The 144,179-nt window shown below is 33.1% G+C and overlaps 1 long non-coding RNA gene and 1 pseudogene across 1 annotated transcript; both read right to left on the minus strand.

Annotated features, from left to right (window-relative positions):
• Positions 1–41,573: 41,573 nt before the first annotated feature.
• On the minus strand, positions 41,574–94,934 carry LOC140433252 (uncharacterized). The gene is made up of 3 exons (XR_011949901.1): positions 94,860–94,934; positions 53,601–53,775; positions 41,574–41,752 (listed from the first exon to the last, which is right to left on the minus strand). It is a non-coding gene; the product is annotated as an uncharacterized lncRNA (long non-coding RNA).
• Positions 77,264–78,128, minus strand: LOC140433061 (synaptic vesicle membrane protein VAT-1 homolog-like; annotated as a pseudogene).
• Positions 94,935–144,179: the final 49,245 nt, after the last annotated feature.

Below are 144,179 nucleotides of genomic sequence, written 5' to 3' on the forward strand. Positions count from 1 at the left end.
TTCAGAACTATACATCTGAGATTTCACAAGAGCTAAAAATATGATTTGTCTATTAATAGTAAGTACATTCAATATACGTTTTGTAATACTGTCTTAGTATTTAAAAATGATAGGAGTAATATTTAGAATTATAGAATTAAATAGTAAATTGTGATATGCTATAGGCAGCAATGAGACTAGAGGTTAATCTGTTGAAACAATAACAATGTAGAGGTTAACCTGTTAAAACAACAACAAAAAATTAAAAATCATAACGAAACAAAAGCCCAACATCACTCATATCTTAAACATATCAATCAAATAATCACAAATCCAATAGACAAGGCTGAAATTTTCAAAGATTCACTCCAAGCCACATTCATAACACCTGAAACCCCCAACTTTAGACAGAGATTCCGTATAGAAACCAAGCCAAATATCCATCTTCTGGCGCGACCTGTAAAGGGCCCAACTAACACGAGATATTGGCCTTAGTCGACTCTGAGACCGTCCAGAGGCTGTGTATCCAAAGCAAAAAAAACGCAGCCCCTGGCACGGATGTCATACACAGGAGATACTTCAAAAACTTCCAGAAGAATACTTTCCTACCCCTTGGAAAGTATCCAACACAATCATGATCCCTAAACCGGGGAAACCAAGAACCAGCGCTGAATTCTATAGATCTTTATCACTATTAAACATTCTAGGCAAGATCTACGAGAGACTCCTGAAGGAAAGATTCGTAGATCACCTACCGACATTCAATATCATCCCTAACTTCCAATTTGGATTCAGAGCTGGTTTTTCCATACAAAATGCATTGATAGAAGCAGCAACATTCATTTCTCAGACATTGAATGAGTACAACAGGCAAGCAATTGGCATATTTTTAGATGTACAAAAGGCGTTCGATTAGGTTTGGCAAGCAGGACTAATCGGTAAACTCCACCAAGCCGTAGTCTCCATTCAATTCGTGAGAATAATCCAATCTTACTTTTCCGCTCGGACTGTAAGAGTCAAAATCGAAATCCAATTATTTAATGCATTCACTCCTCTCGCAGAAGTACCTCAGGGCTCAATACTTTTTACAGTTTATAACAATAAGCTCCCTACCTCCCACAACTTGTCTAATAGTATTCTGCTATACGCTGACGACACGGCCCTATTTTCCTCAGGTCTTTCCAGTGCCCGTGGTAGAGGTCGCTCTGTGTTCAATATAGTACAAGCACAACTCGACGATGTAGTCGAATGGTGCAACAAATGTAGAGTAAAACTAAATTCATCCAAAACACAACTGATCCTACTCAGAAATCCTAAATGCTCGCTGGAGCTAAAACAACGAAACCACATAGTACTCAACGGAGAAGGATTTCAGACCGTCAGTGTCCTAATTGGGTGTCGAATTTACAAAGACACTCAACTGGAACGCTGACCTTAGAAAAACCTTGGACAAGGTAAGAAACAGAACCAAACTCCTAACAGCACTAAGTGGCAAATTCGGAAACACTCAGTCAAGCTACTCTCCTACACACGTATAAAACCTTTTTAAGACCAATTATCGAATACAAAGCGAACATCTACAGTCTGCTAAACAAAAGACAACTTAATCAAGTTATGGCCCTTGAGAGAAGAGTCCTGGAGAGAAGAGGTTCTCAAAAAACCATGCCACCGACGAGGACACGTACTTACCAGAATTCCAAAAACAAAAGTTCCATTCCCGCCAGCTAGGCTTCTAAACATAGCAGCCAATGAACCTCCGGATGAGTACTGGAACATATTATAATCCATCTCAATGAAATATCGCAGGCAATAGCCTGTTCTATCCAAAAACGTTAATCAAAGAGCCGTTTCTAACACTCCCTAGAACTGTCTAAATAGTATTTACATGGAATGATTAAATGGCAAATGTAGCCGTCCTTCTCCAACAAACAAGTAAACATATAACCTAATCCAACTATCATAAATAAACAGCAAAAATAAATATATCACCTGAACAAGACTGCGAGCAAAAAAAAACAACCTAAAACCCAGCTTCTACCACATCTTTCAGCCTCCTGTCCACATACTCTTAACCTCTCTATTCAGACACTCCCCCTGCAACAAAAAAGGGGTGGACAGCATACCTTGAAGAAGTGAGAAAGCCTCTAACGGGTTTTCATAACGTTCACCGCCCCGCCAAAAAGTACCAAGACATTGGAAATTTTAGCAAGTTCTCCGCTTAGAGATTTATAGACATCATGCCTTAAATGGACAAGAAAAAGGACAAATTTTAACCCCATGTAGCTGACAATAGAAACAAATTTTTTATGATGGTGAATAAATAAGTGAATAAGTTCAATAATTAAGATAAAATCTTAAATAATTTTCTTTTTCTACTCATTTAAAATATAAATACGAAAATATAAATTATCACAAAATATTCTTAAATCGCACGTTACAAAGTACTCTCATTTGGTTTGATTATTATTCAATCCGCTATGAATTAATAATAAATAAAATCAGATTAACGTTTCCTATTATACGGATAAATATTTCAAAATGCCCACTCGGAACATAAAAATTTTCATAAATTAGCAATAAAAGGTGCTAAGGGGTAGAACATTATTCAGGATAATTTGTAGCCAGTCTATTGTGTGTCGTATAAATAATAAATCAAGTGAAACAAAAAACAGAGATGGAGTTAGCTATACACTCATATTTGAAAGTATATTCTGCAAATAATTATTAGAAGAAAATGGAAAGATAACAGATTTTTTAGGATTATTTTACATTAATAAACAAACAAAATTACTTAGCAAAGTTATGCTGAAAAACTTTGTATTCCTCTACTTTCGCTTACTCTGAACTTTATTTTTTTTTATCCACTATATACCAGGCCTTTAATTGTGGTTTTGGTGATTTTTCCCTTCAATTAATTTTCGGTTCTTTATCTGTTTATCTTTGTTAAATACCTAATTTTATATTTTACCGTTTGTTTCTTCTGCTTTTATTTTGCACAGTCTTACAACGTGCCAGTTACTTTTTTTAATATACTTTATAACAGGTCTGCCGTTTATTATACTCGTTATTACATATTTTCATTCCCATTTTGTTTTTCTTGTATTGCTCGAACCTTATTTTTTTTGCACATCGTTAACGCATTTTTTTTGGCATGAGGAATCTAAAAGCTGCATTACACAACATATCTCCTCATCTAAGCCCTTGGTGAACGGGTTTCCTGTACTCAAAAAAAGTAAATCGAAATAAAAAAAAAGACAGTTAAGATTTAAGATACTATTTATGAGTACAAGAAACCAGATTACCAAGGATTTTTGCTAGATGGGGAAATGCAACTTTTAGATTCCCAAACCTTTCTTACATCTTTTTTATTATCGGTTTTGCATTGCAATTTATAGAAGGCATAGATTAAAGCAAAAATCTGAATTTTGGTTTCGTCAACCAAGAAATCTTTGCATTTCTACTTTATTTATTTATTTATTATGAGCTTTTGAACTTCAACAATTGGATCTTTTGATTGTCTATTTTGTCTATTAGCCTTATTCTAATGATTCTTAACCAATCGTTAAGTTCAAAATTACCAAAACAAAATCTAAAGATTTAAATTGCATATTGCAGTAGCATGTTCCATCTACTATATCTCTGAGAATGCACAGTACATTAGCATCGTGTCATATTATGATTTTTGTAGCAAAATTTGATTTATACTTTCCCAAAATCTAAGTATCTTAGTCATTGATTCTTCAATAAAAGTTGGTATCTTTTAATTTTTATTGCTCAGTAACCCACATCATAAATAACACCTGACGAACGATTTCACTCGTAACTCATCAATTCGCCGTTGCAATCTGAACTGTTCTATTCTGAGTTAAGTTCTGAATATCCAGTAGTGGATTTTTGCAGCACAGTTGTATAGCCATCAATGTACGATTCCTTAATTTGCATGGTCTTGTATCTATGTAATTATCATTTATAACACACTTTCATAGATTTTAAACCTACTTAGATGTAGATGTTATATTAGAAGTCCTTTGGATTCCTTGAGCTCATTAAATTTTGATACCAAGCAATATGTGTTGAGAGGTGAAAGGTAATATCAATTACTCCAAATCATATTAGAAGGTAAAGTTCAGGGCAAAAAATCAGTTGGGCAAAAGACACTAAAACCACAACAAGGAGATGGTTTGACCGCTCATCCACAGAAATGTGCAGCGGTTTCCAAAGCTACAATTGCCATTTAGATCACCAACCTTCGAAAGGAGACGGCGCAATAAGAAGAAGCAACAACAACAATAATGTATTGTTATTGGTTACAATATGTATAAAGATAAAGAAAACTATCTCTCGACGTTAAGCTTCTAGATAAATTAGACAGTGTTAGGGCGACAGCAACAAGTTGGCTAACATATTTGTTTAATACAGTCAAACCTCTGTAAGTGACTACCTCCGTATAACGACCCATTCTGAATTCCTGGTCATTAGAAATGAAAATCTCCGTTCTTTTATACCTCTTTATATTAACCTCTTAAACGACGCGACCGCTTGTACCCATTATCGGAATTTTCTAGTACCCATCAGTAATAAAAACACCCTCAATAAAGTGCAATAAAATTCGCCATTATAAAAAAATTACAAAAATTTAAGATCTGCTTTAACATTCAGTTAAATTTTAAACTTCTATGTATTAACTACTATTGCCTACTGCTTATTCATTTTTTAAATAATAGTCGACAGTTTTCTTTTATTAGTGTTGTTTTTTAACTAACGAGTATGGCGGGAAAATAGAAACGCATCTCTATCAAATAAAAAATGGATATAATTAATAAAAGTGAAAAAAATGACATAAGTACCAGGAAGTTGGGTAAAAAGTTTAAAGTATGCAATACTCACGTGTGTCTACAAAATAAAGAAGATGTCAGAAATTTGTTTTAAGAAGGTGGTAACGCTGACCAAAAAAGAAAATTTTCTAAAAATGAGAGGCTGTGGATCAAGGTATGTTCAATTGGTTATATAAGGCTCGAAACATGAACTTGCCAATATGGGGGCTATAATTTAAACCAAAGCTCTCGAAGTTGCGCAATTCCTTGGCCACAATCCTAATCCCAATTGATATTAGCATTGGGGCCAGGATTAAATGACTTTCAAGCATAAAATTGTTGGTTAGAAAGGTTTTGTTGTCGACATGATATTACTTTGAAGACAATATGTGGCGAATCCGGTAATGTTAATTTCGAAAACGTGATATCTTGGAAAGAAAAGCTGTTTGCTATTTGTGTGTGTTTAGATGTTTTTAATGCAGACAAAAAGAGTCTCTACTATCGTGCGTTGCTAACAAGAATACAAGAATATCATCACCATTATCATTCTGGTTTTACAACCCTGCGTGGGTCCTACCCTCCTTAAGAATTTCTCTCCAGTCGTCCTCCGCCAAGCACTTAACAAGGAACCTTGTTCCGGTTCTTCCTCTTCTTCTCTGACCAATGGGTCTATTAAGAATCGTTTTTATAGCTGGGTCATTTTGTTCCATCCGTAGTACATGCATTATCCACCTCAGACGTCCAAACAAGAACATCTGCAATGGAAAATTCTTGGTGTCTTTGAAGAAAAACTGCAAAACAACGAATTACAATTTTGTTCTGTGCAAATATGGAAGGTAAAACGAAGGAACCATTTATCATAGGCCGAAGCAAAGATTTTCGATGTTTTAAGGGAGCAAACATCGATAAGTTCAGCACAAAGGCATGGATGACAGCAGGCATTATAATGACATGGCTCCACAAATTTGACACAAAGATGAAAAAGCAGAATAGAAAAGTAGTATTGCTTCTGGACAATGCTACATCTTATTCCAATATTGCACTGCTTCCACCCTCTACTACCTCACATTGCCAATCTTTGGAGCAAGTCATTATCCAGAATTTCAAAATGACTTGTAGAAGCTACTTTATTAATAGGCTTTTAACTTATATAAATAGTAGCTGTTCTCTCCAACAAAAAAAATGTTACAGTAGGCAGTACAGTAGACTAGCGCGAAGCTTTGATATGTTTTCTATATTTTTAAAATTTAATAAAGTAATTTTATTATTTATTTATTATTTTTTTTAAACAAATTATATTATATTAAAATAATTAAATGAATTATTGTGTTTGCTCCTAACGCCACTTGTTGATGTATTAATAAAGTATACATTGTTAACTTTTGATAGACCTGTCAAATTCAAATGAAATATTAAATTATAATATAGCATAAATAAATATTATTTGAAAGTAAATATAATTATTACACATATAAACTAAAGAATATGTTTAAAAATAATAATTGTATTTATATAAAATTATTCTAAAACGGAATGTGTGTTAAAAATTTAAACTGATGTTCTGATTCAATATTGTTATTAATCGAATCACATTTATGACTTTCGTCAGAATTTTGACAATCGTTGCCAATCGATTTTTTTATTGACAGTAAAGTCGAATTTATGTGTAAGTTAGATGCGAAAGGTTTTGAAAAAGAGGAAAACATACCACTTGCACAGCTATCTCCCACCATCAAAGACACATTACTGGATTTATAACAATTTGCCTTGATTGATAGTGATTCATGTGCGACAGAGAGTTAAGAATTGACCATCAACAACTTTATTGAAAAAATGCAAGAAATAAATTAAAGTATCCCTAACTCTGAACCTGTGGAAGAAAACCTGAAGTTTTTCCAAAATATCAATAGTTCAGGAAATGAAGCTCGAAAAAAGTTAAAACCTCGCAATTTTTTAGTCCTGCATGGATTGAGTTGAAATTTTAACAGAAGGTAGGTGATAGCCCAATGATCAAAATCTATATCGAACCGAAGTGCGCTGAAGGATAGAGTGTTTCTTCAAAAACGATTTTGTAGAGGTTTTTAAGAGCTACAAGGATCTGTGAATTAAATCTTTTTGGAACCCTTGGTTTTTAAATGGGGAGAGTTTAAAGGGCTCGAAAAAGATGGTGCTTGATCGTAAATCGATGCTTTAAACGGCTATATCTCTCCAAATATTCATTGTACAACAAATCTAAATAAAGGAACATTTTAGTCATTAAAAAAGCTACAATTTAGTACATTTTTATTTTTTTCATATATTCAGTATTTTCGGGGATATTTAAAAAAAGAAGGGTAAAAAATATGAAATTGTAAATCGTTTCTCGCTTTAAGCTGTACTTTTTCTAAAACTAAGCATTTTAAATGGGTCAAACGTATTAACTTCTTGGACGTATTAACAATACATGTACAAAGAGAATTGCAGAAGGGTGAAGATCGATTTTAATTATGGGGGTAGTTAGGGGGTTGTTTTTATCGATTTTTTCGTAAAAAAATGAGGTATTGACCTTATTTTCCTCATAACTCACTCAATTTTTGAGCTAGAGTTTTTTTTTATGATAGGTCTATTTATGCTCTTTAAAAAAGGTTGTATGAATTTTCTTCCAAAAATGCATCATTTTCCCGATATTTGACTTTGAATCTTTCAAATTTGGCATTTGAAGAAAACCGCTGAACATTGATAGACCGTATTTCGTTTCCTATTATATCGCAAAAACATTTTAAAAAATGAATTGTATTTGTCTTTTTAAAAGCTACAAATTTGTTCTCTACAATTTTTTTGATAAAATGCACCATTTTCGAGTTATTCGCGAAAAATCGATTAAAAACGTCGATTTTTTCGTCTAAAAGTTGTTACTTTCAATTGCTAATAACTTGAAAAATATCAGTTTTACAAAAAAAATGTATAGAACATTTTTTGTTTAGAATCACTTTTTTAATCGAAACCTGTGGTTAAAACGTAAAAAAAAATTTTCACCCCCGAGATGGGGTGGCAACCACCCCCAAGGCTTTGGCGCACTTTGGTTTGATATAGATTTTAATCCTTAGGCTATTACCTACCGTCTGTTAAAATTTCAAGTCAATCCACGCAGGACAAAAAAAATGCGAGGTGAAATGCTTCATTTCCTGGACTACAAGCCTATTTGAAGCCTGTGTAAGTTTCAGATATTTAGAAAGCTTTTTTATTAATGACTACAATTTTGGCATCCGTCCAAAAATATGTCTGGAACATCTCTGGAACGATTTGAAAAAACGTATTCAAACCCATACACCTCCTCCTAACAACGCACAGGAGCTTAAGGATCTGTTAGTGAGTGAGTGGAATAACATACCACAACATGTAATCCGGAGAAACAGTGAGAGTATGCCCCGTCGTCTGCAAGAGGTTATTAGAGCAAGGGGAGGCAATACACGATATTGGTCATTGAAATTTCACTGATTTTTTACCACGTTCTGTATTTTCCATATTTTTTCCTATGTCTGTTTTATCAACAATTTGATTTGTTTTCTGTTTTTTTTCAATAAAAACAATAAAAAACCATTTTTTTTTCTTTCAAAACAAACATTGATGACAAATAAAAAATACATTAGCCAAAAAAAAGGTTATTACTGCACCAGAGGCAAAAATATTGAAGGAACTTGAAATTTTCAAGATGACCCGGATTTTATGATCGCGAGTGTATTAAGAATTCAAATTTCAAATTTTTTATATTATATATTATATCCTCGGATACTTAGGCCTTCAGCCTAAGTGGGTTACGAAACAGATTTGTGCACAATCCCTGGTTAGTACCCTCAACTCTTTGAATCCTTTCACTTGCTTTAATTTTGTTATTCCTTATTTACTTTAAATTTATTTATTTATTAATATTTTATATTACACTTAATAAGTTGTCAGGATATATTATCCAATTTTATGGTAATTTGTATGTACTCTCATATATCAAATTGATGTAGGTATTGTTCTAGTGTCTTAACTGACTAGTCTCAGATTTTTAAACTGCCCTTTTTGTAACTTGTATAAGTATTTAATTATTTTGTAATATTTTAATTACTATTTACTCCAAGTGAGTTATCCTAAACAATAATCCCAGATCATTTTATCTCATTGTTAGAGAACTGGGTAGATCAATTTTTGTATATAATTATATTTTGGGTCATATTTTTAGGTAACTGTTTTTTTCTTGTAAATATATATTTTGGGGATATATTTTAATAATTGTTCCCATCTGGCGCCCCTCTTAAGATCATCTTAGGATTGATCTAACCTTAGGTTACTACAGGCAAGCAAACGTGCCAACCTCCTCTCTGAGCACTACTCTCATTCTCTTGAGCTAAGCCTATTCTATTGTAGTACTTCAAGTAAATTTTATATTTTCTTTTGTATTGGTTACATTCCCTGTTATTTAACCTTATTAAAATAATAATTAATTAATTTTAAATTTTATTTAACCATAAATCTTACATAATTTCTAATATTGGCTTCACCGTCTCAGGCTTTTCCCTTTTAATTTGCAACAATTAGCTTTTCCCTTTTTTAATCGGTAACAGGATGAGTAGAAGAGGAAAACCAAAGAAAACCTAATGAGGGACGCTTTAGATCACTGCCATTACCATGCAATGTCTAGGTATAGTTTCTACTACTACCGAAAATTATGTATGTTTTATTTTGTCAATAATTGTTTATATAGTTCACCATAAATGACTTTTAAGAATATTTCCAGCACGTAATACGAGGCTTTAAGCATTGCTTCGCGTGAGGCTTTTTAAGTATGGTTATTATTGCTGTTACCAGATTTGTAAATACCGACAGAATGGTAAATTAATAACATGTTTTTGCTTTAGAAAGATTTCCCACAGTTAACGTAATGTTTAAACGAATAGCATAATATTTGAAAATAGATATTTTTATCGTGGGTGTCAGCAAACATTAGTTTTAAGTCTACCTACGATACTAACTCATAATTTTGCTAAGGCTGTAAAAGCTTATTTTATTTGTTATTAATTCATAAACATGTATAATTATATAGGTGCGAGTACTGTTTCTAATAGTTAGATTACAAAAAGCATAATTTTAATCGCAGGTCATTAATGCAAAATGTTTTTGTAACTGGATTCTTCTTACAAAGTTGCACCGACTTGCGGTTTTGAAGATATCATCGCTATTTTATAAATGAAGAGATGTAGTAAAGAATAACTTCTTCATTTTCTCTTTAATTAATTGAACTGTGATTGCACAAATAAAAGAAACGGTAAATACAACAAAAAATCCGTTGATCACGCGGAAAACGTTGCGAGTAGCTGTAGTTTATACTTTGATCTCCAAATCTTTCTTTTTGGATGTTTTTTTATTATACAGTAAAAAACATATTTAAAATAGTGGTGTAAAGTAAAAACGGTAATTTTCTCTTTGTTCTCAGTTTGCTTTAGATAAAATAATTTCTGAACTAAAATGCTCTATTGGTTTTGGAATTGGAATGACATATCAAATAAAATATATCAGAATCTCTCTAGATAAAAAATTAACCTTTACAGCACATATCAAAGACACTTTAGAAAAATATAGTAAGAGATTAAAATTCTTGAAATGTATTATGAGGAATGGTGGGGGACGGAGCCCAAACAAGATTCATTATAGATTATTTTAGCTTTCTATATGGATGTTCACATAATAAATTACTTAAAAAATTAAATATTTTATACAACAAAGCTTTACGACTCTGCATTCGTGCATTGAAATCAACTCAAATTAAACCATTAAAAATAGAAATTGTGGAACCTCCACTAGAGCTGAGAAGACAATTATCACCAGAAAAAATGATAATCAAGTGTAAAGTCAAAAACTCACCACTTACAAAATCTTTACCCTAAATATTCAAGATGTTACAGGATTATACTAGACTAATAGAACGGGAGGGAGTTCAGCAGTAGTGGACAAATATAGACTAGTTGGTGATTTGTTAAAAATTTTACAGATAATTTAGTTATTGTAATTATATTACAGATTGTAAATAAATAAAAAATATTAAAAAAAATCCAAAAAAAATATATCTTCTATTTTTGTTATCAACATACAATAATCGCTAGCGATTTCTAGTCCATTTCTAAATCTAGTAGCATTTTATAAAGAAGTTCAATCAATCAAGTTCATCAATTATTTACTTTTTCACTCACCTAATTAATTACCTATTCACTCCGTTTTCATATGAAATGTTTGTTTTTCAACGCTTTTCTTAATTTTAATATTTAAAATGAGTTTTTATCTTTTTTGCTCCTCTATACTTACAAAAATCAACAATTAGTATAATGGCGGACTCCCACTACTCGTGTATTTGGCAAATATTTGTCACCTGCCTATATTTGCCATGTACTGGGATTGGTTCACTCGGCCATTACTTATACAATTCTTCGAGTCAAAGGAATTTCAATTATTTGCGTATTTGGCAAGTTTATACTTGCCGATGCGTTCCCACTACTTGCCGACTTGGTCCCAATTAATTTCTGCAATAAACCAATTATCACCAATGACATTTGGGTTACTATTGGTAATTGGTTCCACTAAAGCAAGAATTGATCTTGTAGGTATGGATAGCTTTTGGGGATTAGGATTATTTATTTTACCTGTATACACAAAAGCGTATGTGTTTTTGCGTCATACAAACACATGATACATGCCATATTTGACTGGTTGGGATTTCATGTACATTCTGAAAGGGCATCTACCTCTAATCCCAACCAGCATCTGGTCCATTGTTACATATTCGGAACAGGTGTAGTTTGTTATACTGTTAGATACGATACAGTTAAATAAATAGGATACTATTGCAAGTCGATCTCCATTGACCTCCTTTTGCTCTCTTATTTCATGATTGTCAAATCTTATTGCTGTGAGAAGAAATATGAAGCATTCTTTTGAAGCCTACCTAAAGGCTACCTAAAACACTTGTCAGGATGACACTAAGTCAGGAGTTATAAGAAATGGCCAGGATTCAAGTGGACTGGATGGTTTTGTTTCTAAGGCAGGTCCACGAAGACCAGGAAGATGTGTAATATTGTTCTGTACGTGAGTTTTTGATGCTGCCGGAGCATTTTTAGCGCACTTATATCTGTTCCGTCCATAAAAAAAATTGTTTCATTATTAGATGCTGTTTCACATTCGTCGATAGGTCACTTACATCAAATTCTGAATCTGTGTCGTGATCTAAGTATTCACTTTCACTGTCAGTATCACTGTTATTGAAGTCACTATATTGGTATGAAGTATGAAGGCAATATTCTCGGGTGGCTTCTCCAGGGATTCAAGAAAGTCAAAAACATTATCAATTGTCACCGTACTTCCGCTAATTCTTAAAACCATTTTAATGTAGTATCTTAAATAATAATAACGTAAATACTATGGTGGGGTCAAATCCGACCGGAACTCAGCAGCACGTGTGCACTATCCCACTGCTCGTTTGCTACTAAGCGGCATGCTAAACTACGTACTTAATTGGGCGAATTCATAGAATAACAAGGCCGTTTACTGTGTACCAGTGGCGTACAAAAGTCCTGGGGTCAAATTTGACCCCAAGATAGTAGTTCTGGGTTAACTAAAACTGGCTTCAATTCTTCTCATGCAGCCACTCAATACCCCAAACGCTGCTGCAGCGTCAACGCAACTATTTATGATGGAAACAAAATAAGCACTGAAGGCCGAGAGGCAAAGAAACCTGCTGGTTTCAAGTAGGCAAGGATTGACATACTTGCCAAAGTAGTGGGAGTATCTACAAATATTTTACCACGCACAAAATTTAAAAAATTATTCAATTTATCGGACAAGGCTGAGTCGTACAATTATTATGCCAAAAAAAGTATTTATGTCATTTTTATATTATCATCATCATCAAACAGTCTCTATTTGTCCACTGCTGAGTGTAAGCCTCACGTATGTTCAAATTTTTACATGTTTTAGAATAAGATTTTCCGATTTTCTATAAGTAATTTTCCAATACGTTATTGTTACTTTTTTTTTCTTCGTAGAAGCACATTTTAAAAGGAAATTTTATTAAGTGAACAATATTTTTCTCGTTCTTCTTGTAGTCCTACAGTCGACAGAGACGAAAATGCCAATGTAGCTTTAAAAATAATACGAAAAAGCTGATTTTCACTAAGAATATCAAATTTTAGGACCCCGAAAAAGATGCCTAAAAGTTTGCCATTTCTACTTACGGGCTTCACGTCGAAAAAAATTATTTTAAATAAGAAATGTAGCTAAGATAATTTTAAATAACAATGTATATTAGCACTTTTGTGTAGAATGAAGCGTTCTCTCCGAAATAACGCTTGAAGCGAAAAATATGAAGCATTTACCTAAAAATCGGTGACCTTAAATTTTCAAATTACAAACGATCTAAAGCATTTAAAACTGCTTCTTCTTGATTGTCCAAGTAAGTTTTTCACAGCTAAACAACTTCAGCTATAAATTTCATCTAATACCGTCTTCGTGGGGGCGTTTTCCGTAAAGTGAGCAAAAAAAATTGGCAAAAATCGCGCAGTTTTTATTTAAACAGCATTTTAATAGCTTTATAAAAACTGACTTAATTTACAGCAAAATACAAAAATTGCATACGAAAGCTGTACGCTTCACCTTTAAAACGCATTTTTATTTTTGTCCATAGGACACTCTGATCAAAAGATATTAAGTTTTTGCCGTCGAGTTGATACAAATTTATTTAAATTTCGCGCGCCTAACTGACATTCAAAATCACCGGTCGCTTCACGCTTTGTTTCTAAGAGAATGGTTTATTCAACACATAAAGTGCTCAAAACATTTTTGTTTAAAATTGTCTAAGCTACATTTCTTATTTGAAACATTTTTTCTACTGCGACAGATTCTTGTTAAATCGATGTTTTCCGAATTAGCTTTCTCAGCAAATTTTCAGCTTGTTCGTCTCGTTTTTGGAGATTAAATCTCTGATGCCTGGACTATCGATATACAACTTATTTTTATTTAAGATATGTTTCGACAATTGCACAAAAAAAAGGTAAAAAATAAAAATCTATAGAGTCGATATTTCATTGTAAAATTTTTATTCTAAATATTTAAAAAGCAGAATTAGATTTAAGTATGTGCACTATTGCTATGTACTAGGTCGACCCCCAACGAGATGGACAGATGACATAAAAAGAGTGACTACAAATTGGATTCAGATGGTGCAAAATCGGACTAAGTGGAAAAGCATGCGAGAGGCCTATGTTCAGCAGTGGACGTTAGAGGCTAGTTGATGATGATGATGATGTGCACTATAGTTTGAGTAGAATTAATTAAACTAAAGAAGGTGCGTTGTGTATTGGAGAAAAAATTTAACGAAGCTGAAAGACAAATTTTTTAAGAAAGCATAAAACCAGCTATGATGTACGGTATTGAATATGTAGTTATTAATCACATAAAATTACTAAAAAAAAACAGGTATTTAGAACACTATGTATTACCAAACGAAAGAAATAGCTGAAAAATATGTAAAAATGCAGCTTATGTAATTATAAGACGCCCTTCAGGTTATTTTCTAGAAGTATAGTAAACATTTTTTTAATCTTATTAAATATTAGAGGTAATCTAGCGTTTACAGAGTTGCAAGTCGACAAAGTTAGCGCTCCACTACCCCCTAACCTCTGTTGCTTTCAATAGAGCCATGAACATTCGTCGCAAAACACCGAGGGACTACTGAAAGTTCCTTTTTCACCTTGTTTAATCCCAATCCAATCTTTTATCTTGCACACGCTTTCACACTTCGCTGCGAATGGGAAAATATTACTCTCCGGAACAAAACTTTTGTTTTTCTTTGCCGAAGAAAATTGCACGGTAGTCACGTACGAAATTACTTTTCAAGAAATTTATTGTAATGCCTCGCTGGATCTTGCTCAAGCGAGAGAAGTTTTCAAAATTCATTAGGGCTTCTTAGATAAACTCAAATCTAAAATGCACTTTCGAAGAGTCTAGAAAAGTTTCGAGAGCAACGAAACAAATGCTTTTATCCCTAAAGGATTCGTTGTTTCTTGGTAGATTATACAGCAAAATTATTTCTTTTCTCTTTTGAAGTTTCCCGTGGGACTCGTTGCAGATTTTATAATACAATTTTTGAATTATGGCGCCCGGAAACGGAAAAAATAAAATCAGTTTACTCGGAAAAGTTTTAAACGTAAATTTATGTCAAAATACAGTGCTCCACAAAATTATCGAAATCCTTATTTGAGGAGCTAGAACCGTTTTGAGAAAGATACTCTACCGAAATAAAGGCGTCCGTCTTTCTACTGCTAAAACTTTGAGACTTATAGAAATAAACAAACACTGTACACGTCAGAAGGATTGTTTAGTTGAGCTAATTAAAATGTTTTAATTATGTTCAAGAAACAGGCGTGATTGCTTTAATTGAAATTAAATTTATTCATTCGAGATGAATCTTCAAGTTAGTCTTTCAGTGATTTACCTATTGTCAACACGCTGGTATATGTAGACTGGAGGGTATAAAAAAGTACGTGTACGAACTCAATATTTTATAGTCCCCCATAAAATTATTAGACCCTCTGAGGTATAGCAAACTGATCACCGGCATCCTTTGGAGATAGGTAAACTCATCACTGCAGATAGGTAAACTCACCACCAGCATTTTTGCACCAAGACGCTGCTTTCTAATGCGGAAGATTACTAGTTACCTCTTACACTTCTTGTTTATGTGGTTATTTATTAAATTCAGAAATTATTTTAAGTAAATTGCTTTAAAATAGATATTAATATCGATTTTTTTACGGTGTGGCCTATTCGACCTATCTGCCAATCTGAACGGTTTTGATATCTGAAAATTCATTTGCATAGGTTTTGGATAGTGAATTTATAATATAAATATTTATGAGCATGTGCTGTTTCCGTTTATATCGGATATAGTCCTAATTAGAATATAACTAATTAGAAATCTATTTAACATGACAGAATGAGCTAAAATGCTTAAGTACAGTCTCCTGGCTTTTATAAATGGTCAAAGCCTACTTGAAGAAAGATTATCCTGAAAACAGGACAGGTACATGTATGCTTTGCAGGTTTTTTGTATAACATTGTTTAGTACTGTAAAAGTGTAGATACAAAAATGAGGATATTGAGATGAAAATGGTAAAAATGGTTGGAAAGATGGGAATGAAAGGATTCGCATGGATTTATGGTAAAATGTATATGGCTAGACTGGGATGCCCAAACAGTTAGAGGGAAAAGAGACTCATTACTTACGTAGTTCTCTACCATATAATCCGTCATTTTTATAAATGAAGACCGGTTAGGGATATCTGCATGAAATCTTTGTCAAAACAATCGCCGACTCGTTCTGCGTCCAAAAATTTCCAGCCAAATAAGTGGTGCAGCCATTTGCCGTTGGAATCTTCCCTCTTGTGAGTAGTTACCAAACCAAGTTTTTGGATTTTGCGAAACCAACTTTGGGTCAAGTGAAATAAATACCCAATTCGGTTCACAGATGGTCGAATGGCAATTACGAAATGCCAAAAATAATAATATTGTCTTGTGAATCGTTTTTCAACACAAAACATTTATTGCGGCCCGTTTTTAGATTCATCTGTTGGATTGCTTGATGCGCTTTCCCATTGTCTTAGGTACAGGTGACGTAAAAGGAAAACGATCGTTGCTCATATTCTTCCGAATACAAGAGATGTCCGTTGTTGTCATGTCTGAAAGAAGAAGTTGCAATATTTTGGTGAATGATTTTTGATGACCTCTCCGATAAGTCCTCTTCAACTTTTATCTTACAGGAGTTGTTGATGACTTGATGGCTTAGTTTTCGAAGGTCGCTTACGTGATTGTGTCCCAAGACGCAGTGCAGAATATTTTCCGCAACTAAAATAATTATAAAAATATAAACACATACTGGTCATTTTCAGACAACTGGATTTTATTCCATATAATAAAATCTTTAGTTTTAAAATTTTAATAAGTTCTTTGCATATTTTTACGTTTCATGTGAAAAATTATTGCAAAACTTATTATAAGAGTACAATTGCAATTCTACACAGAAATTATTTATTTATACTCAATGATTTTCCAATCCTGGCACTTTAAATTTTTAATAAAAATATCTAGCAAGAGAAATGTAAAATATTTCTTAACAAACTTTAAAGAACAATATTGACATAAATTTGTATTTAGATTTAAACTTTTACATAATATGCAGGGTGTTTCACTCTAACACCGTCCACAAAACATGGAAATTGTGTCAAGTTGCATTTCAACAAGTGCAAATGAAGAGAAATTTTTCGTTTCGTATAGTTTTAGGTAGCTATCAATAGAATTTTGCGGAATTGCAGAAATCCCTGGGGTTTATGGTCTATACCTCTCACTGGGTGCAGGTAAGCCAGTGATGAGTTTACCAATCTCTCGGGGTCTATTTGAAAATCCCTACTTTTATGGCGGTGATAAGTTTGTACTATAACGCGAATATTTATGGTAATTGGTGATGAGTTTACGTGTACTCAGAAAAAAGAGCCGAACAAGGTCGCAAAATGAGCATGACTCAAATTTAAGAGCCAAAAGATGAAAGCCTTGTCTAAGAGACTATCACAATAAAGGTTGACTGCAATTTGCAGGAAACCATGTCAATGACGATTATTGGAAAACTATTTTTCACGAATGATTCTATTTTTTGTTTACCTCATTGTAACGTTTGTTTCCGTATTTAGATGTATGTGTCATAAATAGCTGTTGCAGTTCATGAAGTTGACCAAGTTGGTGGTGGATCTGTGGTGCTGTTGGCCAAAATTAATTTATTTAATTTAGAACAAACCTTCTAAGGCAACTTTAATGCTTAAAATTATGTCGATTTCCTTCTGCATGAACATGTGTATACGGTGCTGACTACTGCATATGGTGCTGGCTGTGGTTGTGTCTTAATGCTTGATAACGAGAGTATGGGACTGAAGACAAACGTCGATAAAACCAAATATCTTACGAATACCTGTCGTAATAAAAGACAGGCACAAAAGCGACATAGAAATGCCAAGTTAATAAGTTCGAACACTGTTCTGCACAGTTCCAAATCCTTGAGTACTTTCTTCTTCCGCTTTCATCTTCTACTTATTCCATTTCTTCCATTTTCCCTGTTTCTTGACCAATGTATCATTTATTCTATTGATTTTCATTTATTATTCAATCTCGTATATCTGCTGCCATTTTTTGGTCTTTCTTTCCTTCTTTTTGCCTCATACACTCTTTAAATCAATCTAGTTTATTCCATCCTACATATATGGCTGTGTTACCGTAATTGTTTCCTTTTATTAACTTTTATTATGGGTTCTTAGTGTAAGTTCTTTCTAACTATTACGTTTCTTATTGTATCATATTTTTTTACTGATCTTCCTTAAGAACTTTATCTTCGCACCATTCAGTTTACTGTCGAGCTTCGTTTGTCTCGTGTAAGTTTCTCTTGCATATGTTAATACTGGCAGTGCGATAATTTTGTAAACATATAATTTTGCTTTCTTGTATTCATATGTCACCTGTTCGAGTTGTTCTACTTTACAATATATTTTGTTAGTTTTGTTCTTTTCTTACCGTTTCTCATTTATAAACATTACTTTCCCATTATTTTCATTGTCATTGTCTCTTTTATCCGCAAATTGTATGCTATGTTCTTCCAACACGAAAATGAATACTATTCTCAGATTTCTGAAGTGGCCATGAGTTCACCTATCTTTGCATCAATGGCGAACTTAGTAATGGAAATAATAGAAGCAACAGTCATCTCTAAATTGAAGTACAACAACAGATATGTTGATGACTGCTTACTCTGCATCCGGATCATCCAATCGATCACACTCTGGTTCAACACTTTCCATAATAACATTGAATTTCAACATTCAATGAACTAGAAAAAAAAAACAATAAAATTACTTTTCTTGATTTAAGTTTAAAGTATAACAACATTAACTGAATGATAACAACTAACTGGTTTCCAAGAGATGTTTGGTCAAGAAAATATCTAGATTTTAATACCAACGCACCCATAACCCATAAGGGAAAAGTTTTGTATTCAGTCTTACTGACAGAGCAATCCAAAACAAACCAAACCATACCTAGCAATAATAATAATAATGCCACTAAATCAAACAAACACAGTAATATATTCTTACCCTACATTAATGAATTTTCTGAATAAATGTCGAAAATGTTGATAAAATATGATATTAATATTGGACAGAAATCGTCAAAAACATCTGGAAACTTTTTTCAAAATTTAAACCCAATGTTAATAAAGATCATCAATCAAATGTTATCTATAAAAAAAATATAAAGACTGTAATTTACCATATATTGGGCAAACACACCAATACCTGCATAGAAGGGTTGTTGCACACAAACATAGTGTACAAACAAACAGATTAAATATAACAGCCCTAGCCAAAATGTACAGATTTTGTAAAAAGAACAAAATTACAAAAAAGGATGCGTATTGGAGATAATTCTTATAAAAAGATCTAAAGTCTATCAATAATAAGACTGACATCAAAGAGCTTTCCAATATGTATCATAATTTAATAAATCGAGTTGTTTTTAAATGCACCGTGGCGGACATTTAAGATACGAACCTGAACCACTCGTGATTTAAGATACCTGCCAGATGTCGTCTGTCAATGTCAGATACCAATTTTTCAATATATGTTAAACTTCTAAAGAAACTAACATGAAATATAATTTTATTGTATAATGTAATGTTTATAATATAAGATTATGCATTACCAGTACCTGTGTAGTGTATTACCAAAGCAGCGTGCATACGTTAGGAATAAGAAAAAATATAAAACGAGACGGCACGCTTGGTCCGGATCCGATTATTTCGTAAATTTCTCGTATTTTCCTATCACGTAGGTATCTTATTCTGCGACATCAAAATTCTTCAATATACATTCAAGAATATTGCGATCGTGACCTTTTCCATAAAAGATATAACTGGGATTCTTATACTCGGCCAAAAATATTTTCCGGAAAGTATCAAACAGTAAACAGTTTAACCGGCTGGTCGATTATACGATCTTAAAGTTAGTGCTTGCAGAATGTGGTTGAATATAAGCTAATTGAATATTATTTTTGTCAAAACTAAAAATGGCGCAATAATTATTTTTTATTATTTTTTTTTAGTATTGCAAACTAATTCGAACAACGATAAGATCGAAGTAATCTGCTCGTCACAATTTAACAATAAAATTCTTTTTCTTTTATTAAAATATATATATATATATATATATATATATATATATATATATAAACAACACAGTTTATTAGGGCTGCAGTCAGAAAGTTTGGCCGGGATGTTACAGAAATACACTTTTGACTTTTGGTCTAGCTTTCGGAATTGTTTTATTCCTTCTTCAAGACACTGTAATTAGAAGAATGTATAAATATTTACAATATATCGCAAATTGTCAGTGTAACTTACTAGTCGTCGAGATTATTTATATAAAGCTATGACACTCAACATTAATAAATAACACGCATATAAATTATAACATACAAAATAATGAATTAGTTAATGATAGCAAAACTTCGTTTGTGACATCTTTTAATGGTGTGTTTTAACTGATCCATAGAGAACAGAAAGAAAAAAACAAAAATAGTATGATTAAAACGTAATTAAGTGTTCTTCATGTTTTATTAATGGAAGTAGTATATTAAACCTGTATTGATGGTATGCAACATGTTTTGTATGCAGGTGTATTATGGTGTGTATATGTAAAAGTAAATCTTTATTTTATTTTTGATGTTTTGTCAGTAAATAACAATAAATGTTACTCAGTTTATCTATGTCAGACTTTTTGTGTATACAAGACGTTTTGGATTTTATGAAACACATTTCCAAGAAAACATGGTTGAATGGTTTTTTTCCTTTGCCAAAATACAGGAATTCACGAAATTAAATTCATGTTTTAACGTTAATGCATGTTCTGTCAGCGCACATGCATTTATTTTTTTGGTTTTTATGTCGCTGCGATGCGAGATCACTCTACTGTAAAAATTACGAGATGATTCTCCGATATACACGTTTTTGCAATTGGCACACCGTATAGAATAAACAACATTCGATGACTCCTGTATTATGAAAGGATCCTTTGTCTTTGTGTACAACTTCGATACCGTTTTCACATTCTTAGTTGCAATTTTTAAGTCACTAACATTTTTGAAAATGTTCATTAGCTTAGGTGTCAGAACTGGAATATAGGGTAGGTAACCATACGTTATTTTATATTGTGGTAGCTCTGATATATTGTGTGTCAATGTCAGTGTCAGTTGTCGGACCTCATTATTATGAAAATTTTGGTTGTCAGAAAATTTCAAAGGAAAAGGAAAACCAAAAATGAGTTTATTCAAAAGCCCTGTGGGATAGGAGTTCTCTTGTAGTATAGATCTCAACTTTTTTAGTCCCTTGTCCCTGAACTCGATGTGTGATAAGTTAATTATTATTCTTTCTTAGTAAATTATTCTCTATACAAACAAATACGTTCGTAAAAGTTATTTGAGTCCAAGTCCGTACCTTTATATTTCCATTCATCGCTGTTATCGGTAATAAGACTCGGGGATTAAATGCTTAAATAAAGTCTGCACATTCTAAATCGAATTCCGTTTGTACTATACCATACTTTCAATTTAACAGAAAAAATTTTACTCTTCGCATTAATTATTTTAACGTGGAAATAATTATTTCTAGGTTTTCACTGAATATGTTCTAATAAGGCCGAAAACGTTCTGAGATTTTTAATCCTTTTGGATAATTTAAAATTTTAATACATTATTAAGATTTACAACAGAAGTTTTTACTTTACTGTAAGTTATTTTAAAATTCCTCTTTTCATCTTTCAAAACCTAAATTCCAAATCTCTTTTATAGTAAAGAAATTTGTTCCAAGAATTCCAAAGTAAAGAAATTTGTATTATACCAAAATAACTGTAATATACAGGAAAATAGAATTATTTTCAAATATATCACTAGGATCTACATAGTTAAGAGACACATGGTTTTGTTGGCATTATAAAAATCATATTAGTAAAGGATTATATTCAATAATATAATTTGTTAGCAAAGGTAAACTAAAGCTGACAAAATGAAACTGCTTCTGCTAACTAAGGTTTAGTTCTATCATGTTTAAAAGGTTTTTTAATATCTCAGCTATAAAATTTGCTAGCAAGGTTATCTATATCAAAGTTTGGAGCAGTAAAGAACACTACCGAGCTTAAATACCGCCATAACAATAAATTATATTCTTCGAGGGTGATAATCAGACCATAATTTCTTATTCATGCAAAAACGAATACCCGCCCGTTTTATTAACAGCCTCGTCGGAAAGTTGTTGGGCCAAATGAGTTTTTGTAATGGGGAACCTTGTTACGGGCACCATTCAGCCAACAACTATCGCCCGAGTATCCCCCGAATGACTCTGATAACATGTAATGGCGGCCGCGAGATGACTCCAAATTTCTCTCAACCAGCTTATTTGAGCTGGAAAGATCCGGAGGAAAACTCGCGCTAAAGATATGAGTTTGGTAACAAATCCGCGGCGAATCTATTTCCATGGAAATAAGGTTAAAAGTCTGAAAGTTTGGACTACGCTTCATGTCGGTGCACGAAATGGTTACACTGAAAAAAAGCATTTGCCCTTCACAAATAATACAGGATATTTTATTTGGTTATATAAATGCATTAAATGATTTAGTGATTACGTGATTTATTTATTCAATATTGTTAAAAATACTGAAAGTTAATTACAATTATCTATTCAAGATTTCCCAGAAACATACTGGAAAAAATACCACGTAGTAGACACAAGACATTTTTCTTTCACACAATAAATCCTGGGTGTAACTCGAAAACAAAATTTTTAGGCAAAAGTCCTGGGTCTAACTAATGCTTTAATAGGTTAAGTGCCATGAGAGGCCAATACAGAGTCACGCGCTAGGTCGTCAGAAAATTCTGTGTAGCTCAACAGTGGCTTCTCAAACTCATTTAAAATACACGGAGACATTTCGAGCCCGGCCAGAAGGTCTAGAAAGCATACTTGGCCTGTGCTTCTGAGATGTCAACGGGGACTCACATGGCCATAATATTTGTAAGTAACAATTGCGTAATTATATATTTATTTTGTTATCATTCATAGTAAGAACACATTTTAGGCAAAATAAGCTTTATTTTCATAAAAAAAAAACGTAATAACATTATATCTAAATTGTATCTTAAATGGCAGCCTTGAATTTATTCTTCAGTCTGCTAACCAAGGCAACGATCTTCTACAAACGGTTATCTGTTGTTACTGAATTATCGTTGAATCCACATTGTTTTCCACAATAACTGGAAGCGATTTCTTGACATTACTTTTTTGATATTATTCACATAAAGATCATTCTTTGACCAGTACGAATGAAAAAATGGAAAATGACATAATCCCATCCATATAACTGTAGCCAGGAATCCTTTTATTTCGGCGACATCAGTGTTGTGCTACGCAGTAATACGTGCGCTTTTTTCTGATTTCTTTCCTGACATTGCAACGATAAACCATAGAACCTTGCTAACTAAGATCTATAACACTGTGCTTGACTATGACCTGGTAAATATCATAAGATCACTGTTGTGTAATAGACATTTCTACGTTTTGCTAAATGGAAAGAAGAGCAGATGGAGAACCGAAAAAAATGGCCTACCTCAAGGAAGCGTTCTGGCGCCGTCCGTATTTAACATCTATACCAACGACCAACCAATGCACCCTCAGACTGAGAGTTTTGTCTATGCTGATGACCTTGGTATAGCCGTAAAGGGGAAAACACTCATACAAGTAGAGTCGACAATGGAAGAGGCTTTAAACATGATGTCAACGTACTACAAACAAAACTCATTAAAGCTAAACCCTACTAAAACCCAAGTATGTGCATTCCATCTCAACAACCAACTGGCGCATGTAAAACTGAATGTTTCTTGGGAGGGACAACGCTTGAAACATACTGATAGGCCCAAATATCTTGGAGTAGTACTAGAACGGTCACTAACGTATAAATTCCAAAAAGGTTTCTACGAGAAACAACCTTCTCCGGAAACTTGTAGGGAGCAAGTGGGGTGCAAACCCCCAGGTCTTGAAGACAACAGCTGAGGCCTTATGTTTCTCAACAGGGGAATATGCTTGTCCCGTCTGGGGTAGATCTAGACACGCCTAACAAGTCACCACGGTGTTAAATGAAACATGTAGAATAATTACCGGTTGTATGAAGCCTATCCCCCTGCCCCTAGTGTACCGGGTAGCTGGATTCGCATCACCAGACGACCGTAGATGCGCCTCACAATATGTGGAGAAGTCCGGGCAAACTTTCGATGAGAGGCACCAATTATACGGGTTTGACGAACCGCCAGGAATCAGCCGACTTAAATCAAGGAAAAGGTTTATGAGAAATGTCAGCGTCGAACCACCCGAACTGTTCCCCCTACATCCAGAACGACCTAATGGAATGAACCTGGACTGGAGAACCTGGCGGACACTCAATCGCATACGTACATGTGTTGCCCCTGTAAAACAAAACCTCATTAAATGGGGCATCAAGACAGACAGCGACGCACTTTGTGAATGTGGGGAAATACAGAACGTAGAGCACCTGAGAGTATGCAGAGTTTGCCCATCACAGTGCACCCTTGATGATTTATGGCTCGCAAATACAAAGGGTGTAGACGTAGCCCGATATTGGGCAGAAAAACTGTAGTCGAATCCAGACACGAAAAAGTAAGTAAGTCCTGACATTGCAAGGCATAACGATTTGTTTATTCGACTTAAAAATAAAAAAAAATCAAAATCAGTTGAACAAAATAAATTAGATATTTACCATCGTGGACAAAAGACCATCGTCTAAAAATATTCGTAGAATTGAAAGGGCGATTTGTTGTAGAAGTTTTCGTTTAATTGTGTATGAAAACCTGCAGAATTATTATAAGTTCTTCTAAAATTTCCTGTTCGGAGACTTCAGAATGTTGGCAATGACAGATTATATAGCAACATCAACATGTTCTCCGAAATTCGTATATTCTCTTTACTGGTGGACGTCGACATATCTTGTCCCAACGGTTTGGTATATCCAGCCAAACATTTTTTTTATTCTATTCCGGAGTACTCGATTAATGTTCACTGTCACTAGAATAAGTTGGTTGGTACTCGTCCCAAAGATACGTGTCATCAAACTCATCAGATTTTCCATCTGACAGAATTTCTTGCCAATATTTTTGTTTCTCTTCTCGTACGACTGCATTGTACCGCTCTAATCTAAATACCGACAAGAAAAAACGTAAACAACGGCGACGGCGTGTTCACTTGTTAGACTTTCCGACAAAAGGTGTGATGCCACGTTGAACTTTCATCTTCTTCTTCTTCACGTGCCATCTCCGCGACGGAGGTTGGCAATCATCATGGCTATTCTGATCTTAGATGCTGCTGCTCTGAATAGTTCTATTGATGTGCATCCGTACCATTCCCTCAAGTTACGCAACCATGAGATTCTTCTTCTTCCTACACTTCTCTTGCCCTGGATTTTCCCTTGTATAATCATGAACTTTCATAGGCATTTTGTAATAAAAATCTTGCTTATGGCCGCGAAACTCCAACGTAGACTCACGTTTTGAAAAATTAAATTTTAACCAAAATTCGCATTTTATAGTGATTTTGATTTGAAAGTTAAAGAAAATAATAGAAATACTTTAAAAATAATAATACAAGGAGGCAGAAGAAGACATTAAAATTTTCAATATGGTGGCACTTAGCCTGTTAAAATACTTTTGTGAAAATTCGACCTTATTCATTAAGAGCGTAGGCCCAAAATTTCGGGCCAATGCTTTTTAAATGCATTCATTTTTTTGAATCCTGAGAAAACTAATAAGTATTTTTGAAAAATTGAAACACAGAATGAAAGATTACATTATTACTGAGGGCCGAAAGTCCCTGAAAACTTCTATAATGTTTATTTTAATAAGTTACAGGGGTGAAAAAGAAGACAAAATTTAGTGTAATTTTTAATTTCAAATATCTTATTTAAAAAAACTTCTTGTTTAATCTAAGGGACTTTCGGCCCTCAGTAATAATGCATTCTTTCATTCTGCATTTAAAATTTTCAAAAATATTTATTAGTTTTTTAGGATTAGAAAAAAATGAATGCATTTAAAAAGCATTGGCCCGAAATTTTGCGCCTTTAGGATGAAGTACTAACTCTAATGCTTTAACAATTCTATGCACTTTTTAACAGTGAAAGTTAGAAAAATGTCATACCTAAGCCACATACTGAAAAATAATAAGTACCTCAATATGCTCAACTAATAGTGAAAGGAAAGATCGACGTGAAGAGAGAACTAGCCAGGAAAAGATTATTGTGGCTAAGACACATCCGACAATGGAGAAGTCTAAATTCTAAACATCTAATAAGAACAGCTGAAGACAGAAAAGAGTTTGCAATTGCAATTTCCATTAAGAAGAAGGAATTTTAAGACGAAAAAAGATAATGGTCAATTTGTATTGAACTTTACACCTACTCCCTTAACTTAAATAGTTTCCTTGGACTAATATATAACAAGTTTCAAGACTGTAGAATAGTTCTTTCAAGAAGTATCAAATAGAAAGACAGACATACAAACAAGTAAACAAACAGATGAACAAACAATGATTTTTTTCACATACGATTTTAACAATTTCAAAAAACTTATTTTATCTGATATAAAAAAAACGAAAACTGGAGTATTTTGGTTAGAGGTAAAGAAATAATAATAGAAAATACCAAAAGAAACAGAGCTCTGGGTATATTGCATATTTCCTAGCCAAAAAAATGTGCTTTAATATTAAAGGACCATTTATTTTTAAATTCGTAGATAAGGTTCAAATTTCATTAGCCAGCAAACTGAAAAGACTTTCAGGGAACTCTTAATTTATTAGTTTATTTAAGAGCAATACCTCGTATTTAATAAGATATTATATTTGGTATCAACCTTATTGTAACAATTTGATTGTTTTTCCCAGTGTACCGGGACGTTCCCATCCCTTTGAATGTTTCTAATAAAAGCGAATGCAAATGAATGAGTCTGAGCAAAACGAGGAAAAAATACAGAAGGGGTATTCGAGCTCTCGCACCTTCCTTCATATGCAAACCTAGTTGGTTTAAAAAACATCAAAAGACGTGATATTTTTACAAAACTTCGAAAAGACCTTTAAACAAGGAATGTCTGAGAAAATTATCCGGCTATTTAGAAATTTAAAGTGTTTACTTAATGATTATTTCTCTCACATAATAATCAAGCGAGACAGCTAGGAAAAAAGTTTGAATATTTTGTTGATTTTATACAATGCTAACAATACTTTTTGTTTTTCTCAAATAAAAACGTTTTGCATTAACTTAATATATTTAGTTTATGACCTTTAAGATATAAAATGCAGTCGAATAAATTAGGAATATTGACTTTAATAAAACGATCAAAAACTTTAAAAACTACTGCGCAAATAAAGATTTAGAAGTTGGCCAAAACACGAAGAAAAGCTCTTTTTAAAGCTCTTTTTATCATGACATAAATCTAGGAAGATAAATAATTCAATAGTTTTGTCTATTTGCTTCTAGTGAAACATATGGAACATATTAAAAAATCCGAAGATATTTACTACTTGTTCGAAACCAAAATTCAGATTGTCACTCAAATCTGTGCCTTTTACGATATTCATAGAAAACAGACGATGAAATAAATCGACATGAGTAATCTAAAATTGAATTCCATGTAATATCGATCCATCTAAGTAAGAATCTTTCATAAACTGGCTTCTAATACTCAAAATACGAGTAAATTTGCTTCATTCATCGTCTGTTGGCTTTGAAAATCGTAGAAGGTACAGATTTGGGTGAGAATCTGAATTTTGGTTTCGAAAAAGTAGTAAAAATCTTCCGATTTTTACTTTTTACTTTATTTTTAGATGCCGCTATATGCGTCTTTACGAAGTTATTTCATTATTACTTCCTTTGACGAAAAAAAAAAAAAAATTAATTTCACGTTACGGACTTCCTACGGAGGCGCTCTGATGAGTCCTAAAAGGACGAAATACGTATAGTCGAATTGTAGAAAAATTATACGTGAAATAAAATCGTACCTAACTGTCTTTTCTATATATCATTCTCTTTGCCTGTAACCCTATGCAGGGTAGGATTCCGTAAATACATTTCTATCTTAGGTCATACAAATATCAATCCCCTTTACCAAAAGGTCCTGCCTAAGCGTCTTCCTTTGGATCTTCCTCTTCTAATCCTTCCAGTAACTCGCAAATCAGCAATTTTTCGTGAATCTTCTTAACCAATTTTCTCTGATTTTCGTATTAGTTAATGCCACCCTTAGACTTACCGAATATACTTTTAATTGTATCATTATTTTTCACTCCAATAATAATGTATTACTAAGTATAAGATAATTCTGTATTAGTAAGATCTCTCTCTCTCTCTCTCTCTCTCTCTCTCTCTCTCTCTCTCTCTCTCTCTTCAGTCCTCACCCGTCTGGAAGAAGTGTAGTGGTCATCGTGATGTCGTGTATTATCTGTCTTCACTGTCCTGTAGTAAACCTGTGCTTGTGATTCATGATCCCAGATATTAGTATGAGCGCAAAACCTCAAACCGGTCAATCGTGGTTATATGTGGATGGTGGTTATATAGTCTATCCACTATCATGATCTTTGTCTTTGATATGTTTAAATGCAGACCAAGGTTCTTCTTTGATTTCTTCGGATGTTTAGTAAACAAGTTCCTAGCGTTATCATCTTTATATTGATCCCAACAATATTATCTCCATGTCGTTGCTATATCTGCTTTGTTGGTTCTAAGGATTCTGTGTGATCTTCAGCGGCGCAAGTTTTGGCTTTAAAGTGTTTAGTTATATATAGCCTCTGGTAGTTTTGATCGTGATTTTCAATTTCTTTACATATATTGTGATAGTCTTGTTATTTATCAGAATTGCAACTTCGTTTTATTTCTTTGTTGTGATTTCCTTAACTCGCTTTTTCCCTTTCACTATATACACCACTTTGACAAAAATTTCTTCTATTCCCAATTATCTTCTTTCTCAAAGGTTTTATCTGTTATCCAGTGTTTTTGTTTCACACGATTATTTAGCTTTGGTGATTAACTGGTGTTGTTACAAAATGTTTAATAATATTACATATTTCTTGTGGGATACTTATTTTTAATTCTTGGAGAAGGTCATCCATATTTTTTAGTTAGATCCTCTTTGTGTCTTTCCGTTTGTTGGGCGCTTTAAGTTCGAGATTTACTTTAGCTATGAGGAGAGAATGAGGAGATCCGCATACCGCTCCTAGATAAAATTTGTCTGTTTCATTTCTAGACTTTCTCCAGGACTTTTCTTAGTATTAAGTCAGCATAGATGGTGTTTAAATCGACTATCCATAATAGAATAGATATTTCTGATCGCAAACTGGATTAAGTGGTCTTCTTTTTTTTTTTCTCTGACCTATGCCGAACTTTCCCAGCATATTTCATAGTTTTGTGTTAAAGTCACCACATATTAAGGTTAGCTCTTTAGTTGTAATGTTGGCTATTGTTGTTTCCAATTTTTCGTAGAACTCCTCGACTTTTATGTTATCTACTGTGCTGTTTGGTACATACAGCTGTATGATATTGAGTTTATGTGGGTTGGCTTCTGGTTTAAGGAAAACTATCCTATCGCTCACAGCTTTAAATTCGACGACAGACTTTTGTAATATTGATGAGACCAGAATGGCAACATCTCTATAGTTCTAGGCCTCACCGCCAGAGAAGTAAACATAATGTGTTCTAAAATGGCCTTCTTATAACCAACGTGTTTCAGTTAGTCCAGGGATTTTAATGCCAGCTTTCTTTCAATGATTGACAGCTTCCCTGTTATTGTCTTTAGCCCTTGTAAGTTCCATGTACCGATATTAATTAATTTTCGTGGAATATGGAGTTTTAATTTTTGTGTAATAGTAGCTAAATTTACACACGATGAATGATCAAGCTTATTAACCCGGACTCAAGGTAGTTCTGGTTCACGGGCTGCGTGACAACATCCGAGGCATTCTCTTTCCTAAGTGAAACGTTATAAACATCACATGTTTGTTATTTTTTTTTTAATAATTATTTTATTTTAATTTCTGTTGATTTTATTCATGTTATTAACTATCTGTTTTATTTTACTATTCTTATTCTAATTGTCTACTAAATATTATCTAAATTCCAATTCTCATTCCACTAATTTTGGTTCTATATTCCACTCTACTCTATGCCATCTTCTTCTTTGTGTGCCGTTTGTTTTATTCTGAGCATACGACGGTAACACCACAAATCGAACGGTTGTAATTTATTTAGATTTTTGTTTTCCAGGTTTCACATCCATAGAACAAAGCGGGTCAGACGTAGCACTTCAATACTCTAGACGTGTGGTCAATGACAGACTTCTACTGCGTAATGCAGGATGCCAGTTAATAAAGCTTTTTCGTGCAATTTCTCTTCTGGTCGAAATTTTCTCGTCACTTTTAACCCTTTAGTCAATACAACTACCAGATATCTAAATCCTCTTCAGGATTTTGTTACCTTATATTAATTATATTATTTTTTCCGACCACCATCCATTTTGTTTTCATTGCGTTGATTATTAAGCCATTTTCAGTTCATTCGTTGTTTACAGGGTTTAACAGGTTTTGAAGGTTTTCTAGGCTCTCTGCCATTATGGCGGTGTCGTCTGCGTATTTAATGTTATTAATAATTTCGCCACCGATATTATCACCTTCGCGACAATTATTCAATGCTATCTCAAAAACTGGTTCAGTGTAGACAATAAACAACATCGGTGACATAACACATCCCTGTCTGACACTACGCTTAGACGTACATAAAATGTCTATGATCTTTAAGAAACAAAATATATTTGTCTATTGGCTACTCTTGACTTCTGTCAGGTCAGATTTACTTCAATATACTTCAATATAGAAGGGAAATCCTTTTTTTTATATATATATTTTTCATCTACTTAAAGCGAATTTTTGCTAATAAAAACATTTAAATCGTTAGATCCCCATTCGGGTAAGTTGATAATTTTTTATGGTTAAAATTTAATCAATATGCAGTGTCTTTTTATAATTTCCTATTTTTGACTTCGTTTTGTATATAACCTCCAATTCACGTAGTTCTTTTAACTTTAATAATCATTTGATATGCAGCCAGAATCTTTAATTTATTTTAACTAATTCATTTAATAATTATTATATTCATTTCATCCTAGCCGTTTACAATTTTGTTTACAATTAACATTGTAATTATTTGTAATCTTCGATTAACTATGGCAAGGAAAGGTTTGAATTCTATGATGTTGCTAACAGAAGGTTTATTATTTTAGTTTCTTTGGCCTAATTAACTTTTTCTTGACCAGCTCCTAGTGGGACATACCCTATCGACATGGAAGGAACTTCCTGGTCATGAGATAAAAACAGCAGCTACCATGCAAAACTCAATAGCTGCCTGAAACTATCAACTTGTAATCCAGTCATGCTACAATTCATGCAACCAGCATCTTAAATCATCAACAAGTGATCCTATCAACTACAAAATGCCATAAATCATTTTTAATTTTTTGTATGGCTCTTGAAGTGTGGCTCTTTGTGTGACTTTTTGAAGACTGGGCATCGGACAAGGAAGTAAAATGTCGCATTGAGCAAGCTCGACAAGCTTTCGTAAAATTCAAGAAGGTACTGACTTGTTCAGAATTCGATCTTCAACTGAGACTAAGGTTTACTAAGTGCTACGTGTGGTCAGTGCTGCTATATGGCGTAGAGGGCTGGACACTCAAAACTAGGGATATAAACAGATTTCGAAATGTGGCTCTATCGCCGTATCCTAAAAATACCATGGACAGCGAAAATCACAAATATAGATGTCCTTAAAAGAATAAACCAAGAACGCCAACTTTTCGAAACCATCAAGAAAAGGAAAACGGCGTATCTAGGTCACATCATGCGGAATGAAAAATACCAGTTCCTCCAACTTATAATCGAGGGTAAAATTGAAGGCAAGAGAGGAATGGGACGCAAGAAAATGTCCTGGCTCCGAAACATAAGGCAATGGAGAGGGATTAACGACATACAATCTCTGATACATATTGCAAGAAATAGAGAATTAATGGAAAATGTGATCGCTAACATCCATTAGTGGATTTGCATCTGAAGAAGAGAAGAAGGCAGGATTTGCTTTGTAGATTTTAAAATTTCATTTTAGTTTTTTTAATATACAATAAATATGATTAGTTTGCATAATATTTTATTTGTTCCAACCAAACTTATTTTCCGATTTTCAATCACACCTGACAGACTGAGCTAGACGATCAGGAGCCGTAACAATCGGCTCACAGAGAAAGTAGGAGTTTTATTGTTACACATTAGCTGTTAAAAAAAACTGTTGATGGATGTATCGTATAATGTTTGATGATCATCGTCTTTTAAATATTTATGTGGTGATTTGAATGGTCATTCACGTGTCCGTTGGTCGGTGTTACTTTCCTGTATACTTTAATTGGAGATATGTTTCTTCAATTCTACTTTTTTATTAAAAATAATATATATCATAAATATAACACGGAATGATAATAAATTACTACGTGATTTAAGTCGTATACCTACGCATGAAGGAGTAGATAGTGTTGAACTATGTCTATCAATATTTCTATATAATATATCCGAAATAACTTTAAAATTAAACATTTAAAGCACTTAATTAAAACACATGTCGTTCGTAGCTCGTTTATGGATGCTCAACGACTCTACGCCATTGATCTTTCGTGTATGGTTTTTATCTGAAATGAGGATAACATAAACAACTGGGAAATTTATTAATTAAACAACAAATCCTATAAGCTCCAACGATTTTTTTACTTTTTGTTGATTTGCTCGTAATAGGTCGTTTTCGAGAAGCGCCAGAGAAAAATAAGTATCTGTAAATAAGCTCCAATTAAAAAATAATCAAAAATTTAAAAACAGCTTTTGTTTTAAGAACAAAACATTTTCGGAACCTTCGGTTTCTTTAACTTGAGAATATCCGTCAGAAAAAAATCAGAGCATGTAATTCGTCTTTAAAAAGACAACCGCATGCCATAATGGCAGTAAAATTAGTGATTCCAAAGTAAATCACGAGGAAAAACCCAGGAAAAAACCTCATAATACTATCTCGACATGGTGAGTATTTGGTCTTACATTTAGTTTACTTTCAATAAACACCAAATTCTGATTTTATATGTTTGTTATCTAAAAAACATAAATTATGTATTCTCGATATGTTACTGACTTACTTATACTGGTATTTTTCTTTTATTTACTTTCTCTTTTAATATGGGTAACCAGATTTTACTGCATTCTGCCGATGAATTTGCGACAAAATTGGTCTCATTTAGCATAATTAGAGCCGCTTCTTTGATTTTTCTCTTTTTACCATCTATTTTTTTAGGACTATACTTGAATCATCCCTTAAACTTATGTTCATTTTCCAATGTGTGTTTACGTATTTGAGATCTATCAAATTCTCTATTTTTGATATAAGACTGATGTTCATTTATTCTAACATTTAATGGGCATGATGTTTCACCTAAATAGAACTTATCGCATTCACAAAGTATTTTACAAATACAATTCTTTATTCCTTCTTGTTCATCGTTAGGCTTAGTGTTAGATCAAATAAATCTCAATATGTTTGTTGTTTTGAATGTTGTTGAAATGATGAATTTATTTACTATCCTTCCAAGTTTTTCTGATAATCCTTTTATGTATGATATTGTTATTTTTCTCGTATTATTCCATGTGTATGCTGTAGGATCTCGTTCTAAGTTGTTTTGTTCTATTCGGTCGATTGTTGAAAATTCCTTATTTATAAACGATAAAGGATAATCATTTTTTAATAAAACAGATGTTAACAAATTTTTTCCTCCAAGAAGGAATTTTCGTGATAACAGGCAATTTTGGCTCTATCGTATAAGAATTTAATGATTCCCTTTTTAATATTGATATATTGTGATTTGATTTAAGATTTAAATATCTGTTGGTGTGTGTTGGTTTTCTATACACCTGGGTTTCATATCCAGTATCGATCTTACAGATTAAAACATCCAAGAAAGGTAGTGTGTTATATTATTATATTCCTTTTCCATGGTAAATGTTATTTTCTCTTATTTATCGTGTATATCATTCAGAAATGTGTCCAATAACTCTGATGATCCATGAGGCTATATTGACAATATATCATCTACATATCTTTACCAATATGTGGGTTTAAAAAAAACAGAAAGTTAAAAGATTTTACAGAAGCTATTGGCACTCAGATACTACTTAAAACAAAATGTACTGAGAAAGTAATAATGTCAAGGAATACATACATAAACTAGAATTGCTTCATGGAGATTTGAGCTGCAGACTCTGCAACAGAGAAATTGAACAATATCTTGACTGCGACATACTAGATCTCGGGCGGCAAATACGTTTTGGAGATAACCAAGTGACTCCAAAAATATATAGTATACATCCACTTGCCTGTAGAATCCTGGAATGGGTATCATGACGGACTGACGGACTAGGAGATGCACAGTAAGCTGCGGTACAACCGGTTTATAACAGATAGATTGTAGGAAAAAATATCGACTAAGAATACGTCATACTCTAACGTATAATAAATAATTCCATGTACTACATACAAGAAGAACTAGAGAGATATGCAAACCGGTATGAATCCCATGAGCTATATAACAAAGTCCGATATCTATCCAGGGAATTTAAGCCAATCACACAAACAATAATGAATCAAAACCAATATATTATAAATGACGAGAAAGGGATTGCGGAGGTATGGAGAAAATATTGTCAAAGTCTATATGCAGATGATCTTAAGAATGCAAATCACGACGAGTTCACTGCAGAGAGAGAACCAAACATTCTAAAGTCAGAGGTAGAAAAAGCAATCAAAAAATAAATAATAGAAAATCTCCTGGTGCAGACCAGATCACCGCAGAGGTTTTAAAAGAGACTGGAGATGTTGGAGTAAATGTTATGCATAGGATCTGCAAGAAGATTTGGGAAACCGGAGAGTGGCCCAACGACTGGACAACATCAACTTTCATCCCTATATTCAAAAAAGGGATTCCGCTACATTGCAGCAACTACAGAACGGTAACCCTAATATCCCATGCAAGCAAGGTTCTACTACATGTAATACATGAAAAATTAAAAGCTTTTCTATTGCCTCAGATATCAGAAGAACAAGCGGGATTTGTCCCAGGCAAAGGCACAAGAGAACACATCCTTAATGTCAGACAGCTAATCAAAAAAACTCGTGAATTCAATATTCCTATGCTTATGTGCTTTGTGGATTACACAAAGGCCTTCGATAAAGTCAAATGGCATCAGCTTTGGTCCATACTAGCGGAAATGGGAACACCCCACCACTTAATTCAACTAATTAGAAGTCTATATTAAAAATACAAATTGATCAGTAAAAATAAACAACACCCATTCCGATCAATTCAGAACAGAAACAGGTGTCACGCAGGGATGCATAATCTCGCCAACTCTGTTTAATATCTACAGCAAACACATTATACGAAAGGTACTAGATGGATACCAAAAACCAATAACTTGAGATATGCTGATGACACTTTAATAATCGTGGCAAATCAAGATGAAATGGAAGATATAATGAGATGTCTGGAGAAGAAAAGCAAAACATATGGACTAAAGCTAAATAGGAGTAAGACAAAGATCACGACAGTAGAAAGAGCTCGGAATAATCTTCAACACATTAAAGAAATTGGGGGTTCTGAAGTAGTAAATAGTTTCATATACCTGGGGTTCCTAGTAACAAATGACGGAGGGTGTGACAGAGAGATACGTAGAAGGCTGACTAAGGGCACTCATTTTTCACACAGCCACATATGCATCCGAAACGTGGACCTTAAAGAAAGCTGATAAAAATAAACTGGACGCTTTTGAAATGTGGGTATACCGCCGCATGTTAAAAATATCCTGGATTGATCATGGCACTAACGTATCGATATTAGAACAACTTAAAGTAAAGGATAGATTGCTTAAACAAATACAACAGAGATATTTGCAGTATTTTTGACACATTGCTAGAAGAACAGGTACGATGAAAAAACTGATAGTCGAGGGTAGAGTTGAAGAAAAGAGACCTAGGGGAAGATCTCCAAGCCGTTGGGTAGATCAAACAAAAATATTGATTAACTAAGGGTTACATGAAGCCGAACAACCAGCCCAGGACAGGGAAGGATGGAAGGAAATCATGAAAAAAATGTAAGGGCCTGATGGTGTCACCACATCCCAAAAGGGATTAGGACTGAAGAGAGACTACATACAGAATAAATTTCTTTTTTCCGTAGCTGCATCGTTAAACATATTCTTTGACAAAGCATATCCCAAGCTGTGTACTGGTACATGTACAATATATAACATTAGTATACCTTCTAATAATTTGTAAATTGTATTGTCTCCCCTCTAATAACCTGGAAGATACTTTAACACTAAGACACTAAGCTCGTGCAATACTCAAGTTTTGTTATTTTTGACATAGATTAGGACCTGACGACCATTACACTTACTGACACTTGACTGAGACTGACTGATTTATAATATTGATAAAGGACAAAGTCTGCAAGAGTTAAAAAAATTACTCGGCTAAACTACTTGGCTTATAAATAGATTTTTAATATGGCAAATTTATTTTTAGGGATATATCCAGCCTAAACTAAAATTTTAAAAATATAATATTATCGATACATTGATTTTTGCATCAAACCCGATTTTCTAGAATACATACTTTTCTTTCCACAAAGAAATGACGCATCTCATCAATTTGTATAAATCCTTAGGCAAAAGGCTGTTTGAAAAGGAGGATTTCCATACATTTTCCCGTTCCTTTTGTACACAATTTTGTGAGATACCTCAATTCAAGAACCAAACTGGACTATAGGGAAATAAGCCTCACGTCTTGTATATACCAACGAATGTTAGAATATGCAAAGTAATATTCGGGGAAGTCAGAATCTCTTATTTTAAAATGCATGAGTTTTAGGAATAAATATGAAGTAAATGCCGATGCTAAACAAGAAATAAAAGTTGAAAATTTAAAACGATCTGAGTAGTTTTATTGCTATGTAAAATATATTCTCTTCATTGATAATAGCTTTATTAAAGCCAGTTATTGGGTAAAATAAGAAATATATTGATGTAGAATTTAGTAAACAATACTTTCCTTAATTTTTCATAGGATAGTTATCTAGATTTGTTTTCCCACTGTACTGAATCCAATGCAAAACTCAAAACCCACTGATTTGTAAGAATTTATTGTTAAAAAATATCTAAAAAAAAAACAAACCAAAAAAAAATCATTATCCTATACATTATAAAATATACAGGATAATGATTTGTTTGAGATAGTTTTGTTGTGTGTGTATGTGTGTTTGTTCTGAATAATCGTAAAAACTACTGGACCCATCATTAAAATTTTACGTCAAGACTTATAACCCGTACGAAGAAGGGTACATCTGCTAGTAATAACTTAAAATAGTATTTCTAAATTTTTTTTCGGGGCAAGTATATCAAGACAGTAGGATAAAGCTGAGCAATGCCTACACCAACGCGTTAAAAAGAAGGACGATTAGTGGCCAGGCAGCAAAAAAATTTGAAATGGAAATTTGAAGATCAAATGTTATTTTTGGCTTCCCATCTGGAACCCAGAGCATCACAAAGCAACTTTCACTCTCAGAATGAGGAAAGTCAAAGTGGGGAAATGACAGATATATGAGTGATATTGTTGAAACGCAAGATAAAGAAGATGGCGATGGCAAGATCCGACTAAGAATAATTCAAATTCACTTCCTGAAGTATCAACAAAACCAAATGATCTTGATACACCAAATGTTCGTTTTTTTTTCTAGACGATCGTCAGGCAAAAAGAAAATCGAGAAGTCAATGAGAGACTTAGTAGATATTATGAAATCTAATAACCGTATGAGATATCACCTCCGACCTACGTATCAACCTGCAAGTGATGATATCGATTTGTTTTTCTTGAGTTTAGCTAAAACCGTAAAAAAACTTCCCTACAATGAACAAGTTCGTCTCAAAATGGGCATAAGTAACTTGGTGTTTAAAGCCGAATTAAGAAACATACCACCAGTCGTACAACCCCAAGTGGTAACACAAACTTCATCCGTTCTGTCTGCTGTAACTACCCACTCGAATGACTCTGAAATTTTTGTACAGTCACCATCTAGACATTATTTTCCTCACAATGATGAACAATCTCAAACCATTATTAATTTTTCAGAAAATACTCACGGAAGTACCATTTCTAACTCAATATATAATTTTACACAGCTCTAAAAATATGATTTACTTTTCCAACAATATTACGTCTAGTTTTAGAATAATTTTGTACTTTATTTATTGTTACCTACTTTAAAGTTATTAGTTCCTGTGGAGATATTGTTTCACTAAAATTTGTGGTTTGATTCTTTAATTTACTTACTAGTGCATGTAAAACCCCGTCAAATTCCTTTTTTGTTATCCTGATATACATTTTACACCTCTCATCGTCATTGCTGATTTCGAGCCACAAAACATGATATTCACCAAATTCGTGTCTACGTTCGTTTATTGGATGAACCCATTACTCTCTGGATTTATATCGTAGCACAAACAATGCTGCAGTAACAGCTATCATGTCCTTTTCTTCATCTAACCAATCTATATCTTCTTGTAGGTGCTCCATTATATTTTATGTACCATTTCACTAGTTTCAAAACATCAAATTGTCAGCATAAGACACGTTTTACACATATATGTGTCCGGCATATCTAATATGTCGCATTCTGCCGTGTTGACACGTGTTAACACGACACGTGTTAAACGTGTTTTCTTAGCTTTACTGTCATTAACATGTGTCTATTGTAAAATTTTACAGATTGCTGATTAAATGGGTTGTTTATTACAAAAAATGATCAATTGCAAAGATATGTGGTATGAAAAAAATTATAAAAACTTAATTTTCAATCAATTTAACACTAGCTTTTGAAGTAGCATTAGCCAAAGGATGTACAAACAAACAGTCTATTTTGCACCCACAACTACAACCCAAATCCATAGGTTGGTAGGCTTCATTGGTTTTTACTGTAGGTTTTTAAACAATATTTGTTATGATAGTTTGATGATAAATGATCAGAATAATATAAAATCGATTATTAGACGTAAAGTTGTCTTATTATTATTATAATGTCTTTTGCAAATGTTGGAAAAAAAGTTATGTTAATGTACCTTACTACAAACTTTTGACACAAATTTATTTGGCAGTTCATATAATTTAAAGTTAGTTAATTAAAAGTATAAAACATTGCTTAACACACTTTGACTAACTCGTTAATTAAAACTTGTAAAGTAGTTCTCAGCAAACCCCCAGTTACTTAAAAACTTTAAATATTTATCTCTTTTTTATTAAAAGCCAGAAAGTTGGAAAGTTTTAATATTCTCGAAAGATGTAACCAGGAAACGCACTCAGGCTATTTTTATTCCGAAAACTAAAATTAACAAGATCGGAATATTTATCTGGTCGAAACAGATCGTAAAGCATAAAGTTGATTCATCATTCATGACGATTAAAATAGTCAGGAATTTATATGAGCGACATATAGATTTATCGCTTTGGCATATTGTCGGAGTTTTGTAATAATTTTATTCTTATTTTTCCCAAATCCTTTAGGTATTTTTAATAGTGTACAACTAATAATAGAAAAGTCAATAATAAAATATTATTCGATAAAAACGAAAAAATTATAAATCAAAGGGTAGACAAGAAACCTTAGCATTGATTTTATGGAACCATATTAATTCTAAATATAGCGGAACACGCTATATTTATAATGAGGCAAGTGCAAGAGAAATCATTAGAATACAACAAACCGGCATATCTATGTTTCGTGGAACTTACAAAGGCATTTGACCGGGTCAAATTAAAAGACGTTATCCACTTACTGTATGCAAAAGAGATACCTCTAGGAATAATCAAAACGATCGAAAATATCTACCAAAACAACACACTAAAAGTTAAAGTAGAAGAAGAACTAATCAACCCTATTGAAGCTGGCAATGGGATAAGACATGGAGATTCCCTGAGTCCTCTATTGTCCAACCTGACTATGGACGAAATAATAAAAAAAGTAAAAACTAAAAAAGGATACCAAATGGGAGAAAAACAACTTAAAATAATCTGCTATGCGGATGACGCAATACTACTCTCTCAAAGTGAAGATGATTTACAACGTATGCTGCACCAATTTAATATAACCGCCAAAAAATTTAACATGTTAATTTCCCCAAAAAAGACAAAATGCATGGTTACAACAGCAAATTTACTAAGACGTAAATTGGAGGTGGAAGGTCAGATAATAGAACAAGTGATGGAGTTTAAAAAATCTAGGCATCATATTCTCTAGCTACGGAAAGCTCGAAACTGAAGTGAAAGATCAAGTGAATAGAGCAAACAGAGCCGCAGGCTGATTAAATGAAACAATATGGAGAAATAAAAATATCGGGAAAGAAACGAAAGGATGAATTTACAAAACAGTCATCAGTCCAATAAATACGCGGCAGAAACAAGACCTGACACAGAGAGGACAAAAAGGATGTTAGAAACAACAGAGATGAAAACATTTAGAAAAAATGTGATGTGATGGTAAGACACTATGGGACAGAGCTAGAAGTACAGATATACGACGTAGATGCAAGGTGGAGAACATCAAGGACTGGGTAAGAAATAGAAGAGTAGAATAGAACAAGCATATAAGCCGAATGACAACAAATAGAGTAGTAACGACGGCAAGAGACGGTTCCCCAATAGGAAGACCACGAAAACGATTGAACTTACTGGAGGCCATTGAAAAACAGACATATAAAAAGAAGAAGAAGATAGTAATTGGTAATAGAAAAAAGTATATGAAACATATGGAACAACCAATAATATTAATCGAGTCATGGACCTAATTAATTAATAATTGGTTGGAAAAAATCGGCTTTATTCGTTTAGATTTGTCCTCTAGAGTGACACACTAACTATAATTACCAATGTATTACTATTGCTTCGATGCATTTTTTGTAGAAGGCCTCAAAAATGTGTCTTAATTTTTACAATAACTTTCACATTTGATTAAAATCTCTTTTCCTGGAAAATTATTTGGTCACACCTCTAATCGCTACGATTTAGATTTGAAAAATACAGTAGATGCGGAAGTAATTCGAAGTAGCTTTAATGCACTACTTTTGTCATTGCCGCGATCCACTTGTTATACAGTACAGTGTAAGAAACACTTTTTTCTTCTGTATATGTGGCCGTTTTCTGGCAAGTTCTTCCTTTAAACGGGCTATAAACGCTTTATAAGATTCTCTATTGATGTTTCTTTCTGTTCTGATTTAGCTGAAAATAGCCTTGAAATGGAAAGCTGGACAGTAAATATAGAAAATACAAACAAGTTGGCAGTATTTGAAATATGGTGCAACACGCGTCTAATGAAAATACCGTGGCTCAATATTCAATATTGCGTAAATTCCTGCCTGATATACAGAGGTATATTCTGCTATTAGAATAAAAATACTTACATTTCAACTACTGTTGTATATTCCTACATCCGACCTGTTTGAAGAGTTATACCCGACTGTGTACCATGTATAACCCTGCAATCTGGGTTGTGTGTTTCCTATGTCCCATCTCTCGCGAGGGTACATGTCTTTTTATAAAGGTCCCTTAGGCCTGAGAAGACCGGCGCATAGGTAATTCCAAATTGTCCTAGAAAGCAAAATAAATATAGCAGTAGCAATATAACGCTAGAATTATTCTAAAGCTATTTTCTTGTGGAATCTTAAAGTAATTACTATTTTACTAGTAATTACTATTTTGCTAGATTGTTACAAAATTATTAGTAATATCCTGAAATTTGTATTAAACATTTCAATTAATATCCCGTTTTGTAGTAATGTTCATGCTTTTTATATATTCATAGCTATAATTTCGTTTTAGGAAATCATTTATGAAAAATAAAATAATATTTATATTTAAAAAGTAACCCTGTGTTCACGAATTTTTTCATTAAAAGTTTGTCTGGTTGATTTTTCAATATATAGCATCTGGTGTTCTAGTTTGCATATCTAATGGAACCGTAGTCAATGTGTTGCTTATTAAAAATGTTCAGCTGTTACATCCCTCGCCGATTTGAAGTTAGTAGTTAAATGCAAACTTTGGGTTGCATTTTATTCTTTTTTAAAATAATATACCTCAAAAGTAAATACCAGAGTAAAAATAGGGAGACAATAGGGGCGACTTTAGGATTGATAAGTTATGCACGAGCCCAAGCAAGTAAATGTTCTGAACTAGTTTGTGACAAATCTTCACCGGAAAGATTATCGGAAAAATATACAAGGTGTCCAGAAACTCTCCTGACAAACGAAGACCGGGGATTCCTCTGATAATTTTAAGACAATTTAACCCAATTCATTTAGTCCGAAAACGCTTCCTAACTTTTTTGAAGATGGCGCCTTGTAATTAGTTTTTTTTTAATACCTTCAGAACGCATCCAGTTAGAAAAACGAAAACTGGTACGATTATATATCATCCAGAGCTTAATCGACTCCATCAATTGCGAATTTCTAGTACCGGTCATAGGCGTCTCTTTTGGGTAGGTCAACAGTTAATTTAACGCATAACTTTTTTGTCTTTATCTCTTAAGCATTTGTTATACTAGATTATTAAATTTTCAAGTATTCTAGTACTAAAAGGGACTCCTACTTTATGTCGGTAGAATACACCATTTTCTAGAAAAATCGATTTGAAAATTTGTCGTTTTTTCACCATGAAAGTTAAATCAATAGGTACTTAAACGAAACTAACACAAAAGAACAAGTATCAAAAGTAGATAGGTACAAAAGATGCTCGATAGTTATGACTATTAGTCTCTATGCATAAATTTGGCCTTTTGCTTAGAGAACGCCGAATTTTTGCAAAAATCCCAAAGGTATTTCTAAATTCGTTGCAAGCATCTTGTATCCTTAGCCAGACTTGTTGCACGATTTTGTATCTGAACGGAAAAACGCAATAATCGCAAGAAATAAAATACAGCGACCTTGCTGGCCAAGCAACTGGACAGTCTCTTCCAATCCAGTGGCAATTACATACAGCCGTCATGTAATCAGCACCATTTAAACGAGCAGACAATTCCACAGGCACAAGTAGATAATCGTTAACTACTCTTATCCAGACGTTTAAGATAAACCTATGCTGATGCTTAAATTCTTGAACAACGTGGGGATTGTTACAAACATAAGTTGTGCAATATGCACATTAAAAATTCCATTTTTTATGAATGTGGCTCTGTGGCAAAACAAAACGTACCTGAAAAAAATCTTCATTTTGATTTTTCTGATATTGTAACCATCTAGCAAATCAGTGCTTTCACAAGTAATTGCAACACAATACAGTGCAAAACAATAAAATCTACAGCTCGGACCGAAAAAACGGATTTCAATGTAAACAACATCAGTTATAGGAAAAGTTTAGTAGTCAAAACAAATAAATATGACCGAAAAATATACATACTTTCCATTAGAAATTATTAGCAAACAACAATGTGTGAAACGATATTAAAATATATGGGATAAACTAGAAGACAGCGGTATAGCGGATCAACTGACAACATTAATTAACAAAAGTTTAGACACAATTTTATACCAGAAAAATGGAGGAAAAGCGAGCTAATCCTCTTATTCAAAAAGGACGATAAGAGACAACCAGAAAACCGAATTTGCTAAATATTCCCTGAAACTTACAACTAAAATTTTGCAAGACGTTTGTGTAGATGTTGAATAGCAGGTCACTACCCTGAGCCAATCTGCGCTTCTTGGTTCTATAGCGACTGCTTTGACTTTGGAGTGTTACATAAAACTGACTGTTCTGCAGTATGCATCGTATAAAGTTGGTAAATTTGATATCATTTGTCAACTTGGCAACTCATACACATTGAAGACCAGTATTTTATGGTTTACAGTGTCGCACGCTGCAGAATGGTCCACCCACGCCACGCTCGTTGTCTGCTTCCTTTCAAAGCCAGCTTCAAATTGAGGATCTGGCCACACAGTATAATCAGCCAGGACGGAAACCTGCTTGTTCCCGGATCAGAGTTTTGTCTATGGTTGCTTATATGCGATGTAGACCCAAACGATCCGTGGGTTTGAAAAGTTGGCATAATAATAACATTCAGCGATAAATTTTTAGCTTCCGATGGATCTTTTCCTGGTTTAAGTAGAGCGATGACATGATATTTCCTTCACAATTTTGGGATCTTCATGGAGTAAATGCGACTGTTGATTAAGTCCAGTATTCATTAATTTGTGACTGGGCCAAATTGTTTAATTTTTTAGTCCTTATGTCATCAGGGCAAGAGCCTTTGTTATTTTTCATGGCCAGGACTGTTTTACGCAATTCATCGAGAGTGAAAGGATCTTGTAGCATGTCATTTTGTTTTCTTCGATTTTCTATGCTATAGTACTGGTTTTTCTATTTAATAGCAGTTGGTGTACCACTTGGTTAGTAATCACATTGCCCGTTTGAGCTGTTTCACCTTTCTTATCTTGGTTAGGTTATTAATAAGATTTTACGCTAGTCTACTGTTTTGTTTCATGTCCAGGTTCTGTACCAGGTCGGTCCACTTTTCCCTTTTATTTCTAGCTAATATTTGCAGTAGGATCTCGTCTGCTTCGACGGTGTCTGTAGAAAAGGGATCAGCCTCGTAAAATTTTTAATATTTCTCCAGGGCCGAACTGAAGAAGTGTAAGACATCTCTTGAAAAGATGGAGCAAAGTGTAACGTCAAAGCTGTCAACAAATACCATGGAATTATTAAGAAAAAGCAAAAAAAGAAGAAAAAGAAAAACATTCCATCCCGAAGCTTGCAATGTCATAAGGAATTGACAAGACGCAATTATTTTTGAAACGTGTTTTTTAATACTTATTTTTAACATTTATATTTGATATTCTCTATAATATTTTCGACATAAATTCCATACCATAAGATCTTTAAAGCAGCTTGAATCATAAGCAATAATCCCGATCGCTGCCAAACTTAAATAATAATTAGTTTGTATTATTAACAATGCTATCTTAATATGTAATATAAGACAATGATATATTAATGGAAATCTATATATATATATATATATATATATATATATATATATATATATATATATATATATAATTCTTCTTCTTCTTGATGTGCATTTTCGTTACGAATGTTGGGGATCATCATCGCAATCTGCATCTTATCTGCAGCAGCGCGGAAAAGCTGCACAGATGTTGTATTGAACCAGATTCTGAGGTTCTTTAACCAAGATGTTCTTCTTCTTCCTGCACCTCGTTTTCCAAATATTTTTCCTTGCAGAATGGCTTGAAGGAGAGCATATCTGGATTCATTTCGCATAATATGTCCGAAGAACTGTAACTTTCGAGATTTGATGGTGGTCAGTACCTCTCGGTTCTTATTCATTCTTCTAACGACCTCCTCATTTGTAACTCGGTCAGTCCACGGGATCTTAAGCATTCTCCGATATAGCCACATCTCAAATGTTTCCAGTTTTCTGCACATATCTTCGTTCAAGGTCCACGATTCAACACCATAAAAAAGGACAGAGAAGACGTAGCATTGCAGCATTCTTACTTTTGGATTAAGAGAGAGGTTGTGACTCTTGAAGAAGGCCCCCATCCGATTGAAGGTGGATCTAGCTTTTCCGATGCATGCTCTAATCTCCTGGTTGTTGGTCCATTCTTCATTTATTATGGTGCCGAGGTAGTTGTAGTGCGTCACTCTTTCTACAGGGGATTGGTTGACGTAAAGTTGACCTTCTGTTATCATTTTCTTGCTAATTATCATTAACTTTGACTTCTTAACGTTTATATTGAGTCCATATGGTTGACTGTAATACGTGATTTTGTTCATAAGAACTTGTAGGTCTTCTAAGTTGTCCCCAAATACTATGGTGTTATCTGCATATCTGATGTTGTTTAGCCGGTAACCATTTAGTAGAATACCTTTTTCAGTTTCGTGCAAAACTTCGATAAATATTCTTTCAGAGTACAGATTGAAGATTAGAGGAGTCAAAATACAGCCTTGCCTCACTCCAGGCACGATTTTCACATAGTCAGTGTGTTCACCTTTAACTCTGAGATTTGCTATCTGATTCCAGTAGAGACTTCTAATTATTTTCAGATCATGGTTGTTAATTCCTGTTTCTTTTAGTATTTGCCTTATATCATCTTGGCGTGCTGTACTCGATCAAACGTTTTCTCGTAATCAACCAGACATGCGTATACGTCGCAGTTAACGTCTCTGCATCTCTGGAATAAGACTTGTACTGAGAACAAAGCCTCTCTAGTACCAACAGCATTTGTGAACCCGAACTGGTTGGGTTGGGGATTGGGGAAATTTGACTTTCACACAATTTGTAGATTCTCTTATGAATTATCTTTAGGAACAATTTTAGAAGATGACTCATGAGGCTTATAGTATTCGCATTTTTTGGCTCCTGGTTTTTTTGGAAGTGCAATAAACTCAGATTTCAGCCATTCTGTTGGTATTTCTCCAGAGTTGTATATGTTGATGAATATTTTTGCGATTATTGCTATTGATTCGTTGTTCATTAGTTTGAGTAGTTCTGCTTGTATATTATCAGGGCCTGCCGCTTTGCCATCCTTTAACTGTGTTATTGCGGAGTACACTTCCTGCTGTAATATTCTTGGTCCATCATTTACCTCTTTTTCTAGCTCAAAGGTGTTATCTCCTCGGTCTTCAAATAGTTTTTCTAGATATTCTTTCCACGTTCTTATTTTACTCTGTTTATCCAAGATGATGTTTCCGTCAGAATCAGTTATATTTCCTTTCTGCCTTCGTCTTAGTCCCCCTGTGAGTTCTTTAACTTTCCTATGTACATTGTGATTATCGTACTTTGACTGCAGAGTCTCAATTTCTTCGCATCTTTCCCTTGCTTCTTTTTCTTTCGCTTCTCTGATTTTCGTTCTTATTAATATATTTATAGTTTTATATTTGTCTGGGTCATTTTTGGCTTCTCTTCTCTCATCCATTAGTTTCAGGATCTCATCTGCCATCCATGATTTTTTCTTCATTAATCTATTTGTGTTTAAGTGTTTATCCTTTACATTTTGCACTATTTCTGTAATATGTTTGATCGTTTGTTCTTCGTTCGATTCGTCTCTAATTGCAGTCACTTGCTCGTTTAACGTGGCTTAGACTCTCATCCTCGTATCAAGGTCTTTCTGTCACCTCGGGGGAACAAATAAGGGTCTAATCACCTTCTGTTATCTCCGGGTGCTCTGTAGAGGGCTTCGAATATCGCAGTCGGGAGCTCCTCTACCCAAGTCCATTTACTGGGTATGGACTTGTAAATATTTATCTTCTGATGGCTTGTCTTGAAAAAGACAAGATATTTCTTACATGACAAAGGTGACTTACATGACCAAGTCGAAATAAAGCATCAGTTCGTGGTCTTCTGAAGGCTTGTCTTGAAAAAGACAAGATATTTCTTACATGACAAAAATGTAGGTCGAAATAAAACCTCAGCCACAGGTATAATTGGAACAGTAGGAAGCAACGCCCCATGAGCACTAAGCTCTCGGAGAGCCCGTGAGGGACTGACCTGGCTGACCTGAAAATCGCCAATATTCCAAATCGTTCCAGTGGAACCTGGTCTGTCTCCAGGTCTGCTCCAGGATAAGTCTTGACAGATGTAAAGCTGTTTCGGAATCTTTTATTTACTAAAATGTAGTCAATTTGATTCCTAATAATTCTCCCGGGTCTGTCATGAGGGGATTTCCACGTGTACAGCTTGCGAGGTGATAATTGGAAGCATGTGTTGGTACACAACTAGTTCTGAGTCTTCTGCGAATTTTTTTAGGAGGTCTCCTCCCTCAGGAGGATATACAATTAATAAGTCTAAATTATATTGTTTTGAAAACATTTGCACTGTATTTTAAACACAACGTTTTTCGGACTATCTTATCTCTTAAACTATCTTAAAATGGAAAAAATTATTTTAATATAGTTGTATGTGGGCAACGATGAACCTAATCATGAATCCCTATTCAACAAAACTCTTGGGTATTTGCTATAAATCCAACCCCACTCACTCCACCACAGCTACACCCTTTTTATTTGAAACTCGTGTATGATATAATTTAATTTGCGAATTATCGTAAATTTCCATAGTTGTAAAATGTTCTCACGCCCAGGAAATGCGAAAAGCTACAAATTGAATTTAATCTATTAATAGATTTTCGAGAAGGCAAATGCGATTCGGCCATTAAGGCTAAAACGGTCTGACGCTAATTCAACTATGATGGGCAGCAAGAGCAGTTTATGCTAAAATAATGTAAAGTGCTGATAAGGCTCATTGATGAAGTCTATGGAATCCTACATCCTCTACGATTGTTTACACATGATCGCTTTTGGTTTATTAGTATATAGACGTTATAAAGACGAATAACATTAATTTCTTGTAATGTGCTTGGTAAGTCAAAATTTATGCAGGTTAATATTTACAAATACAATATAGAAGGTAATATTTCTTTCCTTTTTATACTTAATACGTATTTCATGGTTTTTCAATCATCAGGAGGACCTTGTGAGACGAAATAAAAAGAATTTGATATTTAGTATTAGAAAAAAATAGAAATATGCTTTATTGTCACTGAAAATTGTACAATTTTATGGACAAAGCTTACAAAAAGTCAAAAAAATAACAATAAAAATTAAAATTTACTAAAAATACATAAATTGTCAATATCACAAAATAAAACAATAAAATTTACAATCCATTGCAAAATTTCACTACATTGCAAATTGCATAATAAAACCTTATGAACAAGTTTACGAATAAGTTAAAGCTGATGCGTGTGATACCCAAATAGTTATTCGTTAAGAAACATTTCCACTGAATAATATGGTCTTTAAGATAAATTGGCTATTGACAATTTACGGAACTTAACGAAAGAAGTTGTAGATTTAAGTTGCAAAGGAAGGGTTGTATAATTTTTTTGCCAAATTTTATATAGATTTCTTTTTCTAACTCAGCGGAAGGGATCGGTAAATACACATCAAAGCTTGAATTTCTGGTGGAGTAGTCATGATTAGGTCTTGCTGGAAAAACCTTCTACTAAGGCCAAAAAGATACCGTATTGCTCTTTTTTGTAATTTAAAAATAACATTAGATTGCTCAGCTGTACTAGAACCCTAAAAAGGAAGGCAATATCGAAGATGAGACTCGAATAAAGAAAAATATGTTATTTTGGAAGATGTTAAATTAATTTCCTTCGAAACAGATCTTATTGCATAGTAGGCTGAAGCTAGTTTCTTACTTAACAAATCGATATGAAGGGACAATTTAAGGTTACTGTCTATAAAAATATAAAGAAATTATACAGAATCAACGATACTGATCTGGAAAAACATGTTCTAGAATATATAGAAGAGTTAAAATCTCGTGATTTTTGAAGTAGCTTCTGCAATGTGTTATTCTACTGAGGCCAAAAAGATACCGTATTGCTCTTTTTTTTGTAATTTAAAAATAACATCATATTTGGTAGCTGTACCAGAACCCCAAAAAGGAAGGCCATATCGAAGATGTGACTCGAACAAAGAAAAGTATGTTATTTTGGAAGATGCTAAATGGATTTCCTTCGAAACAGATCTTATTGCATACTAGGCTGAATGGACCATTTAAGGTTGCTGTCTATAAAAATACCAAGAAATTTTACAGAATCAACGATACTGATCTGGCTGTTATTAGGAAGCAAGGGTTGAAGAGCTCTTTTATAGGATAATGCTACTGTCTTATCCACGTTAAAAGAGTGGGGCCAGGATTTTATTTTAAGTAGATCAGAAGGCATGAATTTTCCACAAAATTATTTTGCTAAGACCACCCACTTATCTATTTTGACTAACCGGTTCATCTGTACTTCTGCCACTTGAGTGCTGTCATATAATTCGCCGTTAGAGCTACCCACAAAGATGTTTTGTCTAAAGTTATCGATGGTTTTTGTTTGCAAATATAGTACATAATCACCCAAAGAAAATGCCGAAAAATATGCCATTAGATAAGTAAATTTCAGTTTCGTTTGAACATATTCCCAAAGACCGCTCGGACCATCCACAAATTAAAGGTATTTCCCTATGTTAATATTTTGCTATAAAAAGGAATATCTTCACAATTTAATTTCATTTTTTCGCTGTAGAAGATAAAGTGAAGTTTATCTAGTGTGTTTTTGGACACTCCTGTAAAAGGGTCAGATATTTTTGATGCCTTTCGCATTTCTTTATATTTTTCTCTTTTGTTTTCTTTGTCCATTTTTTACTTCTAATTTATATTTTTACTTATTTAATTAGGGTCCAGCATAATCCAATCGTGATCCAGAGGTAATTCCTAAGTTAGTCCTAAGTAAATCAGAAGTTAATAATTCCAAAGTTAAATCCAAATGTGGTTCAATGTAATTCCAACGTTAGTCCAAACGTTGTAATCTCAAGTTAGCTCCAAATGTAGTCCAGAGTTAGTCCAAATATAAGTTTCCCCTCAGCTAAGTATGGAGCCCCCGTGTTAACTAAACAGAGTTCATTCAAGTGTTGACTACACACTAGGTTAACGTCCAGTTGATCTACTTTACAGCTCAATCAAAGTTATTGTAAGTACTTTTCCTTATATTTGTTGTCAGCCGGTTTAAGTAAAGTTATTTCAAATTAAGAAAGTTACACAATAATATAAGAGACTAGATATAGAAGTAAATTTTCCTAAATTCTTTGCCAAATGAGATATTGAGAATGCATATATTATGATATTTTTTATTAGGTATTTATTGTTAATTAGTGACTTTAATACAAGTCTCTATTAAACATTTTTTACATTTTTATTCTCTTTTGCGTATTTATCATTTAATTGCATTTTTTGTCCTGCATTCTACAAGAGAAAAAGTCTATTTTCTATAGACTAGAGGAATATAACAGTGCCTCACTCGAATGAGTGTCATTTTATTGAGATTAATAGCCATACACGACAATGAAAAATCTTATGAACTTGCCAGAAGATCAGCTACAAAATACTGAACAAAGCCGGCCTTAACAATGCCAAGATGCCAAAACGAGGCTATTTTCCAGTTCAAAAATAGCCACGATAGCTCTCACTAGAAAAGTGTACCTGATCAAGCACATGGCAAAATAAATGTATATTGGATGGACATGCACCAACACGGCATAATACTGCGGAAACCGAGAAAGGATCAGCTCAGATTCATCAGGTTTCCTTAATGGTCATGCACTAGTCGAGAGAGACCTACATAAAATGGAATTTGTTTATGAAGACTTAAGCTGCTGGCTCTGCAGCAGAAAACCTGAAACAGTCAACCACATATTGCAGCACTGCGAGGCATTGAATCATAAGCAGCAAACACTTTTTGGAAACAACCAAGTGTCTTTAAAAACATATGGTACCAATCTACTATAGTTTCATAAATAAATGGAATTCATGAAATTAGCGGCATTGTCATCGCCTTAAAACAGACGGTTTCCGAAGAAAAAGCTAGTACCAGGCGTTTACAAAGACTTAAGAATTCACAAAATACCACCACTCATCATCAAATTTCTCAAGGTAAAATATAAAAAATATAATAATTATCATTAACTAAGGTCTCAGTTTTTGCTTATCATAGATACATTTTTTTCTTTATATTCATTTAAACGATAAGATTCGACGCGAAGATATTCACAGACGAGTTATACACAATTAACTTCTTTATAAACAATTCAATGCAAAAGGATTCATATATTTTAAAATAAAAGAGTCATAGATTTTACATAGAAAAAAATGATAGTAATACTTCTCTTCCTATGATTTTCCACAGAAAAATGGGAATATCGCTGGACGCAATAACAAACAATCCTTTGATTGACACAAAACGGTATTCAGATGTTATTTTTGTCAGGTGCTAGATGGGTGTTGACATCGACCACCATCTGATTAAAGTTAAATAAGGACAAATAATTTGTTTCAAGAATAAAGTTGCAAAGAAAGTTCGTAAATATGGCATAGTCCTTCTGAAAATATGCTGTACGAGAAGGTTGTTAGAGAAAAGTGGAAGAAAACTTTGGCGATAAGAGTGGATTAAGTGATGACTCAGTCAAGCCAAATTGCATAAAACATAAATATTAAGAAAGCAAGGAGAGAAAACTTAATTTCAGTAGAACAAATCAAGAATTCAAATCAAGCTAAGCATGCTTGAAGAAAAATAACGAAAATGAGAAATCAAGAGAATACAACGTTTGGATACTTCGACTGCACAAAACCTGCCCCGTAAAATATCCGGCAGGATAAGAGAGAAAAAGGGAAACTTCCAAAAAACATATAAATATTAGTACGCTATATAATTGGTGAAATCATAACAGCTCTTCCAAAAGTATTTAAAAAATCAGCTGTATAATTTGAAGAATATAAATCATACTGAAGGATTAATTGAAATGGAAAAACCAACGGAATAGAGAGAAGATCTAATATACTAAGCTCCTTCAAAATGTATTAAAGTCGGACTTTTAACCAGCTTATTAGCCAAGGATTGAGGCAGATGTGAAAGAATCTAGCATAAGATTGTTGAAACATCTCTGGCGCATACCTGAAGACACATTTGCAAATACTAAAAGAAAAACACTGACGCAAGCCACTGAAAAACGAATCGAAGCCTTCGAGATATGGATATACAGAAGGATACTGAAAATATCTTATGTGGACCATGTCACCAACGTTGAGGTCCTACAGCGCATGACAAAAGAAAAAGAAGTGCTTAATTTAATTAAACAACGTAAGCTTGAGTACCTCGGCCACGTGATGCGGAACGAAGAAAAATATCGAATTCTTCAACTCGTTATGCAGGGTAAAGTATTTGGCAGAAGAGGACCGGGACGCCGTCGTATCTTGTGGTTCAAAAATCTCCGACAATGGTTTGGGATGACCTCAGCGGAGCTGTTACGCAGAGCAGTCAACAAAACCATGATAGCCTTGATGATCGCCAACATCCGGACCGGATAAGCCACTGAAGAAGAAGAAAAGAAAAAGGTACATTATACTGGCTAGATGATATAGAAAATAATTGTTGGGACTAAGATTATGGTGACGATTTAGAATAGAACCGAGACGATTGTAAGAGCGTAGTTCAAAGATTTGGTCTCTACAAGGGTCGTACACCATTGGAAGGATGGCACATATCATCCTCATTCTAATCTAGCATTTTAAGATAGCTTAAACAAACATTCATATATTGTCAGAATTAGTTCTTTTTAGTTAAAAGCACGTCCTTCCGTGTGCGCTGTGCGTATTACGTTTGTTACCACGTTTTACTTCTAAGGCAAATTAACTAAAATTAAAAAAATATGTCTTCGCGAAATTTCTTTTCTTTATTTATAAAATATATTTTAGAAACTTTCAATATTCACAAGATATGATAAGATAATAGACCACTGACCCTTAATACGAGAAACCACGCCTGTTTTCCAACAGAGTGGCGTTATTGTGTAAGTTACAACAATTAAAATTACTTACAGCCGTTACCCAGTCGGATCATGATTCTTGTAATTAAGTTTTCAAGGGGACGTTATGCCAGCCGACCGCCCCTTCAGCTCAGACTGACTTTCTGAACATTATTGTTCCTGAGGCCATATTTCATAACAGCTTGAGAATTAGCGTTACTCCTTTTCTTCTAGCTCAATTTGGAAACCTGAAACAAAGTTCACATAAACAAGTCGTTTGAAGCCTAGTATTAATTTGCGAATATGGCCTTTCATTTTGCAGTTTTTGTTCTGCTAAAAATAAAAGTGTATAATATCAAGAGAGAAACTGTTATGTAAAATACACAGGATGTTGTATTTGTAATTGTATAGCTTGTTTTTTTTTTATTGTTAATATATATCGATGAATTTGTACAAAATACGATTATGAAACAATTAAAATTCTAAATATTATTTAGCAAGGAAATGACAGATCAGATTTTTTTAGACCAGTATATTGTTGGTCAGTTTTCTACCTCTCAATTTCCATTTTGGAGATTGTAAATAAATTCGTTCTATTCAAGGCTATAAATAGAGGATTTCTCAACAACAAAGAAATATCAAAGAAAACGAAGATAACAATATATAAAACAATACATAGGCCAACGCTGGCATACGAAGTAGGGAACTGGATTTTAAACAGAAGATACCAGAGTAGGATATAAGCAGCAGAAATAAAATGCGTCAATATAACGATAGGGGCAAGAAGACAGACAGACTCAAAAATAGCATGGTTCGGTCATATAACACGAATGGATAATAGCAGACAAGTGAAAAGAGTGTGAGAAGCTAAACCAATACGGAAAAACAGAAAAGGTAGATCAATAAAAGAGTGGAACAGCGACAGAGCAGAGATATTACAAAATAAGGGCAAATCTTGACAAGAAGCAATACAATTGGCAAAAAAACAGAAAAGCATGGAGAAAATTTATCAAAAGCTAGAGTCACCTCCCTCGACATCTAACGGAAGAAGAGATGCTATTATGTATGAATGTAAATAAATTCATATAAATAATTTTTTCAGGACCAGTGACTACTCTTGAAATCAAGAAATAAAAAGAACGATACTACTATCAAACTTTTGTTACTTTGGATTATACATAGTCCTAGAGAATAAAGTCAAAAAAACCAAAATAACCATATATGGCACTCTTCTAAAAGAGTCGCTATGATGAACTATTTTCACAAAAAAAGATGCAAATGATCTTCTGTCTAAACATCTAAAGAAGAATACTTAATGCAATTTGTGAAAACCGTATATTAAGAAGGCGATATAACTTTAAAGTCTATAACAAATATAAATAAATTGCAGACGGAAGATATTAAATATCCATCATTAAAATAGGCAGGCTGAGATGAACTTGTTAGAAGCGGGAGAAGCTATTCTTTTAAACGTACCCTTTCCCCGCTGCCTGTGGGAAAGTAGTGGCAGAGCTGAGGTGCAAGGATAGTGCAGACAAAGACATTAGGAAAATTGGTAATGATTAGCGATGGATAGAAAAAACAATGACTAGTGAAAAAACAGACTACAGAAAGTGGAGAATGAACTAGTACCAATAATGATAATGAAGATTATCTCTCCTCAGCTACATGATGAAGAAACTACAAGAAGAATATACCAAGCCTGGCCTAGATGTTAACCTCGCGAAAAGAGGGTACCTATCTACAAGTGAAGAAGACATAGAAGATCTACAGATTAATGACAACGTAACAATCAAAGAAAAGGATAAATTCAAATACTTGGGGTTTATAATCACGAAAAAGGCAACAACAGAGGAAGAAATTACACAAAGATTAGGATAAACAAAAACAGCAATCTGACAACTTAACTCAGTATGGTTGGATAGGCACCTAACTATGAAGACAAAAACACAGATTTATAAAACATTAGTGCGAAGTATTATGACATATGGGGCTGAAAATTGGATCATAAACAAGAAAAACAGCAGTAAGATAGTAGCAACAGAGATGGAATGCCTGCGAAGATGCTGCAGAGTAACAATAATTACGAATTAAAGCAAAGAACATCAATAGAAACAGACATACTAACATATCTAGAACAAAAAATACTAAAGTGGTATGGATATGTAAGAAAAACTAGCGGCAGCAGATGGACAAAGAGAATAACCGAATGGAGCCCCACAGGAAGGAGGAAAAGAGGATGACCTCGAAAATCCTGGAGTAATGAAGTAGACGACGCCATGAGTAAGAGAGGCCTAAACGATGTAGAATGGGACAACAGAGAGAGATGGAAACGGTTGAGCGAGAGAAGGCAGTGAATACTGTAGAATCTCTGAATATAAGATTATCTCTCAATCTGAAGACTTTGATATATATTGGAATTCTGAAGAGTCATTTACTAGTAGAAGGTTATGTCTTCGTTCTGTGTTTAATGTCGTACATTTTTAACCATCTATTTAGTATATGGTGGCATAACACGCCTCTACATTGCATGAATCCCACACTATTGCTGTCTTTTATGTTTGGGATATTTGGCTCCAGGCCACACATATACTGGAAGACAGAAATGTGATCTACCTATATATGTTTTACATTAAGGAACAGTTATAAGCACATAGACGACATCTACATTGAATGACATATTGGGAAATAATTTTGTTTTGTTAATTACACTACATAATTAAGAGAATTTTCGAGAAATACTTCCAACAATTAGATTTATAGAAGACCAAAAAGTGATAATCCTGCAATTTATGTGTAGAAATTTGAACATATTTCAGACAGTTTTCCGTTTAGGGCATTATGCACTCTCTAAAATATTACTTTACTTAGTACGGTCATGTTTGTGTATTTCAGATTCTGTTTCAAGATTACTACTTGTTGATGACATGACTTCTTTTTAGACCTTACTGCTGGTGAATTAATGTTACCATATAAGGAAAATCTCATCGCGATAACACTGTATTTTAATTTCTTGAATATATGGCTGCAGAAATAATAAATTTAAATAAAATAAAATAATGGTGAAAAACAGTAAAATTTGTAATAAAAAGTAGAAAGAGTATGATCCTACGTTAAATCTCATTTAAAAATAGATAAGACCTAGATTGGATGGAACTAACAAATTTATTTTTTGAATTTAAATTTTGTTTTAAATTGCTTGATATTCTACCATCGTTAGTAGTGTTTGTCATTGTCATGTAGTAATATCTTAATAATGTCATCGTTCCTGTCAATAAAGTGAAAAGTAAAAAATAAAATATGTCTAACTATATATCAGTCACAGAATCTTCTTCTTTAACATGTATGTAAGTAACATTTATGTTTATCTTACAGATATATCATTAAACTAGAATTTTTGAGGTAAGTACTACTGTTTTATACATTAGTGTTTTATAAAAAAAGTCCTTAACCATCTACCTTGATAAATTTTAGCTTCGGCTTAATAAATCTATCAGAAACAAAATTATAAGTTTGATGCGTTATTTTTGGGACACACTATATATACAAGCAGCAATTAGATCAATTGTAACATATGCATCCAAATGCATAGCTCATCGACGAAGACAGATGAGGAGAGGATAACAAAAAATTATAAAAAAGAGCTTAGGGATCATTAAAGATGGATAATAATTAAAGATGGATAATTGTTAAGCTAATGATGATGAGGAAGCTAAACCACACTGCGATGATTTGGACCTGCGTGAAGAAAATATAAATAAGACGATATATAAATATCTACTGAATGAGAAAGAAGTGAGACAGATACATTTTAAATAACAGAAGAATTAAAACACGGTGATGGACTGGCACTATTACTGTTTAATTTAGCACTGTAATCAGTAGTTAGAAAAACGCCACAAGGTAGAAACAACATGCTTATTAATAAATCAGTCCAACTGGCAGCATATGCAGATGGCATAGATATCAGTATCAGAACCAAAGCAACAGACCAGAATACGTATAAGAAACTTAAATCACATGCTAAATAAATAGGTCTATACCTTTACCTATTTAGGACTAAACTGTCACCTCGGGGGAATAATTAAAGGTCTAACCACCTTCTGATATCCCCGGGTGCTCTGTAGAGGGCTTCGAATATATTGTCGAGAGCTCCTCTACTTAAGTCCATTTTCGGGTTATGGACTTTTAAAATATTTATCTTCGGTGTCTTGCCTTGAAAAACGCAAAATATTTCTTACATGACAGTTTCTTCGTCGAAATAAAACACCAAGTTAAGTTGAAACAATTCTCAGCCACAGAGTATGGAAAATAAATGCAGGAAGCAGAGCCCCGAGAGCACTAAGCTCTCGGAGAGCCCGTGAGGGACTGCCCTGGCTGACCTGAAAATCGCCAATATTTATATGCGCTATTCGAGCGATAAATAGGGATTTCCAGGTCAAGAGCCAATGGGAAAATTCGAGGCGGGGCGATGCGCATCGAAATGCGCACTAGTCCACAGACTATGGCATTCGATGACAAAACATCACAAACGACAACATTGACGATGCAGCACTTAGCAGAAGAATCATCCTAACCGATCCGGTATACTTTGCTATAAACCAAATATTTAAATCTCGAGACGTAGCATACAAAGGACTAAGATCTGAATACAAGACCCTAATCCGACCGATAGTGAGCCATGGATGTGAAACTTGAATATAGACTTGCGTTTATTTCATAAATGTCTATGCAATTAACAGATTTTTGACACGAATACTAGGCTTTATAAATGAGAACAACAGGTGGCCAATCAGATACTTCTTCTTCTTCTTCTACTACTTCTTGGAGATCTTTCGATCTGTTTAATTCTGAAGCTGCCTTTGGTTAATTTCCTGGGAGGTAGATTGCCAACTATCCCTCCATCTTTTAGGTGGTCTTCCGGGAAGTTTTGAACCGGGCGGGTTGTTTTCTAGGGCAATTTTTGGGAGTCTATTCTCATCCATTCGTCTTACATGATTGTACCACATCCTCTTACGCTGCCTTCCCTATTTAATTGTATCAATCAAAAACAATTATAAAATATATAATATATGTATATAAAGGACTACCTTTATCTTAATATGTTCGCCTATAGCGCCTTTATTGGGCAGGCCACATATTTATAATGAAAGAAAACAGACTTCCAAAGTTGAATGTTGAATGCAAGAATGCAGAGAAGGCGGCCCATTGAAAAGCCAAGAAAACGATGGCAGGATTATGTTGATCAGAACGCAAGAAATCTCCTTGAAAATCGATCTTGAAGAAGAATATACCCTTACGATATATGCACGAAAGTAATATATACACGACAAGACTATCGTGTAATACTGCTTGCTGTGGTACTTATAGTACAAAAATTTGTTTATTTTTGCTTTTCAAAATTAAAGATTTTTAGGAACATTCTTAACGACTTTTGCTCATGGACTAAACATGCAACTGTTTTCTAACACTTTTTAAAAGTACATATTAAAATAATATTATTTTTACATTGATATTTTATTTGTTTAAACATTGATATTTTAATTGACAGATGTATCTACGAAGTTTGTTTTGATAGATTTTAAAACTACATGGTTTATACAAAAATATTCATTCATTTGCATATATTTACATACATACATTCAAGTCTTGATTTTAAAAAAAATCTTTCAAAATCTTTTTTCTTGATTTCAAGCAAATTGCCTGTTGATATTTTACACCTACTTCCTTCATGCTTAGATTTTCGCTCCGCCCCTTACGGGACGCCCAAAGTGATGACCTACTAGTGATTTATCTCGAGCAATTTTTTGTAAGCCCTTCTCTCTATTCGGATTGCCGAATATAGAACTCTCCTAATTCTCGACATTCATCTCTGTTGTTTGTAGAACGTTTTCACATTGGTCCTGCAGTTCTTTTAATATCGTCGTTCCAGCGCATTTGCGGGCTTCCTCGTGGTCTTTTGGCTTCATATGGCCGCCAATTCCCGATTTCTTTATTCCATCGGCCATCCTTAACACGTTCGTTATCCCAGCCCATTTTCATTTCAGTTTAGCTGCCTGTTCGACAGCATCTTTTACTTTTGTTCTATTACGAATGTCTTCATTGGTTTTATGGTCTTTGAGTGAGATACCCAGCATTTGTCTTTCTATAGCTCTCTTCAGAGTTTTTCTGATTTTCGCCATGTTTATTTTAGTGAATGTCCAGGTTTGAGCTCCATATGTAAGTACAGGTAGGATACAGGAATGAAACACTTTGATTCGCAGTCTTTGAGGTATATTTTTATTTTTAAGTACATATGAGAGTCTTCCGAATGCTGCCCATCCCATTTTTACACTTCTGCTTATTTCGGTAGTCTGATTTTCTTTGCTTACCTTGACATTTTGACCCAGATATGTATATTCATCTACGTGTACTATCTCTGTCCCTTGGATATTTATCATAGGTTTGTCACCTTTGTCATTTTCAGTCCTTTTTTTAGGGATTCCACGTGTCGGCTATTAGTACTACATCATCTGCGTGTCTAAGATGGTTCAAGTATCTTCCGATAATAGGGATTCCCTTATTTTCCCAGTTTATTGACTTAAAGATATCTTCTAGGGCAGCTGTAAATAATTTTGGAGATATTGTGACTCCTTGTCTTACTCCTCGGGTGATTTTTACTGGTCTTGTTTCGATTCCATTATCCAACGTCACTATTATTTCAGCTTGTTCGTAAATATTATATATTAATATTCCGTACCTGGAGTCGATCCTGTTGTTGACTAATGCTTCTTCTATTGCCCACAGTTCTACACTATCAAAAGCTTTTTCATAATCTATAAAAGCCAGACATAATGGGAGATTGTATTCGTTAGTCTTTTCTATTAGGATTTTCAAAGTATGTAGATAGTCACAGGTGCTGTACTCTTTTCTAAATCCGCTTGTTCTACTGGTTGATATCCATTAAATTTAATTGTTAACCTGTCTGTAGTAATCTTTGTAAAGGTTTTGTAAAGTTGTGAAAGAAGTGAAATTGGTCGATAATTTTTCAGGTCTGTGGTGTCTCCCTTTTTGTGTATTAGTATTGTTTTAGCAGTATTCCATTGTTCGGGAATGTAGCCTTCGAATAGACAATGTATTAAATAGTATTTTTATATGTGATGGCTTCTTCTCCGCCTTCCTTCAGCATTTCTGCTTGGATTCCATCGCTTCCAGGAGCTTTATTCCTTTTTATTTCTTTTACTGTTCTTTATATTTCTTCGTGGCTTATTTCAGTCATCACTTCTGAGTTGACATTTGTTATCTGCCTTTTCAAGTTCTGCTTTGAGGAGTAAGGGTAATCGTTTCTGGAACGATACAAATTGGTGTAGACCTTTTCAATTAAGTTTGCTATATCAGATTTACTTTTTTCCAGTTGTCTTTGTTCATGTTTAATGGTTATTATGTTTTTCTTTTCTAGTTTCGATTTGGTGCATTTGAGACTTCGGTTTTTCTCTATGACTTGTTCTATACGGTCTTCTTGATGTTTTTTAATATCCTCTTTTATCTGTTTTCTTATTACTCGATTAAGTTCCTTAAATGCTGGAGTATATCTTTTGTTTTGTCTCAGAAGATCTTTTCTTTGTTTCAGCATGTTTTGTCATTCTACACTTATTCTGGATTTTCGTTTACTGTTAGCGGTTGCCACTTCTGAGTTTGCATTTAATAGTTCTTTTGTTATGACTTCATTAATTTTATTTAAGCTAAGTTCATCTAGATTTAATACTTTCGTGTGTTTTAACTTGCTTTTATATTGTTCTGGTTGGATTTTAGTTTATCTGTGTCTATATTCCAAGTTTTTCTAAATTTGTTTTTATTTTTAATATGTTTTATCTCTAATTTGGCTCTAACCGGTGATCGCTACTTACTGACGCCGTATTTATTACTGTTACGTCCTGTACAATATCTGTTTTGTTACACAGTATGTAATCTATTTCGTTCCGAGTTTTTTAGTCTGGGGATAGCCACGTCCACTTTCTTTGAGGTTTTTTCTTATAGAATGTGTTTATTGCATAGTATTGTGGGCTTGTAGGAAGTTAACCAAGGTTTCTCCTCTCTCATTTCTAACTCCAGAGCCGAATTGTCCTATATAGTTTTCGGTTTTTTCAAGTCGTTGTCCGATCTCAGCGTTGAAGTCTCCTATTATCATCGTATACGTGCTGTCGTTAGCTTGTGAGCAATTATTAACACTTCCTTATTCCATTCTGTTAATATGTTCACTCCACTCTTTTTTCTTTTTAATTCTGTCATTAATATGTTCGACCTTGCATGTGTGCCTTGTGCATCTGCTTCTTTCTCTTTCTAGAACTGTCTTTCCAGTTATTCTACGAAGTATCTTCCTTTCTATTTTTCCTAGTTGTCTTTTGTTTTTTTATTATTTCTTGTCTACTTTATGTTTTGCAGATTCTTAATGATCTTAGAGATGTTGGTGTTAATGTTAATATTTTAATTCTACCATGTTTTATCTTTACATAGATACGCGATGTTGTATTTTTTGCTGATTCTATTGGTTGTTCTTGTCCTTAAATATTTGATTTAAATTTCGTGTCGTCATCTTTCCAGTTGGTATTGGCTGAGTAAATTCCTCGAGGGTGCCAAGTTGACAAAAAAAAATTCAGAACAAAATTTATAATAATAAATTTTTATTGTGTACTGGTGAAATCCATCCAAGTTTCATTAGAATTGATCTTCTATAGTAAATACTAGTTTGCAGATTTCGCAAATAGTTTATTTTTATATAAAAACATATTTTCTGTTCCAGGAAAATAGCAAGCAAGATTTTGCAATAAACAATGTTGGAAGCATAGTTACTGTTCCCTCCTAACCTTGTTTAAAATATATCTGCATTATATGTACTGACCTGTACTGATCTGAACACTACAATAACTTAGTAACTTGAGGACTGACTTCAGGCATGATCATATACATTAAGAACAAAAAAAAGATCAAATATAATCCAGCAAACTTATTCCATAATGTAAGATATATGGCACAAAGCTCAACAAAAAACGGGATAAGTTTAAATTAAATTTTAGAGGATCTGCGGCTTTAAACCGGGAATACGGGCAAGGAGATCGATACGAGAGTGTAAGAAATATTACACGATTAAATCACCCTGTGTGTTCCACGGAACTTTCCTATCAAGCATAACTTCAACATTCTTAACCTGTTCAGATAATGCTAGTGTTATTCCATTTGTGGTCTAGAGTCGAGTAATTATTAATTTCCTAGTATTAGCAAATAAAGCAAGTGTCATTTTATTAGGATGTACTGAAAGTTCTTGTGCCAAACACTAAGTAGTCATTACGTTTAAGGGGTTATTCAATCAACGGTTTAAGGTACCTTGCATATAATATTCTAACATTTATTTGCAGATCTACTTCTTTTACTTAATAGTATGCACGTTCTATCTAAAATTCTAATTGAAAACATTTATTTTTTATAAAGTAGGTATTTAAAACGTATCTATATCCTCTCTAAATATGAGACCCTAAAATATTTATATAAAATATTTTTTGTACTTTACTAACACATTTATTTTTTAAATTTCGTCCGTTTTTCTTATACAATACAATAAAGCCGCATTCAAAGCGAAATCTCCTCGGCATGATCTAATGTGTCAAACATGAATGTGGTAAATACCAAACAATCCTCAGTATTACAAAATCCTCGAAGTCTAGGTGGTTAGATTCGCCATAATCGCGGTCTATACAGATGGTTGGACATTCTGTAGGGTGATGATCCGTTTTATATGCAGCATCGACCGACCGACCGACCCTTCCATTCCCAATCCCTATCCTATCCCGGTAATATTTGAAGCGCGATCAGGCTTCGCCTAGGGGTGGGTTACACTAGCCGCCCTTTCGACCCCTCTGATATAGCTTCGCCAGGTTATTCCTGCGACCTTTATCCCACTCGCTTTAAAGATCAATTTGCTCCAGTGTCTGGTCTCGCTAGGGAGCGAATATCAGCCATGGGCGGAGGTAATAATATGAAAACAAAACATACACATTTTAGCACTGAATAAAAATAGTGTCAAACTTGAATTATAATAAAAAACGGTATGAAATGATTTTAAACATAAATTAAGCAAACATAGATTTTGAAAAGAAAAACTGAAATATGAAGGAAAATTTTTTAGTTAGGGTGGCGTATATAGAATATTTCTAAACGTGATACAAATCCACGAGAAATTAGTTTTAACAGCTGAAAATAAAAGATATTTTCAGTCGTATAAAAATATGTTTTAACAGTCGTTGCCAGTTTGCCACACAAATTGTCCTAGCAGCTTTATCAAGATCATCGTGTCTTTTTCGCCTAATATATGTTTGTATTTGTTATATTTTATAGTTCATCAGAACCAATAGTCGGAAATAAAAAGTCCACCGATGGCATACCAGCTGAGGCTCTAAAAGCAATGGGCGAGATTGGCGTAGATGTAATACTGGATATGTGCAACATGATATGGATCACAGGTATATGGCCTGATGAGTGGTGCGAGTCAACCTTCATCCTTATCAAAAAAAAAAGGATCACTAACCGTATGCAGCAATTACAGAACTATTGCCCTTATTCCCCATTCAAGCAAGTCCTGCTAAATATAACCAATGAACGGCTAAAGAACTTTCTACTCCCAGAGATAGCCGAAGAACAATGCGGATTAGTACCAAGAAAAGGAACGCGGGAGCAGATACTGAACACCAGACAGATAATAGAAAAAGCGAGAGAACACAACATACCAATGCTGCTCTGTTTCGTAGATTACACAATATGGAAAATATGGGAGTACCTAACCACCTAGTTAACCTTAGAAGAAATCTGTATAATAAAGCTTCCAAAGTTAAAATACACTGTAATATATTCGGATGCGTTTAAAACAAATAAGGGAACTTGACAGGGCTGCATACTATCACCATTATTGTACAACATATATTCTGAATATGTAATGAGAAAAGTATTAGACGGATGGGATGGAGGAATCACTATAGGAGGCAGAAAAATCACAGATAATATACGAAGAATTCGGACTTCAGATCAACACCGGAGAAACAAAAATAATGATCGTAGACAAAGCAAATAATAATACCGCACATACACTAAGTGACAAACTTGGAAGTGGTAGACAGATTTATATACTTGGGCTCCATGACTACCAACAATGGTGACTGCTCCTCAGAAATAAAGCGTAGACTAGCAATGGCCCGAACTGCAACAGCTAAATTGATTAAAATATGGAAAGACCGAACAATAACAAGGAATACTAAGCTCAGGTTAGTCAATGCCCTCATTTTTCCTATTGCTACATAGCTGAAACAAAGACTCGCAAAAAAATCGATTGGAATAAGATCGAGGCCTTCGAAATGTGGGTCTATAGAAGAATTCTATGAGTGTCCTGGACAGAACATAGAACCAGCCTGTCAATTCTGGAAAAACTGCATAGCAAAGAGAGGCTATAAAAAAAGTAAACCGTCATATCTAATTTGCTTCAGCCTCATAGTTAGAAGAGTGGGGACCATGGAACTATTGGTAGGAGAAATAAAGGTCGGCCGAAGGCCAAAAGAAAGATTCTCAACACGATCGGGAGACTAAATGAAGATTCTAGTGGAAAAATCCCTACATAAAGCCGTCCATAGGCACAGGATCGAAGCCAATGGAGGCAGCAAGTCAATAATATTTAGAGTGTCAACACGCCCTGACAAGGGCTCAAGGAATGAGGAGGGAGGATTTTGTTTATTGCCTTTTCTATTTTAACTTTCTACAGTTGTCCACTCCAACCAAAATAGCACTTGCTAAGAATTATTCTCCGTTAATTTCTGCTGTTCTCATTGGTATCAAGGAAGTATCAAGTACCTGAATTGTCTACTACCTTAAAACTCAAATTGCCAAAACTTGTGATCAATATTTCTGGCTCTGTTGTTTGTTATTTATTACATAAACGATTACAGTTGAAACGGTAGTAAATCTTTCTAAAACTTAAACGGTAGATAAGTCGAGATTATTCGCATGTGCAATAAGTCGTGAAGACTTATTTACAACATGATCCCTAGGTTATCTAATTTGGTGTTTTACCTCTTTATCCATATGAACGTGTCAAATTAAAGGACCTCATCCACTTATTGTACGCAGGAGAGATACCTCTAGTAATAATCAAAACGATCGAAAATATCTACCAAAACAACACAATAAAAGTAAAAGTGGAAGAAGAACTAACTGACCCTATTGGAGCTGGCAATGGGATAAGACAGGGAGATTCCCTGAGTCCTTTATTATTAAACCTGATTATGGATGAAATAATAAAAAAGTAAGAACTAAAAAACAATACCAAAGGGGAGAAAAACAACTTAAAATAATCTGCTATGCAAACGACGCAATACTGCTTTATCAAAGTGAAGACGATTTACAACGTATGCTGCACCAATTTAATATAACCGCCAAAAAATTGAACAAAAGAGACACAATGCATGGTTACAACAGCAACTTTACTAAAATGTAAATTGGAGCTAGAAGATCAGATAATAAAACAAGTGATGGAGTTTAAATATCTAGGCATTACATTATCTAGCTACGGAAAGCTCGAAACTGAAGTGGAAGATCAAACAGTGAATAGAGAAACAGAAGAAGTGACTAGAGCAAACAAAGCCGCAGGCTGCCTGAATGAAACAATATGGAGAAATAAAAATATCGGGAAAGAAATGAAAGGCAGAATGTACAAAACAGTCATCACCCCAAAAATGACTTACGCGGCAGAATCACGACCTGACAGAAAGGACAAAAAGGATGTTAGAAACAGCAGAGATGAAAACACTTAGAAAAGTTGATGGCATGACACTATGGGACGGAGCTAGAAGAACAGATATACGACGTAGATGCAAGGTGGAGAATATCAAGAACTGGGTAAGAAATAGAAGAGTAGAATGGAACGATCATATAAGCCAAATGACAACAAATAGAGTAGTAAAGACGGCAAGAGTCGGTTCCCCAATAGGAAGACGATCAGTAGGAATGATAGAACAAAAAAGATAGAATGACAACTTACTGAAGGCACATTGAAAAATGTACAGAGTCATGTCTACATAAAAAGAAGAAGAAGAAGACCTCTTTATCCAAAAATTTGTTGAAAAGGAATTACTTCAACAAATCTTCCCACTGTAGTCCGATATATGTTTCTGGAAAAAATTGTCACGACATTATTAGCTTTTATACAATTTTGTTTTATGATCAATTAAAGTCAACATTTATTTATTTTCATGGACGAACATATTTTTATAGAAGTTATTATCTTTTGTTTGTTTAGTTACAAGAATCACACGTAGCTGAAGATTCTCGATTAAACTGTTTTCTGCAAGAAACTAATAATAAATTATTATTATCATCCTTTAGTTTTAGCCGTTAGAGACTAAGGCACCACATTTCTTGAAACCTGTTCATTTTTCGGTATCCCTTGAAGCTTAAACAACCCCTACGCTGCTGAGCCGGCACCATCGAAAGGTTACTGCATCCCTTCCCCAAAACACATGAATATGATGTCTTCTGAATCATAATCTATAATCTGTGTGTGCGTGATGGAGAATTATATTTATTGTCGAGTATCTATGGGATATTGGAGCGCAGTTATGACGCATGCAACCGGTTCGAGCTCTAATTACAGCACTGCGATCGGAAAATTGGAGTGGGCTTGAGATTTGGGGATTTGTTTGAGTTATTAGTCGGTGTAATTTTTTTCCGATATGGGAATAGTTTTGAGTAGTGGTTGGATGAATCATCTAAAACGAAAGGTGAATTCCAAATTTAGGCAAAATGTACAACTTATGAAGGGACGTAATTAATATACAGTGTGGATATTAAGTCTTACCCCCCCTAGTGAACTCCGTTATTTAAGACAAAGATGAAAAACGCTCGGACCCGTCAATTTTTATTTTAATAGAGGTATTTTATAACATAAAAAAATTGTCACCCCTTTCATTCCCTTCACTTGATAGCTACCCCCTCAGATTTTTTAAATAGCAATGGGGGTCGTGCGATAGTTTGTTGGAAAGGGTTTGAAAAGAAGAATTCAAAAATGTATAAGTTTGAAATTTTGTATGGCTTAATGGTTTTATTTAAAATAAAATATACAAAAAATAATGTATTAAATTACATCTTTAAAATTAAAGTAACTAGCAAATTACCCTAAAGAAAACTTAAATTACTACAGGAGATGCTCGAAATGTTCTCCATTTACTTCCTGGCAGAAGTAGATTCTTTGTTTTGTTGCCTCCCTAACCCTTTGTAGGGTCTGCATATCAATTCTATCACATTCTTCGATTATTCTTTGACGGAGTTCATCAACTGTCGTCAACTGGCTCCCATACAGTTTGGATTTAAGGTAACCCCATAGGTAAAAAAAATCGGTTACCTGTAAAGTCGGTTTTACGGGCGAAGATTTTACGTGACAACGTCTTTTTCTCGGTAGAATATTTATTGATATGAATATTATTAAATTGCACAATAGGAACAAGGAATTGAATGAAAATAAGAATTGCACAAATTTTAACTATAGAAATATATTTTGTTTACTAAAACATTGTACATGTAAACTTAAACTTAACTAATTTCTATTTGAGTGATTTTGTTGAGGATAGGACGATGATAGGAGAAATATGAAATGAAAGGAAGTGTTTCTGCTGTAATGTGTCTTGAACGCCAAGAACGCTCGAGAAAGACAGAGACCAGTGATGTTCCGTGGAGCTTATCCAATATCGGGAGATGCCTTCGGCAAAATTCGGTAGATTTCGGTAGATCATATGCAATGACGTAAATTAGATATATATATATATATATATATATATATATATATATATATATATATAGATATATATATATATATATATATATATATATATATATATATATATATATATATATATATATATATTATAATACAGTGCGTCCAATTAAGTGAACACCATAATGGAATTTTTTTTAGTTTTATGACCTAAAACCTAAAATCAATCATCAATTAAATTTTTTGAGCCATATACACGAGGTTTGTCAAAAAATATGAACATAAAATTCATATTTTTTGATAAACTGCCTATATTACTAAAAAAATTTAATATCTGATGATTGTATTCTAAGTTTTAGATCATTCAGAACTTTTTAGAAAGAATAACTTTTTTCCATAAAACTAAAAATAGAAAAGTTTCCCATTATGGTGGCGACTTAATGGTTCAAAAGTTAAATACCTTAAATAATTATGCTGAACTAATTATTAGAAATAACCATAATTCATTGAATTTTGTTTAATAAATAAAGAATCAAATTATTGGGTTACACTGAAAAGTTTTTTGATGGTAACAGAAATAAAAAGATAAATTGTATTATCCGAATTTATTTTCAAGTCATTGTGATATTTGTTTTAAAATTAGGTAGATTCAAGGGACAGTTCGGTAGATCGGTAGATAGGAATCAAATTCGGTAGATCTACCGAAAAATCGGTAGACGGAACAACACTGACAGAGACACAAGCACGGAAGCACGCGCCGATTCAACGCGCCTAATTCTCTAGTGCTGCGCGCGCAGCGGACCGATCATGTTTGAGTGGGAGAGAGACGCAAGGCATTCGCCGGTCCGGCGGGCCTCTCTCTCGTTCGGTGGCTCACTGTAACAGACGTGAGCGGGCGTTACACTTTTTCATGAATTACTTCGAGCCACAACCTAATTTAAGACGTTGTCACGTCAAAATCTAGAGGAGTAAGATCTGGTGATCTTGGTGGCCATTCAATGAATCCACGACGTCCAATCCATCTTCTCGGATACAAATGATTTAAAAAATTTCGAACGCCAGCATCGTAATGAGGCGGAGCTCCATCTTGCTGGAAAATAATATCTTGGGTGAATTCGCCTCGATTGTTTCTAAGCACATCATGTATTGCAGGAATTATTTGTGTTGCCAATAGATTAAGATAGCTTTCCCCCGTTAAATTGCCGTATCATATAAAAACAATAACAATAAAAAAAGGGCCTATAATGTGATCCCCTAGTATACCTGCCCCAACATTTAATTTAGTGGGAAATTGAGTATGACACTCCCGAAACAATCGAGGGTTTTGGTCAGACCAATATCTTACATTTTGTCGATGTACATGATCATTTAAATAGAATGTAGCTTCATCGGAAAAACAAATATGTCTTAAATAACTTGGATCTTGTGAAATATTATTATCCATAGTTTCACAATATTGCAGTCGTCGATCTGGATCATCCTCTGTCAATTCATGCACCATTTTCATCTTATAGGGAAGAAATTTTTGCTTTTTTAAAATGTTTAAGACAGTCCTGTGACTTACTTCGCATTCGCGAGCAACATTTCTAGTTGAACTGGATGGATTTACTACAAATTGAGACAAAATATCTACTTGCTTTTCCTAAGAAGTCTTTTTTCTACCATCCCGTTTCTTGTTTTCGACAGAACCAGTTTCACAAAATTTGGTGACAAGTAGTCTATAGTAATGTCGATCAATTGGACGATTCGGAAAACGTTCATTAAATATTCTCACAGCTTCATGGTAGTTACGGCCTGCTTCGCTAAATATTAAAATTGCTTCACATTTGTCTGCTAATCTACGAGGTGGTGCCATTTTGATTGTTTTGAATTTTTAATACTAAAAATTTACAGTTTACCACTAAAGCTCACCAAATCTCAAGTTCTTGTCAATATTCTTTACAATCAACAGTGCTAATTGCTTGGTTTTTATGACAGTTGTCAAAAACTATACACGCCAACTAGATTATTTAAAAAATTGTTCTAACCATGATATGTTTCAACGACACAAAAGTATTTATTCTGCAAAAAAATAATTCGGTATAAACGTTCAAGAATAAAAATTAAATAAATTTTGTTATACCGAATGTCCCATATTAAAGCAAAACCAGTGTACCTACTTGTGTATTGTTGTATCGCAAAGTGTATCTCCAAACAATAAATCGTTATTAACAAACAGATCCTTAAAGTTAAAGTAAAGTGTGATAGATTTTAGAATTCTTCTTTTCAAACCCTTTCCAACGAACTATCGTACGACCCCCATTACCATTTAAAAAATCTGAGGGGTAGCTGTCAAGTGAAGGGGATGAAAGGGGTGACAATTTTTTTTATGTTATAAAATACCTCTATTAAAATAAAAATTGACGGGTCCGAGCATTTTTCATCTTTGTCTTAAATAACGGAGTTCACTAGGGGGGGGGGGGGGGGGGGGTAAGACTTAATATCCACACTGTATAAGAATAAATAAGAACGAAGCAGTGTAACGTTATAAATGTTACGTGTTTGTTATTTTTCTTGACATAATTATTTTATTCCGATTTCTTTTAATTTTATTCATTTCTTAACCTTTTCTTTTGTTTATTATATTTTGTACTTTATTTCTTCTAAAAATAGTTAGCGCTCAACATTTGTATCAACTAACTATCCTGTTTAAATTTTCATTTATTTCAGTTCAATTTACTTTCAACTTTATTTCAAACAGAACAACTGGGTGTTCCAGACATCACGCAATATTTGAATTTGCCGCCATTTGTGCAGTAATGTGTTAACAACAAAAAAAAACACAAAAATAGTATGACAGCTGAAAGTTCAGGGATAGTAAAAATGGAGCGTTACACGAAAGAATAACGCGTATTCATTATTGAACAATGTTTTAAAACTAATGAAAGTTTGGCGACCACAGTTCGAAAATTTCGTATAAAATATGGTTGGATTATACCAAAACAATTTTTAATTGAAGGTGATTAATTGGCAACATCGCACTCAACATAGCACTTAGTATTTATTTAAACACATAAGTAATTACGTAAAAATTAAATCTAAGACTGATATAATTATTAAATTATCATGTTTCTTTTAACAGGTATCTTATAGTTGGGTCTCTACAAAATAAAGTAAAATTTTATTATTATTTCTTATATCTTATTATAGAGTACCTAATAAAGAACTTCAAAAAACAGAAAACTTCGGAAAATACTTATTTTTTCATTAGACTAAATCTGAAATTTTAACATTACGATCTCATCATTACACTTCATTCTCTATTTTTATAGAAATGCTGTGTGCTGTAAACGTTATATTTGGTTTTTTACTTGATTTGAAAGTTTCCTTGTGTTTATTTGTTTTATATTCCATATAAATTAAAATTAAGTAAGCTAAACTATTATCAAGTGAATGCGTGTATATAGTAGTGCATTTGTTTATTTGAGTAAATTCTCGAAATATGAAAAGAAGATGGCACTAACTACTAAAGAGTTAAATAGCTATGTTAGAAGAACACTCTAGATTGTTAGAAGATTGTTAAAATCCTGACTCACATGTGGTTTATTTGCCTTCGCATTTAGATGAAGTTTCCGATGTACAAGACATTGATGATGATATTATTTGTGAACCAATAAAATCGGATATTGTATGTACATATGAAATACAAGTGATTGACGACTGTGATTATGATATTCCTCTGAACCACAGATAAAACGTCCAAAGAAAAAACCAGACAAAAATAGTAAATCCAAGTTTGTCTCAACTTATTATTATCAACAACAGATACTTCTTCGTACTCAGTAGTAATTCAACATCAGTCTGATTGATAATTAGTTGGACAATATAAAAGCCAACCATGGAGGCAAGTCATATATTGAAGTTTTTTCGGCGAAATGCCCCTGAAGGTGCTCTAGGAGCGAAAGTACTTGGGCAAGATTTAATAAAAACGGTGCTCGATATCTGCCTTTTATTTGATTAAAATTCATTTATTCGAGCATTTAACCTTATATCACTTTATTGGATGTAATGTTTTGGGCATGAAATAAAAGGACTGTTTCCTTCATAATTTGACGCAAAGGGACCATTCGATCTTTTAGAAAAATATCATGAACTTTTCGGACATTTTCTTCGGTTGTGACGGTAACCTCCATCATGTTCGTGGTTATGGGTTTGTCTTCCACATTTAGACTGGCGGCCCTCATCTTAACATATAGCAAGGTTAACTAATAGCAGTATTAAATCGGTATGGATTTCTTTTGGGGACATCTCGGTCGATGCTCTTGCGCGCTGTGAGATATTAGCTCAGTGGGACTTGCAGATGCAGAGGTGATTAACATAATGCCTACAGTTTTGTATTAAGTATAAATTCTACCTAATTCTACCTAAATTGGACAGATCTTCAGATTATATTTCTTTGGGATATATTTTGAGTAGTGGCATATAGGGAAAACTCAATTAAAACAGTAAAAGCATACCCCGGAGCAGATTTCAACTCTGACCATAACCCGCTGATAGCTAGAATCCACGTGAAACTCAAAAAGATTGTAATACCTAAAAATAAACCAATGTTTGATTACACAAAATTAAGAAAAAGAGAAATACATCAAAAAGTGATCCAACAAGTCAACCCAAATCTAACAGAAGTGGGAGAAGAAATCTTAACATCAGAAGATGTCAATGAAAAGTGGAGCAATATTCAGGAGGCATTACTAAAGGCTGCTGAAGAAAATTTAAAGCCCTAAAAGACAAATAAAAAACAGAAGTGGATGACTTCAGAAATTCTAGCATTAATGGAAGAGAGTAGAAAAGCTAAAGGAAGAAATGAGCCAAAATATCAAGAACTACAAAGTAGAATTAAAATAGAGATAAAAAAGGCCAAGGAAAAGTGGTTAACATAGCAATGCATAGAAATAGAAGAGTATAACAGAAAATACTACAGCTTTAATATGCATAAAAAAAATAAAAGAACTAACAAATACCAAAAAGCGAGCATACTATGGGAAACTCAAAGATGATAATGGTAAAATCATTGCAGACATCAAAGATAAACTAAGATTTTGGCAATAATACATAATGAAACTATTCGACGATGATAGAATGATACAAGAAGAACCACAGGAACAAACAGGACCGAAAATAATAATGTGCGAATTGGAAAAGGCAATTAGAAATGCAAAGACCGCAAAATCAGTAGGCCCAGATCAGATACCCACTGAGCTAATTAAATGCATTGACGAACCACTGCATATACTTTTATATCTGTTCAACAAAGTATATACAACAGGAGTAATACCCCAAGATTGGTTGCTGTCCACCATGTTTGTAACACTATCAAAGACAGTACATGCGACAGAATGCTCCCAGTACAGAACAATTTCCTTAATAAGCCACACACTTAAGATATTTCTCAAAATAATACATGGAAGACTATACAAAAAAATAGAAGAAGATATAGATGACACCAAGTTTGGATTCAGAGGAGGACTAGGAACGAGAGAGGCTCTGTACGCTTTTAACGTTCTCGCGCAAAGACGACTAGATATGAACCTTGATCTCCATGTCTGCTTTATAGATTATCAAAAGGCTTTTGATAGAGTACGACATCAGAAACTCGTAAAACTGTTAAAAGAAAAGAATGTCGATAGTCGAGATATACGGGTTATTGTCAATATGTACTGAAATCAAAAAGCAAAGGTTAGAATCGAAAATGTCGAAACAGAAACAATAGAAATCAAAAGAGGTGTTAGACAGGGTTGCGTGCTGTCCCCATTGTTATTCAATCTGTACAGCGAAGCTATTTTTAAGGAAGCAATATCAGAGGAACAACAGGGTATATCAATAAACGGAAAAATCTTTAACAACATAAGATTCGCAGATGACACCGCTGTTTTTGCAGACAGTCTAGAAGCATTGCAACGCTTAGTAAAAAGATTACATCAAGTCAGTATCAAATATGGACTACAAATGAACGTTAAGAAAACCAAGTTCATGATTATTTCTAAGCAACATACAGTAGGAAGGCTAGATATCGAGGGAAAACAAGTAGAAAGAGTGAATAACTACAAATATCTGGGAACTTGGGTAAATGCAAACAATGACCAAGGTAGAGAAATAAGGACACGCATTGAAATTGCAAGACAAGGATTTATAAAAATGAAAACAATGTTTGTCAATCGAGACCTTCCTTTGGATCTGAGGATAAGAGCCTTAAGATGCTACGTGTTCTCGACTTTGTTGTATGGAATGGAAAGCTGGACACTAAAAGTGGATAATATAAAGAAGTTGGAATTATTTGAGATGTGGTGCTATAGAAGGATTTTGAAAATACCATGGACCCAACGAGTTACAAACGCAGAAGTGTTAAGAAGGCTACAAAAGGATTGCGAGGTCATAAAGCACATCAAAACAAGAAAGCTGCAATACTTAGGCCACATTACCAGAGGTGCGAAATATGAGATATTAAGGCTCATAATGCAAGGTAAAATCAAGGGTAAAAGATCCATAGGAATATGAAGAATTTCCTTACTAAGAAACCTAAGAGAGTGGTATAGTTGCAGCTCAGTAGATCTTTTCAGAGCAACCGCCAATAAGGTACGGATAGCTGTGATGATAGCCAACCTTCGATAGGAGAAGGAACTACAAGAAGAATATAGGGAAAAGTTGCATGATAACGTTGACTTGAAAATAGCCAACATCTGAAAGTAGACACATAAATAAAAAAATTATTGAAAATGTTGTCCATTCAAAACACAAATCAACTCTTAAGAATCTACAATACAACAAAAACTATGTAACATATGCAATGACTGCTTATTGGACTTTTCGGTTGTGGGGTTTGTCAGTTCTGTGGTATGAATGGTTATGGGTATAATTATTGTCATTGTCATTCATTTTTATCAAAAAATTTGACAAAAATATAATATGAAATGATTTTCTGGTCGAATATGTTGTTTTACCTATTATAAATACTCATTTACTACTTTTATAAATAGTACTATTATAAATACTCATTTTGTAAGTCTTTATCATCCAATTGACTTATCAATGTGCCTCATACCTCAGTAGAAACCATACTGTAATAAATTTTCCTTCAATAAAATGTACCTAGTTATATTATTGAATATATTTCAAAACAAATACAGATTTGAAACACATGACAAAAGTAACGATTTGTTTGTACAATTGTACACCATTTTCCCACATTCCTTTTTTTCAGATTCTCCTTTTATGACAACAAGAACTTCACTTTGTATATTAAAGAAAACCTCCGTGACAAATCCAAAATCATACATCCCATTATCTCATATTTATTGTTATTGTGATACGTAAACAGAATCAAGCATTACCACCATCTGTGTTCTTTGAATTGCACGAATAAAATTGTGCCTTCTACCCCTTTGTATGTTCAAAATGGCGTATTATTTCTTTACAAAATCAAAATTTACTTCTGCTCTTGCTGCCTGATTGGATTTTATATCCGAGAGCAATATTTCTTATTAGTCAAGGGCAGCTGTACGCAGTGTGTACGTGTATTGCTACAATGTATGTATATTTTAAGTGAACGGAACTAATTGAAGAGTTTGAAACTAAGATCAAAGTTAAAGGCAAGGGGATCCAAGGAGGTGTGTCACAAGAAATAAAATACATGAATACAGTATTGTGTTTTATTCTGGAGGTTTTGTAATGTCGTCAAAATGAATTACCATAATATATTGTAAGGTTTGATTGTTTGAAAACAATATTTATTTTTACATGCGTCGAAACATACTTTCCCAACATATATCTCTCTATATAGCCATAAACATTCAGTTTTTCTTGTTTTTTACGCGTTCTTCCCTATCTTAAACAATTAAAATCTACCACATCCAAATATATATTGATGGCAGTTTTTTGACCTAAAATATAGTATTTCTCATTTCCGTTTGTGACTGCATGGCCATTAATGTTTCTGAAAACTACAAATACACTATTGAAAACGCTTATAAAGTTATATATTATATCGTTTATATAACTGTTCATATGTAAAACTAATTTGTGGGAGTAGGTTTACCATTTTGTTCAATAGGTATTCTCTATATCTTTTAAATTATTGAATTCATGGATTCAATAAAGTTAACCGTTTGAGTGTCAACAATGTTACAGTATACATTTGTTAAAATTCTTCCTGTCTGTCCAATGTATTTTTTTAACAATATTTAGTTATTTAAGTACTGTTTTAACTATTAAATTTTTTAATTTTGTTTGTATGTATAATAATAATTTTTAATCCAATACATGGTAATTCCAATACATAATAATATCGACATATAAATCGACAAACGCTTATATATTAATGATTGTGGACTGTATGGATTGAGAGGTTGATAAATTTCATGTAAAAATCGGATTGAATCAGGACGCACTATTTATTTAGTGCTAATTTATTCTCATTAGTGCTGAATGAAATAACGGAAATTTCAATGTGACATTTATTGGTGCATAAACTCTGCTGATGATTTGGTGTTAGTAGTATAGTGAAGACAGGAAAAGGCTTAAAACTTAGAAATAGAGTTACCACTAAAAAATAGATGGTATGAGCACTATTGATGTGTGAACATAATTTATAAAAATAATTGATATTTCATTGGTCTTGTAGTTGATTCTTAGAAAAAAATAATATAGTTTACGCTTAGAATAGGTATATATATTGAGATCTATTGTTTGTCCACCGTATCAATGTTTCTAGAAAAAAAAATTAAAACTATAGATAAAATGTTAAAAAGTGTATGCATATATTTATTTTTTGAAGATAGCTTCGATGTATATCATATGGGAATTCAACTTAAAGTCTCCTTTTTAGAATCTAATGCATCGCCAGCCGAACCACTATAGATAACAGGTTCCTCCTTTTTCCCCTACTTCGCATTTTCTTCCCTCATCTCTTCTGGTCCTTTCTATTCTTCGGAAGATTGCTTCTTCTTATCCTTCTTATTTTTACCCTTTGCTAAAGTAGCTGGTTTCGATTTCGGTTTTAGACTAGGTTTGCATTCCTCGCCACAAAGGTAATCTAAAACAATATCTACACCGTGAAGGAAAACTTTTCTAATTTCACTAGCATAATCAGATCCCCTTTCTACTAAATAAGTGGTCGAAGAGTGATTTGACAGTTTTTAATGCCTTTAGAACAAACACCGAGAATAATAACATCTGGGACGGTCTTGGCTAGTTGTACGATCGCGTAAATCTCCACTCCACCTCCTACAAAGTGAACTAGGATGGATTTTCCCTTTAACCAGAGGGAGTTGAACCAGAAAGCTTAAACAATAAAATATAGGCCACCGTATAATTTATTGTAATCGTAACAGCATCCAAGTAGGACACATTTTTAGGTAGTTTTTATACACATATTTTGTGGGGACCAATACTAATTCGGCCCAAGCCCTGTATTCCGGTAAAGCAACAACTAGCAAAATCTTTCACTCTTTCATCAACTTGTTCAATTTTTCCTGCACATTTGAAACCTAAAATAAAAGAACATTTGGGAGGACAATCGATGGCTCCCTGTCATTATACCTTGGAAATTCAAACCGCATGCTTTCAGTCGAATCTCTTCACAGACCTCAATCCACCGAATCCAGTTACAACCACGGCTCGCATCTTCTTGGAGGTCACTTGTTTAGTCTCGACAACAGGTTCTACTTCCCTGGTCCCATTCTCCTTCTTCTTATTTTTCGGCACTACAGCCCAAATTGAGCCTTGGCCGTCTTTAATTTTTGCCTCCACCCTTGCTTGTCTGTGATCTTTGCTGATCTTCTCCATTCGCGGACTCGCTACGTCGCTGTTTACTGTGTCTTCCCAGCGCTTTCTTGGCTTTCCAACTGGTCTCTTTACCTGCATTCTAGCAGTCAGTGCTCTTTTTGGTCTCTAGTCTCTAAGTCTCTGATAGGCAGTCAGCCTATCCTCTCCCATTCTTATCACATGTCCGGCCCATTGTAATCTTTGTATTCTAATGAAGTCTGACAGTGGTGCTTCCTTATAAAATAAATAAAGCTCGTTGTTGTATTGACTTCTGAAGATTCTATTTTCCATTACAAGTCCTAGTATTCTCCTCATTTCTTTCCTTTCGAATGGGTGCATTGCTTTTGCATGTTTCTTTCAGGACCCATACTTCACTGCCATAGCATGCTATTGGTGGAATTAAGGTTTTTAATAGATTTCATCTTTTTATTTCGGTGGACATTTTTAGACCGAAATATATGGGAGAGGGCAAAATAAGCTCTGTTTTCCTGCGTTATTCTCTTCTGTATTTCTCCATCTTCTGACACGTCGGCATATATTTCTATTCCCAGGTATGTAAACTTTCCAACCGTTTCAATGGCATGTCCATGTATAATGTTTTGTGGGACTATATTTCTTCTCGTCTGTATCATTATTTTTGTTTTTTCTGTGTTATTTTCCAGACTTTTGTTCAGACCTAGTCTTTTTGTTTGCGTTTTTAACTCTGCATATGTTTCCTGTGCTCCTGTTGATGTTCTACTCATAATATTAATATCATCGGAATAAGCGGCAAGTTGAACTGTTCGGTTGGTCAGTAGGTTTCCTCGTCCAGTTTGCATTTGCCTAACCGCATACTCCAGTGCCAGGTTAAACAAAGGTGGGGACAACCCATCTCCCTGCTTTAGTCCCTACGAAATTTTGGAAAAGTCTGTCTGGTTAGTGTATTCGTACACATGCCTGAGTTTCATCGATTGGGGCTTTAACGAGTCTAATTAGCTTGTATTTTAATGCCGATTGAACCAATATATTGTAGAGTTTGTTCCTTTTGACTAAGTCATATGCCTGTTTTAAGTCTACAAACACATTGTGAACATCATTGTCATGTTTCCATGATTTACTCAAGATCTGTTTGACTGTAAATATTTGATCCATTGTCGATCTTTCATGTCGGAAGACCGTCTGATACTCTCCAATAATATTTTCTGCTAATGGTTGGAGCTGCTGGTTTATAATATACGTGAGAACTTTATATGCTGTACATAGTAGAGAAATTCCACGGTGGTTTTTGCACTGTAGTTTGTCTCATTTGTTTATCCCCAGTCTCCTTCACCTCTTTTGTTTCTTCGACCGCATTTTCGGCTTTTTGGGGTGTAATTTGTAAACTTTCAGTCACCAATAACTCCAAAAGATTGACTTTTAGAAAAAATTCTCAAGAATATTCTTGTCTTAAACTTCATAAGCGTTACCATGGTTTTTTTAATGCACTTTTTCCACTCCTGAGTTGAGGTGGAAACCACCCACAGACTAAAAGCACATTCCGTTCCTTGTAGTAATATTCTATCTATACCGCTAAATATTTGGGTGTTGGTGTACATCTTCAACAAAATAATCACTAAGAAAAATCCTAAGTTTAGACACAGCACACAAAAATATAACTCTTTCACTGTGAAGTGGTTTCTCATCGTTGGTTAAGATCTAAAATTTAAACAGTCAACAGTTTGTCGTAAGCTTCTTTTTGGAGACCATGATTTGGTCAAAAACGCATACTCGAATGTTTCTTCATTTCAGTTCTGCTTATTCATTGAATAAGCATAACTATACTGAAGATTTTCATCCCATATTTTTGCCTATTTGTTTTTTGGACATGTTCTCTCTCTAGATCTCTGCAAGGTATTTTATTGAAGCATCCTGGATTATTGTTGGTAAATCTTCTTCTTCCATAATCAGAACATCATTTGAGTTGAAGCAATATACTAACAGTATGACAACATTTCTTAACAGTTGGAAGTCGCTGTGTTAAACTTCTATTAATATTTTTGTGAGATTTGTTTCAAATTTGAGATTTTAATACTTTAGCGATATTAATATAACAAACAGGTATTTGGGACTCTTTATTTTGGCGAATCAATTATGCAATAAGAAATTTAGATAATTGGATTTTCAATAACGGCTTATCAATTTCCGAAGAAAAATCAGTATTAGTTACTTTTACGAGAAAAAGATTTCGGTGTCCTCACCAAAAATAATTATCAAAATATTTGTTTCCTTACAAATCTTCCACTAAATTTTTAGGAGTAATTTTAGATTGTAAATTAAATTGGAAAGAAGAGATAAATTATATAATCAAAAGAACAGAAAATAGTGTTAATTTATTAAAAACTTTAGGTCATTCCTCCTGAGGAGGGGATCCAAAAATAATGTTACTATTTTATAGAACACTCGTTAGATCTATTTTAGATTACGGATCTTTATTTTACCATTCAGCTGCAGAAACAAATCTTATAAAAATAGATAAAATAAAAAACAAATGTCTTCGACTCAGTATTGGATACTTGGGAAGTACACCTGTAGACGTTATGGAAACAGAAACATGCGAACCGCCATTGAATCTTCGGAGAAGATTTCTATCTGACAAATTCGTGTTAAAGTTAAGAAGTCAGAAATCCAAGTTATTGGTTAAAATATCTAGTTTAGCTGGTTTGGTTTTAACATCTAAATATTGGGATAAGAAAAAAACACCATTATTAGTTGAAAGTTTTATTACCAATGTACAAAGATATGAAGAACTTTATAAATCCAATGGAATCCCTTTATGGAATTATTCTTATGAAATGTTTCTTTCTCCAGTTAAGACCCATATTAACGCTCGCTATTTGTGTCAAAACAATATTATTATACAAAAAGAATATTATCGGGATTGTATAGTAAAATGGAAAGAGTATGAAAAAGTTTATACTGATGGATCTAAATCGGAACATGGAGTTGGCTGTGCAGTTTATTATCCTTCCAAAAATATTAAGTTAATATACAAACTATCAGATATGATGTCAATTTTCAGTGCTGAGCTTATTGCCATAAAATTAGCAATTAATCTGTGAATCTAGGAAAACAAATTTATATATCATGGATAAAAGCCCATTCAGGTATAGAAGAAAATGAAGAAGTGGACTATTTTGCAAAGTATGGTGCAAAAAATGGAAGAATACTTAGATTAAAAATACCAGAGTCTGATTTTATTCCAATTTTTCGAAAGGAACTTAAGGAACAGTGGCAGATAAAATATAAATGTGGAGACAAAGGACAGTTTTTTAAGAATATACAACCAAAAATAAGGGACAAACCATGGTTTGAGAATACACCTAATCGATCAATTATTCGGATAATAAGTCGAATGCGCTGCAATCATGCACTATTTCCAGCTTATAAATATAAAATAGGTTTGTTAGATAATAATAAATGTCTATGTGATGAAATTGCCGATTTACAACATATTCTTTTAGAATGCCCGTTAAAAAAATTAGAAATTGATCAGTTCTATCAAAATTTAATATCGTACAAAATGAAATTTCCAATAAATGTTTCAAATCTATTGACATTAGAGGATAATAGTATCTACAACATCATATATCAGTATGTAAAATCTACTAATATTACTTTGTAAGCAGTATTGCGACATACGAATAAATTTGTAAGCCTAAAACGAAAAAAAAAAACAAACAAAAAAAAACAAAAAAAATAAAAACAAAAAAACAAAAAAAATCAAACCGATAAATGAATAATATTAAACAATAAAAAAAAAATCTAATAAAAAGAAATTAAAAATAAAAATAAAAGAATAGTTACAACGTTATAATATATATACTGATATCAAAAAAAAAAACATTAAAAATGAAAATAAGTAACCAAAATATTTAGGCATTTACTAACACACTAAAAATATTGTATCCCAATTTAACATGTATAAAATATTAATATATATATATATATAATGTAAACAATGGAAATGCATGATAAAACTATGAGAAAACATGACTGGAGTTTTGGCTTTGCCAGTACCATTAACTTAGGAAAAAAAATTATTTTGGCGAATCATTTTTGAGAAGTAATCTGAAGTAAAAATTACCTGGAAATAAATATAAATAGTCATTTTTCTGATGTCTTCAACTGCATTTTTTCCAAAATTTTTTTCTTTATACTTCTCGCTTATTTCTATATATTCATTATGGAGGTATATGTTTTGATATTTCTGTTTATTACCGTAGAAGTAGATAGTACTAACTTCTACTTTGGCCTTATTTTTAAAATAATTCATAATTTTTTCATTTTAGCTTTGTTCTGTGTGTAATTTCAATAAATAAATACCCATCTTTGCTAAGTGCTTCCTGAGTTTTTAAAGAGAGCATTCAATGCAATAAAGCCATGTAAGCGTAAAAGCGTGTAAAATATGTAAAGTCCATCTTTCTTCTCAAGTGTAACTTTGTAATACATTCTACATACCAGGAACGACCATAAAAGCATCTATCGGCGCTTGAATGATTTATTATTACCTTTATAATCAAAATACAGTTAAACAACTTTCCAATTGAGCTAGTATAATAAAAGAGTGGTGTATTTAATATCCCATAAAATTATGCAATATAATTTATAGACAATTAAATCGTGCCATAACCTCTAGAAGAATAAATTACCTCGGCTATTTATTGAGACGTTAACATTCTATAGAGTTTAGCACAAAGTACTATTCCAATACTTATTAGTACTAAACGCCTGAATATAAGAGTAGGTACTTACATCACATTTTTGTGCCCAGAAGCAAGTTTATATGGGAACTTTTATATAAATATTTATATAAAATGTTTTATTTCATTCATTTTAAATTAAAATTTCGTTTCTCGTTTAATTTAAAAAAATAAAAGCTAAAAACTCGAAAGTGCGTGTCACACATAATATGACATACAATTTTATGTAAAAATCCTGGATTTATCCGGGATTAGTAAAACAATTAAATATTTTTCAGGCGTTCCGGTGCCTTCTCACGCCCAATGCATTCTTTATTACATGTCTTACATGCTAGTGTTATAGTGTTGAAAACTAAACCTGCAATAATTGTAAAGAATATGTGGCAAGGGCTTTATATAGTGATTGTTTTATTGTTTTTTATATGACGTATGGGTAATCGTTCGTGTGTGAAAATATTGATGTGTTTGACCAATATACGTTAAACCATAGTCCTTTTAATCTACTGTGTATAATTTCTAACTGATTTTCTGTACTAAAGTTTGTTTTAAACTTTGAAAACTATTTTTTAGGTGTTTCAATTATTTAGGCACAACTAGTCCCGAGAAATAAGATATTCCTGTGACTTTCACTCTTTGGTAAATTGCTTAAATAATTTAGAAGGTTAATATAACATTAAATTTATTAACAAATGGCATATTCGTAATGTACGAAAAGATTACACACAATGTATATATAGGAACCTCAAAATCCGTCACATTCAATCGTAGGTAAACTTTTTTTAAACTGTTTACCAGCTTTTCGAAAGCGAAAAGCGAAAGTGAATCAAATTGTTTATAAGCAAAAAATTATAATGTTTTGGCAATCAAGCTTTGCTGTGTTAGAAATGGTTATTTTCTTTTGATAGAATAAATCTTTCTTATGTTAGACGTCGAATCACCGAATTTAATTTTTTTTTGTCACTTATGTTATTGCAAAGAAAAGTTGTTTGAAATAAACAAGTTAAATAAATTCTAAAGCAATTGATATATCACTCTGAAAATTTAACCACATTTTTATCAATAAAACACTGAAAACTTGGTTTTTAAAACTTCCACAAAATTTATTTAAATATCTTATCACCACAGCTGTTTCGGCAAAGTGCCTTTCACTTGAGAAAAGCACTCTGACGAAACAGCAGATTTTTTTCTATAACATACATACTCTTTATAAATCGATTTTTTTCGTTTTCCCCCACACGAGGGGAGTTTAAGGGGGAACGCCGCGGGTAATAGTTAACTTTTTTGCATCTTTTTTGTGTCCCAAAATTAAAATTATCAGCAAAATTCAGCTTGTTAGTATGATTTTTATAGGTTCAGCGGCATTTTCGTCTCTGACGACTAAAGTATGATACTAAAATGTATCAAAATACAGATCGTTTTTTTTTATGTTTCTCCTAGTTTCTAGCGGAAAAAAACTCCGGCAATTTCATTTTTGCGGACACATTTCTTTTCTGGTATTGACTACGATTTTTTGTTGCCAATTTTCGTCATAGCGTGTAAAACATACATACATAAAATATGCAACCTGAAAGAAGAGTATATCTAATCTAAATTTTTTAAAGATCAGCATTACTGAAATAGTTTTTTTTTTCTTCGTGTATGCATTCTAAATTTAATTCCTCCTAGAGAAAATGTTTCTATTTTCTCGAATTGTACTGAACGTTCAACGAGTTCCGTCCCTGGTGTATTGGGCAAAGAAATTCAATTTTCAATTAAGTCTCACGCCCAACTTCGTAGACGTCTTTATAGGGATATTCTAAGGAAACTCGTGTTGTTTTTGTTATAAATTTAATTAAGAGAACACATTCTTGAGAGACTTCTGTTTTTCGTGTACTTTCGTAGCCTAGCATTTTCAACTAAATTGATCAATCTTTAATGTTTCGAACTTGTTGAAAGTGTTATGGCACAAGGAATGAGGACATTAAGAGGCATATGTAATATACTTAAAGTTAATAGGAAGAACATTATGTATTTTACAGAATGATAATACATTGGTAGAGTGAAATGAAAGTTTTAGTGTCGTTGGAATATCTGAAAAGTAAATTTAATGGTACCCATGATCCAGTTATACTAGACTTATAGTAAAATAAAGATACTCGTAATTCAAAGTTAAGGTACTTATATGTCAAACAATTAATAAGTTTGCGCGTACCGTCCAATTTTGATAGTAGTTCCCGATATAATCGGAACAATCACTTTGTTCACTAACCTAGAAAATTCATCTAAATTTCAGCGTGAGTTCTATCAGATCTGAAATCAAAAGTAGTCGAAGAATAACTAGACCTAATCGATCTGACAAGATAAGAAGTTTGATAGTAAAGAGCTAGAAATAGAAAAAGTTTTTTCCAGTAGACACTTTCTTGCCATAGTGAAATTAATTTTTTGAAGAATTTAACATTTCTGAGCGAAGATCTACACATGTCTTATAAATTTCATAAATATGCTCTTCCTGTACTTTTGCTGCATGTAGTCACATTACTCATCATTAGCATTCTCTTTATCATCATTCCTATACAGGGTCGGCTTCCCTTATTAAATTTCTTCATAATTTTGTATATCGGGTCATACCAATATCAATCTGCTTTACCGAAATGTCATGTCTAAGCCTCTACTCCTAGATCTTCTTTGGTCATAACCCACAGATATTTAATATTAGGTCATTGTGTCCAGATCTGAACGTGTACGAACCCATCACTTTATAGCCCCCCATAAAATTATTAGACCCTCCGAGATGTAGTAAACTAATCACTGGTATCCTGCGGAAATTGGTAAACTCATCACCGCAGATAGGTAAACTCATCACCAGCATTTTTGCCCCAGGGCGCTGATTTCTAATGCGGAAGATTGCCTATTACCTGTTGCACTTCTCGTTTTTGTGGTAATTTATTAAATTCAGAAATTATTTTAAGCAAATTGCTTTAAAATCAGGTTTTTTACGGTGTGGCCTATTAGACATATCTACATACGTATGTTATCCTAACTTTATAATGAAAATATTTATTAAAAACAGTTGGAAAAATGGGAATATAAGGAATCGCATGGATTTGTGGTGAAGTGTCACAAAACAATCGCCGACTCATTCTGGGACCAAAAATGGTAAGCCAAATAAGTGGTGCAGCCACTTGCCGTTGGAATCTCCACACTTGTAAGTGGTTATCAAACCAAGTTTTTGGATTTTACGAAACCAACTTTAAGTCACGTGAAACAAACACCTAATCGCTTCGCAGATGGCCGAACAGTAATTACCACTTGTGGCTGATTTCAAAATCAGCCACAAGTCTCGATGGACTTAAAACGACACTAATTCTTCGGAGCAATGAATTAATTGAGTAAAGACCATGACGTATATTTTTATGTATTTGTCGGGAAGAACACAGAATATAAGACACAGTAAATAATTGCAAGAAAAATTTTGGAGCATATTGAAATATACCATCCATGTAATATGCCTCTGCTTTCGCTGAGTAACGTAAATTCTCAAGAATGCCAAAAATAATATATTGTTGTGAATCGTTATACAACACAAAGCATTTATCGCGGTCCGTATTTAGATTCATCTGTCGGATCGCTTGATGCGCTTCCCTATTGTCTTCAGTACAGGTGGCATAATAGGCAAACGATCATTGCTCATATTCCTCCGAATACAAGTCTGTTGTCTGTTGTTGTCAGGTATTTGTTGAAAGAAGAAGTTGCACTTTATTGGTGAATGATTTTTGATGGCCTCTCCGATAAGTTCTCTTGAGCTTTCATCTTTCATCTTGCAGGAGTTGCTGATGACGTGAATTGTTAGTTTTCGAAGGTTGCTTAAGTGATTGTGTCCTAAGTTGCAGTGCAGTATATTTTCCGCAACTAAAATAATTATAGAAATGTAAATACATACTGGTCATTTTCAAACAACCCAGACTTTTTTCCATAAAATAAAGTCTTCTTTAATTATAAAATTTTAATAAGTTCTTTGCATATTTTTACGTTTTATGTGAAAAATTACTTTATTGAATTATAAAAAACGATCCATTTGTGGTTAAGTCAAAAAAATATTTGGATCTTCAGCTGGTATTGCAAAAATTATTATAAGAGTACGATTGCAATTCTACGGAGAAATGTCGAGTATTTCTTAACGAACTTTAATTGTGTCGAGTAAGAAAAATAGTGAAGTTCTCTAGAATTAAGTGCTCTATCACCAAAAATTATTTTCGGGTATACAAGATGTTGTATGTGGCATTATTTAGGTTATTTCTAATAGACCACAATCTTTAATATTACACAGATTCGCACTTATTATTATTACCGTACTTTTCTCAAATGGATAATGCATAAGTAACATGCATATTTTATATACATACTTTGGTTTGTATCTAACAGTTTTGTAAATATTAATTTTCTTATTCTTATTGCAATTAAAATCCAGAAAATTTAACCAACAATCAAACTTAACTAACAAAATGGTGTCTGATGTAACTAAAATTGTCATAATAAAAAAAACTAAAATCTTTTGTGTCATATCCATAGGTGAAAAGTCAACGTAACATCTGGCATACTTTTTGAGATATTCGATGTTTTAGAATGATCTACCTAAAATCTAAAACTGTAACAATGTCACTTTAACAATTTAATCAGAAATCTCAAAATGTAATATTAGAAAGGTAAATCTATGTACTTAAATACAACAATAATGTAATATTATGCCTTATCTACAAAAAACATCTTCTACTGTTGACCTAAAGAACTTAATTAAGCTGATTTTTTTCTGTTTGATCGGAATGATCCGTCACCAATGCAAAACAATTTAAAAAACAATATAAAATCTACTCACCAGTTGACATTTAGCCTTAGACCCTTTCGTCAAGCAAGTCCACAAAAGGCAATTTGATTTTAGAGTCTGTAGCTACTGAAATTTTAAATTATTGATAACTACTATCCATGTTAAAGGAACAAAGGCAATAGAATTTTCTGAAACTCCCATACATCTATTTTAGATTTATTCTGTCAAATTACCAAATCTTAGCAGTTTGCAAGGGTTTATGGTCTATGCATGCAGGTAGGCCAGTGATGAGTTTACCAATCTCCTGGGCTCTATTTTAAAATCCCTGGTTTTATAGAGGTGATGAGTTTGTACTATGTACGAGGGTATTTATTCTAATTGGTGATTAGTTTACGTGTACCCGTAGATCTTCGGGCATACACTTCTTCTTCTCATTGCGCCGTCTCCTTTCGAAGGTTGGCGATTCAAATGGCAATTGTAGTTTTGGAAACTGCTGCGCGAAAGATCTCTGCGGATGAGCGGTCGAACCATCTCCTCAGGTCTTTCAGCCACGAGTTCTGGCGTCTTCCTACTGATCTTTTGCCTTGTACTTTTCCTTCCAGTATAACTTGAAGTAATTCATATCTTTCGCCTCTCAACACATGACCCAAGTATTGCATTTTCCTCTCTTTGATTATTCTTAATAATTCTTTTTGTTTACACATGCGACGAAGTACCTCAACACTAGGAACTCTTTGTACCCATTTAATCCTCAACATTCGTCTGTATCTATACATCTCAAAGGCATCTATTCTTTTTTCTATTTCAGAGTCCATTGTCCAACTTTCACAGCCATACAATAAGACAGAAAAAACGTAACATCTGATCATTCGGATTCTAAGCTGTAGGCTAAGGTCTGATCTTGTAAAAAATGTTTTCATGAAAATGTGCATACACTAACTAGTGGCAATCTTTTGATTTTGAACACGAGACCTATCTAGCAAAAGAGGGAGCAAATAAAACTACATGCTAATCTCTCGCACCTTGCTTTGATTGATCGATCTCAAACGTCTCTACTTTCCTGTGCAAAAGTCGAATAGCTGGGTACAAGTTGCGAGAGAGATAGCATGTAATTTTAATTCCTCTCTGTCGGTACACGTCTCGCGCTCAGATCATTGATTCAAAGCCTGCCTCTGGTTAGTATATGCTTGAAGTTGTAGATACACTCATAAAGCGAACCCCTATAATAGAGAATATTTCTAATAGAAATGCTCTTATTATACATTGATAGCCAACAGCACTTTTTAATCGAATTTAATACAATTTAAAAGAACGTTTAGGCAAAGACTGTAATATCCAATATGTTATAGATTATTATTTAAAATCTATAAACATGTATAAAATTTAATAACAAAATCACTTTATAGCCATAATACTAAAAGCCTGGGGCAGACGGTGCTATTTCCTTAATAAAAAAACTCGGCAACCATTTTAAACATTAGATTAGCATTAATAAGAAGCAATCTCAGTATAAGCGACGGTACATAAATAAAAAGAACGTTTAAGTCAAATTCTATCTCACCTCATAGGTGGCGAAAATATTATATTATATTAATTACTAGAGAAATTTTGGTGTCGAATTAATAAACAAGATGTGGATAATCTGATTGTACAATCAATAATCACATAATTTTTTGTATTTAAAACACTATTTTAATCATTTATTTATGTTTAGTTTAATAATTCCAAAAGTAACATAGACCGGTTGAATCTTGAGGTTCTACATTAGGAGATTTTAAACTTTTTAATTCCTTTCCCAATTATTTTTCATCAACAGTAAGTTTGTTTACGTATTAACACAAAAAAATTAGAAATCAATTATCAAGATAGAAATATATATATGCAGATAACTTGACCATAGTGCGTACTTTCCAAAAATTGCAAAAATAAGTTATTTTTGTCACATAAAATTTTACCGTTTTCTATTAAAATAATGTCAATTCTCAGTATTGTTATTAGGCGAGCGGCGCACCCCCAAAAAGATGCATAAAAAACCAAATAAGCCCTTAATAAAAAACTAGTGATCCAAACCAAGTGTACTTAATCGATTTTTTATATCATATGAAACAAAAAAGCTAAATATTTTTTTGTACTAATAGCAGATAATTTAGTATTAAAATTTATTGCAAAATAATAAAAGGTAAAAATAGGTATCGCAAACACTTTTTCTAAGTTTTAAAACACTTTTTGCCTCTTGACATTTAAAAAAAAGCCTCTTCGAGTAAATCAGGTCAAAAATAAGCAATTTCAAACAATTATATCTTAGCTTCTACTAAGCAATCGTAAAGCAAAATTTTTGTTAAGACATATACTTGAACCTTATTTTTTTGTATTTACCCAACTTTTCATTTAGTCCGTGAATTTTTACATCGAAAAAACACCGCATTTGCTGTTTCTCGCATGTAGGATTACTAAACGAACACTGTAAGCACGAGTAAAATCATCGAGTCTCATTGCTTATTATTATTAATATATAATTATGTTTCCATGGGCGTATCATTGGTATTGTTGTCGAAAGAGGCAAAGTGGAGATACATATGATACACCTTTAAGATAGTTATTATTTAAATCAGATTTATACAGGGTGTTTGGTAGGTCGATGGAAATTTTTTAAGGGATAATAGGGGACGCCATTTGCAAAATTGTTTGCTAATAATGTATCGCTCAAACTGTTAAGGTTTCCGAAATAAAGTTAAATTTGTCAATATTCGAAAATAAGGCTGTTCGTCTATTTTATTTTTAAAAATAATTATCTAAGCGAGATACTTCCCTGACATACAAAATGTTGAATCTTAATGCATTGTTAAAATAACCTTCATTAATGAAAGGTAAGAAAGGTAAAACACAACAACGATATATCATGTTTTTTGCAACATTTATTATGCCTTATTAAGTATGTACATAAACTTCAAAAAACAGTCATTGTTGTTCAGAATGAGAACCGCCATTCCTAATGCACGCTCTTGCCCTGCATCTTATTCCTGATGTGATTACTTTTAACCTCAGTTCTGCCCTTATAATGTCAGCTGCTTCGATAATCCTTTCCATTAAATGAGCTCTAGTTCGGATTGGAACTTGATAAACAAGTTCTTTGAATCTGTCACAGATGTGGTAGTCACACGGTGTTAAATCGGGCGATCTAGCAGGCCACAAAATCGGTCCAGTTCGTCCGATCCACATATTGGGATAGTGATTGTTGAACCAAGCCTTAACAGCACGTGCACAATGTGCAGGGCATCCATCAGATTGGTACACAATTCTTCGTCTGAGGACGAGGGGTAAATCTTCTAAGAGTGGTGGTAATTCATTCTCTAGAAAGTCTAAGTACACTTGGCTATTTAACCTGCCTGGCAAGAATGGTGTACCAACATTATGGATTAACAGTTTGAGCGAAACATTATTAGCAAAAAATGTTGCAAATGGCGTCCCCTATTATCCTTGTGCTAATAAATCAGAGGATTAACAGAGAACAACAGGATTTTCGTAGTGGAAGATCGTGTACAGATGCAATATTCGTTAAGAAGCAAGTTACTGAGAAATCACTAGAGTATAATAGACCAAAACAACAAAATGGAAGTCAGAATAGATGGACAACTTACAGAACCTATAGAAATAGGCAGCGGAATAAGACAAGGGGATTCATTGAGCCCTATGCTCTTCAATTTGATCATGGATGAAATCATCAAAACCGTTAATAAAGAAAGGGGATACAGAATCGAAAACAAAGAAATCAAAATGCTCTGTTACGCAGACGACGCAATATTGATAGCCCAAGACGAGGATAGTCTACAAAGACTGGTCCACAGATTTAACATAAGAGCAAAAGAATTTAATATGACAATCTCATCTCAGAAAACTAAAATAATAGGAGTCAGCAAAGAACCAACCAAATGTTAAATAGAAATTGATGACATCAGTATTGAACAAATAATGGAAATAAAATACCTGGGAATTACACTGTCTAGCTATGGAGACCTGGACAAAGAAGTGAGAGATCAAGTACAAAAAGCAAATAGACTGGCACATTGACACTGAGATAAAGTCAAGAATTTATAAAGACACTGTAAGACCAATAATGACATAAGAAACAAGACCCGACACAGCCACAACGCAAAGACTACTGGAAACTAAGGAGATGAGAGTACTGAGAAGAATTACAGGCAATACGCTGAGATATTGAAAGAGAAGTGAAGACATTAGAAGAAAATGTAACGTACAATGTATAAGTGAATGGACACAAAATAGAAAAAAAGAATAGAATAACCACATAAGCAGAAGGGAGGAGATCCGTGTAGTCCAAATAGCAAGAGATAACCTTCCATAGAGGTATTATACTTATAAAGAGGAAGAATAAGAAGAAAAAGAAGATTGGCATATATTTTATTTACGTTCTTTGTCTTTTTTGTCATTAATTGCGTTAGTGTTTATTTTTATTTTTATTGATTCGTATATCTCCCTATTTAATATAACCACGAGAAAATTTAACATGATAATTTACCCAAAAAGAGACAAAATGCATGGTTACACCTGCAAATCTACGAAAATGTAAATTAGAACTGGAAGGTCAGATAAAAAAACAAGTGATGGATGTTAAATATCTAGGCATCACATTATCTAGCTACGGAAAGCTCGAAACTGAAGTGGAAGATCAAGTGAATATAGCAAACAGAGCCGCAGGCTACCTGAATGGCCTGAAAAATAACGGCAAAGAAATGGAAGGCAGAATTTCCAAAACGGTTATCGAAATAATAATGACATTTGCACCAGAAACATGACCGGCCACAGAGAGAACAAAAAGAATGTTAGAATCAGCAGAGATGCAACTCCTTAGAAAAATAGTAAGGCATTATGGGACAGAGCTAGAAGTACAGATATATGACGCAATAGCAAGTAAAGAACATCAAGAACTGAATAAGAAATAGAAAAGTAGAATGGAACGATCATATAAGGCGAATGACAACAAATAGAGAAGTAAGGATGGCTAGAGATGGTTCGCCAATAAGAAGACGATCAGTAGGAAGACCACAAAAACGATGGAACGACATCTTACTGGAGGCACATTGAAAAACAGATAAGAGTCTTATCTACATAAAAAGAAGGAGGACTTACATTATATCTATACATATATATATATATATATATATATATATATATATATATATATATATATAATATATTCAAATTATTTTCGACCGTACTGTGTTAAATATTGATTTATAGTATCCGCAATCGGTCTGTAGGAAATAAAACTAAAAAATATTTGTTTTATGCCTCAATATTTCGTCACGATTTTGTGACTTTTTCAGGAGAAAACTTTAAATTTATTAGAATAAGTATTATATGTAAACAAATATTTCAATACTATTAAAATTAAAGGGGTAAAAATTTAAATTTTGTTAACATATCTAAATGACCTGTGTTTGATTTTAATTTATTTAGGAGTTATGATAATCCCAATACAATATATTTTATAGAGTGAATTCTTATATTGGACAATTTTTAGTGAATAGTTAAAGAAAACAATTATTATGACAGTATTATCGATATTAAAAGGTGTAAAGCTACAATTAATAGTAGAAGAATGATAAAGAAGAAAGTTAAATTCATCTATAAAATGTAATTGATGGATGGATGATGAAGGTCCTATGTGGCAAAGATTTAACATTAGCTCTTAAAGTACGCCTAACAAAATGTTACGTATACAGTGTACTATACTATGGAGTGGAATAATGGACGAAGAATAGGTAAAGAGAAGGAAGTTGAACTTACAATTAAAGAAAGAAAGCTACAGTATCTCGGACATGTAATGCGGGGCGAGAAGTATGGCATCCTGCGACTCATAATTCAAGGAAAGATAAATGGCAGAAGAAGCATCGGAAGAAGATGAATTTCATGGCTCAAAAACCTGAGAGAATGGTTTGGATTCAGCTCAAAACAACTTTTTAGAGCTACTGCCTTAAAAATTAAAATAGCTATGATGATTGCCAACCTCCGTAGCGGAGATGGTACCTGAAGAAGAAGAAGTAGATTTCCTAGAAGATTATTCAGGAGTTAATAGATTGATAGATTCAGGAGTTTTGTTAGTGTGTAACATTTCAAGGAACAGTCGATTTTTATAATTACCAACTTGCTTCAAGATTTTTACATTAATAAAGTCAAAGTTAATGTCCTATATTCAAGTGGTGGTCCACTAAGGCACAATAGTTTTTTCTGCAAAAGTATAGAGAAAGTGCCGATGAAGTTAGCTACAAATGATCTGTCAGATTTGTTTTTGCGGTGGTGCCATGTTCTTATTACGTATATGTTTTATGCCTCAAATATGGTCTGAAACAGTACATTTTTATTGTATTATTTTATGAAATCGGGTATTTTTTAAAATTTTTTAAATTTATATAAAACACGAACGAATGAATATTTGTTTCTTTTGATATTAGTTGCAGTTAGTTATTAGAAAAAAAAAATTATAATTGGCCTTTGGTAGATTAGCAAATAAACTTGGCAATATTGTCAAAACTTTGAAAACACTAGTTGCCAGATTGCAACAGATGTTCAGCAGATTTCAATTTTATGCCTATTTTCTTATAATTTTGGGATGAAATGGTACCTGAATACCTTAAAAACTTAAGAATTTAAAAGCTTAAAAAGTTAAAGTTAATTTAAATTATAATAAATTAAATTTAAATTAAATAAACTTCTTTTAAAAACTTAAAAGGAATGTTTAGCAACTTTAAATAATATTATATCGCTTGCTCTTTCGTGATTTATTTGTGATATGGCAACACTGCCAAATACAAATCTGTCCCTCATTTGTAGCTAACTTCATCGGCACTTTCTCTATACTTTTGCCTTTTTAATTAATGTTTTGGGTAGCCATTGTTTAAAAACATTTCAAAAAGTTTCTTCGGACAGGAAAAAAGATCGGAGGAAACTCCGATCACAGATTGTCGTTACTCGATTTTTCATATAAAAATATCTATGAAATATACATAAATATCCTTATAAATAACTTTCCAAAAATAACTATTTTTGTTTTTGTATTAGTTTATTATAGGTAAATATATAGGATAACATTATGTATACTGAAAAATCAGTTTCAATTAAAAAAGAAGGTTCCCGTCAATAGAGGCAAGTATTTATATAATATTTTACCTAAATAGTATAGTTTATAAACAAGAAAGGTATATTACCACTTACCATATAGACCAACGTTAAAATTAACGAAATAACCAGAATTCATAACTTTATACAAAACTGTTATAACATTTTTCTAACTGCACTCGTCAAAATTTAGCACGAAACTAAAGCGTTTTTCGAAAAAAAGGCAATTTCAAAGTCGATTGACAGTTCGTCCTTCATCAAACACCTTGTGATCCTCAGTAAATCAAGCATTTTATGATCCTAGAAGTATCGAAATGAAGGGTTAGGTCACTATTCAGTCATAAAAACCTTTTTTTACAATAAAGTCTCTATTGGGTAACCTTCCAAAAAGATTCGTCCATTGTCAGCACATTTTTTATTTCATAGAAGGGTAAAAAGTGGCCTTTTTGGTGCGAATTTTTTGTTTTCTATTTTGTTAAAGGTAATTTACTCATAATCTGCACATAGCTTTTCTTATTCTTAATTTATTATCTTTATGTCTTGTAACTAATTTTCAAGTTATTTTATATATTTAGGTACTTATTTCCTGTTCCGAGGCATAATCATGTTTCTATGAGCTGTATGGTTGTGAAGTCCATCAGTAAGGTGCTAACCTGGCTGTAGACCCTTTCCTACTTTATCGGGGCTTGGGACCGGCAACAGTTTTGTCAAGCTACTCGATCCACCCAACAAAACTGCATTCGGAGTTCCACTTCCAATAGAGAAGTTCCCCTAAATATTATAAAATATATCGAAAACATCTACCAAAACAATAAAATGGAAGTCAGAATAGATGGACAACTTACAGAACCTATAGAAATAGACAGAGGAATGAGACAAGGGGAATCATTGAGCTCCATGCTCATCAATTTAATCGTGGATGAAATTATCAAAAGCTTTAACAAAGAAAGAGGATAGAGAATGGAAAACAAAGAAATGAAAATACTCTGTTACACAGACGACGCAATATTGATAGCCTAAGATGAAGATAGTCTGCAAAGACTGGTCCACAAATTTAACATAAGAGCAAAAGAATTTGATATGACAATCTCATCTCAGAAAACTAAAATAATAGTAGTCAGCAAAGAACCAAACAGATGTAAAATAGAAATTGATGGCATCAGTATTGAACAAGTAGTGGAAATAAAATACCTGGGAATTGCACTGTCCAACTATGGAGACCTGGACAAAGAAGTGAAAGATCAAGTACAAAAAGCAAATAGACTGGCAGAATGCCTTAATAATACTATATGGCAAAACAAACACATTAACACTGAGATGAACTCAAGAATTTATAATATAAATTTATAAAATTTATATTATATGTGTTGGAACATGAAAAGTAGTCGTAATAAAATTTGAAGGAATATAGCCAGTATGATTAGAGATCATCATCAATAGCTATTCCATCAATCGTCGAATGTAAGCCTCCCTTAGGTCTCCATTAACTTCTGTTTGCTGTTTTTTGCATTCATTCATGACCAGCTATTCGCATGATGTCATAAGTCCATCCGGTTTAAAGTCTGCCTCTACTTCTCTTGTCTATTGTTGGTCGCCAGTCAATAATTCGCTTCATCCAACAGTTGACTTCTATTCTTCTTAAGTGTCCTGCCCAACTGCATTCTAAGATGGCAATCTTTTGGATTACATCTGTAATTTTTGTTCGCCGTCTTTCTTCATTGGACTTGCGATCAGTGAGCTTAATGTTGAGCATTCTCCGTTTAATAGCTCTCTGAGTCACTTCATCAATAGCAGTATCAGTAGAGATAACACTATTGAAATACTTGGAAAAACGTCAGGAAAGAAGTTTGAAAATAAAAAGACCTGGTGGTGATCAAACGAAGTTCAAGGAAAATAGAAGAGAAGAGAAAATTATATAAACAGTGGCAAGAAAACAGATCGGACATAGATCTTTAAAACTATACTGTCGCCACAAAGGAAGCGAAAGTGGCAGTAGCAAAAGCTAAAGTAGAAGCATATAGAAGTCTGTACGATCAACTTGGTACCATTTTAATCAGATCTGAGATGAAAATATTAAAATACTAATTCACGAAAAGGATGTCAAAAATAGTTGGAAAAAGTACTTTAACAATTTATTAAATGAAGAATTTAAGGGACAACCTGTTGAGTTAACGAAGATAGGAACAGCAATGGTGACCATAATAAAAAACGAGGAATGCACTACAAAAATAAATAAAGAAAAAGCAGTTGGATCAGATAATAATCCTGGTTAAGTGTGGAGAACATTAAGTATTTCAATTTTTTTTTATTTTTAGACCTATTTTGATGATTTTTTTAGCACACTGTGTATAAATTTATAAGTTTAAATTTGGTATAGTCAGTTTTTTGATAAAATTTTCTATTTGACTTATTGTATGGGTTTAATTAAAACGTGGTTTTATTATCCTAACTTTAAAACATCCTGTGGATTAATTCCGTTTGCGAATTTAAAGCCTTATTTTTCGATTGAAACCATGTCTCCTAAGCATTGTGTTTTTTGTTTCATGTCAAAATATGCCTTGGTTCATTTTTTAGAGCCAAATAAATTTGCCACCCATAATTTAGGACTTTTTTAATTATGATTATTTTGGAGTTATTTTGTAATACGACGAGGTGGCTTTGGTGACTGATATCTTCATATCGTATTAAGACTTACATTTTGTTTACCTATGATTGATCATGGTTCTTAGTGTCGAAGATTGTGTGAAAGCCGTTACTTTGGTTGAAGATGGGCAAACTTATGAATATGGATCTAGAGTACTACACACTCATCGCTCTACCATCCAACGGGTAGTGGAACGTTTTATACGAACTGGAACAAACAAGCGTAAACCGGGAAGTAGCAGGAAGCGCAAAACTACCGCTTTAGATGATCTTTTTATACGAGTCAACGCTTTGCGGGATCGTCATTTAGTAGCGGTGCAAACAAGAAATCAGCTTCAAGAGGTTCGAGGCAATAATGTAAGTTTTTTTACAGTTCGTCGAAGATTACATGAATTTGGTTTGCAAAGTTGCAGACCAGGAACTGGGCCCCAATTACTTCCACGGCACAGACTGGCTAGACTACAATTTTCCAGGGAATATTTACATTGGAATTTAGGACAATGGAGTAATGTTCTTTTTACGGATGAGTCAAGATCATCATCATCTTCATCACTGACGCCATCAGATGGGAGAGAACGAGTATGGTGTCGAACTGGAGAAATATTGGCGGAGTGCGCTTTCAGTTCATGGAGGGGGTTCGGTGATGGTATGGTAGAAATATCCCGAGAAGCGCACACTAAATTGGTATTGATTGAGGGTTCGTTGACTGCACACCGGTATATTGGAGAAATTTTAGCGAATCACGTAGTACCCTTTTCTCAATATATCGGCGATTATTTTCTATTAATGCAAGATAATGCGCGACCCCACTCTGCAATGTATGTCACGTAATATTTAGAGGAAGTTGGTATTAATAAAATGAACTGGCCAGCATGTTCGCCAGATCTGAACCCAATAGAGCACGTTTGGGACATGCTTGGTAGAAATATTAGAGGTCGCGAAGTCGCACCAGCCTCAACTAACAAACTTCGCTTGGCTCTAGAAGAGGAATATATATAGAGACTTGGAGAGGCAATACAAAGTATTTAGTTATTTTTTAGTAGTTTTTTTTTTGTTATTTGCGTACTTAGGTGAAGTTACATTTAAGTTGTTTTTATGTTTTGTTATTGTTATCATTGTTAAAACCAAGATCATGTAGTTACTTTTAATCATAATTTAAATACAGTGCTTCTGGGATGTCAATATGGCATTCCTTAGATATCAATCCCCATAGTCGTATTACAAATTAATACAAAAGATAATGGTAATAATAGGAGTCGTAAATTGTGGATGGCAAAGTCATTTCGCTCCTAAAAATGAATCAATCCACATTTTCACATGAAACAAAAAACATAATACTTAGAAGACATGTTTACAACCGAAAAATAAGGTTTTACGAAAATCCGCTAACGGAATTATCCACAGGATGTTTCAAAGTTAGGATAAAAAAACTACCTTTCGATTAACCCCGTATAATAAATCAAATACAAAATTTATTAAAATTTCACTATACTAAATTAAAATTTATAAATTTTTACAGTGCGCTATAACAAAAATCAAAATAGGGCTAAAAATTTAAAAAAATGTAATACTTTGAATTTGACCAAAATTTTCTCCATTGCATTCTTTTGCATCTGAATGTATATCATAGAAATTGTATCTTAGATTTGTATTAGTGTCATTTGCAATTCTTAAATGATTTATTCTATATTATATAGCAACATTTAACAAGCGTTTTAATTCACTAAAAGGAAAATAACTCTTTCAAACAAATAACAAACAAACGACTATGTGTTCATAATCAATTTGTAGTATACTTCTCATTCCATAAATTTTTATGGTATTTCTTACCTTTATATCTACTTAGATTATACTAGGCACACTAAATATTAAATAAAAAGAGTTTTACAACCCTCACAACCCGCGATAATTCCCCTTTTTGACGACACTGCTGGTTACTTAAAAAGCCTTAATTGTGCAATAAAACGACTAACTTGGACAATAAAAATTGTAGTTAAGGTCAGGTAGCTATTGTGAAAAAAGCTTTGGAAATGTTTATAGAAAAGGGTTAGTTTTTGACAAGGACGGACCTTATTATAAGGCATTTCCGATTGTTCAAGTTTATGGTTTGCCAATATAGTAAAAAGGCATGGGTTGGAAAATTTGCCGTGCAATATCGAAGTATAAAACAGTTTATATAATACCTTTAAACTTGACATTAAAATTATTTTCTATGCCTATTATGAAATTTTCTTCTTCGTTTTTAATAATGCATAATTTATTATATTAAAATAATAGTTTACTTAGAGAAAAAGAAGAACCACTGATGATACAAAGATAAAATGCTTATACGGTATTCATATCAAAAATCGAGTAAATTATAAGCTTCGAGAAAAATAAATGTGCTTATCATTTAAGTACTGTTTAAGATCTTTTACCCATTTCTCAAAACAAAAAGTTGCCTAAAAACACCTGGTACACGAACAGTATTGTGATACAAGTAGTGTGTATAACATATTAGGAGCATTAATGTCCCAAAAAGATAAATTCATTGATTGGTTTCTTTCAATTTCTAAGCATATTCCATACTTCTCCTGTCATACTTAGAGATTGTGTTATGTCTAGCAGAGCTACACATCTGCTGAAAATTTTTCCCAGTAGCTTCGTTTTATGGATTAAATTTAGTCCTCATATGTTGCATTATCACTTCTGTGCTCCAGGTGCAATTTTCTCTTCTTTGCAGTCAAGTTTTTGACTTTATACGTGAATCATAGTGTATTATGTGGTTGTCCGGTGCTGTTTACTTTTCTTTTCCAGAATGTTTTGTCCGCAGCCTTTTATATTCTTTTGTAGGTTGTTCCATGAGGTCTCTACGTCATCTTCCGGTAAAATCAGTCCTTCTTCTATTTTCTGTGACAGTCTCTGTTGGTAAAGATATTTTGTCGTTTTGTTGGAAAGAACTTCTACATATTTTGCATATCTTCTTTAGTTGTATGTAATTTCTTCTATATGTTGTATGTTCTATATAATTTTCGCTATTTCCGTATTCCGATTTGTTGTTGTGTTTACCGAGCTGGTGAGTGAAGTGTTCTCACATCGATTATTCTGGAAGGGTGGATGTTCCTATTAGTTAATGTAGTCTATGGTTGATTTACAAACGGCTAAACAACATCAGATATGCAGATGACACCATAGTATTTGCCGACAACTTAGAAGACCTACAAGTTCTTATGAACAAAATCACTTATTACAGTCAACAATATGGACTCAATATAAACGTTAAGAAGATAAAGCTTATGATAATTAGCAAGAAAAGGATAACAGAAGGTCAACTCTACGTCAACCAATCCCCTGTCGAAAGAGTGACGCACTACAACTACCTCGGCACCATAATAAATGAAAAATTTACCAACAACCAGGAGATTAGAGCACGCATCGGAAAAGCTAGATCCACCTTCAATCGAATGGGGGCCTTCTTCAAGAGTCATAACCTCTCTCTTGATACAAAAGTAAGAATGCTGCGATGCTACGTATTCTCTGTCCTTTTTTATGGTATTGAATCGTGGACCTTAAACGAAGATATGCGCAGAAAACTGGAAGCATTTGAGATGTGGCTATATCGGAGAATGCTTAAGATCCTGTGGACTGACCAGGTCACAAAGGAGGAGGTCAGAAGAATGAATAAGAACCGAGAGGTACTGACCACTATCAAATCTCGAAAGTTACAGTTCTTCGGACATATTTTGCGAAAATATTTGGAAAACGAGGTCCAGGAAGAAGAAGATCATCTTGGTTAACAGAATCTGGTTCAATACAACATCTGTGCGGCTGTTTCGCGCTGCTGCAGATAAGATAAAGTAACGGATAGGCTCATCAAGAAGAAGAATGGATGATTTATGTCCACTGCCGTTTTCTAAGGTGTATTTATACTGTGGTTTGTGTGGGTACAATTTATTATTTATGCACAACTTACTTTGGCGCAAAGTTGTATTAGCAGTTCACTGATTTCGTTGGAAACGTCTTCGTTTCTATTTTTTACCGTTTACATCTCATTCCGTCTCCTTGCATTAAAATTCCCAAGCAGAAGTATTTCGTCTCTTTTTGATATCTGGCCCAGAGTATATTGCAGTTCGTAATAGAATTCGTTCTTTTTTTAATGTGTCGGGAGCATACACATACATTTTATACATATAAAATTTATATCCCCTTCAAACGTCTTCCGATCCTTTAATTAAGTATACATTTTTGCTTATTAAATTTGAATTTAATCGATCAATTTAATAATAATAAAACTTGTTACATTGCCTCTTGAGCTCAAAAGTTGATTTTTATGTGTAATGTACAAAACAGTGTAACAGTACAAAAATTTTCTAATTTTAATAAGAATTGCAAATTAATCCTTAAAGTTGTTATTGTGTATTCAAAAAACATTTAGCCTAATTTAAATTAAAGTAAGCTGAAGATATTTTTATGGTATGCCGCTATATTTGATTTTTCTTTGTCGTATGTTAAGTCTTGTATGTTAAGTCGTTGAAGCACTATAAGCTTAAGGTCTTTTGACAATTCAGCCTCTGATTCCAATACTTTATTATTTACTGTTTTAGCTACTCTCTTTCCAACGACTCCTCATACGTCACGATCCAACCAGCCGTTCTCGAACTGAACGACGTCAAAGTGGAAGTAAAGTCCAACTGCCGCAACCTCTACTACAATTTAAACAAATTAAGCAACTCCACTTCTATTGGTCTTAGAAAAGTTTTTTTAATCTTTGTCTTGCTTCAGCTATAAGAATCAATCCGTTAAAATGTGTTTAACGTATAGCTAAATTTTGAGCAAATATTTTTATTCCTAGATAAAAATAAAATCGACCACGAAGAGAATCCGTTTAGAATTAGATCTTTATCTCTATTTTTAAAAAAAAAAGTTCTGGCGCTGCAAAATTTATAAACATTTACGAATTTTTATAAACAATTAAACGTATCTCGAAAACGAATCGACCGATTGGAACTTACAAACTCTGATTCGATTTGTAATTAAAAGAGCTAAAAAATAATGATTTTTGCATAAAAAAATGTTTACAAAAATTATTTCAAAATTAAAAAATGGCGAAAAATTTACACTTTTGGACCTTCAATTGTTAATTTTGCGTAATTATTGAGTCAAATTTAATGTAGCATAGCCCAAAATAATACTTTTTTTTACGTACTTTTATACTATAGCTCGAAATATTAATATTTTAAGAGTATGATAGTGGTCGTATTTGCAGTAGTGTTATTATTTTTCTTAAACTTTTTTCCTTGAGAATCTTAGTTTTATCATATATGTTCCAGCTGGATAGCCATTTTGTAGTGCATTAAAAGACTCCAATAAATAAATAAAAAAATTAATTAATTAATTAATTAATAAACTCTTCAGAAATTAAACTATTAATACTCAATACTAATAGTAAATAGTTAATACTAGTAGTTAAAGAAGTTTTAGTATTTGAAATCGTTCAGATTATTTTAGGCGTTAAAAAAGTTTTAGTAGTTCAAATCGTGCTTTTTGTTCCCTATGCCTCTGTAAACACCATTAACCACAAAAGCACAACAAGAAAAACAAATTCTAAACACTCTATACATAATTCCGTGCAAATTATTTAATGAGGTGTGAATTTTACGAGAAAGTAATAATACAAGGCCTGTTTAAGAAGAATGTTTATAAGAACGTCATGAACTGTTTATGACGTCTTGAAAACGTAATAAAATATTTAACAGCCTTAGCGTGCCACCAATAGTAAAAAAGAACATCCGCACCAACATGCACAGTAATACGTTTTGTTAAAAGAAAGAGGTCGATAACTTATCGAAAAGAACTTTATTACTGAAGAAATCAGTAGAAAAACTAAAAATTTAAATAGTTGATATGTTTTATTGTATATCTGGGCAATTACAGTTAGTAATTATCAGTATCTGATAATAAGTAAACTCATCAGATACTGAAATTACCACAATAGTATTAAATACTTATATTAACATTACGAAAATTTGTGTAAAAATAAAATGTTGTTTTGTACGTACATTCTCAGGTTAAATCTGTTTTTTGCTTAATTCCTGCATCTTTCATCTATATATTGCATCTTTCTTTAGTTCAACTTTTAACTTAAGCTCTTGAGCTATCAACCCTTCGAGTATTGTCTAGCGATCGATCCCAGTTAAAAAAAAAACTATCAAAATTTATTCACTACAAGCTGAGATAATTGAAATTTTTAAGTGCCTCGCTATTTTCCTCATCACTGACCACTATCCAGATCTTATCTTGTTTTGTTCCATATCGCTATTGATAGACCTATGAAATATCGATAGTTTAAAGACAAACTAAAAGAAAATGTCCTGAATATAGAGGAGTTAGGTCCTCTAAACGTAAATGGTACATATCTAAAGCTGATGAATAAAAAAAAGTACCTTGGGGTAATACTTGACTGGAGATTCACTTGGAATCTACAGATATGACTAATAACTACGAGAGCGGTGATTACTTAAATGGAAGAGAGACACACACATGGAACAATGTGAGATTTAAAACCAGACATGTAATATTACATTTATAATATGTTAGTAAAACCAACAATAACATATGCATTAATATTATAGTGACAAAATATGCAGCAAATAATTACCATCCTCAGGTTAAGCAAAATTCAGATAAAAACTTGTTTGCTTTGAAATCACAGATGCTCTGATGGTCACACTAGCATCAACCATGGAGTCTATGCGATACCTTCCTTCACTGTTTCCTTCTAGCAACATCATAAAATTAGTAATACCTATGATTGACGACTTTTGACCCTATGGTACCCAAATATCGGCCCAAAGTATATTTTGAGGTAAACATCCACCTAAGAGAGAAATGGGCCAGAGGGAACACAGCCCCAGAATTTAGGGTTACACGTGATACACAAACAAGTCTAAAACTGTCGAAGAGTCTAGTACGGAAACTTAAGTAGTGGTGGAAATTTAAGTGTTTCCATGTACTAGAAGAATATACCTCTGTATTTTAGACAGAGATTTATGAAGATCAAGATATGCACAGACAGTAAAGTGATTATAAAAGCTCGCAGCACCCTAAAGATAGTGTTTAGCCTAGTGTAAGTTGCCGAGAAGAACTTTATAGACTGGCGGATTATAACAGCGTTACAATAGTATAGATGCCAGGCCATAGGGGAATTCACAGCAAAGAAAAAATTAATCAACTTGCTAAAAGAGGATCAGCTACAAATACGTCGGTCCAGAGTCGACCTTAGAAGTGTCAAAAAGCATTTTATAAGCTCTCTTAAATAATGTTAATTTTGGTGCCAGCTTGCTGGTAAAAGCTTCACTAGCCGAGAATAGATTGTGTTCTTTTTTCATGGTGTCATCTCCTGGATGCGGACGCCACTCCCTTCGCCTTAAATCTTAGTGTTTCTTCTGGTCTTCTAAAGCATGTTTCATGTGTAGTTTTCCCAGATCTCTTTGATGGTTTTTGAACCTGAATCATTGGTACTCAGAGCCCGGTGACTTTCGCCAACATGATATTCATGTTCAGCGACATCTTATTCAATATTTGCTGAGTTCAAATTTTTTAAACTCTGAAAAATGCATTTTTCTTATGTACAAATGCAATTTTTCATTTCATTCGCATTACGACTAACTATAAAATAAAAAGGACAACTAAGAAGTTCAAAGTACTTTTCATGATTGAACCCAGAAATATTTTTTCTTTGATTTTGAAATTGATACAAACGATAAAAAGAACCCTCCTGAAGTGAAAGAATCCGCAGAAATAACAATAAACTTCAAAATGGTATCCCAAGTTACTTAACTTAATTGGCACCATTGGCAACACTGATATCAAATCATTGATTTTTGACATTACTAATTGGTAACGTCATTAGCATTCTTTGCGTATTTTACAACTTCGTGTGTATTTCTTTATGATTATAAAAACCAGAAATTTCACAAATAAATACATCAAAATTATTATCGTCGGCCACCCACTGATTTATTAATTTATTTATTTATTGAATCTTCAATCCTAATCTTTGTGTTGATATATTTGATTTTTTTATTGTTTTTAACATATTTTTGTTGAATATTTTGAGAGAGATGCGACGTACAAAAAGCGATATTTATGATTTTCGTTGTTTATGATAGATATGGCCATCATAGTCATGGTAATATATAATTTTAATGAGCAAATTGGAAAAAGTTTCCTAAAAGAAATCGAAGAAAAAAAGACCGTTCATCAAATACTTAATCATAATAAATGGCGATTACGTAATTTTGCTACTGAACCTAAAAAGAAAAAAACACGGCCAACAGGGTTGTATATCTAGATTAGAGCAAGTCATAAGCGATATTGGGAGAGAATCCAAAACATGGAAAAATCTCTATTGTTGGACCATGTACAAAAGAACAGAGAAACTGCTCCATATGGGTAGAAATAAACTAAGAACAATAACACGAATGTTGACTGGGCATGCATCAGTAAGGAATACGCACCAGTAAGGAACCAGAAACTGTAAAACATATATATTATGCGATTAAGAAGGGACAAGATTGCGAATACAAGAAGGGACACGCAAGAGCTCTTCAGAGTACACGTCCCTGGATCACAAATAGTTGAATCACCAATTAACTGGGAATCAGTAGGCAACGAGGCTGTGCAGAGGTTCTCATGAACTAACTGGCAGACAGTCAAAAATATTGTAAACTATGAAAAAGTAGTATGGGTAACAAACTCATTCGAGCCCTATAAATTACCAGGAATGGATGGTATATATCCAGTGTTATTACAAAAGGGACCGGAAATTTTGTACAGCAGAATATGCAATGTACTCAGAAGTAGTGTAGCCTTTGGGTACATAGCTAAAGTATGGAGAGAGACTAGAGTAACTTTCATCCCTAAACCGAGGATAAGAAGACGGGAAAAGGCAAAGTCTCTAAGAACAATAACAATAAGTCTAATATCATTCCTACAGAAGGCATTAGAGAAACTGCTTGACAGGTATAGTGGTAGGGCAGGGGAAATTGATACACACTCCAATATATCAAGAACAACATGCCTATAAAGCAGGGAATTCAACCGAGATAGCACTCCACAGACTCATAGAAAAAGTAGAGAACACAATAAATTGAAAATAAAGAGTTGATGCTGGGAGCCTTTTTGGATACAAAGAGGGCTTTAAAAAACACTTTAATAATATCAATAACCAATGCCCTGAGACATAAAGGAGTCGAGGACATATGTTTGAATTAGATAGAATCTATGTTTAGGAGTATAGTTTTAAATACCACTATACTTGGAGAGACCGTGTTGGCGCGGGTCGTGAGAGGATGTCCACAGGGACGAGTTTTGTCCCCACTGCTGTGGAATCTGGTGATGGACAGACTAATAAGAACTCTAGGGGTACTAAAGGTTGCAGTTCGTAGGTGTAGAGAACTGGATCAGAGAAAGTCATGAGCGATATTGGGAGACAATCCCAAAACAAACAAATGTAAAAATCTTTATTGGTGGACCATGTAGAAAAAGAACTGAAAAACTGCTTCACATGGGCAGGAACAAACTGAGAACGGTAATGAGAATGTTGACCAGGTATGCACCAGTAAGAGAATTCCTGAATAAATCGAGTATTTACAATGGAGACTTTAACTGCAGAGTATGTGCCAAAGAACTATAATGCGGTTGAGGCTGGAAAAATTTTACTGGCCGTGGGAAAAAGCGGCATCCTTTAATGTTTGCACCTGCTCAAGTGTTCGAGTGACGTCACGCTCACTGACAAGTCATTTCTTGTTTTCGTCTCTTTTCGTCTTCTTCTTTTTGTCAGGTTATCTGTTTTTTCTGTTTCATGTCACCTTCTTCTATTCACTAATCGAACATCCACTGCTTGGCCCATTATTTTATACACTACTACACATAGGCCACCGTTCTTTCGTCCAGTGCTCGACACAGATCTTTTGTCCAGTACTCTACATAAGTCTACGATTCGTTCCTCCAGTGCTGTACATAGGTCTACGATTATTTTCTTCAGTGCTCTATATAGGTCTACGATTCTTTCGTCCACAGCTAGATACAGGTCTTGTCAATATTTTCTTCTTTTCGTCTGTCTTCTTCTTTTTGTATTTGGATGCTGATGTATACAATATATAAAAATATATAGAAACTATAAAACATGTATTATGCGATTGCGAGGCGCTCGACCGCAAAAGAATAACTTCGTTTTTTGTTCTTGCCAATTCTTGTAAAACTCAGTCAGTTCTTGTTCTTGTCAGTTTTTTAATAATGAAAAAATATTTTATCTAAGAGTTATAGTTAAAAAATTATTCTAATTGTTTAGACGTTAAAAATAACAGTAATTTTGCAATCCGATTTCTGGTTATAAAAATGATTTTTTTATTAATTTCTTTGGTGCAGATTAAAAGCACAAGTCTTCACTCTTCATATAGTAAGTAGAATCATAGAAATGTTTTCATTATTTTATGTTTTATGTCAATAAAAAAAAAGACCTCTCGGATAAAAAATTTAAATAACTTTCAAGCTATGTAATTGATTGATCGAGGTGCAATTTTGAGAGTTTTTTAAGCACTCTAAGTATATATATTATCGGAAAAACTCGTCAAATACCTCGCTATTGAGATGTCCTGAGAAAAACCTATTTCTCTGTATTAGATCTGTATTAGACCGTAAAAAAAACAAATACACAGCAGACTTTGGTACTATGTTCATAGAAGGAAGAAATACTTGCGAGAACAAGATAAAAAAACAGTCGTAACATACCGGGATTATAAGAGGAAAATATAAATAAAAAGACAAAAATATTATTGATAACTGGCAATATGCAGCTAAATGAGGAAGCGCTATTATAATTAAAGATAACATCTTGCATAATGAGGAATTAAAATATGCAACTGAGCACATACAAGCTACAACACTCTGTGTGAAGATGAAAACACATACCGTAAATATAAGTTCTATATACTTATTGTCCTCCTAGACACTCCATTAAAAGAGAATAATATGAAGAGTTTATAAACACATCATACACAGTTTATAAAAAAGATACATCATCGGTGGCGACTTTAATGCAAAGAATACCCACTGGGGCTCTAGGCTAACTACAACTAAAGGAAAAGAACTATTGTCAGCTGTTAAGGAACAAAAGGGTGAAGTAATCTCTATTGGTAGACCAACATACTGGCCTACCGATAGGAACAAATTTCCAGACCTGATAGATTTCTTTATTTACAAAATTATCTCAGCTAAGTATCGGATATCCATGACCGATAGGACATGAACTCTTATCACTCACCGATAATTTTAACTATGAGTGATACAGTGATTAAAAAAGAGTTCAATCCAATATTGACTAATAAAAAAACTCACTGGGAGAGCTTCAAAATAAACTTTGAACACAAAATTAACCTTGCTGTGCCATTGAGAAACACGAGGCAACTTGATGACGAATTAGAAGTTTTTATAAAAAATATCCAACAGATAGCTTAGGAAAATATTCCCACAATAACTTCTAGAACAAAGGGGAACAACTATCCAAAAGAAATCAGAAAACTCATAGTAGAAAAAAGGAAGTTAAAAAAAATAGCAGCAATGGAGAGCTCCACGAGACAAAACTAGTCTAAATAATGGTACACAAAAACTAAAAAGCGAGATACAGAATATAAAAAATTTAACAATTAGTTCTTTTTTAAGTAATTTAACAGCTGACCAGAACACAGATTATTCTTTATGGAAGGCAACAAAAAGAATGAAGAGACCAATTATTCATTCTCCTCCTATCAAGTTGGAAAACGGCAACTGGGCTAGAAGTAACGAACAGAAAGCAAAATGATTTGTAGATCATTTAGTTTAAACCCAAAGACAATGATGGTGAAGATCTGAGATGGAAAGAACCATTTCCAAACTGAAGAAAGAATAACGTTGACATCGTTTAGAGAAGTATCAACAGAGATAAAAGAGAATATAAATCCTAAGAAAGCTCCAGGATATGATCTCATAACAGGAGAACTATTAAAAAATCTACCAAGAAAAGCCATAGTTAAGCTGACACACCTAATAAATGCTGCTTTTAGATTGAGATATGTTCCCAGACTCTGGAAAGTAGCCGAAGTCATTATGATCGCCAAACCAGGTAAACCATCTATTAAAAGGGCCATCCTATCGAGCAATATTACTCCTTCCGGTGATGCCAAAACTATTTGAAAAACTTCTATTGAAAAGATTAAAACCAATTAGAAAGAAAAAATCTTATACCAAATCATCAATTTGGTTTCAGAAATCAACATTCCACTATAGATCAAGTTCACAGAATAACGAATATAATAGAAAAAACATTAGAAGAAAAGAAAGTCTGCTCTACAATCATCTTGGAGGTAGCACAGGCGTTTGATGAAGTCTGGCATGAGGGTTTTAACTATAAACTAAGAATGTTTATGCCTAAACAGTATTTAGAAATCTTAGAATCATACATTGCGAATAGATATTTCAGAGTAAAACAAGAAGAAGTGTACACCGACTTAAGGGAGATCAAAGCTGGCGTGCCACAAGGGAGTGTCTTAGGTCCGGTCCTGTACCTATTGTATACGTGTGACATTCCAGAGCTAGAACAAAACACAATTGCCACCTTCGCGGAAGATACAGCCATACTAGCGATACGAGACACTAGTGAAGAAGCGACTGATAAGTTGCAACTATCAGTAAATAAAATACATAACTGAACCAGAAAATGGCGAATAAAATTAAATGAGACTAAATCTGCACACATTAACTTTACAAATAAAAAAATAGAAAATTTCCCAGTTAGAATAAATGATACCCAAGTTCCTTATGCAACATCAGCAAAATACTTCTAGGGCATCACCCTAGACGCGAAGCTGTCTATGTCCTGAAAGTACATGTCAAAAAGAAAAGAGGGAAGCTTGATATTAGATATAAGAAATTGTATTGGCTGATTGGAAAAAATTCAATATTATCCATTCATAATAAATTATCCATTTACAAGCAAGTAATGAGGCCAGTATGGGTATATGGGTGCCAAATCTGGGGGTGTACCCAAGCTAGTAATCTACATATTATCCAGAGATTTCAAAACAATGTACCGAGAAACATTGTTGATGCTTCTTGGTATATCCGTAACAGCAACCTCCACCAGGACCTGGGTATGGAAACTGTGACCGAAATAATCAAGAGAACAGCAGCAAGTCACGAGCAGAGGCTGCATAGACATGTGAATATCGAGGCAATCCAGTTTCTTGACAACAGTGAACTAAAGAGAAGACTCATAAGGTCAAAACCATTTGAGTTAGTGTAAATGTGTAACAGTTTAGTGTAAAAACAGAGTATAGTGCTGTGATGTTAGTGCATGTTAGTTGTAGTGCATTAGTTGATAGATAAAATAAGTGTAAGCCATAGGGTAAGCCCTTAGATTTAAGTACATGCTGTTTATTTTAAGATAGGTCAGAAAATAACTGATAATTGGTCATTTGTGACAAGATAACAGTATACAAACACCGCATAGGTGTTATACAAAAAAAAACAGGCAGTAGATTGATCATATCGAATAAATAAACAAAGTATCTTGTAGCGATTAATAAAGAAAACAATTAATCTGGTTCGGACATGTTAAAAGAATGCCAGAGTACAGATTGCCTAGAAGAGTACTGGAATGGATCCCTCCTGAAAGAAGAAAGAGAGGACGACCACGGAGAAGTTGGCGCAACGATATTGATGAAGCAATGGCGGCAAGAGACTTAGAAGAGACAACTGCATATGAAAGAAAAAGAAATTGGAAATCCGTTATTATATATATCTTGTATCGTAGAATATTTTTTGTTTCTTTAATTTGTCTTAGGAAGTGTATTAAAAAAATTAGGCCTTTTCGTAAATTGCCTTCGGTTGCATTGATAAAGTATTTTAATTTATGTTTATCCCGAATATTTCACTGATTAACATTTTTATCTGTTTATTTAGGATTAGTCTTCATTTAGCATCCCCCCATAAAGAAAAACTATTTCTTATATATTTATACATATATGTTTTTAACCAAAAAACTTTATGCTTGGCTAACATTTGGCGATTCAATTTTTAAACCATTTCATACTTTTCAGTCTATAATGAATAAAAGGCCCTGTATCTTCTAAAGAATTCTTTAGGATTTACGGGACTCGTTGAGTTTGAAAAACATTCTAATAAATTATACAACCCTTTTTTGTTGGTAACCTTGGCCACAGACCGGTTCAATCCGATACTTTTTAAGATATTTATGGCGTATTCTTTATTTAGAAGGATCCGGGCAGTTTTTTAGATGCCTTGTCTGTGATTGTGAAAAATTAAAATCGGAGAGTTGTGAATATAATTAATTTTTTGAGATATTGCGATAATGTCTAGGCAATTTCACACAATAGGTATACCCCTTAAAATTTAAAAACACATTCATATATTTTTGGTAAATAAAATGGTATAGTTTACCAGATACCTACTACATCAAATAATCAAAGTTTGAAAACCTCTTTTCTACTATTTCACTTGAAATTTTAACAAAGAGTTGGGGTTCTTCCAAACATAACATAATTCCACCGTCATGATTATTGCTGATGTTACAATATAATGAATATAGGGACAATATAGGGAATATAGTGAGTATAAAAAGTTTAAGAAGCACTATAAATCAACAATAGCATTAAAGAAAAAACTGGTTTATGAGAACTTCGTTTCCAATTTAGAAAATATATCTCCTGACAATTGGAAAGTTATAAATTATCATAGAAATAAATTTTAAAATAGAAAATCTGTCCAAGCGTGATTACATCAAATGATTTCAATAATTACTTTACTTCAGTAGCTAAACATAATTATTAGAATATTTCTTTTAATTTCACAAATAAAAATGTAGCCATTGGTTTTTTGAAAGAAATGTACACTCTCCTTGCGACTCTTTATTTTTTATTACCTGTTCCTCCTCCTCCTTCTCTGTTGGCGATCAATATGACAAATTTCTCTCTATTCTGGGCTTGATGAATTAATTCATTTCCTTTTGTGTGGGTCCAATCTCTGAAGTTTCATAGCCAAGATTTTCTCTTTCTTCCTATGCCCCTTTTACCTTCAATCTTGCCTTCTAATATTACCTGGAGCTGCTCAAATTCCCTATGGTGCATTATGAGTCCTATATATGACGTTTATCTAATTTTGATAGTATTGACCCCATAAGGGCGTGTGTTCATTGCTCTCAGTACCTACTTCTTCATTCGTAGTTCTGCTTTTCCAGCTTATTCTTAGCATTCGGCGGTACATCCACATTTCAAATGAATTTAATTTGTTGATGTCATACTGTTTTAATGTCCAGGTCTCACAGCCATATAGTAATAGAGACCACACATAACACTTTAGTGTTCTCAATCTTATTAAGACTGATAGCTTGGGGTTACAAAGCATTTTACGCATATTCATGAAACCAGATCTTGCTATTTCAATGCGTCTTCTAATTTCTTTTGAGTGGTCGAGTTGACTATTTAGTTCTCTGCCTATTACCTGTTAGTGATACTGAAATCAGGAATATTTTGCATAGATCGAAAAATTCATACTGCACGGATTTTTATTTCTTAAACAAAAAATTTATTGTTTGGTATTGTATTAAAACAATCGATATAATTATTGACAAATTAATTATACCTTATAATAATTGTCTTACTGAAGCGATTTTCCCAGATGTATTAAAAGTAACAAAAGTGCTACCAAAAGTAGTGTTTAAAAAGGGAGCTTTGGATGAAATTGGAAATTATCGTCCCATCTCAATCATTCCCATTTTCGACAAAATTTTTGACAGTATTCTAAATGTTCGTTTGATAGAATATCTAGAAAAACACAAAATACTTCACTGTAAGCGATATGGTTTTTTGGAAAAAAGTGTAGCACTACACTAGCTATACAGAAAATTGTGAGAGATATAGTTGATGGCTTGAAGTAAGGTTATTTTGTGTCTTTGACATTGTGTGACTGTTTCGCATGAATTACTGTTGAAAAAAAATTGCATAAATACGATATTAGGGGAAACACTCTTAATCTATTTAAATTATTCTTAACAAATAGAAAACAGGCAGTTTTTCTTAATAACAGCGATTCTGAGTTTAACACTGTCGAATATGGGGTTCCTAAAGGTTCAATATTAGGACCCACTTTGTTTCTTATTTATCTGAACGATTTATTTCACTATACTTTTCCTATAAAATCTGTTTGCTTCGCAGATTATACAACTCTCACTAATACTGATATTAATCAGCATAATTTAAAAATTAAAATAGATAGTGATGCCCAGAAAGTAAAAAACTGGTTTGTACATAATGGGCTGAAGCTAAATGAAGAGAAAAATCAGAATTTAATTTTTAGTTCCAATTGGAAGTATATCTCAAGAAATGGTGTTAAACTATTAGTAATCATTCTAGATGATAATTTGGATTGGCGTGCTCATACAGATTACTTAAGTTCTAGACTTGCTACAAGTATATTTTTAATATGCAACTTAGTTTATATGATTCCTAAAAGTACCCTTAGAATGTGCTACTTTGCACTATTCCATAGCCATCTACAGTAAGGAATAACTTTTTGGGGTAATTCTTGCCACGCAGATCGAATTTTTAAACTACAAAAAGTGTAGTAAGGATACTTGCAAAAGCAGAGTATAGGAGACAGCGTAAATCTTTATTTCTGGATTTAGGTATTATGACACTACCTTCACTTTATATATATGAGACGCTGATTGAAATTCGTGCCAACAAAGGTAAGTTTAACATAAACATCAACTTCCATGATTACGATACAAGATCTAGATATACTATTAGAGCCCAACGTTTGAGGTTGACAAAGAGCATAAAAAATTCGACTGATGTTCGTTTGTATAACTTTTTGCCAGATGAAGTAAAAAGCGTTTAGCTTAAAAAATAAATCACACTTTTTCAAACATTGTTTCTATTCAAAAACGGAGTACTAAGTACAGCTTTTACACAATAGTACTAGTTTGGTCAGGGTATTTGCCTATTATAACTTTGACTTGTCAAAAACAAAACTATTTTTGTATATTGACTAAATAAGTTCTATTCTATTCTACTCTACATATGATATATTTCTCATCACTAAATTCATAATTCGAATACGGTAATTAATATATTCTTGAGAACTTGGGTCTCGAGTAACTCGAACTTCAAATATTAGCGACTCAGATGCATTATTAAGCCAAGAAGTGAACACAATGTTCTAGCTATAATACCCCATGTACATTCAATAAATCAAAGATCAAGATACCCAGCCGACTAGGTAAGAACACTAAATTAAGAGTGACATAAAAAAATTTTTAGTTGCCAAAGAAATGGTATAGCACCGGATTCTACAACATTGTGGTATTTTAAGCATTTATGTTCCATTATATAAATACTAATGAAGAACTGATTGTAAAACGTCCAAATGGAGTACCTTATATCATAACTCCTGGAACAGGCGCACCCTCTAGTTCTAGGCAGAATTTTACACCTTTTACCACAAACTTTTCTGTCCATTTTAGACCCATAAAAAATAAACTTATCACTAAACATAATTTAATTTCTTTTCTGATCATACTAGACATCTTCTTGACATCAATACAATCTCCTGTCTCCAGGACAATAAAAAAATTGGGACCCCAGGAAAATTTTGATTGAAAGATACCAGATTTTACGATAAACTATTATAGAGAGAGTCTTTGTTCTATGCTGCCCTCCTAAGAAAAATTACAGCATCTGCAGTACTTATAGTACTGAGTAAATGGACTTAAAAGAATCTGAAACTTTTAAAAAGGGCGAAAATTTTTACAATAATGCGATTAGAAACGATTTTACTTTATATCAATAAATCTGTAAATAAACTATGTTTAAAAAAAAAGAGGAATAGTTTATCCTAATGTTATGCTTAATTATTTGGTAGATACTGGGAAAAAATCGTAAGCATTATTAGGAATTGCTAAGTAAAACTACAGCATCTACGGATGTTATGTTTTTGTGGTGTTTTTTCTTAGCATAATGATTGAATATTAAATAATTTATTAAAACTACATATTTAGTAAAAAAACCACATTTATTAGACCAGATAAACCCTAAAAAAACAAAATTTAATACAAAAGAGAGAAAATTAAATATAAAAAAAAATTATCTTATTAATCCTTCTTCAAGGTTTTGCCAAAATTGTAATCTATTTGAAGGCATTATGGTTTTGAGATTTTTAATATGGGTTTCTTTATTATTTTTGATACTATACATGGAGATGGAAATGCCTGATTGCTGGGAAGTTCTTAATTTAAAACTTCATTTTGAAGAAAATTAATTCCAAACATACTATCGGAGTTATTTGTTAAGTTGTACTTTAGAGAAAATGATCCCCTGTTGGCAACAAATTCTCCTTTTTTCGCCAAGTAAGGACGAGGCTCTATTTTTTAATTTTTGCTTGTGACGCAAAATCTTGCCACTTATAAAAACCTGTATACTGCATCGTTTTTATTGTAACTTTTTTGAATTTCCATTTACAACAGCTGCCACAAAATCGTTAAAATCGTAAGTTTTCTTTTGTTTATTTTTTAAAGATAGTTTCACTTGATGGTGGAAGCTCATCGGTGTCCTGGTTCGAAATACTAAATACAATTATCTTGAGCAGATATAGCGTCAGAATTTACAATATATACAAGGTAAAATATTAAAATCTCCAATTTTTATTTTGACATGAGCAGTTATCAACCCACAGGACAAAACGTTCGATATACCTATAATGTAAAAAGAAAGCATTATATGAGCTAATTATTTCTTCTTTTCCCCGTCCAGTAATACCGTCATACCATAGGTATGCAAAAGTTGTGTGTTTTTTTCCTTTACCCAGGGTACAAAGCTTTTATTGAATGTCGATATTCTTTGGGTAAATATTGCTTTTTTAAACATATCGATTCTTAGTAATATTATCACTTTTTGTAAGTCAACACAGACTTTAAGGATCGTTGATGTATCTGGTTTATTTGTATCCAAACGGTATAATTCTCTTGAATCTCTCTAGATCGTTGATGTATCTGGTTCATTTGTATCCAAACGGTATAATTCTCTTGAATCTCTGGAATTTTGAATGTATCCTTTCCAGCTATAATATTCACTTCATGCTTAATTTAAGTTCTCAGAATTATGCTCTGTATTGTGTAGTTGGAATTCTTCACACAGTTTTCACACTTTATGGCCCAGATTTGTGAAAGATATGTTTCTATTTTTAAGATGCTTTCGATAAACCTTCATTTCGATCATTGATTAGGAGGGTAGGTTGCTTAATAATCCTTGTGCATGACCTGTATGGTTAAATCACTAGGCAGGTATCTACGATACAGGGCGTGTTCACGCCTGTAATGGGATATACTGGGATTAAAACTTTCTATATGCATATCAAGGTTTAGAGTAGATATTTTGCTTTTACAAGCCGCCTTCACACGTCTATCTTTTTTGGAGCAGATAGACGATTGAAACACATTTTGTCTGACAAATGCTTTCGCTAATCGCGCCAACTACGTAGCAAAAACAATGCGATTGTGTATTGCTTAGAACAAACACAGTAACTGCAGACTCCGTCAAGTATATGCGGGGTTTTACCTAAGTAATGTTGTAGTTGCGGGGTTCTTCCATAGTTCCACGCATGTTTTGGTAGATGCTGGGTTTAGTATTTCTTTCAGAATATATTTTGGATTGTAAATACTTTACTTTTCTTAAATATAATATAAACTTAATATAAACTCTCTAGATCTAATTTTCGCGCCTAACTAAATTTTCATATGCGGTGTTTTTCCTAAGGAAAGGGCAATATGGCAACAAGTCATTCTTATTTCATTGGCTTAGAGGTACCAAATCGGTCTTTAAACGTTTAGTTATGAGAAATACGTATCTTTGTGAAGACCCAGATCAACGGGTCTAGATAACTTGAAGGACTTATTCAGTTATTAATTTATTGTTAACGAACAGATAAACTATGAAAGGTTACTGTTAAAAAGGGATTAAAATCGTAATAAATTAATGCAAGGGTAATAAAACTAAAAAGAGTAAAAAAATAATTAATTGCGATATCTTTTTTTTTTTATTTTTTAATCTTTCTAATTGTGTCTGCTAATTTTTCTTCAACACAATAATATTTACTTTTTATACTAAATACTGGTTATTATAGCATATTAAATTGTCAACAATTCCAGCTTAAGTACCACATAATCTTGGTAAATTGTACCAATAAAAATGCTGGAGGTAAATTTAATATACAAACAATTTAAATTACTTAGGCAATTATTATACATACCACTAATTAAACACAAGTGAAAGTAACTACATATATTAAATTTCAGTTGCATGAGGACATAATTTGCATAAAATACAGCTACATTTATAGTTCTGTGTGCGATTATAGGATTTAATGGTACAAATTAAGTAGGGTATTTAAAAATATATATTTTTCTTTAGTGCTACACATTTCGTACGGATGACCATGTAAGTGGAGATAGTTCTGCACTGTCTTTACGATTTATAATTAAACTTTCTATACCATCTGTTCTTAGTCATCCTTGACGGACGAAAAGACAATTCTGGATAAAAACCCGGAAATTTTTATTTGTCTGCAGTTAATAAAGGTATCACAGATAGAACCTCTGTAGAAAATATTTCAAAAATTAAAACATTAACGTATTCTATTCTAGTTTTAATCCAAAAATAATGTGGAAATGTTCAAAATCAGAATATGACATAAGATTTTATGAACATAACAGTGTAGAATCAGGATTTGTTCCCTTAATCAACCCTTCCGAAAAAACACTTTTTTTTAAATTATTTTCGCAAGGTATTCATATCTCCATCGTTTTTCAATATCTTGTCATTTCATACGCTCTATGGAATTTATATCTAGGCCACACACTGGTCAATCTACCATATTAAATTTATTTAAATATGTTTAACCACATTCGCGATATAAACTGAAATATGAAGGTCAAATAATACAGATAACTGAATGGTGTGTCTGGTGTAATTTAGTCTACCAAATTGTTGAAACTTTCCCTCAGTATTCTTACTTGTTTTTTATTTCATAATTACAAAATTTATGTGAACCCCTAATGATGCATTTTTCCGCAATACCTTTATCTTGCATATGTCCTTTAGATAGTTTTAAGTCTGCAGAATTTGCATAGATGTAATGTTGCATATTGGTAACCACAAAATGTTCTCTCGCGGTTCTTAATGTTCGAATTTTTCTCAATTCGATTAGAATTCGATTAAGGGAATTTGACGTGAGTGTTAGAATATCGGCTACTGTTTCATTGTTAACCAAAACCCACCATGTAGCATGGTTAAGATTCGCAATAAAAAATTTCAAATTGGATAAAAGATTGGGCTGATATTCTTTATAAAGATGAGTTCAGATTTTCACTTTTTGGATCTGTTATATGTATTTCAGTTTATTTCCGATGTGCTCAGTGTAACATAAGAGTAGACATCGACGTCCAAGTTTTGGAGTAGGCTTTATTATGTCATGGAGAGATCCTAAGAAGACAGAAATGGTGCTCTTTACCAGGAAAAGAATAATCACGGGCTTAATATCCCCAAGGATTGTAAATTCAGTCTAAATTTTTCTGACGAGGTGAAGTACCTCGGTATTACCCTTGAGAGGAAGTTAACATGGAACTCGCACTTAGATGGTAGAGCTAAAAGAGCATTTATTGCCTATGAGCAATGTCGACGAACAGTCGGATGCACCTAGGGCCTTTCGCTCCGGGAGATCGCCTAAGTCTACACTGCTATCATTAGGCCAATGCTAACTTACAGAGCTATTGCTTGGTTACCAAAAGTGCTACAGGCAACAGCGATTAACAAACTAAACCATATTCAGCGGATGGCTTGTATAAATATAACACGTGCCATGAAAACAACACCAACTGCTGCAACGGATTTGATCATTGGCATCACGCCTCTAGACATATATGTCAAAAAGGTGGCGCTGGTGACAATGATGCGACTGCGCTCAGCTGGTGCAAACCTTGATGTAGGAATGGGACAATTGAGGACTCGTTTCTGGCGGAGAGAGCTGGATGCGCTACCCCTTCTACAGGCAGGCTGCGACTCAATTGAACCAAAGTTTGTCTTTGACAAGCTCTACAAAATCGAAACAAGACAGTATAGAGAGACAAACGTGGCAAATGCCTATTGAATATACACTGATGGCTCCAAAATGGAAGAAGGCTCGGGATGCGGGATATACTCTAGATCACTGAACCTAAGAATAAAGTGGGGTATGGGTAAAAATGACAGCGTAGTTCAGACAAAACTGGCTGGTATCTCCATAGTCGCAAAAGATATAACCCAAAAAGGTATAACAGGGAAAACTATAATAATCTGCACAGATAGCAGACAAGCTCTACTAACCTTGATTAGACCACGTGTCACATCAGAGTTAGTAAGGGAGTGTCACGAGTCACTAACTCAAGATTCGGATGGTAATACCATCATCCTGAGGTGGGTTAAAGGACACTCCTAGGACCTGGGGATCTTTTTGGTTGCTCAACTACAACTGCTCAATGTAGACTAGCCAGGGTAACACTAAGTAACCTTGAAAAGTCAGCATCAAAGAAATCATTGAACACGTAATGGAAATAAAATACCTGGGAATTACACTGTCCAGCTATAGAGACCTGGACATAGATGTGAGACATTAAGTACAAAAAGCAAATAGACTGGCAGAATGCCTTAAGAACACTATATGGCGAAACTGACACGTTAACACTGAGATAATGTCAAGAATTTATAAAGCCAGTGTAAGATAAATAATAACATATGCCTCAGAAACAAGACCCGATACAGCCACAACGCAAAGGCTACTGGAAACGGCTGAGATGAGAGTACTGAGAAGAATTACAGGAAATACGCTGAGAGATCGAAAGAGAAGTGAAGACATAAGAAGAAAATATAACGTACAATATATAAATGAATCGACAACGCCAATGAACAAGCAGAATTGCTTAAAAAGAGGAAGACGAAGAAGAAGAAGAAGAATAAGAAGAAGAAGAAGAAGAAAAAGAAGAAGAAGAAGAAGAAGAAGTGTTGTAAAATAAATTTTACAAAAGCTGCTTAACGAAAACTTAGAAGCTTGAACCAGTGCTGCCATGGTCTATCTGTCCATAGACAAAAAATTTGTTATTGCTGAGTTTTGAATTGAGGTCTAAATTGTGTTGGTGAAAAATGAAAGATTAGATGGATAGATGTACTAGTCATTTCTTGTCAGAGTAGTTATGCAAATAAGTATGTACACGGTAATTAATTAAATAAAAACTTTCAATCGTAGGGGAAAATTGACAATAAAAGTTACTAAACGGCATTCAAAAGATCTAGACCTAAGAATAATACTTATAAATCCGCTCGATAGGTATCTTTTTTGTAATTGTTTTGGCATGACACAATCGTTTTTCTTGCTTATAAGTTAAAGTTAATAAAGCAAGTCCCAAACTTTATTATTTTATAATAAAAATCATAAATAAAGCTAACATAAGCGAGATTTAAAATTTTCTAATATTCAGTCAAGTTTAATTTTCAAATGCTTGCCCCCTTATTTATTTTCCGCTCCCTAGCGGGCTTCAATCCTGTAATAAGACTATAGGGAGTTCAACCTATAGTTTATTTAATAGAACTCTGTGGGTTGACCCATAACATTAGTTATTATTAGTCTATTAGTATAACTGTTTAAATATTTTATTATATAAACAAATTAAATTACTTCAGTTCACTAGTGTGCAATGAATTATGCATATAATTATATGTAGGTGAACGTACTTACACTAATTAATGTTAACAAGAAATTAGCATATATGCAGAAACGAAATCAGCAAGAAACAATAATCTGCATAGAATTAAGGTTATACCCTTATTTCTTTATTCTAAACGTAATAGTGTATAGTTTATCGTCAGGTTGGCACATAAACTTGCGCTGATTGTGGTAGTGACTATCGTGAGAAATTCATGCAATAAATTAAAACGGCGACGTGAGGCAATATCCACATATCGTTTGCGTTCTTGATAATGGAGTATTACCTTGTTAAATAAAGAGGTAAACAAACATGCACTAGGCTATTGCAACTAAGAGTTTATTTACAAATAAGTTCATTATATATATTTTTAGGTTTAGTTTGCTTTAATAATAATACTGTAGAATAGCGATCTACATTGGTAGATTGGTAGTAGTATTGATGGTAGTCTACCCTATCTTTTTAACCAGTCAAAAATATCCGCCCGTAAACGTAAGTTTTCCATTCTTTGTTCCGTTTCTTTCTGTATTTAGCAAATTAAGCAATCATCTTATTATCTTAATATGTGGCTTTTCTTTCTTATGTTCCTCATTTAACGGTTTCTAAAATATGATTATTTTGTTTCATGCATTCATATCGTTAATTACATATTTCTCGTGTATTTATCCAGATCTACTTGTTTTTTCATCATTTTCTTTTTCGATTTTAAGGTTACCGTTTCGGTAATGTTCATGTCTGGCACATCAACGGACCAAACACCAGCAAACGTCCTATTTGGACGCTAGATGCGATTATCTTGTGATCTAGAGTTTGGATGTCGACCTATAAAAGATGCAACTGGTAAAGATTATGTGATCGAAATACGAAGAAGAATCGACGATATACCCGAGTTGGTCCGTTCTCATCTTCAGATCGCTAGCGACCTAATGAAGACGCGGTACGATACCCAAGCCGAAAAAAGATATTTTAGGAAGAACGGCGAAGTCTTTCTCTATAATCCAAAGAAACCAAAGTGTTGTTTTCGCTTCCTCATTAGGGAAAATATTAAGAATGTCATCTACCGAATAAACAAGATTCCGATAGGAAATCCGATTATAGTACACCATAACCGATTGGCGCCACTTGAAGGAGACCATGATGTAGATGAAGAAGTGAAAGTAAACCAAATCCAAGAAGTACCAGATCTCGCGTTTAAGAAATTCATGGGTGCATATGGAGGTACCATATACCAAAGCAAGACATGGTGTTACCACTGAATCTGCTTGAACTCCCAGACATCTACTCACTGGCCCATATCATTCCGGCCAGTATTAAAGACGCACAAGGATTGACATCCATATTTCGGAGGAAGTTTGGTCGAGTTTCAGAACTTTAATGCCATCTACCAGCTCCCGGACAAGCTTTGAAACTCCAAAATACATCACATTACCTTTTTTTCGACTCGGAATTTTTCAAACCCCATCTCATACTAATAGCTTCTTTGAAATATCGTAAAGATAGTGTATATGTGAATGAAGAAACAAATGATAAAAAGTATATATCGTTGGTGGATAATGGAGCCTACAGGACCATTATACGCCTGACAATTTTATTATAAACAGCCGTAATCAACTTTTACCAACGAGGTTGCGACTGCGGCAGCCACAGATCAATATTCCAACATCTATAGAGAAATTCGGATCCAATTAGGAATTGGGACAAAAAAGTTCTTCCATACTGTCATAGTTTCTGACATCGAAGAGTATGTTATAGTAGGAATGGACGTAATGAATTTGCATGAATTTCAGTTGTCCAAGCAACCGTTAAAAAATATACGGTTGTGCCTGCGAGGAGTAAAACAATCATAGTAATGAACACCTGTTATGATGGAGCCCTGAAACCATGACGAGGAGGTTGGCCGAGTAATCATAATTAGAAAGGAATTGGCAAATTCTGCTAAAGAAATTCCTGTAAGACTTATTAATCTCAATGATTACCCAGTGGCCATCAAGAACGAGACAAAAGTAGGAACCTGTGTACCCGTGACGTCCATAATCCGTCAGACGACAACATCCAGTAATTGTAACGACAAATTCGATCAAATGATTGCAGTTTCTGGTCAGTCTGTAAATCAGTCAGAAAAAAGGAAATTAAGCGTATTTCATCAGCGGTATTACGAACGGAGGACTGCCGTTGTCAAACATAAAATCGATACTGTTAATGCCAAGCTAATTCGTCAAACAGCTCAACAATTATTATCACATGAAAAGAGAGAGGAAGCTGAAAGGATTGTTCGAGAAATGAACAACGACGGAAGTACGAAGTTCTGTGTGGACCACTGTTTGTTAACCGATGTTACCAAGAAAGATAGTTATTCTCTGCCTTTTATCGACGACACGTTGGATAAAATTCCATGACTTTACCATTGTAATAGTTTTCTGATCTTTTTCGTGGATTCCACATTCCGGTTTTTTACGTTTCTTGCATTTTAGTTATTAATTACAACAAACTTCTCCCTACTCCCATAATTTTTTCTTCTGTCGTTATTTACAATTATTGCTGTTATCGAGGACGCCAGAAAAAGAATAACGAGAATAAAAAAGGAATGTATATTATTAATAGGAACATAGAAAGGATAAACTTTGAAGAATTTGTTATTTACTATAATGAGGTAAAAAACGAATGAGGTTTGTAGGAGTTGAATACTAATCTATCTAAAGTATAAAAATCAAATATCTCTGCTCATCATTACCATCATTTTTATCTCGACAATCCTCTGTGGATCCTGTCCTACTCTAAGATTCGTCGCAATTTTGTTCGGTTTCTGGCAGTGTGTTACCATCCTCTGATCACTAGTATCTGTAAGTTGGTCACAACTCCATCTAATCAGCTAATATGCGGTCGGCTTTTGCTTCTTCTTCCTTTAGGTCCTTCCTGTCGTTAGCTTTTAGTGTCAAGTTTTAATGTTCTGTCAGGCATTCGTATTATGTGTCCAGCGCATCTAAGTCGCTGTATTTTAATGAACGTTACGACTACTGGTATATTAAAGAGTTGGTATAATTCGAAATTATATCTTTCGTGCCACTGCCCTTGATCGTTTATAGCTCCAAATATTTTGCGGAGTATCTTACGCTCAAATATTCCCAGAAAGCTTTCATCCTTCTTTGTTACACCATGTTTTCACCCCGTATGTGAGGACCAGCCTCAGAAGTACTTTGTATACAATAATTATATCTTCTTCTTCTGGTTCCTATCCGTTTCGAATGTTGGAAATCATATTGGCAATCATGACCTTGCTTGCTGCGGCTCGAAACAGCTCCGTTGAGGTTTTCTTAAACCATGTTCTTAAATTCCGCAGCCATGATATTCTCCTTCTGCCGGGTCCACGCTTACCTTTGACTTTACCTTGCAATATAGACTGCAGCAGGGAGTAATGGTGCTGATTTCTCATAACGTGTCCCAGATATTGCAATTTTATGCGTTTGATCGTAATAATTATATATAATAATAAATATCCCTGCTCAACCTATTAAATTGAAGTAATGACAAAATGAATTTAATATATATGTATATATTAACCAGAGAATTAAATTAAGAAATATATAGAATATAATATAATAAACATAAGGAATATACATAATTTAAAGATTTCATAGAATCAAATCAAATGGCATAGTTGATATAATAATTAATATCATAATATTCATGAAAAATTCCCAGCCAAAAAGCATTTGAATGTACTCAATTTTATTAAAGTAAAATCGAAATGATTGCAAAATGCATTGCCAAGTTATCGCAACCTTGTTAAAAAAGAGTATTTACTGTAATTGGTATGATCTAGTAGCACCAAAAACAACAGAATATCTCAAATTTAGGAGCTGCAGTAAATTAAGGCAATCAATATATTTATGAGCTTAATAAAAACTATATCTACTTATGTTTAAGAATTTATTTTGAACTCTTTCTAACGATTTTATATGTACATCATAATAGATGACTAAAAACAAATTTGTAGAGAAATTGTAAAGATATTTAAACAACGGTTAAGATGTCACGACAGTTTCTAGAGATGAATCCCAATAATTGCATTGCGATTTGTAAACTGAACAAGATGTGGAACAAAATTTAAAGACAAAATCACTCCAATATCTCTTATCCCAGAAGTTACTGGACTTGGAAAATGATAAGATGATGGAAAAGAATTTATCTGCATTTAGATGTAATGCGTTTAATTCGCACCATTGAAATATAGCATGTAAATTATGTTATTTTGATGACTGCAAGATCTGCTCGACTGACTAAACTAATTTAATCCCAAATCATGACAGATTTCTCCATCAAATCGGTCAATTCTTTGAATGGTAACAAATAAAAATTATTCATCCATACTTCTGTTGTGATCCTCCATTATAAAGTCAGAAATCATCGTCTAGAGTCCATTATAGAGTCGTTTCGGTGCCAACTTTGGCATCTCTGTCGCTTCTAGCAGTCTTTTCGTTTTAGATGTGTCTCCTCCTTATTTGTCTTCATGGGTGTAATTATTGTTTTATAGATCCTTGCTTTAGTAGCTTGTTTTAGGTGCTTGTTCTTCCTGATTGTATCATTAAGAAATCTCCATGCTCTATTTGAAAGATTTAAGAATTGTTTTCCTTCTTTTTCTTGGGGGAGAAAGCTTCTTTCCCAATATCTTCATAACTAGTTTATTCCCATATATTTAAACTGCATTTCCTGCCTTATTATTTTCCCGTCTATTTCGAGTTTACATCATAGTGGCATAGCATATTAATTGGATCTGTTACCCATTATGTTACCGTGACCTTGACGTCATGTATTGTTTGTATTATTTCGTCCATTATTACATTAAATAGTAGTGTTGAGTAGATCTATAGCCCTATAGTTGTTGGGGCGTTCTTTGTCTTCTTTTTTGAACATAGGTTAGAAACTAGGTCTATCTTATAGTTAGCTCAGAACTCGTGTTCATACTCACAGCCCGTCCCTTCTTCCCCTTCTTCTTCAGCCTTAAGTAATCCAACTTTGGACATAGGCCTCCCCCAAATCAATCCAGTGTTTTCTATTTTGCGCCACTTGCTCCAGATTGATTAGCAACTATTGTAAAACAACACAAGGCTCAAAGTACAGAAAGAAAGCTCCGGAAATTAAACTACTGCAGACATTATTATGAATGTGATTAGCTTCAAAATTCGTACATGTTTAAGTTGCTTGATTGATTTATTTATAGCTTGTCTAATAATATATTCATCAAAAATTTATCGTTCCTTAAAAGTGTGTTCCCTTAATTTTATGGAGCACTGTATTTGCTACATATAATTTTAATTTGTTAAGGTCAAAAGAAAGTGAATCATCGTGAATAGAAATATAGATGTGAATATTAACTACTAAGTCTCAATAAAGTTTAGATTGCCTTTCACTAGCACTAATTTTAGAATTTATAATTTCGTGATTTCTACATGATCGTAAAACCGCAATAAAAGCAGCAATAAAAGTTAACAGATTATGCCACAGTGACATAAAAACTAATATGTCTGGTACCATAGTGCCTAATTTAATTTACTTTGTTAGTTGAGAAATTAAAATCAATGTTTTTTGTAGTACTTTTTAAAATACAACTAAAAATGTAATAGCTTTTTCTTTTTATGGGAATTAACACCACGATTTTGGAAAATTGGATTATATCAACTTTTGTTAAAGTTATGCCCTTGAAACACAATGTTCCCGGTATAAATTTTAATCGTTTTATTGATGCTCTAGGATAGTTTTTAGAACTCCATGGAGAAAATAGAACACAAGTTGAAAACTCAACACACACAAACTATTTATTCACCTTATACAGGGCGCCTCGCTGGTTCTGAGCTGAAGGTTTTGAGCGCACCGGAAATATATCATATTGAAATGTTAATAATGACCGGTTACAGTATATATATATATATATATATATATATATATATATATATATATATATATAAAATAAAGTTTTATATTGAGGTTGCAGTCATTAATAGGGCAGGAAAGTAAAACTCTTTGTTCTTTAATCAAGCTTTCGCAAAATTTATTTGCTTCTTCAGGATATGCTAAAATATGGTATCAGTAAATACAACGAAATTAGAAACTAAACAGCATTGTATAAAACTAGTAAAAAAACTTACAACATGAGGTTAATCCATTAAATTTTCAAATTTGCAAAACATTAAAACTTAACTTATTTTAAAAATTATACAGTTATGTAAGTACAATATTCCAATTTAATTTAATTTTGTAAAAATTCATTTTGACATTGATTATGTTGATGTTTGATTTATGTCAGAAAGACACTCGTTTCTGTTTATTATATTTTTTGTTGTTGATAACTAGCTCTTGATTGTTATTATGGTTATGTACAAAGTGGCGCCAAATATGAATATTTAAATTTTTTGAAATTCTAATATTTATAGTCAGAAAATCTAATATTGGAAAATTATAGTATTAATTTTCGTAAGACAGAATGTAATTATAGATATTGCTTAGTTTATCAATATCAGTTTTTTTATTAACGCATTGATATTTATTTATGCATACCATTTCTAAGAATTCTCTTTTATTTAATTGGTTTTCGCGTCTTAATATATTAGTTTCATTGAAATTAAATGAATGATTTTTATTAATTGCATGATCTATTAATGCACACGTATTTTTATTATTTCTAAGGTCACTTTTATGTGATGTTAGTCTGCCTATTAGATTTCTAGATGTGTGTCCGATGTATGACTTATCACAATTTTCGCATGGTATTATATAAACTACATTTGAGCTTTCCATAATGCTAATAGGTGATTTAGTTTTTGTATACAATGATGCTAATGTTTTAACATTTTTAGTTGCAATTTTAATATCAGAATAGTTAGCAAAGACTTTAGTTAGTTTGGGTGTTAATGTTGGTATGTAAGGTAGTGATGTGAAAGTAAATTGAGATTGCACGATTTGTTGATTTGGTTCTCTTGTTTGATTCATGTCAATCATTCTATTATTAGGATTATTAAATAAAAATTTGTTAATTATTTTAATTGGGTACGAATTCTCTAATAAAATGTCTTTAAGTTCTAATAACCCTTTGTTGATGTTATTGATGTGTGATAATTTGACTATTCTGTTTTTTAAAGCCAATATCAAATTTATTTTCATATGAGGTGGATGTTGTGAATGATAATTAATAAATCTGTTACTAAATATAGGTTTTCTGTACCATTCAGTGCTTAATACATTTTGTGCATTACGTTTGATTTTTAGGTCAAGATATGGGATGCTATTTTCTATCTCTTTTTCACATGTAAATTGTAAATGTTCACTATAATTATTAAAAGTTTGTAAAGTTTCATTTATTTTTTCTGCAGGTAAAGCAAGTATTAAGTCATCTACAAATCGTTTGATAAATGGGATATGAAAAGGCAACTTTTTTAAAGAATCTCTTATTAAATCGTCTAGTACATAATTACATAATATACACGATATACTTGAGCCCATAGGTGTGCCAAAAATTTGTTTATAGAATGCATTATCAAAAATCAATACATTAGAATCAAAAATGAATTCTAAAGTGCTTAAGAACGTTTTTTTGTTAATTTTGCAATTTATTTTGATTTTATCCCAATGTCTGTTTATACTATCATTAATAATATGTAGTGGTAAATTAGTAAATAAAGATATAACGTCAAAGCTTACTATTATATAATTATTTGGTAGTTGATAGTTATTGATAAAATTACTTAGTTCAAAGGAATCTTGTATAGAGAAACTATTATCTAAGTTATATGACCTTGTAAGAATATCATTCAAAAATTTTGCTAATTTACTGTTTGGTGAATTAATTGAACATACAATTGGTCTCATTGTTAAGTTAGGTTTATGTACTTTTGGTTGTGCATAAAAGCGTGGTGTGACAGAGTTATATATAGTGAGAGTTGAGGCTTCTTCTTTAGTGATCATTTTTTTATTTTTCAATTCGGTAACTATTTTGTTAGCTTTCTGTTGCAAGGTACTTGTGGGATTGTTCTGTAATTTTTTATAATATTTAGGATCATTTAAAAGTTCATAACTTTTATTATAGTAATCATCTTTGTACATTGCAACAGTCACATTTCCTTTATCACTTCTCACGATGTATATCTCAGGGTGTTCTTTGATAAATTTTTTACATTCATGATATAAACTATTTAAAAAATGTTTATTATTTTTATTTTTGTGTAAATAGTTAGTTATGATGTTAGTGCATTGAGCTCTGACTAAGTTTTTTTTATTTTCAGAAAATCTAGTTATTGTACTTTCGATATCAGCTAGTATATTTGAAATTTTAAAATCTTTAACTGTTGGTAATAAACAGAATTTTGGACCTAATGCGAGTATCTTTCTTACATTAAAAGGGAATTCAATGTTCGTTAAATTTTTAAACCATTTTTCTTTAAAAGTGATAGAGTTATAAGCTTTCATTTTCAGATTTTCAAATTTATGTATGTTATTTTGTTTTATGTTATGAAATATTTTGTTGTAAGCTATTTTTTGTTTACGAAAAAATTCATTTATAATATGTTGTGGTAATATGCGTTGCAATTTATCTTTAATTTCTAACATATTTTTTTCTAAAAAGTTTATGTCTGAAAATGTAGCTTTTATCTCGAAAATCTCGAAAAAAAATTGCAACTAAAAATGTTAAAACCTTAGCATCATTGTATACAAAAACTAAATCACCTATTAGCATTATGGAAAGCTAAAATGTAGTTTATATAATACCATGCGAAAATTGTGATAAGTCATACATCGGACACACATCTAGAAATCTAATAGGCAGACTAACATCACATAAAAGTGACCTTAGAAATAATAAAAATACGTGTGCATTAATAGATCATGCAATTAATAAAAATCATTCATTTAATTTCAATGAAACTAATATATTAAGACGCGAAAACCAATTAAATAAAAGAGAATTCTTAGAAATGGTATGCATAAATAAATATCAATGCGTTAATAAAAAAACTGATATTGATAAACTAAGCAATATTTATAATTACATTCTGTCTTACGAAAATTAATACTATAATTTTCCAATATTAGATTTTCTGACTATAAATATTAGAATTTCAAAAAATTTAAATATTCATATTTGGCGCCACTTTGTACATAACCATAATAACAATCAAGAGCTAGTTATCAACAACAAAAAATATAATAAACAGAAACGAGTGTCTTTCTGACATAAATCAAACATCAACATAATCAATGTCAAAATGAATTTTTACAAAATTAAATTAAATTGGAATATTGTACTTACATAACTGTATAATTTTTAAAATAAGTTAAGTTTTAATGTTTTGCAAATTTGAAAATTTAATGGATTAACCTCATGTTGTAAGTTTTTTTACTAGTTTTATACAATGCTATTTAGTTTCTAATTTCGTTGTATTTACTGATACCATATTTTAGCATATCCTGAAGAAGCAAATAAATTTTGCGAAAGCTTGATTAAAGAACAAAGAGTTTTACTTTCCTGCCCTATTAATGACTGCAACCTCAATATAAAACTTTATTTTACATAACGTGTCAGTCAATAATACCTAACTACTTTATATATATATATATATATATATATATATATATATATATATATATATATTTATATTATCTATATATATATATATATATTTATATTATATATATATATATATATATATATATATATATATATATATATATATATATATATATATGTTAGTTTTGATATTTCCGCGGGAGCTGTATGTTATATCAATGGTATTCCGGGTTTGACTCCGCGTTAAATGTTGTTGGTTTTGATAAAAACCATTTTGACGACGTTTCGGCAAGATCTCACTTGCCATTTTCAAGTCTCTCTGGATGTTCTGCTTCTTGTCGATGTTCGAGTGGAAGTTCGAACTTCGACTATATATATATATATATATATATATATATATATATATATATATATATATATATATTATTTAATTTATTACTTGATATTTTTATTAAAAATATTATAAACGAAATATGATACCACAAAAATGCAACTTTTTTAATAGTAAAAATTATACACAAACTTTATATAAAATTACAAAAACTCCAAATAACAAACTTGACTATACTCTTCAAATGTTTAATAGCTTTCATAACGAAATACAATTTACTAACGAAATAAAAAATGACAACAAAATTTCGTTTCTTGACTTGACTGGATACGGAATAGATAATAACAAGCCTCAAAAAACAACGGAAACGTTTTATGACCGATTACAATAAGTAGTAAATCAAGTCCTATTGAAGATGATAATATTAGGGGATTTTAATGCTCGAATATTCAATCAAATAATACCTGGAATTAAGCAAAAACAACGAAAATGTTAAAAGTAAAAATAAAGAACTGATGATAAACTTTTGCACTAATAACGAACTTGAATAAACAAAACATTTTTTGACCACAAAGTCCAACACAAATATACATTCAATAACCCTCGTGGACAAAGATCTATGATAGATTACGTTATAACGAACAGAGGTATACATCCATCAAGAATCCTGAAAACAGATGGAACGACGACTTGTACGGAACGCGAAAAGAAATATGAAGAATTATCAGAGGTCAAAGAGAAGAGATGAACGAACTAATAAAAACGAATCACACTCAGAAGGAAATATGAGCTGACTACTTTCGATGCCTATTTGCTAAAGGTGACGATAATGAACCAGCGACACAAGAAGTGACGACAAACGAAGAAATAAAATTGAGGACGAAGAGGAAAAGAATCATTAAGGTAACTAAAACATAGAAAATCACCAAGACAAGTCAGAAATACCGAATAAACTCATAAAGTATGGAAAACCAAATCTTACCAAATAACTATTAAAACTAGTTAGAACGAAACAGAATACCACAAGAATAGATATCAAGCATATTAATAGCTCTCTTCAAAGGGGAAGACAAATCGGACCCGGAAATTACAGAGGAATTAATTTATTAAACATAACACTAAAATTAACAACCAACCCAAGTGATAACAAATAAACTGAATGAAATTATAACACTAACAAAAGAACAACAAGGTTTTAGGTCGGGAAGATCATTCACCGACGCTATATTTATAATGAGGGAAGTGCAAGAGAAATCATTAGAATACAAAAAACTGGCATATCTATGTTTCGTGGACATTAAGAAAGCATTTGATAACTGACACAATTGAAGCTAGCAATGGGATAAGACAGGGAGATTCCTTGAGTCCTATATTGTTCAACCTGATCATGGATGACACAAGTAAAAACTAAAAAAGAATTTCAAATCGGAGCAAAACAACTTAAAATAATCTGCTATGCAGACGACGCAATACTACTCTCGTCAAAGTGAAGATGATTTAGAACGTATGCTGTACCAATTTAATATAACCGCCAGAAAAATTAACATGTTAATTTCCCCAAAAAAGACAAAATGCATGGCAAAACAGCAAATTTACTAAGATGTAAATTGGAGCTGGAAGGACAGATAATAGAACAAGTGATGGAGTTTAAATATCTGGCATCACACTAGGTAGCTACGGAAAGCTTGAAACAGAAGCGAAAGATCAAGTGAATAGAGCAAACAGTGCCGCAAGTTGACTGAATTAAACAATATGAAGAAATAAAAATATCGGGAAGGAAATGAAAGGCAGAATTTACCAAACAATCATCAGACCAATAATGACATACGCAGCAGAAACACGATCTGGCGCAGAGAGGACATAAAGAGTGTTAGAAACAGCAGAGAAGAAAACTCTTAGAAAAATTTATGGTAAGACACTACGGGACATGGGACAGAGCTAAAAGTACAGATATACGACGTAGATGCGAGGTGGAGATCATCAAGGACTGGGTAAGAAATAGAAGAGTAAAATGGAACAATCATATATGGCGAATGACAATAAATAGAGTATTATAGTAAAGCAGAGAAACAGTTTCCAATATAAAGACGATTGGTAGGAAGACCACGAAAACGACAGAACGACAACTTACTGGAGACACCTTGAAAAACAAACAGAGTTATGTCTACATAAAAAGAAGAAGAAGAAGATTTTATGTTTGCTATACAACAACAACGACCGCCGAACAAGTACAAACTGGTTTAAAAGAAAAGTTTGGTCTAGATCATATTTAAATTTTAACACCAATATGCACCCATATCACTCAAACGAAGTGTTGTATATTTGTAATTAAATTATCTAGCCCGCAATATCGATACACAAATCTAATAATAATTAAAAATAGTTTAGAACAGAACAAAACAATTACCCACCTGAATTTTGCAATCCTTTTATCAGAAAAAGAAGTTTTGTCATTAAAATTCATATTTCTCATTCATACTGACAATTCAAACATATATATTTTAAAATAGATGACTTTAAAATGATATTGTCAATATTTTTGAGTTCCATTCCTGGGACGACTTTATTGTGAGATGGGTCGTTCGATTACATGAAATCAAAGGGAACCCTTTGAAGGGATAAAATGTTAAAATAAACTTATTTCAAATTAAGATTGTAGCTTATTCTCAGTAAAAATAGTAAATTGCATTAAGATTTCACAAGAAAATAGCTTCAGAATAATATTACAGGAAACTATCTCAAACAATAACATAGTCCTTTCCATCCATATAAGAACTATATTATCTCAATGTCATACGTAAATCATTTTTCCGAAAAAATGTCAAAAACGCCATCAGTCCGAAGAAAATATCCATTATTTTCTAAATATTGTCTAAATATAATGAAATATGTGTATTAGAGATGATACATATTAAAACCGACCAATCTGAATCAATAAAACGATACCAACGACCTCTCCAATATATATTATAATAAGTTATTTAATTAATATAAATACATTTACTACGGCACTGGGATAATTGACTTTGATTTTAAAGTGCAAGGACAGAGTCCATATTTAGTTTATAAGGAATCATAAGTGTACATTGATAATGACAATTTGCCGAAACTTTGGACAACAAAAAAAATTTTATTAATCGTATGGATAAATAATTCAACGCAAATGGAGAATTACCTCATGGTAAATCTATTTGCTTTTAACAAACTGAGAATCAATAATACATTTTTCGACCATAAGCTCCAATATAAATATACATTTGAAAACTACAGGGGACACAAATCTATGATTAATTTTGTAGTCACTAATAGAAAAATATACCCAAAGCAGATTCTATATATCCCAACTTTAAACTCAGCAGACGCAGAAAGTGAACACAAACCAAAATAAAAATGAAAATGCCACCAAAACATTCTCTACGGGAAATTACCGAGGAAAAATTCAATGTATAATCACTGTGGAACGACTCTACAAGAGAAATGTACCAAAGGAGGCTAGCATAGAAGATACAGCTGAAACAAATAGACGACATCGAAGATATAAACGCGAGCTGGGAGAAAATTAAAAACAACATTGAAGAAGCAGTAACAGAAGCTCTAGGAAAACGCAAAGTCATACTGAACAAAAGAAACAACAAAAATACTCCATGGTTCAGAAAAGAAATAAAAGAGAAATGTAAAGAGAAACGAGAGGCCTACACGAAGTACAAAACATCAAATACTCCAGAATCCCGAGACACCTATGGAAGAATACGAAATGAAACAAAGCAGTTGGTAAGAAGAACAAAAAATGAACACTGGGAACAGTTTACAAAAAGGATGGAAAGCGACTTCTACGGTACACAAAAACAAATATGGAGATTCATAAGAACCTAACGGAAGAAAGAAATGGAAGAATTGAAGGAATACAATAACATACCAGCAAACGAATGAGAAATAGACATGACAGAACTGTTTAAAGGAAAGGAAAATAATAATCAACACAATAATGTACCTGAATTAAGACATGAAATAGAAATCAGTTTTCAGGAAGTAGAGATAGCCATAAATTCACTCAAAAATAGAAAGTCACCAGGACCAGATGGAATAACCAACGAGCTTCTAAAACACGGAGGAGAAAGTATAACTCTAAATATGACAAAACTGATACAAAACTAATATTGTACTGCAAGATACCAATGTTCAAGGAAGGAGATAAAGAAGCCCCCAACAATTATAGAGGTATAAATCTACAGAACACCGCACTTAAGGTTGCCACAACAGTCCTAACTAACAAAATCAATAAGCTAACAACTTTATCAGATGAACAACAAGGATTCAGATCCGAAAGATCCTGCGTAGACGCCGTATTTGTGCAAAGACAAATCACAGAAAAGGCCATCGAGTACAATAAATCAGCATATTTATGTTTTATAGACCTGACAAAGGCTTTAGATTGCATCCAAGTCGAAGATATCTTACACCTACTGTATAAAAGAAACATATTAATCAATATTATACAAACCATCGAAAACATCTACTTCCGTAATCGAATATAGGCATAGATAAATGGAAAACTAACACAGTATATACCAGTACAAAGCGGAGTCAATATGATACAATATGATACAATATGATACAATATGATACAATATGATAATATCAGCAGAAAAAACAAAATGTATGACAACATCTAAATACCCTCTATAATGTAAAATCGAAATTGATGGGAAAATAATAAAGCAGGAAGCAAAGTTTAGATATCTGGGAATAGATATAACTAGTTACGGAGATGTTGAAGAAGAAGTACGACAACAAAGCTTAAATGCAAGTAAAGCAGCGGGATCTGTTAATGACACAATCTGGAAGAACAAATACCTAAGACAAGTCACAAAAACAAGAATCTATAAAGCAGAAATTAGACCTATATTAACATAGACGACGAAGGTCGGAGACAAGACCTGACACATCTAAAACAAGACGACTACTAGAAACACCAGAGATGAAAATACACAGAGATGAAAATACACCGACGAATATCAGGGAAAAGTCTGTTGGATAGGGAGAGAAGCGAAAACATAAGAGCATGCAATATAGAAGAAAGACATAAATGGATGGGTGACAAAACGGAAACAGGAGTAGAACGAACACATTGGTAGGGCAGAGGATAGGATAGTACGAATAGCACGAGATAAGTCACCAAATGGACGAAGAAGTATTGGCAGACCAAGAAAAAGATGGTGCGATAATTTAAACAATTTAGAAGGCTAATATTGAAGAAGAAACAGGCTATAAAGCCTACATACTAGAAGGAAGAAGAAGAGAGAATATGGATAAACCAGTCAAATTCAGACAATTATATTATTTCAAATTCAAAGTTATTCAATATTAATTGTTTTGATTTGTTTAGCTTTTCAAAAATTCTATTTTGAAGACGATTTCCGAGCTGTAATTTGAAACGTCAAATAAAAAATATCTAATTACGTGTGTGATTAATTTACAGAAAAGATAATAATTGAAACATATGTCATAAAAAAGTAGTTTGAAAGCAATATATATTATTTATAATTTTGAAGGTGTCTGAAAGAACAGCTAAATGTTAGGTATGTGAAAGACTCTGCTTTGATTTTTAAGGAATTACTATTGCGCAAACTCAACTTTTAATCTACAACAGCTGACTTTTGTGTCCTCCAATAACCCCATTTCAATGCAGTCCAGTCATAGAAAGCACGACCTATTCCTTAGATTTTTTAAAATACAATTTATGGACAATATTTATCGTATATTTAAAATAATGCGTATTTAAAGCAGATTCGGCTATTTTATACCCGTTTAAAAATTTTATCGCAGTTTTTATGACTTCTAAAATTAGTTGATAATAATAAAAGTGATGCCTTTCCGACCTACCTCACACTGAATCACGAAAATTTGACGTCACGACACTAAAAAAATCGTCCAGTCACTAATAATATTTGCGTGGCCGCAGAGCTCGGTGACACTGGTTGCCTCTTAGTTTTTTTGTTTGAATTTCGGCCTAGGCACCATGTTGGTCGATAATCTGGCAGCAGCCATATTGCCGTATCGACCAACGACGGGCGGGAGGCTACGCCCAAAAGTAGCTCGCATTGTACTCGAGGGCCATTGTGACCACTTTTCGAAAAGAATTGCATCGCATCCCATTGTCGTCGCTTGCATCTCCATGACGTAACTCATAAAATCATCAACGTTTGTGTGAAGATGGAAAGATAGATAAACGTAATACATCTGTTTCCTTTGAATAGCTTGATAAGTATGTCAAGGTCAGAATTTTATACGGTAGATGTATGTATACCAGTCGAGATGAGTAGGTAGAAATAGAATGGATGCGCAGTTCGCTGCATCGCAAGTTTGATGAGGATGAATTTCGTTGTTTTCTGGTTTTATAGACTTTTTAGTACCGACTTCTTTTGTAAAACGGTCGTTTATCGTTGGATTGGTAGTAAACATAGAAATAAAGCGAGTATGTGAAAGTCCTCATGATATTTTTCCGAATCTTATCAAAACAATTTCGTTTTCGAATTTCATCATAAAAATGAGTCGATTTTACTCCTAAAATTTTCAATTCTCTGCAAATAATATTGATAATACCGATTTCAACCAAAAGCCGACTATAATCTGAGAAAACTGTAACTAAAATTAGATTTTTGACCGAATAATGTTTCAAATTCTTTGTACAAAAGACCTTGGAATTCGGTTTCGCTAATGCACTTGTTTTTTTTTTATTGAAAAAGTTACCACATCCACCATGAGGTGATTAGCGGGAATATATTATATACATATACATATACAATTCGTGTACTTAAAATTTTATAATACAAAAACTATAAATTTTAGATAATTAATTTGCGGTAAAACAATATCAACATAATTAATTAATAACAAATTAATATTATTAATAATAATTAATAAAATAAAACTAAAATAAAGTAATATAAAATATAATCAAATAGAATAATATAGAGCAAAATAAAGTAAAATAAAATAAACCTGAATAAAATAAAATTAAATGCAATAAGATAAAATTAAATAGAATAAAATGGTATAAAGTAGAAGAAAATAAAAGAAAATAAAATATAATAGAATAAAATACAATAAAATTAAATTAAATTAAAATAAAATAAAATAAAATAGAATAAAATGGGTTAAAATGGAATACAGTAGAATAAAATAGAATACAATCAAATTAAATATTCTTCTTCTTCCTACTTTATAAATAGGCTTAATGCCTGTTTTACTTCGGTTTTTAGCCTCAATTGACGTTGTCTGACCATCTTTTCCTCGGTAGTCCCAATGATCTTCTTCCATTTGGCGATTTGTCTCTTGCTATTCGTACTATTCTATTTTCTGTCATTCTTTCGATGTGTAGATTCCATTCCACTTTTCTTCTTTTGGTCCACGCGTTTATTTTCTCTATACCACATTTCGGTCGTATTTCCTTACTTCTTACTCGGTCTCTTAGAGTTTGGTTTGTTATTTTTCGTAATTTCTGTTGTTTCCAGTAGTCTTTGTGTTTTCGCCGTATCTGCTCTTGTTTCCGCTGTGTACGTCATTATCGGTCTTATTGTTGATATATATATCCTGGTTTTGTTGTGAGGTATTTGTTTCTTCAGATTGTGTTGTTGAGACATCGTGCTGCTCTGTTTGCCATGTTCACTTGTTTTTGTACTTCTTCTTCCACTTTTCCGTAGCTTGACAGTTTTATTCCCAAGTATTCAGTTTCCATCACTTGTTCTATTATTTTGTTATTTACGACTAGTTTACATCGTCTCAGTTCCACTGATATCACTATCGTTTTAGTTTTCTCTATTGAGATCTCCATGTTGTATATGAGCGCCGTATCTTCGAATTCTTTAATTAATCTTTTTAGGTCATCTTCATTTTCGGCTGTTATTATGGCGTCGTCGGCGTAGCATATTATCCTTATTTCCTTTTCTCCCATTCTATATCCTCTTCTTTTTTAACTTTCTTTATGATTTCATCCATTATCAGATTAAATATTAATGGGCTCAGCGAATCTCCTTGCCTAATGCCAGTTCCATATTTGAACGGTTGCGATAGTTTTCTTTTACATCTTACCATAGCTACGTTATCTTTATATATATTCTCAATGGTTTTTACTAAATCCAGTGATATTCCCTTTTCATATAATAAATGTATCGCGTCCCGAATTCTCACTCTGTCAAACGCTTTCTTTAAATCTATCAGACACATATATGCTGGTTTGTTGTATTCCAGTGACTTTTCTCTTATTTGTCTTATTACAAAAACTGCATCCGTGCATGATCTTCCTGTCCGAAATCCTTGCTGTTCCTCTTGCAGAGATATTCGTTCGTTTATTTTTGTCGCTATTATTCTTGTTGTCAATTTGAGTGTTTAATATATTTAATAGATTTATTGCTCGATAATTATTGTGGTCTTTCTTATCTCCTTTTTTGAAGAACATCACCATGATCGCTCTCCTCTATTCATCTGGTATTCAGTTTGTGGTGATTATTTTATTAATAAGAAGTTGCAGTTGTTGTACAATGCAATCACCTTCATGTTTTAAGAGTTCATTTGGTATTTAATCTTCTTCTTGTGACTTTCTGTTTTTTAATTTGTTTATTCCTTCTTTCACATCGTTTTGGGAGATTTCGGTCTTTTCCTCAGTTATTATATTTGGCGTTTCTGGTAAAGGTAGTTTGTTTTGTTTTTTAAACATTTCTGTCAGGAAGGCCACCCATGTATCCTATTGTATGTGTTCTATTTCAACTAGTTCTTTCATTTCGCTTCTTTGTTGTCTTATGAAGTGCCATATAAAATATACTTAATTAAATCAAATGTTAAATTTGACGAATTTAACAGACCGAAGTATCCTAATTAAATTTTTGGATCTGTCCAAATTCAACACTGAAGCATTTGAACAACACAATTGAATCAACAGAGGAACCGTAAAAAAAATTAATTTTAATAAAAAAATAAATTGAAATTTTATTTGTAACTGTGTTTTGCTTCAACGCGTTTTTGCTTTGTTGCAGTCTAGAACTTGTCGCTGTAATTATGGGTGAGACAAAATTAACAATTGTACAATGTTAGCTACGATAGACAATGTTGTTACGCCAATACACGGATTTAGTAGATGTGAAAAGACGATATGTTCATGAAGGTGAATCGCGACCAAGCTATTAACTACTAGTATTACTTTATGCTGTTGCAGGCACAAATATACGTATATGCCAAAAAATCTCTGTTCCATATTAAAAGTTACGCCCAAACATAACCAAAAATTTCAAGAAAAACTTAAGTTTAATGAAACACTGTCTGATCAAAAAGGAAAACATCAAAATAGACCACATTACGCAACCTCCGATGCAGTAAAAGTAAATGCAAAATTTCCCAATTCTCGTTGCAGTGAAAATCTATACCGATACATATTTAATTCCGAATTCAACTTGAGATTTGGCACACCTAGATTGGACACTTAGATAGGTTTTATGTTGAGCTTTTAAGTGCCAAATCTGAGGCCCAAAGGTAGAGACTTCAAATCAAAAGCAAGCTACACCACGCAAAGGCAGAACAAGCTTAAATGCTACCTTAAATAAGGATATAGATATAGAATTAGCTTAAAATAATCCCAATATTATTGTTCTATTTACAGATCTACAGCAGGTAGGTACTGTTCTGCCCCACGGTAAAACATTCTAACATATTCTACCAACATTAATATTCATGGTATAATCAAGCAATCCATAATATGGGTACAAACGAGGGTTTTATGTGCATATGGTATGAAATTGTAGCAAAAAGAGGTTCGGCTGAAACAACCTCTTGCCTATTAATTGTTTAGTAAGACCGATGTATAGAACAAAATAATAACTGGCGTAGTATTGCATTATATGAAAAGTATGAGATATTTTACATCTGTGAAGCAGAAGATTTTAATCATTGGACACAGCTTTTTATCCTGCGACATTTTGTCCTTATTGAGCTTATGAAAAAATAGCATCAGTATATCATCCAAAAGATTGGATCGAAATTATAGCCAATGCAAGACCCCCCAAGCCATTTATTGTGTGCTTTCTCGAGAGGACTGATTTTAAAGACTTAACTATAGTCGAGTCAGCTTTACTGAAAAGCAATACTAAAATAACTGAAGCGGTTTGGTACAAAATTACCAGTGATGATTCTACAAATCTATTATGTCGAGAAAGTCACAATGTATTGCTACCTTGGAGTACTCATCCCTTGGCTAAAAAAGAAAGAGGAGTTTGAAATATTTTTTGCCGCCAGTTGCCATTCCAATTGAAAGTCTTCCTGTGTTGTATAAGAATCCTTTGCTAGTAAAGAAGGAAAAAAAACTTAGTGAATATGTGTGCCTATATTCCTAACCCAGAATACAGGGAATTTTATCTAAACTTGCCTTCAAAGGAAAACTAAAAATCATTTTTTTATCTTTGTTAATAATATAGGTTTGTATAAATAAATATAGGTATAGGTGCTCCTTTAAACATAAATATTATTTTTTTAACAAGCAGTCGTATTTGTCTTATTCTCTTACGTTTCTACAAAAAATGTTAAAAGGTTGTAATCAACAACGTATTTTGATGAATTTTAGTGATGTTACAATCTTGACCACTCTACTGATTTTCTATCGCAATTTACTGTCTTAATTTTTTATATACAAAAGTTTATGGTAGATTATACTCTAAAAGATCTTTTTGTTTTTCTCATACACACTAACAAGTACATTTTTGATCTTAAATTTGATTACGAACGAAAAAACGTTTCCCGCCGAAACATGTTTTTGTGGGTTACAACCTTAGTCGAAAGCCATTCAATTATTAAAATATTTCTTCTTCTTCTTAAAGTGCCCTCTCCTCAATGGAGGTTGGCTACTACAATTTTAAACTCTTCTCTATCTTCAGCTGTTCTTATTAGCTGTTCAAAATTTAGCCCTGTCCATTGTCGGATGTTTCTGAGCCACGATAGTCTTTTCCTTCCTAGGCCTCTCTTTCCCTCGATTTTTCCTTTCACTATAAGTTGGGCATATTGCTACTTATTATTTCTCAGTATGTGGCCTAGGTATGATGTTTTTCTAACTTTTACTGTGTTAAAAAGTTCTCTTTCCTTGCCTATTCTATGCAGCACTTCTTCGTTTGAGGTATGCGATGTCCATGAAATTTTGAGTATTCTCCGGTAGATCCACATTTCAAAGGCCTCCAATTTATTTACGGTTGATGTTTTAAGGGTCCACGTTTCAACTGCATATAGAAGAGTCGACCAGACGTAGCATTTTGATAAACGTAGTCGAATTTCGAGTTTTATTCGAGAATCACAAAGCAGTTTTTTATTTTTTCGAAAGATTTTCTGGCCTGTTCTATTCTCGATCTTATTTCTAGATCAGGATTTAGGCTGCTATCGATCCAACATCCCAGGTACTTAAATCTATTGACCTGTTCTAAAATGTGCCCATTTATTGTGCAAGGTTGAGGTACGTTTTGGTTTTTTCGGATTGACATCACTTTGGTTTTTTTTAATGTTTATTTTCATACCAATTTGCTCACAGGTCGAGTTGGTCTTGTCGATGAGTCGTTGTAGACCTAAGTCGGAATCCGCAATTAACACTGTATCATCATTAAAATATTTAGAAATTAATTAAATTTGATGAAACAGCAGAAAGGTAAACTACAACCGGCGCTCTCGAAACTCGAAGAGAACTTCGCACAAAAATTGTAGACATAGTAATAGTCAATCAATCTGTTCAAGAACAAACAGAGATTAAGACACAAATTTTTGCAATATTTTTGGTCCAATAAATTTATAAAGAAACTTTTTATATTGTAAATCATACGTCAGGGTAATCTTACATATTTCTTGCAAAACTATAATTTTTCCAAATATTGAGTCCTAGAGACCTTGAATCATTGTGTCGAACTGCAATAAAAGTATTGAGTTTGGTATATGCTTATATATACTACTAGAAAACAGTTAAATATGGAATATATGATAAATTGATTTACTAGTCAGATTACAATACAAAAACGTACCCAACATAAGGTCAAAAAACATCGCAAATTAAACATATGACTGGTAGCCTAGCAGGGGCACCAAAATATCTCGTAACGAATTTGTAGACGGGTTAATAGGCGTAGCTAACACGACCACTTAATATTTTGACGAAAAAGAAAAAAAAAGAAGAACATGAGCACAAAATATTAAGAACTGTCACTAATGAACAAATAAAAGGTCTCTTGTTGCAGACGGTCGTGAATGTACACTCGCTAACAAAATTATTGAATATTTTTATTGTTCAGTGACTTATGTTCTTAGGTTAAACCTAGGTTAAAATATTCGTGGGATACTTCATCTTTTGGTGCATATTTATTCGTTTCAAATATTGGCGATCATGCTGGCTATAATTATTTTATTAACTGATTCGTGGGATAAAAAGAATTAATTGAAATTATTATTATTATCCTTTTATATAGGTGGAGGATACTGTTCCACTAGGTCTTTTTCTATGGAACATAATGTTACATCCGCACTAACTAATGCAAATATTGTTGTATAGGTTTAGGTTTAGACATTATAAGAAAACAACGATAATTTGCCCCTAAAAGGTTAAAGATCGTGTTTCTGCGGCAGAAACATGACCTGACACAGAGAGGACAAAAAGGATGTTAGAAACAGAAGAGATGAAAACACTTAAAAAAAATTGATGGTAAGACACTATGAGACAGAGGTAAAAGTACAGATATACGACAAACATGCACGGTGGAGAACATTAAGATCTAGGTAAGAGATAGAAGAGTAGAATGGAACGATCATATAAGCCGAATGATAACAAATAGAATAGTACAGATGGCAAGACACGGTTCCCCAATTGGAAGGCCACGAAACCGATGGAACGACAACTTACTGGAGGCACATTGAAAAACAGTCAGTGCCATGTCTACATAAAAAGAAGAATAAGGTTAAAGATTAAACACTGAGGTTAAACACTGTCTGGGGAAATTGCGGGGTGGATTGAGTAACTCTGCGGTTACCATAGCCAGTCCCAAGCACAGA

This window comes from Diabrotica undecimpunctata, chromosome 2 (assembly GCF_040954645.1).
Source record: "Diabrotica undecimpunctata isolate CICGRU chromosome 2, icDiaUnde3, whole genome shotgun sequence".
Classification (NCBI taxonomy): Eukaryota; Metazoa; Arthropoda; class Insecta; order Coleoptera; family Chrysomelidae; genus Diabrotica; species Diabrotica undecimpunctata.